The following is a 144,179-nucleotide window of genomic DNA, read 5'->3' on the forward strand; positions in this document are numbered from 1 at the left end:
TCTATCCCCTCTATCGCCCGATATCCCTGACTTGAGTTATCCACCATCCTGAATTTCATGTTGCCATTTCTTCTTTTGTTTTTGTCTAGTTATGTTGAATCTGTATGTATTTCTAAAATCTATATATATTTGTATTGTTTTAACTTACAAAAATTTTGCTGAATTTATTGGAGACTTATAATTTGCTATTATACTATATAGATTTAATCATACTACACATACATTACTTTGGTTTGTTTTGACAGCTGTATGTAATTCCATTGTGTAAATATACCAGTTTATTCATCTCCTCTTGTGTTGGACATTTGGTTTGTGTCCACATTTTCAGTCCTATGAACATTTTTGTATGTTCATGATTATGTACTTCGGAGTAAATATTGTTAGATTGAAAATTAATGCATTTAATTGTAGATGATAATGCCAAACTGTTATTCATAAAGTTGTTAAGCCATTTCACATTCCCACCGCCATTCCGTAAGAGACTCTGTGAGGCTACATTTTCTGTAATACTTGGCAGTGTCAGTTTGTTGTTGTTTTTAACCAGTTGACTGGGTATAAAACGGTATCACATTGTTTGTCTAAAATTCCTTGTACTAATGACATTAAGCCTCTTCCTATGTTTATTATAGCTGAAGGTGTATTCTGTTATACGTCTGTTCGAGTCAACCCTGCTTCCTTTTTTTAATTGATGTGTAGAAATTCTATACTTTAAATACCATTGAACTAGACCATCTATTCATGACTACTTTTCTTTTTAATTTTTTTTTAACATTTATATATTTTTGAGAGACAGAGACAGAATGCGAACGGGGGAGGGGCAGAGAGAGAGGGAGACACAGAATCTGAAGCAGGCTCCAGGCTCTGAGCTGGCAGCACAGAACCCAATGCGGAGCTTGAAACCCATGAACTGTGAGATTACGACCTGAGCTGAAGTTGGACGCTTAACTGACTGAACCACCCAGGAGCCCCTATACGTGACTACTTTTAATTTGTTAAAGACGTCTTTGGCATTTGCATCCATCATTCTCTCAGACTACCCTATTTAATTTGCAAGTCTTTCCATTTTTCCTGCTCCATTTTTCCCTTTTATCACATACTACATTTGCAATGTTGTATACATTATTATTAGCTATTTTACATGTAGTAGTAGGCTGCTACTACATGTTAAGTATAGAGGTTGAGAATAAGCATTTATAAATATTTATTGCAGATAAACAAATAATTATTGCTTTATTTAGGCCTTTTGGGAGAATTTACATGGGTGCTTAGTCTAGTATCTGAAGTGCATTAATTAATATTGGAAATCACATAGTCTTGACTTTTTCTTGTTAATAATCAAATTTTTTGCCAAGATAATTTCAATTATATTTTTTCACAGGTAAAAGAATGAGTAGATTGTGGCATAATTTCAGCATAAACCTATTTTTCAGATAGACTCAGATAAACAGAAATTTAATATGTATTATATAAGACCTAGATTAAAACCCGGTCTTTGCTCTATATTGGCTGTGTTTCTGTTGCAAAAATCAACAGACATCTTTGATATTATCTATCTAATGGAGACAAGTTTATTCATTTCATAGAGTTGTTGTCATGATTAAGGATTATGAGTAATTTATGTAAATGTATAGGGACCACTGTAGGCACTCAGTACATGGTAGCTGTTGTTATATTACAAAATCCCAGTAGGTGTGTGCAAGTGTGTTTAGTGTATATGCTAATAAACTCTTCTTGTAGGCACGTCTTACGAGACGGGGTGGGGGGGGTGGGGGGGTGGGGAACCAAAATTGGAAGAGCAGAAATTGGGTGGCGCTGGTGCAGGGAGAAAAAAATCTGTCCACTGAGCATTGCTGATGGCCCCTCAGGAAGTTTCCATCAGTATCTTCAATGCTTTTCATAGAGACTTAGAGCTCTGTATAGCATGGAAACCATTCTACTGGCTGTTAAACACCTTGAGTGCAAGAACTGAAACTTCCTTATTTTATTACCTAATGGAGCATGTGCTCTTGCAGGACGGTAGACGGTGGGCCACAGCATGTTAAGCGAGGCAGGTCATTCAGCTCTGCCATTTCAGAAGCTCTCTCTCCGTGTTTGACATCTAGGTGGGGTTGCAATTTGAAGTTGAGTTACCATACCCTCCAGGAAGCACGTGTCACGTAAAGGATGTAATGGCAACATCATTGCTTTTTCAGCTCTAGGTTGGAATTTGCCCTTGACAGATAACAACATGATGAGTGATGCAAGTGACATGCTGGCTGCGGCGCTGGAGCAGATGGACGGGATTATAGCAGGTAATCTGCGTCCTCTGAAAGGTGGCGTCACCACATTGACTCTGCGCTCTTGGCTTTTTCAGTACAACACTTTTATTCCCTTTCCACTTGCTTATTTTCATGTATTGGCTGCCTTTAGATTCCACATAGTTGCATCTTGGTCCCTCTTCTCCATTTTATACATTTTATTTTAAAATGCCAAATTCCATTTCCATCCTAGGTTTCTGACTCAAGGATAAAGAAACAGCATCTCATGTGATTTTTGTGCAGGTAGTCTGTGGACCACACTTTGGGGGATACTGCTCTACCCTGTATCCACGGATGTTCTGATCTGTTCCCTGATCACTTTCCCACCAATGACTCTCACTTTGTATTTGCTTTCTCAGTTCTCTGCTAAGCTTCAGGTCTCTAACTGCCAATCAGGTACTCCTTTGAAATAGCCTATATGCATATCAGTGTCATCATGTACAACTTTGAGCTCATTATCTTCCCTCAGAAGCCCCTCTAGTAGTCTTTATATTGTCTAATTTCATAACCTTCCATCCACACAGTTTCCTAAATAGAAATTTAAGTCAGTCTAGACCTTTGTCCCTCATTGTCCCTATTTAAGTCAAGTTCTATCCATTCTACCTCCTTTCTGCCATTCCCTTTTATCCTAAAACCTGTCTTGTCTGTGCTTACCACTGTCTGGCTTTATCCAAGTAACCCTCACACTTGATGTTCTTGAGGCTCTTGCTTTCTCGCTCTAGTCCGTCATTCTCTGGACCACCAGAATGTCCTTTATGAAACACACATCTGGTTGTATCACTCCCTTGTTAAGAACCTTCAGCAATTCTCTATTATGGAGATGGAGCAAAAACAGTGTAGACCATTGCCTCCTTGTTTTCTCTTCATGACCAAGGAGACTGACTAGCAGGTGAACATTTTCAGTCCCTTGTGTCTTCCAGAGGTAGTGGCTACCTAAGGTCTCATGTCACATTTTGTATTTTGTCACAGGAGAAATACATTTATGTATTTAGGAACTCAGTGTAATGAAGAGAAGGTTGAATGGGCAAGTGGGTAGGTAGGTCAGGGTCAAAGTGGAATTTGGCTTCTACCGCTTCTCAGTTCGAGCTGTCTTGGCCCCTGTTGCTTACTTTTCTGGACATAAATTTGACCCTGCTCTGTTTTAGTGGTTCAGAGAATCCAAATGTGTTTTCTTGTCAGAGGGTCTTCTCTTGAGGGAAGTGGCAGGTCACACTTTGGCCTCCTTTGTATATCCCGGAGACCAGATTTCATGTTGACCTCCTTTGTAGATTAGACTACATCTTGAATACTGTATTCAGTGCTTGGAATATCAGTTTCAAAGAGGTTATTGGTAAACCTTACCTAGAGGAGGAGGTGACCACGAAGGTAAAGAGTTTGACAGTCACATCTGGCAAGGAAGGAACTGGTTAAGTTTAACCTAGAAAAGTATATTCTTGTTCAGGGCATGATATATACTGTCAAACAGTTGAAGGACTGCTAAATGTCTTTCTCTGTCACAATTTCAAAAAATATAACCAGAACCATTTGTAAACTGTTACCAGAGGTTATAACCTTATACTCTTAGTAGAACTCAAGTCAAGAGAAGTGGTATTTCTAGGACAGTAGTTGAGGCTTTATATTTTACATACTCCACTAGATGAATGTGTTTGTACCTTAGCCCTGGCAGGGCTTGAGGACCAACATTAGCATTCTTAAGAAAATCAAATTTTCCAGGTCTTACCTCACAATGAGTCCGTCAAGTAGCTTTGTGGGTAGAACCTGGTTTATGTTCTCAAATTAACATCGGTAGTTCTCCTCCTCAGGTAGGAGGGAGGGGGGAGATAAGACTACAAATATTTGAGGAGTTTTTCTAAATATGCATCTCTCCTCCATCCCCGCCTGTTTTGTGATGGAGACTTAACAGAATGGAGGGTCAGTGTGGGCACATCTGCTTTTAATAATATTAATCAGGCGATCATAATGCTTAAAACTGCTGGAATAGGACATTATAGCCTGTTATCTTTTGAATGCTTTCCTGTTCCTCCATTTCCCTGACAGACTCTCCTCAATTTATATTTTTCTGGATTCTCTTCTCAGCCTTACATGGTTCTGGAGGAGATTGATTCAGAGGGTTATGTGAAGCATTTAGCAGTGGGCCTAGCATATCAATGGTTACCCTTATTGTGGTTCAATGCAGGTTTGGGTCCAAATCATTTGGTCCAGTATTAAGCAATGTTGGTGGGATGGACTAACTGAAAGAGAATTCCTCTCCCTACCGTTGGAATTGATCAAGCTGTATAGCCACTGGAGAGAGAATTTACACATTGGTTCACAGTTTTCTTCCAATTAGAAGACCTTCAGATTAATATGGTGATAGCCTAAATATAGTAATTATTGATACTTAAGTATAAAGCTAGTATGTATAGTTGATAGACCAGGAAATAAAAACCAAAGAGATGAAGAGGATATATATGCATGCTTTCAGAATGGGCTGTGGGTTGGTTATGTGGTTTTTAAGTAGTAGAATGCTTTCCCTTATAAGTAATAGGAAACAAAAATGGCTGTAAAACTTTTTAAAGCTGATATTAGCAAGAGTATTTGATGTTAGGCTGCAAACAAAATCATGGGAGAAAATGTTTATACACACAGGCTCATGCATTTATACACAAGTGTATATGTAATTCATTGAACTCCCCCAAAGTTTAAATTCTGGTAAATTAACTGAGAGCTGGCCCTGTTACATTTGACATTATGCTATGCAATTTCCACCTCAATGTGCAACTTCTCTGCAGGGAATTTCAACACTTTATGAAACTTAAAATTTATATTTTCAGCTGATCTGCTACCTTCTTAGCAGAAGGTACCTTATTTCCATGAGGTCAGCACATCCTTCACCAAAGCCCATCACATTCTTACCATACTACACAATTGGCCTCTCTGTTAGGTATTTGATGATTGATATTTACCATCAATTATATGGTTTTATTTTTGTACCAAGAATCTATGACTTGGAAAGATTTTCATGACTGAATTATTTTCTTTTTCTTGTTGCTTGTTTTGATTATTCCTCACTGTGACCTGATTTGCTTTGGTCTATTATCTAAATCCTGTTTAGATAAATCCTGTTGCTCTCTGTGATTTTTTTTTTTTTTTAAACCTAGGTTCTAAGGCCTTGGAATATTCCAATGGAATTTTTGATTGCCAGTCTCCCACCTCCCCATTCATGGGAAGCCTGCGAGCTCTGCACCTTGTAGAAGACCTGCGTGGGTTGTTAGAGATGATGGACACAGATGAGAAGGAAGGTTTGAGGTGCCAGATCCCAGATTCAACAGCGGAAACACTCGTCGAATGGCTTCAGAGTCAAATGGTAGGTGTCTGCACGTTACAAGTCCCATGCTGTGAGTCTTTTGTTGCTTATTTCAAAATTTAGAACATAAAATAGTGGATTCAAACACGAAAAAAAAAGTATAGGGCAGCAGGTTTGCTGTGGTTTTATCCCTTAATGGATCCTAATTCTCTTTAAGGGTAATTTTTTAAAAAGTACTGTTAGTGTACATTTCACGGGTCCCAGGAGTTCACCTCCTGATTTTGCCCATAAATGTGGGCTAGCTTTCAAATTTTGCTTGGATGACGTGCCGTGGCCTAAAACAAAGAGTCCTATAAGGGAAAGAACCTTGCGCGTGATAGATGCCTTCTCAGTAATAATGGGAAGTTCACTGTTAAAGGACCCAGTAGCAGTTCTAAATAGGAAGTAGGGTGCATAGACGCCTCCAAAAGCAGCCGAGCTCTGTAGCAGTATTTGATATGAAGTGCCATCTAGTGGTGTGAGGTGGTCATTTCAGTGCCTGTGCTCGAGTTAAACTGTAGAATTGGACTTTAAATGGTGCTCTTATTCATTTGAACAATGAGGCCTCTTTCTAGGCATCCGTCTCAAAAGCTGGTGGTGTGGCCGACGTGCCCTTTCCCTGAACACAGTGGTAAATACCATGGTGTTAATATGTGTTGAACAAATACAACCTAAAAGAATACCGCTAAAAATACTCAAAGGAGAAGACAGGGAATGTGTTCATTTTGTAGGTTATACACTTAAAAATGGTAAAAATGATACATTTTATGTGTGTATTGTACTACAACCAAAAATAAAAACATTAATAGGGTGGTAAAATTGGGGGTTGGATGGTATTTTGGCATTTACAGATGCTGGTGCTGGAGACCACAGATCTGAATTTTTATTTTGGCTCTGACCCTTAGAAGCTTGTATGATTTGGGGCAGTTTTTTTAAAGCTGTTTGTGTCAGTTTCCTCATTTGTAAAATGAGGGAATGATAGTTTCTGCCACATAGGGTTGTGAGTCCCTTGAATTAATTTATAAGTGCTTGTCAGTGAACCTGGTGGATGATTAGTCAAAAAAGGTAATACCACAGAGTAGATTGTAGCAAGTAGAGGGAAAACCATGGGGTCCCTTTGCAAAGAGGCCAGGAGAGGGTTGGCTCCAATTACTAGGAGAGTTAGGTTACACATTACTCATACATAATTCACTTTTTTGGGGGAGGGGCGGGGAGAGGGAGAGAGAGAGAGAGTGAGTGAGAGGGGGAGGGGGAGGGGCAGAGAGAAGGAGGCAGAATCTGCAGCAGGCTCTAGGCTCTGAGCTGTCAGCACAGAGCCTGATGTGGGGCTCGAACTCATGAATGGTAAGATCCTGACCTGAGCCAAAGTTGGATGCTTAACCGACTGAGCCACCTAGGCACCCCTGTGGTTCACTTTTTTGACAGAAGTACAGACATCTCTCTGACGGAAGTACAGACTGTGGAGAAGCTTCCACAATATTTTAGAAGCACTTATTACTGGTTACATAATTAAGATTTCATTTAGGTTTAATGATAGCCAACTTGGGAGTCCACATACTGAAGAGTAATACTAATCTTCTCAGTGCAACTGGGCATTGGCATTTCTAATTATTACTTTGCCTGGGCCAGGGAGATCTCCTGGTTTCCTGTAGGATGCTGGTTATTCCTTCTCTGCTAATTTCTACCACCTATTTAATTGTTTCATATGATCAGAAGCTGGATAAGAAAAAAGAGAAAATAGTAACACTAGTAGTTTGTTACTGATGAAGGGATATTACATCCATAAGAATGAATTTGTTTCAAGAAGATAGCTATAGCTGTAGCCTTCTAAACATGAAAAATTTTCTTTTAAGACTCAGAAGTTCCTCTCTGTGGTAAAAAAACAAATCTATTGAATATGCCGTGTTTGTTCAATTACTGAGGTAGAATTCTCTGTTTTGATTGTGAAATATTATCACGTTAATACAAATATTGATGGAGAATTACATGCTTTATCAAGCTCCAAGTTTAAGAGGGCAAACAGAAAAAATATGTCGAACTGTTTGAGCCAAGCAATTAGTTTCTGTTTACTTTAGGTCTAACTCAGTGAGTTGCCGAGAGAATTCTTATAATGCTTTCTCCAGTAGACGCAGTTGAGGATCGTGACCTTGATCAGGTCATGCAGTCCCAAAAGTGTCCGGTTATTTGACAGTTTTAATAGGAGGCATTCTCAAAATCAGCAGAAGTTACAAAAATGTAGTTTTCAACAAAGCTAGTGAAAATGTGGCTGGCAGAACTCCAAGTCAGGCGTCATGGCCCATGAGATAAGTAAGGAGAAGTGCACTGCTTCTGACCTGAGAAATCACCGCAGTACGTTTCTGTCTTAATCCTACATTTAAAAAAAGGCAGTATTAATTCTGAGTGTACCTTTTAAGAAAATTTGTGTAACCGGTTTCAGAAAAATAGAAACACTCGTGGGGGTACCTGGGTGGCTCAGTCGTTTAAGGCTCTGACTCTTGGTTTCGGCTCAGGTCATGATCTCCTAGTTTCGTGAGTTTCGAGCCCCACGTTGGTCTCTGTGCTGGAGGTGGTGCGGAGCCTGCTTGGGATTTTCTCCCTCTTTCTCTCTCTCTCTCTCTGCCCTTCCCCCACTCACACTGTTTCTGTCTCAAAATGAATTAAAAAAAAATAAAAGAAGTAAATAAAAACACACATTATTTAAAGAGTTCAGATGTGGGGCATGTTCTGTCCAGGGCTGCTGGCTATTCTCCCCAGGTCCCTGATGCTCAGCTCCGTGACCCATTGCAACACTGCCATCCTTGGATCCCCCGCTGCTCTCTGGCCAGCTTCTCTTTTCATGTGTGCCTCTGGGGGATGTTTTTTCAAGCCTTGGTAAACAAGGTACATTCAGATTGTATTCGGTACGTGGTCACAATTCTCTGAGTTATGCAGCATCTCGCTGAGACATCCTAGCTAAAGTTAAAGCTGCTCTTCCCCTCTGGTCCCAGGCTTCTGATAAACTCCCATGAAAAGTGTCCACAGGCACAGGAAAGCAAGTGGACTGAGTCAGCAGAATTCTTGAAGGAAGCCAGTGCAGTGTGATAAGTGAGAGATGCACTTTGAATGAAAACCCTGGCCACCGATGTTGGTTAGGATTGAATGGAAAGAGACTTGTCTGTTATTTCATGAAAGTGAGCAAAGAAAGAGGAAGTGGCAAGGAAAATAGGGACAGTATTTTTTCTTCATCTCATGTTAGCCCTTCTCAAAGTAGAAGATTCTCTTGCTGTATCTGCATCCGGTCACATAGCTGGCTTTCAGCAAATGTTGAATAAATGAATGAATAATGTTGAATGAATGAATGAATAATTCTTCTACTAGAATAGGAGCTGGGCCTTAGCTTCTAGGCCTTCATCTTCTATTCTTCATCCTTCTGTAACTCAGAGGGCTTTGGCATATTCTTGGGACCGGGATAATGTAGTCTCCACATAAACCCCTCTCCCTACTTTGAGCATAGTGGTGCACATGAAAACAAAGTGAGGAAGGGTCAGTGCCCGTCTTCCCTACTCAAGTGAGGTGTCTAAAAGAATCTTTCGGAAGACACTAAAGAAATCCATCTCACCCTGTGCTGGCCGTGGCTGCATAAATAAGAAGCTGTGCATGCATTAGCTGCATCATGGGCTAGCCAGTGTATCTTGGCACTTGATATTTTGGCAACAGAGATACCCAGAATCTTCAAGGGAGGCTCCCTCCAGATGTTTCTAATGAGAACAGCAGATGAAAGCGCTTGGCATCTGCTGTTCTTGCAAGTATTTGAGATGTAGCTCTGTTTTTGGAGTCGTGGATCTTAGAAGCTGGCCTACCGCTGTGGTTCGTCTCACCCCAGAGCACTCGATTTTGCTCCAGTTGGCTGTCTAGTTAAGAAGATGTTTTGTCTCTGGAAGACAAGTACTGAGAAAATTAAAACGTAGAAGTAAAAGCCGTAGCCTGATTTTTGACCACATCTGCAGTCTTGGAACGTACAGAGTGTATTCAGGCTTATTCTGAGCTTCTGTCTTTGATGAACTTCCTGACAACACTGAATAAACTCATGTCTTTCCTGGAAGAGGGTCATGATTGGGCTTTTTGGGTGTGATGAAGTGTATATGAGATTGATTTCTCCCTTTGGTTTCCTTTTTGAGCAGAGATGAGATTTTGGAATAGAGGGCTTTCCGAAGAGGTTGTCCCTATTGCCTTGGCATCGTATTTCCTTTTTAGAGCCACAACAGAATCTTCAGAGGGAAAGATAGATGGAATGTTTCAAGACTGACCAAGTCAGAGGTACAGTAGATAGTAAAAGGGGCACCAGCCAACCAGACGGGATGCTCCAGTGGCCCCGAATGGCAGTGGTGTTGCCCTAAGATAATTACAGCACAAGGATGAAGCCTCACCACCCTCATTCTACCATACTTGGTGAGAGGAAAGGGAGCAGAGTCCTGCAGCCTGGTGGCATGATTTCTAACGTTGTTGATATCATATTCTTTGATTCTATGGACGGTAGTGTGGGAGATGCCTTCTTGTGCTGTTGAACCCCGGTGAAACGTTGACTGTGGTGTTCATGGCTTTCAGGTCTTTCTCAGTCTATTCTACGAGAGTGTCTAGTAGAGAGCAGGCAATGAATGTATGCATGCAGCAGTAGAGAATGTCTGCATGCAACCGATTAGGAGGCATGAGGCCCTTGTGTGAGATGTTTCCTTTCGTAGCTGGAGATAACATTTAATTAGAAGAGCTTTAGTGGGCTGTGCCTTCCTTTTTCTTTCTTGATCCTGAATTTTTTTTTTAAATGTTTGAGTGAGAGAGAGAGAGAGAGAGAGAGAGGGAGGGGCAGAAAGAGGGGGACAGAGGATCCGAAGTAGGTTCCAGGCTCTGTACTGACAGCAGAGAGCCTGATACAGGGCTTGAACCCACGAACTGTGAGATCATGACCTGAGCTGAAGTCAACGCTCGACTGAATGAGCCACCTAGGTATTCTTTGATACTGAATTTTTAAAAATGTAATCATGAAATCAAAAACTGTATGGCAGTTTTTAAAACTAATTTTCAAAGTAAGTATGTTGACCTCGATGGATAGTATGTATATGTTGGAGGGGGGCTGCTGCGTGTGTGTATGTTATAGTACTACTCTATTTCTTAACATTTGTTGTCCTTATAAAATTGAGCCGATGTTCTTTTCCCCATTTTAATTTAGCTACTCCCTGTTGTGTTTTGGGAATGTTATATTCAAAATGAATTCTGTGCTACAACGTAAGTAACTATAATTGTGGCAAATCACTACTTGCGTGTTGATTTTGGATTTAGACAGGACAACAGAGCTTAGGAAAGAACAAAGCAAAATGAAGTTTGGGGAGAAAAGGGAGACAACTTTAGACTAATGCAAACCAACAGAACTAAGAAAATCAAAGGAAAACACAGTATGATGCTTTCAGAAAAATAATGGGCAAAATGTTCTTGTCTACTTTGAAATAATACCTGTTGGTACTGTGTGATGGGCATATAAAGTTTCATCATGCTAGTCTCTATTTTTATATATATATTGAGAATTTTGTATAATAAAACATTTTTTGAAAGGGAGGCACATGAGACAAGATGCTAACATTTATTATATCTTTATACTTGATTGTGTGTATATTTGATAATTAAAAGGAAATTAGGGGTGCCTGGGTGGCTCAGTCAGTTCAGTGTCCGACTCTTGATTTCAGCTCAGATCATTATCTCATGATCTCAGGTCTGTGAGTTTGAGCCCCACATTGGACTCTGAGCCTACAGCACGGGCCTGCTTGGGATTCTCTCTCTGCCCCTCCCCTGCTTGTGCTCTGTCTCCTTCTCACTCACTCAAAATAAATAAACTTTTTTAAAAAAGGAAATTAATACTAAAAAGAAGAACTTCTATTTAGGTGGTGATGGGTGAGGTATATTGTGACTCTAATGTTATTTGTAGCACCTGCCATGTGAATTCAGGCAATTCATATTCCCAGGTGTGGTTCCTGACTAACTCTAAGATCTCATAATTCTGTAAGAAATAGAACTTTTCAGACATTTTCCCCTCATCATGCCAGGAAAATCTGGCAAACACCATGAGTTCCTTGATTAAAGTATCCTTATTACAGTCCTGCTGGATCCCTTGCCCTTCCCTCCCGAGTGTCCCACACCCACCTCCACATGCACTGCTAGCTGGATATGGTATTGAAACCCCCACGTTGATTCCAAGTTTGACTTAAACTTTCAGGTGGACTAAATGTAGTCAGTAAAGGGTTGCATCATGAGTTAAAGTAGAAAGAGTTATTCTGAAGGCATCTCTGGGATTTTGAGTAAGGTAATTTGGGCTGGTGTTCAATGCTCTGGATGCCCAATTGACTCAACAGGAGTTTATACTAAATATGTTTTTAATTATATGCTATGATTTTTTTAATTTTTAAAAAATGTTTTATTATATGCTAACTAATTTGGATGTAAATTTTAAAAAATAAAAAAATTTAAAGAAATGTTTTATTGTTTACTTTTTGAGAGAGAGAGACAGAGCATGAGCAGGGGAGGGGCAGAGAGAGAGGGAGATACAGAATCCAAAGCAGGCTCCAGGCTCTGAGCTGTCAGCACAGAGCCCAATGTGGGGCTCAAACTCATGAACCATGAGATCATGACCTGAGCCAAAGTCAGACGCTTAACTGACAGAGCTACCCAGGTGCCCCATGTGCTCATGGTTTTATAAGAATCTTAGGAGAATCAAAAGAAATGTACGACATTTTTGCACTGAGGGACTGTTAGAAAGAATAAGTGACCAGCTGTCATAAAATCACTAATAAACTATCCATGGCAGAATATGATGAAAAGCTAAATTGTGAAGGACAAGACCAGACACAGAAGGGAAGCCTGTGGAGGGGAAGAAGAGAATATGGCACAATATGAGGAGGGGGTAGGAACTGGATTGGTAGGAACTTTGAAAGATGGATTTGTAGAGGCAAAAAGGAATGGGGAGGTGAGTAGAGTGGTGGACACAAAGCCTTGGGGTAGATGTTGGAGAAGGAGAATGGAAGATAGTTCATTAAGAGGAAGAAATTGAGAATGGTAAGGGTAGAGGTGACCATTGTGAGTCTCAGAGAAGCAGGAAATTAAGGTTCCAAAGTATACGTGGAATAATGAGCTTTTTTAAAAATTTTTTTTAAAAGTGTTTATTTTTGAGAGAGAGAGTGAACACGTGCATGAGTGGGGGAGGGGCAGAGAGAGGGAGACACAGAATATGAAGCAGGCTTCAGGCTCTGAGCTCTTACCACAGAACCTGACATGGGGCTCGAACCCACAAACCGTGAGATCATGACCTGAGCCGAAGTCAGATGTTTAACCAACTGAGCCACCTAAGTGCCCCAATGATGAACTTTTAGAAGGAGTTAAGACTCAATCCCCCCAAGACTGGCAGGGGGATAGAAAGGAAAGATGTTGGAGGCAGTATATACATTATGCTTTGGAGAACACATTACATAAGGGGGTTCATGCAAGATAGTCTCAATTACTAAAGTCCAGCAAAAAGGCTCTGGCAACACCTCCTAAACATAGTAGGAAGAGACAATACAGACTTGAAGTTGACCATGGAGGACATACCAGGTTGTAGGGAAACATGAATGAAAGACTTGCTGAGATGTAAGAAAGCCAAGTTAAAACCAAGCGTTCATTCATCTTTCATTCATTGGATGTTTATCGAACACCCCCATTGTTCATTCAGCTCATTTGGTTCGTACTCATTGTATGTCAGATGCAAAGACAGACATACTCACAAAGAATGGCAGTTTGTTGGAAGAGAGGGACGTATGTGTAGCCAAGTATAACCTAGTCCATTCAGTATGATGCCTGCTGTGGTGAGGGTTCATCCGGATGTTGTAACTGGCATGTGAGTGAACAGGTAATTCAAGGAAGACTTGACAGACAAAGCTCTAATTGAACTGGACTTTAAAGAATGAGGAAAGATGAGGAAAGGGTGGGAAATACTGTCCATGCAGAAGGAACAGAATTAGTGTGTGAGAGAGCATGCCATGTTTGGCTTTTGAGTGGTCTGGTAGGCAGAGCATGAGAGTCGGAGGGAAAAAAGAGGTGGTAGGATATTTGCCCAATGGAATTCACCTCTGACATTTATAAGGCAAAGGTAACAAAATTGGCAGAAATATAAATAAATGTGTGAACAAAATAGACCTTTACCTACTTGAATAGATCAACACAGGACTTTAAAGTTATGCAACTACTCCATTGGTGGCTCTTAACTTTTGCTTCATTTTGCTATAGTGACTTTTAATGGTTTTTTTTTTTTTTGATTACTCAAGCATTATGAACACTCATAAATATCAGTAGTCTTGAGAAGTGTGAGTATGTTCATTGTGAGTCAATTTTTAGTAATTTAATATTTTTAAGTTTATTTATTTTGAGAGAGAGGGAGAGGGAGAGAGGGAGGAGTGGGAGAGGGGCAGAGGGGGAAAGAGAATCCCAAGCAGTCTCCACTGCCAGTGCAGAGCCTGATGCAGGACTCAGTCCCACAAACTGGGAGATCATGACCTGAGCCGAAATTAAGAGTCGCTTAACCAACTGAGCCACCCAGGTGCCCCTACTATTGTGATTTTAAGATAATTTTGTGATACTGATTTTGGAACTTCTCCTTTCCATATGATATGTAGTAGCTTCACAAAACATTTGTAAGACTTGCTATAGAAACACTTCCAATCTTTCTATAATTTCCTTCAGTCAGAAGGAATAATGACTTTTGCTTTTTGTCCTCATTGAACAGAAACCTTTTTTTTTTTTTTTTTTTGTCTATCTAATGAAATGTATCAGTTTATAAAGATTTGCTTGCGTGGGGCTTTAAAAGCAGTTGCCTGCTAGTGTTCATAATCAGAACAAGGAATTTAAAGCTATACAGGGCCAGTCTGAGTACTTCCTTAGATTGAGGACATGTATTATATACATCCTGGCTCTTTTCCAAAAAATGTCCTCAAGAAATTACATAAATTTGGGGACGCCTGAGTGACTCAGTCACTTAAGCATCTGACTCTTGATTTCGTCTCAGGTCATGATCTTAGGGTTTGTGAGATTGAGCCCTGTGTTGGGCTCCTCACTCACAGTATGGAGCCCACCGAGGATTCTCTCACTCTACCCCCTCTCTGCCCCTCCCCTGCTCACGTGCATGCACACACGCATGTGCTCTCTCTCTCAAAATAAGTAAACGCTAAAAAAAAAAAAAAGTTACATAAATTTCATTTTCACGGTGGTCCCCAGGGTTGAAAGTCTTCCAGGCTATTCCATCTGACTCCTCATAGTACTTGTAATTTAATTCTGGGTCCTTCAGTTTACAATATGAACAGAATTATGCTGTGGTAATTGTGCAGGTATGTGGTCCAGCAGCTGATATTAAAAATTTTATCCATTCTAAATACACATTGTAGGCTTATTAAATTAGCTTCTGATTCTTTAGTTGCCTCATGGGAAATATATCCAGTGCATCTAAGTTTTTAGAAGCAACATCTTGAAATTTCATTTTTTATGAAAGCTCCTGTGTGTGTGTGTGTGTGTGTGTGTGTGTGTTCTCCTCAACAGATGGCTTTTGTTATTCCCACAATTTGTACTGGAAACTACATTATTTGGGAAGGTAGAATAATAGTACCAATTAATTCTGGAAAATAATGGATGTCACATTAGCCAGGTCCTGGGTGGTTAGGCTGTAGTTTGTATTTTCTCTGATTCTAAATCTGAAGTTATTTGCTTTTTTGATTGAACTCTGGATGGCCCCATCTAACCAATTTGAGCTCCAGTGGCTTTTCTTTCTGTTGTACTTCAATGAGGAATCAAGAAATTCTATTGGGATTACATATTATATGGTTATGAGGTATTTAAATGAGATAACAAGGGACATACCACATATACTGTATTTCAAAATGACGTTTTTATGTTGTCTGTTCTCTGCAAGCCTTTTCATGTGCCTCTTTAATGACTTTCATATATGAGACTGGTGAGAAAAAAAATGTGACTTGCTTCCCCAGTCTATACTTCCTTTGGCATTTATGCCACGCATAAACATATCTGAATCTGATAAGAAAAGACATGGGTGCCAGAGGGAGGGGAAGATAGTGAGCACTAATCTAAGCAGAGCCCTGGGCCAAGTGCTCTGGTTGTAGGATGATGCCCATTTACAGGCTCTGGCAGGAGCTGGGCATCATTGTAGGACCAAGCAATCTCACAAGAAGTTAATGAAGTCAGGATGGAAATTGGTGAGTTGCTGATGAGGATGGCTAGTCAGTGCTGCCAGGGAAAGTCACGGTGGACTGACTGCAAAGCTTGCAGGGGAGGAAAGAAAGGTTTCAAAGACAGAGGGAAGACTAGCCCTGTGATTTGGACGTGAGTAGCAGGGAAGAAGCTTGTGTGAGCTGTCCCCGCTGTCTCCCGTGTAAAGCAGGCATTTACAGTCCTGGATTTGGAATTTGGGGGGAGGAGAGAGGAAGAACAGAAGGGTGTCCCAGGAAATTCCCACTGTCTCCACCCAGAATTAGTGGCACTGAGCATTTGGGGGGAAAAGGGGGTTTTGTGCCTGATCACACACATGTGAAGCTTTGCATGATTTGGGTGTGTATCCACCTGCCAGTAAATATAAGTAGCCACCACCCCTCTTAGGTCATGATTTTCTGCTTGATGAGAAGTTGTCTAGTTTGGTGATAACATGCCTAAATGCCTGACATGCCTGTTTTACCTATTTTGAGCTAAATGAACCAAGTTGCAATCTCATATTTTCTGTTAATGACAGCAACAGCTGTGCCCAAGTCCATTCAGGTTCCTTGGATTAAAAACATATGCAATTTTGTTTGCCCACAGCGGTTTAGTTTTAAAGAGAGTTGAGCCTTACGCACATTATTTTACTTTGTTTTTTTTTTTTCAGACAAATGGACACCTGCCTGGGAATGGAGAGGTGTATCAAGAAAGGCTAGCCCGTTTAGAAAATGATAAAGAATCTCTCGTTCTTCAGGCAAGTGATTTTAAAATGTTCTTCTTTCTTCATGATGTATTTACAAAGACCATTTTAAATTGGGATGGTGTATTCAGATGCTTACAGGAGCCAGACTGCTACCAGAAGTAAGTGCATAGGCCATCTGAACACAACAGGGAGAGGTGGGTACCGTGGGAGAACAGGGTTTGCTTACCTAGTCTAGAGTGAGCTAGAATCCGCCTTGGCTCCTCTGATGGCAGGCACGGTATCATCTAAACTGATTTTCTGATCTGATCTGTCATCTTATTTGATCTGATTTTTTAAATATACAGCAGATATTATAATTTCATATATACTATATATATTCATAAATATGAATATTTCTCATTTGGAATATGTTTAATTTTTCAGTTTTAAAAATGATACCATGAGACAAACAAAACATAAAGTGAGTAGTGGAGTCTGGTTTATTAGCCAAATTTGAGTTCTTTTCTTTGTAGTGTTTTAAATGCTTGACAAAAAAAAAAAATATATATATATATATATATATATATATATATATATATTTTTTTTTTTTGGTATTGAGCTAAATGATTTGCAGTGTATTTACTAGGCTGGTGATTGTTGGGGAAAGACTCAGATTTTCAATAACCACTGAAGATAAAAGACTAATCCAGTATCTCCTTATGGATCTTTGAGTTACATCCTAGATTGGAACACATGTGTAGACAGTGTGATCATGAAAGATCTCATGGAATTTGAGTTCTGTGGATCCTTTTCTTTACTCTTCGTGAAGTACCAAACCTGAATAGTCCTTCTCTTTCAGACATTAACTCCATTGTCTATCTTAATTTCTAGTATTATTTCCCTCTTCCACCCCCCCCCCGAAAAAGATGATTTGTTAACATGCCCTCTCGCATAAAATGAAATGATTTTAATCTATAAATATAAGGTATCGCACATTCCCAATCACCCCAACCTCCTTAAAAATTGGAGTCCTCAGATCAATAAGCATCTGAAGTAGGAGTGTAAAGGACCGCTGTCTTACAAATTCACAGGTTTTTCCTTTACAACCAAATGAGTAGTGACATCATTCCAGTTTTTTTTCTATTTAGAGAAATAAAGTTTGCAGTGGGACCCACATTCTTCCTAATCCATTGCAGTATTTTGCTCTCAATACAGGTAAGTGTGTTAACAGACCAGGTAGAGGCTCAGGGAGAGAAGATTCGAGATTTGGAGTTTTGTCTTGAAGAGCACAGGGAGAAGCTGAACGCCACAGAAGAAATGCTGCAGCAGGTAATGTACAGAAGCTGGCTCCAAGGTGCTATTTTCTTGCTCAACTATTTGAAATGCTACATTTGCGTGTGGTGTTCACTCTGATGCAGCAGTAAATCTCATGACTCACTTAGACCGGCATAGTTTAAGCAAAAACCTAGAGTAGCGGGGTCTTAAAACTTCACATAATTACAATCTGGAATAAAATACTGATAGGATTGTAGATAATTTTAATGTTCTTCTTTATGCTTTCATATGGTTTCCTAATGCCCATCCATGAGCATATAATGCATGATTAGGAAAAAAGGTAAGTACCTTTAACTGAAAAAAAACAAAACAAAACACCCAAAAAACCAACTTGTAATTTGTGTACACATACGGACACACACACACACACACACACACACACACACACAATGCTCATATTTGAGAGGACCTATAATATGTATAGGGTACACTCTGACACCCTGGAAGGAGACTGTTTTGGTTTGAGTCTTACCTCTGCCATTTCCTTGAGGAGAGTTCTTAATCTCTCTGTTCCTCACCCTCCTTATTTGTTGAATGAGGATAATTCATGAGTTACCTTTAGGAGCTTTTACTTCATAAGGTTGTTTTGAGGATTGAACCACTTAAAACATGTCAGAACGGTGCCTGTTGCTTAGCAAACATGTCGTCATCGGTGTTATAATCAGGCTGGGCAGCATCTAAGGCTTATGCTGTATATGTATGTATGTATCTGTATAATGTATGTCTCCCCAATAAGCAGGTGTGTGTTTAGTTCTGCTCAATGAAAGTTAAAGCAAATAATTTTTTCAAATTTTATCTATTTAGTAATTAATCTTTCCCAACTGGATAGTTAACCACTTTGCAGTTGTGAGACACATCCATATGTGACTACTGGTAATAAAACAACTTTTGAATGTATCTCTTAAATTCTAATAGGAGCTTCTGAGTAGGACATCCTTAGAGACTCAGAAGTTGGATCTGATGGCTGAAATCTCTAACTTGAAGCTAAAACTGACGGCTGTAGAGAAGGACAGATTGGACTATGAAGACAGGTTCAGAGACACAGAGGTAAGTGATATCCCCTCTCTTTATATACAGATAGGTACGTGTGTGTGTGTGTGTGTGTGTGTGTGTGTGTGTGTATCTCATACACCTATCTCTAGAGCAAGTGGAAATTCCTTGTAGGTGTGAGGCAAGACAGTTAATTACTATATGCTCTCACTCATCCATGCTTCTTTTTAAGAATTAACTTTAAGTACATTGACTTTTTATCACTAAATGCTAAATGGCAATATTTGTTGTGAGAGTTTTGATATTAATTATTAATCCTTTCACTAGTCTTTAGGAATACTTTTGCCTTCATGATATTTGGAGCTTCTGTCTATTCATCTGTCTGTCCATCCTTCTGTCCATCCATAGTGGTTTTCTTTGTTGTGGAAATAATGGGTTTAAGTGTACCATTTTACTAAAAGCTATTAAGTTTATTCATTTATTATTTCTGAGAGAGGAAGGAAGGGAGGGAGAGAGAGGGAGGGAAAATGAACACAAGTGGGGGATGGGTAGAGAGAGAGGGAGACACAGAATCTGAAGCAGGCTCCAGGCCCTGGGCTGCCAGCACAGAGCCTGATGCGGGCCATGAACTCACGAACCATGAGATCATGACCTGAGCTGAAGTCAAACATTTAGCCGACTGAGCCACCCAGGTGCCCTTAAAAGCTATTATGAAGTTACACTGATTGTTTATTATATAATAAGTAAGTCTTTAAATATGTATAGAAAACATGCTTTCATTATATAATCATAAAAAAAACAGATTTTTAGAGTTTATTTAGTTTGGCCTTCTACTTTGGGTCTATTCCACACACAAATCATTCCAATTAAATAAAGCTCACTAAACTTTAGTGAAACTTGGGATAGATTCTACAGCTTGAAGTACTCATTTTTGTGGTTAAACCTGCTTTGTTTTTTGTACTATTTTATTAATCTGGGTCTTTTATTTGCTTATTTGTTGTTGGGGAAAGAGCATATCCATTTGAAATTTATTTATTTGACAAAAGGGGGCTCCTGGGTGGCTCAGTGGGTTAAGTGTCTGACTTCAGGTCATGATCTCGCAGTTGCTGAGTTCGAGCCCCGCGTTGCGCTCTGTGCTGACAGCTCAGAGCCTGGAGCCTCCTTTGGATTCTGTGTCTCCCTCTCTCTGCCCCTACCCTCTCAGGCTCTGTCTCTGTCTCTCAAAAGTAAACATTAAAAAAAAAAAAAAAAGAAAAGAAATATGAAGAGCTGCAGGACTTCCTTCTCTCCTAGGGCCATCTCTTTTTTCACAAATTTTTTTTTCCTTGGTTGGAGTATGGAGAGTTGTCATACTGGATTAGAAAGTGGGTACCAAGAAGGAGAGAGAAGAAGAAATCATTTAAGTTCTTTTCCCCCTCTATTTTCATTTCAAACATTTATTCCCAGCCAACTACATACCATCATAATATGAAGTACATTATGTATATTAGCCACTGTATGAAAGCCCTACATAGATTTGATGTCATGAGATTTACTCCATTGCTATTTTCAAAATTAAATTTTCTGTGAAAGGTGGAACTATAATGAAAAGTCTTGACGTGTGTGTTACTTCCTCAGCAGCAAAAGGAAATCCCTAAGCTGGTTCATGTTTTAATCTTCTGAAGCTCCTGGTCGGTCACCTATATGAGCATGTTTCTCACTTGATTGCGACTGGAGCTCTTAAAACAGATTTCTCCAAAGTTGTCACTTTTGTGCTTTCTTCGAAAATCTATTTGGAGAGGCACCTGACGTGTGATGACAAAATCACTTGGCTTATGATTGAAAGTGCATGAGGAGCACCTGGATGGCTCAGTCAGTTGAGCGGTTCAACTTCGGCTCAGGTCATGATCTCACGGTTCATGATTTCGAGTCCTGATCGGGCTTTCTGCTGTCAGCCCAGAGCCTGCTTTGGGTCCTCTGTCTCCCTCTCTCTCTGCCCCTCCCCAGTTTGCTCTCTCTCTCTCTCTCTCTCTCTCTCTCTCTCTCAATAAATAAATAAATAAATAAATAAATAAATAAATAAATATTAAAAAAAAAATCTGTTTGGATATTTTCCTCTTTTTCCTTTCCGTCATTCCCTGACCCCAGCTGCTACATAACATGATAGAATCCAGTCAGCAGGTAGACTACGTACAGAGGAGCTAACTCCGGTACAGGGAAAGAAGTTAGAGTGTTTAGGGATCAAGAGTTGGTGTTTTCCATTTTATTCTTAAAATTTAGGGGGAGTCTTAACTTTCACGACTGGTTAATTGGATCTGAGATGTTAACTGAACACTAGGACTTAAATAGAAGCGGACATGTCACGATTTTTTTTAAGACTCTAGAGCATTATTTACATCTGAGTTTGTCTACTTTTTTTATTTTTAATAAAACTTTTTTTCCTGGCACCTCCCTGCTTCACTCATGCACTTTTTTTTTCTTTTTTTAATGTTTGTTTATTTTTGAGAGAGAGAGAGAGAGCATGAGCGCAGAAGGGGCAGAGCGAGAGGGAGACACCGAATCCGAAGCAGCTCCAGGCTCTGAGCTGTCAGCACAGAGCCCCATGTGGGGCTTGAACCCATGAACCGTGAGATCATGACCTAAGCTGAAGACAGACCTCCAACAGACTGAGCCATCCGGGAGCCTCTCATGCACTTTCAATCATAAGCAAAGTGATTTTGCCATCACACTTTCAGTAAACTCAATCCCTGATAACTTTCTAATAAATATTCAACACTATTGGCAAAATATATAGCTCATATATACCCAGAGATTATAAGAAGTGTGATAAACTTTGTAACATATTAATTAAAATAGCCCTCAGAATTAAAGCTGACTTGAATATGTTAATTTTCATAGTATTGTTCCCTTAATAAAAATAAAATGTTTTGGGGTGGTTCAGTTGGTAGAGCATGCTACTCTTGATCTTAGGGTCATGAGTTCACACCCCACATTGGGGGTGGGGAGGAGCCTCCTTAAAATAAAAACAAATTTCCATGGCTGTCTCATGAATCCAAAATTCTTAAACTTTGTTTTAGAATTTTAGATTATTTGGAGATTAATTTCTAAGAAAATATTGGAGTGGGGAAGAAGTATAGGCACTTCCAAAAGATTAGGGGTAAAAGTCTTGAAACCTTGGAATATTGAGGACTTGCCTGTCCCAGGAATGGCTGATAGGAGATGCTTAGCATTATTCAACAGTGCCCCCTTCTGGTAAGAGTGCAGATGTCAGAAACTGAGCTTCTGTGGAGCCTAAAGAGTTTCTCTGAAAGGGAAAAAAGGGAGATTTTCTTTTTAAAAAGAACCGAAATTCTGATAAGAAATTAGTTGGAAATAATTTGTATTCCAGTTTTTAAAGTTTTATATTAAGGAACTATTTCCAGATTTTCCAGCTTGGGTTATTACAGTTCATGTTGGAGATTTATATTCATACCAACAGTGTTGCCTCCAAGTATACTTGGGTAGGGTTTTTTTTAAATAGAAAAATGACCTCGATTTATAATTGTTTTCTTCAGTTATTTCTTTTTCTTTGCAAATTGTCATTATTTCTAGAGGTAAAATAAAACAATACCAAATAGGAATTCAAAGCTCTTTAACTATGAGAAAGTGGAAAGATATACATAAAAAAGATGAAGGAAAATCACTAAGAATTCATATTATGCAAGGATGATTAATAAATGGGAGAAACTGACATTTTCCTTAAACATGACTCTTGAATGTGTAGATAAAGAATCACAAGCAAAATGTTATTAAATGATGTCACACAGTTCACAACCTCATTGATAAAAGGAGAAAATAGATATCCTCTTATTGAAATATTGTATTAATAATTGAAATAATAACTAATGAGTAGTTATTGTGTAATAATGCTAAGTAATACTCTCCCCCATTTTACAAGAAACCATGTCCAATTTAAAAGCCTGTGGGTTTTCTGGAAAGTGTATTTCCTTGTGGCATCCCTTTCCCTATGTGTGAATCATTACACACAGAAGTTTAGAATAACCCCTCATTAAGAAAGTTTTATCTCTTTTAGCATTGTTCTATTCTTTTTTATGGCATTTTGTGTAATTATGTTCTGTCATGTTAATTTGTGGCTCAGGAATAGGGACCTGTAAGATGAGGAACAAAAACATATTAACTGTTGGTGGGGTCTTCATGGCTTATAGTAAAAAAAAACAAAAACAAAAACAAAAACATCTTCTTCACAATACTTGAAGTTGGTATTATTTAGCATTCTAATTTCCTTTTCTGGGCTCTAGACAAAAATATGTCACTGTTTCTCAGAACACTTAGACAAATTTTACAAGCAAATTAGTTTTTTTAGAAAGCGGCAGTAGAAGAAGTATCTGTATTATGAAAACTTTTGGATTATTTTCTTTTTCCTATTCCAAATATAACATTGTATTATGACAACATATTTGTAAATGACGGGGCCCTATCTATCTATCTTGGTATAGATTAGCGTGTTGCTGCTTTCCTGATATATTTCTTTGCTTCCTTTTTTTGACAGGGTCTAATGCAAGAGATCAATGATTTGAGGTTAAGAGTCAGTGAAATGGACAATGAAAGACTTCAGTATGAAAAAAAGCTGAAATCAACCAAAGTAAGTTTTCTCAATGACAAAAATGTTTAAACACTTGACTCACTACTTACCTGTGATCAATAATATAAATAAGTTTTCAACCTAGTGTATGATAAAGAAGGTTATTTTACAAGTGAATGAACAGTTTTCCCCAAGCTGGAGACCTTCTTGAATTGAAGCACTACTATTCTGAATAAAAATCGGGCTTAACTAATCTAGTAAAACATAACCTGTTATTTCTCTTAATTACCTAACCTCCTTTATAAACTGATACTATTTTCTTGGTTATTTAGGGTTGTCTTTTTCTATCTATAGTTTTCTTTCACACCTCTGTCTCTCTACCAGTCTTTAATGGCCAAACTTTCTAGCATGAAAATCAAGGTGGGTCAGATGCAGTATGAAAAGCAGCGGATGGAGCGAAAATGGGAGTCACTGAAGGTGTAGTAGACTTTGGGTAATGGGGTCCTGGGCCTGTTGCTTTCTGGCTTGTGCTGTTTTGCTGTGATAGTGTTTTTAGTAGCATGTGCATTCATTTTGTGTGTGTCATCTGCCTTTTAAAAATACATCTAAAGCTGATGAAAGGGACAATGAGATCCCTAATACTGTTTTCAGAAACGTATGACGTAATTAGTGTGAAAATAATAAACCGTATTCATTTATAAATTAAATCTCAACCCTCTTAGCGTGTCTGAGATCCAAGCATGGTAAAATAATTGCAAAAATGCACCTATGAAAAAATTCTGTTTTGTAGCAGTAGTAAAGATTGCTTTTTCCTTTGGGGCTTTCTTGAAGGTAAATGTATATAGCAGTTAATTGTATCATGGCAGTGAATTGAAATTACTGCTTAAAAGAAGCTTCTAGCCAGTGCTACTGAAAATTCCTTATACTCGGTCTCCACTCCTATCATAAGTAAAAAGTATGGAGCCAAGTTTCTGGCTTTATTAGAGATCTTCTCATAATACTAAACATAATACACTTAGAGACTGAAAATAAAATGTTTATTGAATATCAAAGAACATTTATTAGCACTGCATAGCTTTATTTTCTGTGTTCAATACAACCAGCAAAATTTAAATTTGCTAATGCTAAGTTCTTCACCAAAGTTAAACTGAAAATTAAACCATTAGCAAATAGAACATCAGACTTGGAATCTTTAATAGCTGTGTAGTAAAAAAAGAAGAGGGGGATTTAAAATCTGTTTGCTCAGTCTTTTTTTCCAGTGTTGTTAGAGATTCTCTTCCTTTAGTTTGGGGTTGGGGATGAATTATTAAGTCCCATGATTTGGCTAACATTGTTCATCACTTGCTACCGTTAATTAAGCTCTACCTTGTCCAGTGAACATAAGTGCCATCTAGGAATACTAAATAAATCTCAGTCAAGTCTTAATATATATTTTCCAATTTGCATTTTATTTTGCTTTTATGACACTAAGCGTCTAATTTGGTTATCATCCTTGATTAACTTGAGGAGATTTTTTTTTAATTTATTTAACATAAGATTTAAACATTAGGGCCACCTCGGTCCTAATTATACTTTAAAAGGTTTTGTTTTAATTTGGTCACACAGAAGCCTGAAATACTTATACCAGAATTATTGTACATTGACTTTCATTAACTGTCTTGCTTCCTGCTTCCCATTGCCACTGTCTGATTTCTGAAGTCTGCATCTAGATCCCTGTCGTTTTTTTTTTTTTAATTGTTTGTTTCATTCACAAAAACTAATTATTGATTTAAGAGTTGACACGCTCCCTGAATATTCTCTTTTGGCCGTAATCTGTTTTAAAACAAATTTGTCATTTGTAGGACGAACTGGCATCTTTAAAAGAACAGCTAGAAGAGAAGGAATCTGAAGTAAAAAGGCTACAAGAAAAATTGGTGTGCAAGATGAAAGGAGAAGGGATGGAAATTCTTGATCGAGGTAGCTATATACATTTGACATTTGTTATCTTTGTTGAAACCCTCCCTACTCAGCCCTCCCTATGCTCCCTCTCTTTGTATAAGAACTCAGTTTTAGTGGATATTTAATTCCAGAGAAAGGGCAGAGGAGTAGAAACAATATAAGCCCAGGACAGCAGGGAATCCTGAGACTCTTGCCTGTGCCTGGGGATCTGTTAACTTCCTCTTCAGCAGCTGAAGAAGGGTAGCTCTGTACTTCATCGGATATTTATTTTAGATTACCAAGTTGTAAATTCTCACGAAAGAGTTCTTGTTCAAATTGCAGTATAAAGGAGTGTCTGAGAGCATTAAAAGGAACCATCATTATGCCCCAAGATTATTTTCCTCTGAACTGAACTTGAAACAGCACAAAGTAGGAGATTTAGAAACCTTGCCTGCCCTTTTGAGAGAAAAGAGGAAAAGACTCTGCATCTTTGGAAAATCAGTGAAAATTGACTGTGGATTGAGCCCTCCACCTGCTAGAAAGGAAAAACAGGGGAATTCTCGTTCTGAAAAAGTATATGAATTTATCAAAATTGTTCTCATAATTGAGGAGGTTTGTTTTGAAAATTGTATGGACTGTAAATTTTAATGTACATTATACTTGAAAGAAAATAACTTGAATGAAATGTGGTTTTTATATTATATTTGGAAATATAAATGCACATAACACCTGACAACACTAGGTTCAATTTAACCTTTCTTTGCTGTTAAAGATTATTGTGGCACTGCAGAAAACCAAAGCAACTTCTGACTCTTTTTTTTTTTTTTTTAAATTTTTTTTTTTCAACGTTTATTTATTTTTGGGACAGAGAGAGACAGAGCATGAACGGGGGAGGGGCAGAGAGAGAGGGAGACACAGAATCGGAAACAGGCTCCAGGCTCTGAGCCATCAGCCCAGAGCCTGACGCGGGGCTCGAACTCCCGGACCGCGAGATCGTGACCTGGCTGAAGTCGGACGCCTAACCGACTGCGCCACCCAGGCGCCCCCTGACTCTTTTGAAACAAAAAAAAAAAATTGCATTTAGTGTAGCTTTAGTATATTTATCTGTATTATGTGAAAGTTGGTAACATCATTGTGCAATGAAGGCGTTGAATTAGGTTACCTTTAATGTCTTTCTTGGCTCTAGAATATCCTGGCTTTATATACCTGTAGTTATTACATTCCACTATGGATCAGAGAACTTAATTCATTAAATATTGAGGAAAATGGATTTTTTTCCCTTGTGTATTTTGGCATAGAATTTGTGTGTGTGTGTGTTTGTGTGTTAAGTAAGCTCTACGCCCAACATGGGGCTTGTGCTCATGACTCCGAGATGAAAAGTCACATGATGTACCAACTGAGCCAGCCAGGTGCCTCCAGAATTGTGTGTCCTTAAAGGACATTCATAGGCAGGTCATTCTTGTAGGGTTTTAAGAATAAAATGGAGGGGTGCCTGGCTGGCTCAGTCAGTGGACCATGTGACTCTTGATCTTGGGGTTGTGAGCTCAAGATCCACATTGGGTGTAGAGATAACTTCAAAAAAAATAAAGTCTTAAGAAACAAAAAAAAGAATAAAATGGAATCAGAGGACTTGTGGGCTAGAGTAGTGGTACCCAAAGACTGATACTGGTCTGTGAACTGCTTGTTACCAATGTACAACCAGGTAAATATGAGGGTTGAGAGCAGGGTTTAAAAACTTCATGGCAGTCTGATGTTGGCATAACATCTAATTGCATGGTCAGTGGACTCCTCCTTATTGAGGACATAGACCATTTATTTCAGTATTGTTGAATTTGAGTGGTGAGTTTCATGTGACATAAGCAATGTACTAGGCACATTCAGGAGGGCCATATATTGAACTGTAATAGAAATGTAAAAACAACCAAAGCATCACTAGTGGGTTTTTCACCATGTATAGTGTAAGGAGTGCATATGTACTCCATTTTATACAAGAAAATTGACAGAGGTAAGAACTCAAATTTAGTTCTTTTGATTAATTATATTCGATTCTCTTTCTAACCTTACACAGAGCATTATATATTGTAGTGCCATTTGTAAAGTTACAAAATAGTGCTTAATATTCAATTTTTATAAGGTTAGCATTTCTTTATCTTAGGTGAAAGGAAACTAAATGATAGTGCTTTTAAAATATTCATTGTTGTAATGTATACTAACTTCCAATTCGATGGGTTTTCCTGCACAGATGAAAATTTTAAAAAGAAGCTCAAAGACAAAAGTAAGGTTTTTGGTGTATTTCCATCAGCCTTTACATTCACCAAAAGTACTACTTGGACTGTTCTTTGCATGTGTTTTAAAACATTTATCTCACCAAAGATGTAAAGTTGCTTCATCAATAAGCTCTCCATTTCTTCAGAGTGCAGTAAATAGAGGGTAAATAAACAAACAATAAAAACAAGGAGTAAAAAGGTCATTTTGCATTTTTTCTGATTTAGTCCTTTTGCTCCACAGGATACAACAGAGCACTCAGAGTAGTAGTGGAGGTGAGAGAGCGTTTTCTTTGTAGTCCAGGAGATATAGGGTCAGAGGAGAAAATTAAAATGACTTGTCAATGTGTTGTAGCTCGCTTTTTCACTGAGATCTGCATTAGGAATTAAACATACCCTCTTGATGTTCGAAATGAGATTGTACCTAGGCTGACCAACAGAACCCAGATCATACAGTGCAGCATAAAGATAAATCCTTAATGGGCTCTTTGCTTTTAGATACTGAATTCTTAAGTCAAAGGAATTTGGCATCACAAGAGAAAAAAAGAAAAGAAAAAGAAAAAAGCAATTTCTACAGAATATACCTTAATTGAAAATGTTAGGGGCACCTGGGTGGCTCAGTCGGTTGAACGTCTGACTTCGGCTCAGGTCATGATCTCGTGGTCTGTGAGTTTGAGCCCCATGTCAGGCTCTGTGCTGACAGCTCAGAGCCTGGAGTCTGCTTTGGATTCTGTGTCTCCCTCTGTCTCAAAGCTCCTCCCCTGCTCACATTCTGTCTCTCTCTCTTGCTCAAAAATAAATAAACTTTAACAACAAAAAAAGAGAAAATGTTATGCCAGTGTTTATGATGCACCACTGTTTTAAAAGTTATCTTAAGTAATATTTTTTTTCCCTCAGAAGCAGGTAACTTAGGTGAATTTTTTTCTCTATTGAATTTTTTTAATTTGTGATTTCATTTTAGGTTGACTTTTCTATCATAAAATATTTTATTTATTTATTTATTTATTTATTTATTTATTTATTTATTTATTTATGAGAGTGCACATGGATGGGCATGGGCACACACTTGAGTGGGGGAGGGGCAGAGGAAGGTGGGGAGAGAGAATCCAAAGCAGGCTCCCAAGCCCAGTGGGGAGCCCCACACAGGCTTCATCTCACAACCACGAGGTCATTCATTACCTGAGCTGAAATCAAGAGTCAGACACTTAACTGACTGAGCCACCCAGGAGCTCCAATATTTGTTCTTTTATTATTAAAGTAACATGCTTTTCTATTAGGCCATCAAATTTTAAGGAAAATCACATTTACCTTACTTTGGCTTTTATGTTTCAAAATAGTATTGGAAATGATGTTTATAGATGAAGCAAAGTGCTTATTATCCTTCTGTGTGGAACCTACAACCAGCTGCTTAGCATGACTACTCATATAAATGCCACATTCCATCAGGCTCTTACCATTCATGTCTCCATATTGGTTAAAACGGAGTATCATTTTCTCTGCTTCTGTCATCATGTACACTGTTCATTGCTTTCACCCACTGCTTTCTAGGTTTCTTTTTTGGAAAACTCCATGTTTTCATTGTTATAGCACTGAAATTTCATGTTGAGTGTTCTCATGAAGATTTTGTTTTGCTTCTAGAGAGGGTAGTTAGCTCTCACTTACCCTTATTGTTAGCGATGACCGTTCAGGTGAGATAGAAGGTGTTCATTTTTCAGATTTTCCCTAAAAGGAGGATATGGATGGTAAAAGTTTCATTAAAACATTACAGTCTGAAGAGGCAGCCTCTTGTTATAGTCACACCTATTAACTAACGTGAACTCTTTTGTGATGTTATGATATTTTCAGATATTGAAGTACAAAAAATGAAAAAGGCTGTGGAGTCTTTGATGGCAGCAAATGAAGAAAAGGTATCTAGATGAAATTATTTATATGGATGTGTAACACCATTGTGATCATTCCCTGCGCTTTCTTGAGATATGTCACCTTGAAAGAACATAGGCTAAACACTGCTGAAGTTGAGGGACAGCCGTTCTCCCTTTCTACACAAGTGTGCCCCTGCTCAGTGTTGGCAGATGTAATTGGGATTATGTACAAAAGAATGGCAGCCAGCAGCGCTGGCTCCACTAAGAATTCCCTCCCCTCCTCTCCATGAATTTAGAAAATGTTCAAGCTCTCAGATCATTTCTTTATATGCGGGTAGGAAACGAGAGAAAGGATATGGTCCATGGTGCACCCTTTGTGTGGTCACTGGAAATCCTAGGCTAACGTGAACCCTGAAGGAAGTGGCCCATGACAGCTGTAGCTTCGTGATGGTGTTGATTTTATTCGTGTTATTTCCTTCTCGTTCCTGGATTCTTTCACATCAGGGATTGCCTCTATTCTCCTGAGAGATGACACACGAGAAAACAGAGGCACAGGCACTATGAAATCAAGTATGGCCCCAGGCCCTGTTTTAGGTACTCCGGCCAAATGGCCAAGGTCTCTGGGAGTTCTTTTCTCCCAGTTGCTTCTCTCACTTCATCCTGCTTAGAGCAGGGACACAATTACCTACTAAAACAAGGTGTTTCTTGGTGGCCTGCATGATCAGCCATATATCCAACTGGCAGCAACACTTGATTTCAGCTCCTGTCATCAGAACTACTTTTACCTCTTGTTCCTTAATGAATGGAACAAGGAGGCATTTTCCCGAGAAAAGATTAATTTCAAGGAAGTAAAAAACAAGCAAATGACAAAGAACTTTGTCTTGATCTTTTTCTCTCATCTTGTGTCTTTCTCTTACTTCTCTCTATGTTTTTGCCTTTCATTTTCTTTATTTGCTCTTTATTATATGGAAATAAACTCACTGTCCTGTCACCCATGTGGTTTCTTTTTTACTAGTCTTTCCTACTGTTGAATACAAAGGAAAGTCATTAGCAAGGTGCCCCCATAGCTTTTACTTTTTAAAAATAATCATTGAAATTCATTCGGTTTTAATTTCCCTCTGCCCAAAGAGCAACAATAACAAACAAAACTCCCAATGTTGACTGAGGGCTTATTAGATCCTCAATCTGCTTTAGGAGCACCAAGGGTGACAAGTTTTTAGTAGTTCCAGAGAGCTTCAAAGAGGCCATATTTGAGCAAAACCTGAGGAAAAGCAAGAGTTGTTCATTAGGAAAATGAAAGCTTCTAGGGAAAGTATCTGTTACCCAGAACATGTCTCAAAAGCAAGGCTTGAGACAACCAGTGCATCCTGGGAAAGTTCAGAATGATATAACAGGTGGAGGGGTAGATGAGGCTAACAGGGGAGCTGCTATGAGGTGTTAGGCAAGCTGGAGTGCTAAGCTAATCATTTGGGGTATTAACTGTAGACCTTGGGCAGTGACATGATTTAAATTGTCATTTTAGAAAGCGAACTCTAGTGGCAAAATGGAGGCAAGAGTAAGGGAGGCAGAGTTAGGACAGAAAAATTAAGAGGCTGTTAAATAGTCTAGGTGAGAAATGAAGAGGGGTTGAAATACAGCAGTAGAAGTGAAGTGGTAAGGTTTTCCAGAAATTTACAGATTGACAAGATTTTTTTTAAATCTGAATTTGAGAATAAGTTTCTAGTTTGAGTAGCAAAGTGAATGATAGTGCCCTCAAAGAGTTAAGGGAATCCAAGCAAGAGGCTCAAGTACTGAGGGCAAATAATGAGTTTAATTTTAGGTACATTCAATTTGATGTGCTCATGGGACATCTAAAAGGAGATTTCTCATAGAAAGTGAGTCTAAATTTTAGGATTAATGCAGAATTACAGATTGGTAGGGAATGGACCCCATCAATTTTAGAAGTACAGAATTATAGATTGTTGGGGATTAAACTGTAATTGATGTATAGTTAGCTTTTGCTCCAAGACCAATCACCTACATTATTTCTCATACTTCTGAGGGTTGGCTAGGTAATTGTTATGGTCTGGGCTGGCTTTGCAGATCTCTGCAGTTAGCCAGTGGCTAGGATGGGGCTGGATGGTCTAGAATGATGTGATTCACCTGTCTGGTGATTAACCGACTTGTATAGGTTGGTCCCGTCCGGGATGTCTCTTCTCCAAATGAACTCTCATCCTCCAGTAGAGTAGCCTACGCTTCTTCACATGGTGCTTACAAGGTTCCCTAGAGCAGAAAAAAGAGGGCAAGCCCTAATATGCAGATAAATACCTTTCAAGCCTTTCCTTGCACCACATTTGTTTATATCTCTTTGGCCAAAGTAAGTCACATGGACAAGCCCAAAATCAGTGAGGGAGAAGCTAGGGAGCCCATCTTTATAATCCACCAGAATGAGGGTAAAGGACAAAACCTGGAAGTGCTAACATTTCATGATCTGGGTTGGCCAGATAGTGGGGGTTGTAGAAGTAGAATATCTTATCTGGTCAAGGGATTAAGAAATCAAAATAGAAGAAAAGAAAGAGTGGAAAGAAAAGGGAACAAAGAAGGAAAGAGTGGGGTCAGTCAAGTACCAAACAGAGGTCAAATTAGACAAAGGATGAAAAGTGTTCATTATTTCAGTAAATAGAAAGTCCCTAATGACTAATTGAAGCAACTTTGGCTGAGTGTTTTGTGAAGGAAAAAGTCAGATGGTGACTGATGACAGCTGATAAAGACAGCAGGTGTAGACCTTTCTTTCAAGATCTGACCTAGAAGTTGGAGAGGAGAATAATTAAAGTTGATTTTATTCTTGTTTTTTTTTTGTTTGTTTTTGTTTTGTATCTTATTACCTTGTTTTGTTTTTGTTTTTTAAAGATGGCAGCTGAAGGATAGGATCTCTAAATTTAGAGGTACCTCTTCTCTATCTCTGATGTACGTAGGAAAACTATTTTAGATATTACCAGTTTTACTAAAGTCTAGAAGTCTTCTTTGGATAATGTAAATAATTCATGTCTACTTATTCTTTGTGTCACAGTTTTACTGTTTAAAATCAATAGTATTAAAGATGATAATTGATTTTATTATAGGATCGGAAAATAGAAGATCTTCGCCAGTGCCTGAACAGGTACAAGAAAATGCAAGATACGGTGGTACTGGCCCAAGGTAAAAAAGGTAGCGTAGCTTTCTAGGTTTTTCTACTTTACTTGATTTTAAGTGGCTGTGAACTTTGACATTTGGCCTTGTTTTCTTTCGGGGAGCTTATCCATTATTCCAAATTAGTTCCTTCGTTCATTCAACATTATTATTAGGCATCTGTTCTCTGCAAGAGAGTGTGTAGTCCAATGAGAATACTGTAGATTGTTTGGTTGGTCAGGGGGACAGCATTCCAGAGAGAGGGAGGACAACAGTGTGTTCAGGAGGTTGGGGGGAAAAGAGCTTGGTGTGTTTAAGAAGTAAAAGAAGATGAGTATGCCTGGAAGGTACTGAGCAGGGAGAGAATGAGATGAGCTGAGCTGATAGAAGTTGAGTGTCGCCCAGGCAGTGAGAGGCATTCAGCTCTTCGAGCCCAGAGGGATTCACTGATGGTTTTTAACACGTCAGTGGCATCTGCATAACAAATGGACCATAGTGGGAGGAGGGAGCAGTGTGGGAGGGAAGAGAAGCCAATCAAAAGACCCCTGCAGCATTCCAAGTGGAATGATATGATAGGTACTGATAGGAAATATATTTTGGTGTTAGAATCAACATTGGTTTGATGGACCAGATGAGAGTGAAGAAGAGGAAAGAATCAAGAAAGATTTACCTTTCTGACCAAAGCAACTGGGCGGATGATGATTCCATTTACCAATGTAGAGAAGCCTAGTAGAGGAACACTGAAATGTGTTCAACATTGAATGTGTTAAGTTAAAAAACAAAAACAACCCACGAGACATCTAAGTAAAAATAGTCATGCTTTGATGGTGATTAAGGTGTACACTCGTTGAGATGAGCACAGGATCATGTATGGAAGTGTTGCATTACAATATTGTACACCTGAAACTAATGTTAACACTGTATGTTAACTAGCAAAAATAAAAACTGAAAAAAATAGCGATCCCTTTTGATGTATTGTTATTTTATCTGCACGTGGTCCAGTTGGCCATCCTCCAATGTGGAAAATCTCTGGGGGTCATTTAAAACAAAAACGTCAAGAACTTTGAAAGTTTTCTTGTTCATTAACAATATGTAGGTGGAGGTTGTTTGCTCTAAAAGTAAGCACTGGTAATAAATCTTTTGGAGGGTACTCATGAAACGCTCAGATTTTGGAATTTCAATTTTGATGAGCCAAAAGGAAAGAAAATCATATATCAGACCAAAATTTCTGGTGGCGGGGGGGGGGGGGTGGAAGAAAAGATTTTCATCTTTTTGTTCACAGGGCTTAGCCTGAGTTAAGACTTTGTAAATATCCCAATGAGCAAGCAAATGAACCTTCATCAGTGTTCTTACATGCGATTCTCATCAGTCAGCATTTTCTGTGCCTTCAAAAGAGTGTCTCTTTTTAGACAATATTGCAGATTCACAAGTGATTAATTTTTACATAGTTGTAGCATTTAAAACTGTCTGATTTTATAGAATATCAACATTGTAATTCCTATATATAAAAATCAAGGGAAAACATTAATTTATGTAAACAGATTATTTTGTAAAACATGTAGGAAATAGGGAAAAGGGGTAAAATTGTAATTGCACTGGCATGATCACTTTTGTCAGTTTCATGTATTTTTTTTCATCTTTGTAAATGCATATAAATGTAGCTAAAAGAGGTAGTTTTTTTTTTAATTTTTTTTTCAATGTTTTTTAAATTTATTTTTGGGAAAGAGAGAGACAGAGCATGAACGGGGGAGGGGCAGAGAGAGAGGGAGACACAGAATCGGAAACAAGCTCCAGGCTCCGAGCCATCAGCCCAGAGCCTGACGCGGGGCTCGAACTCACGGACCGTGAGATCGTGACCTGGCTGAAGTCGGACGCCTAACCGACTGCGCCACCCAGGCGCCCCTAAAAGAGGTAGTTTTTAACCACCATTGAAAATTATGTCCTGTTCTGGGGCGCCTGGGTGGCGCAGTCGGTTAGGCGTCCGACTTCAGCCAGGTCACGATCTCACGGTCCGTGAGTTCGAGCCCCGCGTCAGGCTCTGGGCTGATGGCTCGGAGCCTGGAGCTTGTTTCCGATTCTGTGTCTCCCTCTCTCTCTGCCCCTCCCCCGTTCATGCTCTGTCTCTCTCTTTCCCAAAAATAAAAAAAAAAAAATAAAAGAATAAAAAACGTTAATAAAAAAAAAAAGAAAATTATGTCCTGTTCTAATGAAGAGTTTATAAATAGTGATTTCTTACTAGGATTTATATTTATTTAGATAATCCTTAGAAAATGCTATTAATACCTAAATTTTAATAAAATTAGAATAAATAATAAAACCTAAATTAAGAAACTAAGTCTAGTTAATAACTTTAAACGAGCATATGATTTGCCATTTTGTATTACTCAGAGAATAGTGTGTTAAGCAACATTCTTTGGTTTTAGAAAAGAATATCTGGCACTATTGCCCAGCACTTAATCCTTTTCATCGCTGGAGATGTAAAAGAAATTCTTAAAGTTGCTGCTTTCCTGGATATATGATTGAATTTGTCCCTAAAGCTATTCTTTCTGCCTTAAAATAAATGAAATACAGGGATCCTCTTAAGGAATCAAAAGATTGCCTATCTTTTTTTCTTTTCCTTTTTTCTTTCTATTTTTTTTGTTGTTGTTGTTGTTGTTTTTTGTTTTCTTGTTTTCCAAGAACACAGTAGTGATGAAGATTGCGTTGTTTACTGGGTGGCTGTATTACTATTCTGAATTAGTTTGTTATACCACTGGTATTCTCCAGCTTGGTTATTTCTGAACTGAAATTTGTAAAGCTCTAAAATCTGAAACAAAATTATGGGAGGATTTTTGGACTAAATTAGCTTTTGATTTCAATGCTGTGAATCCATGATTATATCTATTAAAACTACCATGAATTAATACCTTTGTTAACACCACCCCCAAGCCGCAGGTGCTCATAGTTTGGGATGTTTCCTAGATGCCATGTTATTATTTTTCTAATGATTTCAGGAGAAGGCGAGTCTTTGGTTTTTGAAGATGAGGAAAAAAAAAAATTATATTCAGTTGGTATTCTTCCACCAAAAGTGAAATGTAAATGAAAAGCTGCTGTTGTCCTCCTTTTGTTTTGTCTTTTTCTAGGCCAAGATAGCGACTTTGAAGATCTGCTCACATCCAGTTCCATCTCTACTTTGCTGGATGCACAAGGTTTTAGTGACCTGGAGAAAAGTCTGTCACCTACACCAGTAATGGGATCTCCCAGCCGTGACCCATTTAACACAAGTGTTCCAGAAGAGGTATTTACAGAGTCTCAGTTTTTTGCTGAGATTCATATTGCTGACAATATGAAGAGATTGTGTCATCGAAGGTTAAGATGCTGTTGACAACATGAAAGACATGGGATCTTTTCTCAGTTTGACTACTGACTGAGTTTTGGCAATTTTTGTGTCTCATAGGACTTCATTTGAAATGTGTGTTTTTTCCCCTCTCTCTTTAATAAATAAATGCCTTGGGTGATGTCAAAATTATTTAAATAATTCAGGAAAAACATGGGAGGATGAGGTCATCCTAAATAGGAGAGGACAATCTATTTATTAAAGAATAAGTAAGGAATAAATGAAGTGGGGATAAAGTTTGATTATATAAAGAAGTTGATTTTAGTCACTTCTGATTGTGCCTCTGAAAAATGATGGACTAAAGTTTCCTTGACTTCTTTAGGCTTGGAAAAAGCAACTGGACAGGAATACTCAGTCTTGAACTCATTTACTTTTCTTTCACATCCAACTGGTGCCAAAACCTGTTTCCATTATCTGTTGCAAGCCACCCCAAAACATTGTGGCCTGAATGACAACACTGATTTTGCTGATGGATCTGTGATTTGGGCAGGGCTCAGCAGGAACATTTCATTTTTGCTCCACTGGGCATCGGCTTGAAAGGCACGAAGGCTGCCCATTTGTATGTCTTTATGGGTGGGGCTCCTTTTGGCTGGGACATCAGCTGAGGCCCTGCTTGGACATGTGACTGCTTGGCTTTCTCATAGCATAGCGTTTAGGTCCTAAGGATGAGCATCCCAGGAGAACCGGGCAAATTTCTGTCACTTTTTATGATAGAACTCTGAAGTCATGTAGCAGCTCTTCTCCTGTAGTCACAGGCCCACACACATTCACAGAGGGGAAGCATAGACCCTACCTCTTGACAGACAAGTAACGACAGCACATTATAAGAAGAACACATGGGGTGGCATATACTGGTGCAGCTACAATCCGCCTCTCCACTCTCCGACTATGATAATTTACACCCCTCTCCCATGCAAAATACACTCACCCTCTCTTCAGAGACCTCTTGGTCTCATTCCAGTTAGGCATCAACATCCAGAATCTCATCATCCACACGAGGTCAAGATGTAGGTGAAGCTCCTCACATCTTCTTGGGCACAACTTCTCAAGGAGCACTTCATTCCATTTAAAGAACCAGGAACTTAAAGGTCAAGCTATGTGTCCCCTCTACACTTGTCGTACTGTGGTGGGACAGGCATAACAACTGCTAGGCATTCCCATTTAAAAAAGAGGGAAAGTGGAAGACACACAGGTGTCATTAGTCCATAGCAATTCCAAAATTGAGCCAGGCCTCCATTGCCAGCTCTTTGACACAGCCCAGTCCCCTGGGCTCTTGGTTATTCCTTCTGAGGCATCTTTCCATTTCCATAAGAAGGAACTTATAGGGGTGCCTGAGTGGCTCAGTTGGTTGAGCATCCGACTTCGGCTCAGGTCATGATCTCTCGGCCAGTGAGTTCGAGCCCCGCGTCGGGCTCTGTGCTGACAGCTCAGAGCCTGGAGCCTGTTTCAGATTCTGTGTCTCCCTCTCTCTGACCCTCCCCCGTTTATACTCTGTCTCTCTCTCTGTCTCGAAAATAAATAAACGTTTAAAAAAAAAAAAAAAAGAAGGAACCTCTAATTTCAGATGAGTTGTTTTCTGTCAAAGTGTCTGTACGGGTCCAAGGCCTTCTACCTTCTGTCCCTCCCTGTCTGTCTAATTTGGTGTAATAGCTTATTTACTTGGAACTTCTTAAGAATTAATTTATAATCCAGTCCGTCAGGTAAAGCATATCCACAAATATCTTCATAATAAGCCTTCTTCTACCTAAAGTTTTCTGTAAGGCTGCTTGGAATATCCCTTTACTTTGAGAGGTTTTGCTCTTTTGAAGGGTTCACTGAGATAGCACCTCCTTAAGTCTTCCTGAGGTCTTAACAAAGGCACACCCATGGCTTCATCTTAAGACTGTTTTCCTGACAGCACCTCGATCTTTGCCCTGAAACTGTTTCTTAATTTTTAAAATATTTATTTATTTATTTTTGAGAGGGAAGGAGGGGGAGAGAGAGAGAGAGAGAGAGAGAGAGAGAGAGAGAGAGAGAGAATATGAATCCCAAGCAGGCTCCATGCTGTCAGCACAGAGCCTGACATAGGGGTTGAACTCATGAACTGTGAGATCATGACCTGAGCCGAAATCAAGAGTTAGATGCTTAACCAACTGTGCCATCCAGACTCCCCGAAAGTATTTCTGAATTTTAGTGTAATGTGCTGTCTAGAGAAACTAAGAATAAGAAAGGTTTTTTTTTTGTTTGTCTTTTTTTTTTTTTTTTTTTTTAACAAAACAATTTTGGCTCCCTTATGTTTAACATTTCTTTCTTTGGTCATCTTTTCTTTTAACATTTTGCTCTATGTGGTGACAAGAAAACTGAGTGGCATCTTTTTTTTTCCTATCTGTTCCTGATAATTACATGGTGAGAAAAGGAAATTTGAATTGACTGCAAAAGAATTCAAGGAGGAAACAATTAACATTTCTCTCTTAAATGTAAGACAGGGCTAAAGGATGTCATTAATAAGAAATTAGTGGGTAAGGGAAATTGGAGGGAGGTGGTCAAAAGGTACAAACTTCCAGTTATGAGACAAATGAGTGCTGGGAGTGTAATGTACAACATGATGCTTATAGTTAACATTGCTATCTGGTATATTTGAAAATTGCTAAGAGAATAGATCCAAAAAGTTCTCATCATAAGGAAAAAAAAATGTTTTTCCTTCTTCTTTTTCTTTCTTCTTTCTTCCTTCTATTCCTGTCCCTTCCCATCCCTTCCCTTCGTAACTAGACAAGGTGATGGATGTTAACTAGGCTTACTGTGGTGATCATTTCACAGTAATCTGTAAGTCATTATACTGTATACCTTAAATTTATATACTGCTGCATGTCAGTGATATCTCCATAAAATTGGAAGAGAGAAACAAAGAGTTAGTTAAGGAATAAGAAATATTTTAGAGGGAAAAAAATTCCCTACTTGCTAAATACATATTTAAATTTTTTTTTAAACCTTTATTTATTTTTGAGACAGAGAGAGACAGCATGAATGGGGGAGGGTCAGAGAGAGAGGGAGACACAGAATCGGAAACAGTCTCCAGGCTCTGAGCCATCAGCACAGAGCCTGACGCGGGGCTTGAACTCACGAACCGCGAGATCATGACCTGAGCCGAAGTCGGACGCTTAACCGACTGAGCCACCCAGGCGCCCCGCTAAATACATATTTATATTGAAGGGAAAACTAATATTTGACAGCCACTGAGTATGCTGCATGTATACAGAAAGATTGCTATTCCATGTAGGATATGCCTAGATAATCTCATATCCTTAACAAAAAGCCTTTGCTATGTGAATTCTACTTTAATGAGACTTTTAGTTTGGAAACAATGATTTGATGATGATTGAGCATGTTCAGCGACTTGGTTAAAGGAAAGCTGGGAGGGAGATTTTGAGGTTGTAGTTAAAGCCCTAAAGTTTGAAATGAAATCAAGAAAATGGGTCACTTGGTTAGTGGAACCATCCCTCCCACCCACATCCCCATGATTAGGAACCCAAGGAGCTACTGTAAACTTCGTACCACAGGGGTAATGGCTCAATAAGTGGCCCAGAACTAATCATAAAGATTCAAACTTAAAAAAAAAAAAAGTGCAATAATTTCCTATTTTACAATAAATACGACTTGCTGTTAACAAAATTCAACCGAATGGATTTTAAAGTTCTTACTGGCTCTGTTCATCAATTCATCAATCGAGGGACATCCACCTTAGCAGGTGGAAAGGAACTCTAAGGATCTGTACAAAATGAAAGGCTTTTTTAGGCAGAAGGAAAGAGGAACAGGCGGTCATGCTAGGCATTTGCTGGTTGGTTCGAGTAAGGTTACTTTCCTTATGTGCAGCGAAGGGGAGTCTTGAAGCAGGGTCAGGTAACTTGTGTAGAGAAGGCAAGCGCTAATTGGTTGACCTAAGCCTGCCTTTTCTGGGCACCGAGCCTTCTCTGCACCGAGCATAGAAATTTAGCTAAGTTTGGGTTTGCTGACATGGAGCTTAATACAGGCCACTCTGTCTTGGGCCCAATCGGGCTATTTTAACAGACTTCACATGTTATAACCGTTTACAGTGTCAAGGGACGAGACCACCCTCAGTAACTGAAACAAAAATCCACAAAGCTAAATTTATTGCCTATTTATTTAACAAAGGGAACTTTGTTGGTCTCAGACAATCTCTTCAGCTGATCATATGTGGGGTTTCCGGGGATGCTTGGAGCTCGGGGACTGGTGGCCTTGCAGAGACTAGAGTGAGTTGACATCAGCTGTGAATGTGTGGTTACAAAGGTGAGACTGTTGACTGATTGGCCTCTAGATGTGTGTTCACTGGTGTGAATCCCTACCTGCCTGGTTGACTTCAGAAGTGAAGCGCTGTCACTAATTGGTTGACTGGCAAAGTGAATTCACTGAGATGAATTTTGTTTATTTTTCTTTACCAGAGTTGTTTTTAAGTGTTTGGTTTATTAGTTTGTGACATGCTCACAACCTAAGTACTCTACAGTTGTCAGAAACTAAAGCCAGAGTATAAAATTTCTTTCGTAGATTCCATCCCTAGGATACATAAGGCATTTGTTGGGGAAAATGTGCCATGCATTTTTGTTGTGGCTCTAATAATGTTATTAAGCAAAGCATTTTAATTGTATCCACAAATTAACCAGTTTGAACAACATTCTGTGTTAGACTGGTGGTAGAAATTAAAGTGAAAACAGGGGTGCCTGAGTGGCTCAGGCAGTTGAGCGTCTGACTTAATTTTGGCTCAGGTCATGATCCCAGGGTCGTGGGATGGAGCCCCTTGTCAGGCTCCAGGTACTGAGCATGGAGCCTACTTAAGATTCTCTCTCCCTCTGCCCTCTCCCCCAACCTCTCTAAAATTAAAAAAAAAAGAGAGAGAGAGAGAGAGAGAACAGAGGTGTGTTTACAAAGTGCTTTACCCAAATCTCATCTTAAATCATGACAAACCTGTACGGTAGGCATTGCCATTCTCATTTTGCAGGAGAGAAAACTGACACTTAGTTAAGTGACTTACCTAAGGTCACTTAGGCAAGTGTTCCAGAGCCAAGATTTTAACTGGGACTTCAAGTTGTCAGGATCGGCTATTAACTTACTTGATGGTATTTATTATGTTTTATTCAGAACCAAGTTCACGGATGACCTTCCTCCAGAAGGTTTTCTCTGACGAACACTTATTGATGTTTATATACTGAGACTGTTTTGTAAATATAAGAATAACGTGCTGAACCCAGGTGTATGAAATTTTATCGATAGACCGTGTAATTGTCTTACTTCTTTTTTTTTTTTTTTTTCTTTGTGACTTATGTTTTGTTTGATGGATTGATTTTTGGCCTTTTTGTAATTACATTACAGTTCCACACCGGTATCTTGCAAGTTTCGGTCCCTTCATTATTGCCAGCATCTAAGGGCTTGGAAATTTCCGAAAAAGCAAAATTGCCTCAACCAGAGACTTCGTTTGAAGAGAAGTACGTCATTTATGTTCTGACATTGCAATATAAATGTTCAACAGAGTAGGTCAAGCAAAGACAAGGATGCGCCGCATTCATTTACAAACAATTTTTCGCAGGGGCAAGAAACAGGAAGGCATGGGCCAAGGGACTTGAAATCAGTTCTGTATTATTGAAATAAAAGGTGTGGAAGCAAGGAGTCACAAGAGAGGAGTCAGGGGAGGTATGGTGGTCAGGTTAGAGAGGGATTTTAGGGCATTTGGGCTTTATGTCTAGGTCATAGGTGGCCGTCAACAAGTGTTGCCAGGTCCATAGTGACAGTCCTGTGCCTGAGGCTGCCTGCAGGATGGCTGGGAAGGATTCAGGACAGGGATACCCTAGTTTCTCCATCAGCAAGTAGAATTTTGAGGGAGCATATTCTCAATTACTTAGTCTTACAATTAGACCAAATAAAAGAAAATGTAATGGAGTATTTGTAAAGAGAGTGAAATATATTCCCTCGCACAGTTTTTTGTTTTTGACAATTGTGTTCACTTAGAATATGTATGCTCTTTTACTCTTACAGGGTATAAATTCTTTTCTTTTTCTTTCTTTTTTTTTTTTTTTTTTTTTACATTTTAGTGATGGAAAAATAATCCTTGGTGCTGCTGTTGAAACCCAGCCTTCTGATAGTCTTTCGTAAGTCATATTATTGAATGTAAAAAATGTCACTTGAGACCTGGCAGAGAGGAAGCTTCTATTACACTAACAATAACCAAACTTAAAAGCAAATGACTCTGAGGCCTGAATACATTAATGCAGGTGTAGTGGTTGGATGGGGGTGCAGGTGAGGTTTGTAAGTTAACAAAGAAATACTTGACCATTATCTCATGCCAGGTTTTTGCCCATCTTTAACCTTCCTTCATCAGCTTTCACGTGAAGTTCAGTGCTTTGAATTTGAGGTTTGCACTGACTTGCAGTTTGACTCTAGCAGAAAAGAGTCACAGAGGATGGTGTGATGGCTGGAAAGGCTACAATTGTTTTTTGCACTTTCAGTGTAGTAAACCAACCCAACATCTGTGTTTATCCAAGTAAAAGTCTGGATTAAATTAGGAAAATATATGTTCAGAGCAGTACTCAAAGATGAGATCTTTTCTTTTGTTTATTTTGTTCTTTTGTTTATTTGGTAGTCAACACTTCTTTTTCTTTTTTTTTTTTAATTTTCTTTTTAATTTTTTTAATTTACATCCAAATTAGTTAGCATATAGTGCAACAATGATTTCAGGAGAAGATTCCTTAGTGCCCCTTACCCACTTAGCCCATCCCCCCTCCCACAATGCCTCCTGTAACCCTCAGTTTGTTCTCCATATTTATGAGTCTCTTCTGTTTTGTCCCCCTCCCTGTTTTTATATTATTTTTGTTTCCCTTCCCTTATGTGAATCTGTTTTGTCTCTTAAAATCCTCATATGAGTGAAGTCATATGATTTTTGTCTTTCTCTGACTAATTTCACTTAGCATAATACCCTCCAGTTCCATCCATGTAGTTGCAAATGGCAAGATTTCATTCTTTTTGATTGCTGAGTAATACTCCATTGTATATATTTACTACATCTTTATCCATTCATCCATCGATGGACATTTGGGCTCTTTCCATACCTTGGCTATTGTTGATAGTGCTACTATAAACATGGGGTGCATGTGTCCCTTCGAAACAGCACACCTGTATCCCTTGGATAAATGTCTAGTAGTGCAATTGCTGGATCGTAGGGTAGTTCTATTTTTAGTTTTTTGAAGAACCTCCATACTGTTTTCCAGAGTGGCTGCACCAGCTTGCATTCCCATGGTAGTCAGCACTTATAGCAACTTATTTACATGTAAATATATGAGAATTGCCTTTTAATTTTTTTTAGTTTATTTATTTTTGAGAGAGAGAGAGAGAGAGAGACAGAGTGCAAGTGGGGGAGGGGCAGAGAGAGAGGGAGACACAGAATTTGAAGCAGGCTCCAGGCTCTGAGCTGTCAGCACAGAGCCTGATGCGGGGTTCAAACCCACGAACCGCAAAATCATGACCTGAGCTGAAGTCAGACGCTTAACCAACTGAGCCACCCAGGTGCTCCCAATTTTTTTTATTTTTTTTTTAGTCTTTATTTTTGAGAGAGAGAGCACGAGCAGGGGAGGGCAGAGAGACAGAGAGGGAGACACAGAATCCGAAGCAGGCTCCAGGCTCTGAGCTATCAGCACAAAGCCTGATGCAGGGCTTAACCCCACGAACCACAGGATCGTGACCTGAGCCAAAGTCGGATGCTTAACCGACTGAGCCATCCAGGTGCCCCGAGAATTGCCTTTTAAAAGGTTCTTTGTATGTTTATATTATTTTGCCTCTTAGAGGAAAGATGTTGCTTTTTTCTATCTCTTTTTTAAACTGGTCACATATTCCTGCCTTCAAAATCTGAGCAAGACCAGCTCTATATAATTGAATGCTACTTATGTGAAAGAAAGTCTCTGGATGTTTACAGGGTCACTTTGCCTTTACTAGGATAGCAAATAAATTACTGTGGGCAGCAATGGGGATTTTTCTATTGTGCTTTGATCATAACTATAAAATGAAGTGCTTTGTCAGATTCAGAAAATTGATTCCTTTGTGAACTGAATTGTAATGCTTTGGTCCTTTATTTTAATTACAAGGATTATATATAAATAGTATGTGAGTATTTTAAAAGTTTCTGGTGTAAATGTATACAGGCAAAGGATGCACCACCAGTCCATGGAAAACACTGTTTCACTTTCAAATATTGACATCACAGGGATAGTCCTACGTGTTTTTCCAGCTATCCTACCATGTGCAGGACATTTAGAGTTATTGGCAGGACAGTTAACCACCTCGCTTTTAAAAGAACGAAATGTTATAATTTAGTTAAGCACATAAGTGACTGCCTGAATCCAGAGTTTCTTTTATTACCAGGATTCAACCCACACACAATTTTAGTTTGTTTCCAAGATATTCTACTTAGAAACAGTGGCACCAGAGGCACTTATTATCAATCCTTATTACTATTATTGTTATTTTTAGAACTTCGAGTCTGCAAAAGTCCAGCAGCCTGGGCAATCTGAAGAAAGAGTCATCAGATGGGGTTGGTTCTGTTTGTTTGTTGTTGTTGTTGTTTTTTTTCTCTTGGTTACCCTGAGAAGAAAATCTTCAGGGTTCTTCATATTTTCCATTTTGCAGATAAAACTCTTTTAAGAAGAGCTTGTAGTTTCTCTACTGAAAAATTATTAGATATCACTGTTAATGGTGAATATTAAGAAATATGAATATGAAGGATTGAAAGTAGTATATAAAACAAAAAAATGAAGACTTTAATAAACCATTACTGAAAATAAATGAAACTGAAATTGTATAGCTTTGAAGTAGATGTAAATTTAATTTATGGAATTGTATGTGACACATTCTCAACATATAAGGGATTCCTGTAACAACCTTAAAATATTGTTGTTGTTTTGAACAGGATACAGAGTCTGTCCAGAAGCCTTCAGAGGTAATTTTTATGTCTAGATTATAATACAAATATGTTTGAGACTTCTAATACCTGTGATTGCTTAAATGCCTCCAAAAAACCAAAACTTAGAATCTCTAAAACATGTTAAATGAAAGAAGCCAGACACAAAAGATCACACATGAAATGATTCCACTTATGTGAAATATTCAGAATAGATAAACCCATAGAGACAGAACACAGATTGGTGGTTGCCAGAGATGGAGAGAGAGGAAGGGAAGCTGCTTAATGGGTAAGGGGTTTTATTGAGAATGATGGAAATGCTGTGGAACTAGGTGGATAATGGTTACACAACACTGTGATTGTACTAAATGCCATCGAACTGTTCGATTCAGAGTAGTTACTTTTTATATTTCACCTCAATAAACTGTTGTAAAAAACAAACCAAAAAACCCCAAACACTCAAATCAGGCTGTTGATGTTCTTAATGGTCATACTTTGACTTCCTTAGACCTCACAAAAAGTCCTTCTTAGATCACCAGTCTTAGACCAGCCATTCATTTACTATAGCCACTGTCTATTTACAGCAAACATTTTGGTGAGGTTTTTTTTTTGTTGTTGGTTTGGTTTTTGTTTTTTGTTTTTTAAAGACATTATCAACAGGGGCTCTGGTTCTTCTTTCCTCTGATTTTTAATCATCAACTTTGTAAAGGGTAGAGAGGCTACTGGTTCTGGTAGAGAGGCTACTTCCAAGTGCACTCTCTTGACTGTTGGCTCTTAATGCCTTGAGCCATATGTAGGTATCATTGATGAGACACAGACAGTCTCTACAGCTGTGATTACAGTCATTCTCTGTCCTTTTTGTCTTTCCAGTTCAATAAATTATTAAGTGATTTTGACATCAGTAATGACACAGATAACAGAATCACTGAATTGTAGCACCTACAAACTTGTAGTTACGATGAGCAGTAGATATGTAGAATAAAATCACCACCTTAAAGCCAGTGTCCCCTCTTCCCTTTCTCCACCTCTGCAATAAAAGAAACAGAGGGCAAGAGATTTTAGAGAAATGAAAACATGCAAACAAAAGCATCTTTGTTTGGATAATACTACAACAATATAATAGATCATATTTCTGTAACTGCATATTCAAATAACCAGAAAGCTCAAAAATAAACAGTAATTTTTTTATTTAAAAATTTTTAAGTTTATTTATTTTGAAAGACAGCGTGAGTAGGGGAGGGAGGGAGGGAGGGGGAGAGAGAGAGAGAGAGAGAGAGAGAGAGAGAGAGAGAGAGAGAGGATCCCAAGCAGGCTCCGCACTGTCAGCACAGAGCCAAATGTGGGGCTTAAACTCACAAAACCGTGAGATCATGATCTGACACAAAACTGAGAGTCAGATGCTTGACTGACTGAGCCACCCAGGTGCCCCAAAAATAAACAGTACTTAAAGTATAACTTAATAGTTAGATTATGGGGCGCTTGGGTGGTTCAGTAAGTTAAGCATCCGACTTTGGCTCAGGTCATGATCTCACAGTTTGTGAGTTTGAGCCCCGTGTCGGGCTCTGTTCTGTCAGCTCAGAGCCTGGAGCTTCCTTCGGATTCTGTGTCTCCTTCTCTCTATGCCCCTCCCTCACTTGTGTTCTGTCTCTCTGTGTCTCTCAAAAATAAATGTGAAAAAAAAAATTTTTTTTTAAATAGATTACTAAGCAGGCTCAGTTGGTTAAGTATCTGACTCTTAGTTTCAGCTCAGGTCATGATCTCACAGTTCCCTGGGATCAAGCCCCATGTCAGGCTCTGCACTGACAACATGGAACCTGCTTGAGATTCTCTCTCTCTGCCCCTCCCCCACTCACACTGTCTCTGTTTCTGTCTCTCTGCCTGCCCCATTCACATGAACTCTCTCTCAAAATAAATTAAAAAAATAATACAAGTATAACTTAATTACAGTTCTTCATAAATACCTTGAAATATTGTGGACAGCCCAAGTGGCTTCTAAATCAAGGAAGAAAAATTTAATTATAGCAAGTTTAGTTTTGATGTTAAGTATATCTGCATAGTCTTCGAAAATTAGTCATCCGTGTTTGGTAACTTGCAGGCAAGATATGAATATATTCCAGAACACCACTTAAAAAAAATATTTAACAGTCACTGATGGTGTCTTCATTTTATTATTAATTCTTTGAGAAGAGGGGCACCTGGGTGGCTCAGTCGGTTGAGCGACCGACTTCAGCTCAGGTCATGATCTCACGGTTTGTGAGTTCGAGCCCTGCATCAGGCTCTGCTGACAGCTCAGAGCCTGGAGCCTGTTTCAGATTCTGTGTCTCCCTCTCTCTCTGCCCCTCCCCCACTCATGCTTTGTCTGTCTGTCTGTCTCTCTCTCTCTCTCTCTCTCTCTCAAAAATAAATAAACATTAAAAAAATTTTTTTTAATATTTAACAGTCACTGATTGTGTCTTCATTTTATTATTAATTCTTTGAGAAGAATATTTAAAATAACTAGAGTAGAATCTCTTTATACTGTTGGTGTAGAAGTGGGGTTAATGCCTGCTTTGTAGAGTGATTATATTATATTGGGCTTCTACTGATGCAGTTATATTACAAAGACTGAACTGTGTTATAGCCAAATATGTGTCATAATTGTTAGAAAAATAAGAAACCTACTGGTGTTCTGGTTATGTAATATCTTATTTCCATGTCCTTGAGGGGAATGAGGCAAATAAAAATTGAGAATTTTTTTTACAGTGTTGTTTTTTTTTTTTTCATTTTTTAAAATGTTTATTCATTTTTGAGAGAGAGGGAGAGAGAGCGTGCATGTGCGAGCAGGAAAGGGCAGAGAGAGAGGGAGACACAGAACTCGAAGCGGGCTCCAGGCTCCATGCGGTTAGCACAGAGGCTTGAACTCACAAACTGTGAGGTCATGATCTAAGCCAAAGTCAGACACTCAACTGACTGAGCCACTTAGGCGCCCCCAAATTTTAGGATTTCTATACCTTAAATATTTCAAGTCCTAAGCACGTGAGTGATGACCATGTTTTTGTTGCTGCCATAGCTGTTGTTTTCTTAAGTAGCTTTCAGCATTGACCTTTTAAACTTATAATATTTGTAATCAATCTGTTAGTTCCATCATTCTTCAAAATAAAGTCAAATATGTCAAATATCAGGTGTTGCACCCGGCATGTGCTAATAATTATGCAAGTTAGTGCTGTGTTACATTTATTATTACTTCTCTCTCAGGATAAAACTCCAGCAGAAAGCAGCCCATTTGGAAGCCTCCCTCCAAAAGCTCCAGGACATGATGCCTCCATGGATGACAACCCCTTTGGCACTCGAAAAGCCAGATCTTCCTTTGGGCGTGGCTTTTTTAAAATAAAAAGTAACAAGAGGACAGCAAGTGCCCCCAACTTGGGTATGTGTGGCCAAAATGCCTTTGCTTTAATTCTTTCAGAATGAGGAAAAGATCGATCTCTTCCCTTGTTCATCTATTAGTGTGTTTTTCTCTTTCTCAGAAATGAAGGTGAATGACTTGGGGGAAAAGTTAGGAAAAAAAAAAAAAAAGGCTTCCATTGGTTGAATTCAGTGGTAAAGATAGTTCTGGGTAGGCTCTCACCCTGCTCTCCTTGTTGGAGCATAAACGTAGAGGAAAGACCAAAAACACTGATGCCCTCTGACTTCATTGTAAACAGCTTCTCATCTGTTTTGAAAGTGGGTAGATTAACCCCATATTGAAACTGCTAATGGAGTCTGCAACGTTGGAAGCACAGTGTGGTGCTTGCCTTTCCTCCCACTGTGTGTATTTTGTGAGTAGGAGTTTGATCCGTGTTTCATTTTGCCATTCTCCTGTGTTCTCTCCATTGGGCTGCGTGTGATTGTGTGCGTTGTTGGGATATCTGAAGATCGTAAACGAAGTGCCAGTGCACCCACCTTAGGTATCGTACCCCTGCATGCCAGCCTTTGCCAGTGCTGTCCTCCAAACTGAGCTAATCCTTGCCCTGGGCATCTGTGATCTCTAGAAAGCGAGCTGGCAGCAATCAGGAAATGTAGTCCTTTACTCCAGAGAGTTCCTTCCACCTCCTGCTGAAAATTAGGACTCTCTGTAGAGCCTATGCTTCCAAGCCTAAATGCTGTTTTAACCCATGCTAATGACACCTCGCGAGGGGCTCTGGGGGGACCTGGAAGTGCACACAGCACCCCTCGGAGACCAGGGCAGGACTATCCTGCATCATAAATTCCAGCCTTTTCACCCTTCGAGTGCACACTGTCTCACACTAACTCCCAGGTCCCAGCAGTACCTTCTTCTCCATGTTTACGTTATCCCCAGAGAGAAATGTTTTCAACCAAATAGAGAAGTCTGTAGAAGATGTTGAAAATGGTCATCTCAGACTTACTTCATTCGGGGGACATCATTCCGACATTGATTGCTTTGAAGATGGAGGTGACGTTTAGTGACACCCAAAGGAGCTCTATGTGATATCTGAGGAGTCACCCCCAAAGTGATTTAAGGAGAGGGGAGGCTCAGTAGGGAAAAAAGCATCCTCAAGACAAAAAATAAGAATAGGATGCTTCTTAAATGAGGGTGAGTTAGGCAACATTTTCAGGCATGCCAGTACCCATGATGGCTTTAGGGTTTCAAAGGCTCCTTTGGATTTTGGTTTTATTATCTTGCATAGGTACCCACATGCCTCTTCATGTGGGTCAGTAAAGGTAACCTCTCTCTTTGTAGTCTTACATTTCTAGGATAAACATGGGATAAAATCCAGACAACTATTTTCAAATTTTTTTTGCATCTTTCTCAGAAGAAATAAATTGTCAATGCTAAGAGCCGAGTACTGCTTATTATAACCTATAATCACAGCTGTGCTTCATAGAAAAGTCAATCTCTGCAACTTTTTATCTTGCTGAAACATCGTTCCTGTGATTTGTGTACAATTTTTACTTTCCTGAAAAAGCATACAGTCTCACATTGAGGAAACAGTACCCCTTGTGTTTGCTAGTGTGGGATCATCCATGAAGGGACAGCTGAATGAATTAAGCTAGTTAATGCTCAGAAACTGAGGAGTAGCAAATTTGGATGTTATTCTTTCAAGGCAGAATCAACAGGCACTGATTTTATATCTAAAGAAAAATTTATGCCTATCAGTTCATTCTTTTCTCAGCACATAACAAGAGATAAATAGGAATACATCTCTTGCAAAAAGAATTGATGGAAATTGGTAACTGAGATTTGATGTAAATGGCAAAGGAGAGGAGGGAGTGAAAAGACTATGACAAAGAGTTTGAACTGGAGTAAGAGGGAGAATATTAATTAGTATTAAGGAAATATTTAAAAAGCAAATTTAAGAGAAGACTCAGGAAAATTGTGTGGTTTATTGAGTTCAAGATGTCCCTGGCACACCAAATTGGGAGTATCCATAGATGTTCATATACGGAGCCTGGGGAGAGAGATTAGGTCCACAGGTTTTGATACCAGCTGCTTATATATGAGGGAAGCCATCATTTAGTGCTGAGTGTGGAGTGGGTGAGCTTGTCTAGAGATCCTACTGAGGGGACATAGAGCAGAATCTTGGAGTGAAAGAGGAAGAGAAAACAGGTGCTACAGCAAAGAAGAAACTATCAGATGGCAGATTTGGGAGAGTGTCATAACAAGAAGGTGAAGGAGATGGTGATGTTGAAGAATGTAGGAGGGAGTCCACAGTACCAAGTGCTTTGCGAAGATTGAGAATGATTTCATTATTAATTCAATCACTCGAGGAAAGATTATTACAATCCTCTCATACCTTTGAATCTCAAAGAGGCTATCACTTGTAAGTTAATCTATACACAATATCATACAAAATGTTCTACATACTGTTAATTTATACAGAACAGCCAACAGAGCAAAACATACATCTGTGTTCCATTTTTAGTATTTGTAGGGTGCTATTTGTAAATCACTGATGAAAGAACAACAGAAGAAGAATGTATAACAATTGCTAAAACCAAAAAGGTTAATAACATTGAGTCACATTCATTCCATACTTAAAGCTCATTGAGTTTGTATTCTATTCTTGGAATAGCTGAAACAGAGAAGGAGACAGCTGAGCACCTAGATCTTGCTGGTGTATCTTCCCGGCCAAAAGATGCGCCGGGAAGTAGTCCCTTCCAGATATCTCCACCATCGCCAGATTCAAAAAAGAAATCCAGAGGTATCATGAAACTCTTTGGAAAGTAAGTAACAGAGCACACAAATGGAGTGGGCTTTGTATTATATGTTGCTCAAATGTAGGAATAAATGGAAAATTGGCGGGAAAGAAGTGTGAAACTTTAAGTCTTTTGTGTTCCCTCTATGGAAGGAAGATTGTGATCTGGAATTCATTAACTCATTGGGTCTCAGTTAATGTTGAAATCCAAGTATCTGTTCCGACCATACATAAGCAATGTTCTGATTAAAGTCTAAGGTCTCTTCAGGTCTCATACAAGGCAACGTGGTATTGTGTCTTCTGTTCAGACTTAGGAGAAGTCAGTCAACTACATTCAACCCAGATGACATGTCTGAGCCTGAATTCAAAAGAGGAGGAACAAGGGCAACTGCAGGGCCGCGACTGGGTTGGTCTCGAGATTTGGGACAGTCTAACAGGTGAGAACAGCCGAATGAATGAACTTTTTACATGTCTACTTAAGTGTCATGGCCGTGAACACCTGCGATGTTAGTATTGTCCCTGGGTTGGATGGTGGAATCCATTGCTTACTGTTGTGCCTAGCGAAAGGGTCCATCATCTTTATAGGGCAGTGCCATTTGGCATTGGTTGGTGAAAATCATGCAGAAGATGGGGGGCTCTGTGAGCTAGGGGAGGGACCAGCGCTAAAGTGTCAGCAACGTCTCGGAATGATTTTTGGACTTAAATTTGACAGAGAAAATAATTACTGTAAGTACTCTAAAGCACAACTCTGGAGAGATGGGATAGCATAGTGGTTAAGCTCTGGACACAGACTGTTTGGATCTGATTTCTGGCCTTACCACTTCCTATAACCTGGGTCACCTTGAGCAACTACTTCCATGCTCTGTGCCCTTGTTTCCATGGTGTTAATTAGTACATTTCCCAAAAGGTAATTGAGTTTATATGCATTAAGTATCTGGCAAATGGTAACTGTTCAAGCAACATTAATGACTAATGGATTCTGTGAAAGCACCTAAAGATGTAAATTCTATAAGAATTACTAAATTTATCAGGACCTTGTGATGTTTTTTCTGTTAAGACTCTGTGAACTTTTCCTTCACTCTTATCCCAATTTAGGGCCGGTTTGAGATTATTACACTGACCTACTAAGAATAAAGAGGGTGGGGTTGGCAAACATCTAGTACAAATCATTGATAACTAAATCTTTTGATTGTGATAATGGGCTAGAAACCCTTTAAACATGGTCCCTCCCACTCACGCAGAAGACTGGACACAAGTTTCATCAAGGAGGAAACTCTGGCTTTCTTCAAATACTGGAGTCTCGTTTGCCATATGTTCTCTTTGTACACAGTAGAGGACTTCCTTGTGCTTTAAAAAAAAAAAAAAGTCTTGTTTATTTACACATTTTTTTTCAAAGAGGAACGCACTATGTGTCAAAGTAAAAAACCAAAAAACCCAGAACTTTGCTTTGATTACATTTTTCTTTTGTCGTTGTTTACATTTTTCTATACTCAGTGATGGCATATTGCTCTCTTCCCATTGGTTACCACCTGGAGAGAAACCGTAATTCTGCTAAAGTTAACTCAAGTTAGACTTGATTTCTTTCAGTCTAACCTAGTGTTTTCTGTTTTGGAATTCAGTCTTCAAGCAACATTGATTGAAACTAGCACAGTGACTTGACTTGTTCTTTCAACTTGGTTTTCTTCCATATGACACGTTCTTGCACAATCATATTGAATCTTTTGTAGTTACATTTGAAATTAAAACCATGGTCTTATGAGGTAACTTTTAACTCCAGTGCCATTTCCTCCTCCAAATATGTCCTGAAACTTTCCATGGTCAAATGGGTACCACCAGGGAATTCCCATGTCAATTCGATATATAGTTGTTCAGTCTTGATGATAAGTCACAGGGTTGGCCTCTGAATTGTTTTTCATGCAGTTGTTCCTTTTCCTACAGTGACTTGGACATGCCATTTGCCAAATGGACCAAGGAGCAAGTTTGCAATTGGCTTGTGGAACAAGGCTTGGGGTCCTACCTGAATTCTGGAAAGCATTGGATTGCATCTGGCCAAACACTTTTGCAGGCTTCTCAACAAGATCTAGAGAAGGTGACTACTTCTCTGTTTGTTTAGACAATGGATACTGAGAAAGAGACTATGAATGTAGGATTTCTAGAAAGGGGAGTGGGTGGAGCCAGTCAGTACTCTTGAAAACATTTATGTTTTCTGCTTCACACTCTTTTTTTTAATTTATTTCATGGACTTAACAAGAAGTACCTGGTCTTAATGGTTCTTTATGAAACATGTAAGCCACTGGGCATTTTAACGAGAAATAGTTGTATAGACATAATAATAAACCTTAAGCTCATATTTCTCAAAATCATTCTGTGGCTTAGCATGGGCCCCACTTCTCAATGTAACGTATGCAATTCAGCTTTACATTAAGGGGGAAAGAAAAGGAGCCTTACATCTTATGTCTAATTATTTAACATTTCTTCCTAATTATTTAACATTTAGTACAAAAACAGTAGAATTTTTCTTTTGTGTGCTGTAATCCCAGTCTTGCGAAGGAAGGAGCCTAGTAGGGAGTATAGCATGCCACTAAACTAATTGCAGTGGTCTTGGCTTTCTAGAGGGCTTTTGTTCAGCAACATCTCACTAGCCTGAGTTAGTACACTGATTTAATGTGATTGTTGACTCTTTAACACTAGCTTCCCTTGGGGAGAATTTGCATTTTTTGCCAGTGGTATCCAGCCCATATTGACAGAATTGTAAAGCTGGTGTTTCTGTTTATTATTTCAGGAACTTGGAATTAAGCATTCACTGCATCGAAAGAAACTCCAGCTGGCACTGCAAGCCCTGGGATCCGAAGAAGAAACCAATCACGGAAAGCTGGATTTCAACTGGGTTACTCGTAAGAGGGTTCATTCATTTATGAATGAATGAATGAACGAACAAACGAATGAATGAAAAAGTAAAGCTGCTTTTTCTTTTTAATCATAAGTACAGGTGTTGTGTGCCTCACTAACAACACTGATTTCTCTCCTTTAGGGTGGTTGGATGATATTGGTCTCCCCCAGTACAAGACGCAGTTTGACGAAGGACGAGTAGATGGTCGAATGCTCCATTACATGACTGTTGTAAGTGATTTACTCCCAGTTTTTTTTTGGAGGTGGGGAGAGGTAAAATTGTTTTTCTCTGAGAAACACAGAAATAGAGTGAGTAAAATACATTGTTTTCAAAATGATTCCACCAGGGTTTGAAGGTGTTGCCTTAACTTGAGAAGAGCAGTGTTGAAGTTGTAGGATTTGATGATTGCAACACCACTGGGAAATTTGAAACTCTGATTTAAGCTATGTGAAACCTAATCTAAACTAAGCTGTCCATGGGGAACCTGGGTGGCTCAGTCAGTTAAGTGTCCAACTCTGGATTTCTGCTCAGGTCATGATCTCATGGTTTGTGAGATCAGGCACCATGTTGGGCTCCGTGCTGACAACCCAGAGCCTGCTTGGTATTCTCTATATCCTCTCTCTCTCTCTCTTCCTCTCAAAATAAATAAATAAACTTTAAAAAAATAACTAAGCTGTCCAGAAAGTTGATTTTATATATATTCAACAATGTACAGTTGAGGTGCACACTTTGCATAAATGTTCTAGTATGTGAATTATATGTAATAAAGATGTTTAAAAACTAGAATGTAGAGTTTTGAAGCACTGGCAATTTCTGAGTTACACATGCCTATATGCAGTATCCACTCAAAAGAGACCATCCTTCTGACCTGACATCTACAGAGACTTGTCTTCTCTCCTCCCTTCCACTTTTGAGACTATTACCTGAAACTTGCTTCCTTTCCCACTTCAGCTCCATTTGACTAGGGCAGGAGTTACCAGGGTAAAGAAGAAGTAGGGTGAGGTAGACCACCTCTGATTCCTTCATTATTGTTTCTTATTTTTAGCCTTCCATCCAAGAGGTGGAAGGACTTGTCCCTACTTTACAACAGTGGGGAGAGACAGATTCCAGGAGAACCTATTCTAGATTCCATAGGACTATTAGTGTACTATTACATTAGATGCTTTTATTTAAAGGGCATTTTGTCAGCTGGGCTCTGGAACCATCTACCATAGTATCTTCTTTAAATAAGTTGAAATTTTCAAACACCAATTTTTTCAGGATCAAATTTGAGGTTCATCTGATGGGCTTTGTTTTCTTCTGTGTCATTGAACCCAAGTCCATACCTTGGTGGGCACGTAACGTATACCTGCTTGCAATAACACCCAACATGTGGTACATTGAACATTTACTGTGTACCAGGCACTCTCTTGCAAGCACTATACTCATATTAATACTCAAGTCCCAGCAGAACTTGAGTTAGCACTCTTCTTGTCCCCAGTTTTTAGACGAGGGAGTGAAAGAACTGAGAAATTGAGTAACTTAGCCAGCTTTCCACAGCTAGAAAGTGGTAGAAAGTCACAGAGCATTTGAACCTAAGCTTTTTCCAGATTCCTGCTCTTAATGCTCAGCCTAAAACAAATTTAGTAAATTCTTGCCTGCCCGTCTAGGTATAGGTTTGTTCCTGCAGGAATGCGAGCAGATTCAGGCTTAAAATCACAAAGGAAGTGCATATAACTTTTGTGGCTATAAAAGAATATATTATCCTAGAAAATTTGACCCCAGGAGTTCTAAGTCACAAAAAATCTGTTTTTAATGTGGTACCCTGGGTTGGATCCTGGAACGGAGAAAGGACGTAGTGGAAAAACTGGTGAAATTTGAATGAAGTCTGTAGTTTAGTTATCATTTTTTATAATCTATGTTAACTCCTTCGTTTTGATGACTATGTCATGGTTATATAAGTTGTTAACATAAGGGGAAGCTGAATGAAGGATATATGGGACTTTGCTCTGCTTTGATAACTCTTCGGTAAATCTAAAATTACTTAAAAATGAAAGCTGTTTTTAAATCTAAAAAAAGTCTGGTTTGATTTAAAAGAAAATAGCCCCTACTTTTAAAATCCCTTAAGCTAAAATAATTAGCCTTGTATATACATTTCAATCATTATGCATTTAAAATTTTTTTAATCTGGTACTTTAATTAGTTGAAAATAGCCCACCTGGGAATGTTTTGAATGGGTGTCTCGCTCTTAGATTAAAATATGTGAAATGCTCTTTCTAACTTACCATAAGGCATTGCCTTTAAGAAATTTATCCAGAAAATTTTCAGGGAAAAAATGTTTGCTCAGTTAGTAGCCTTAAGAATTTTAGCTGATTGTCTAATATTTTTATTTAAAAACTATTTCTGTAATAGATCTGCCTCCCCTTCCAACCCTCCCCCCCCCCCCCCCCAAGAAGCATGCTATCAGTAAGGTGTGCCTAAAATGGATGTTATTCTTGTTTTATTTTCTGGGTGTGTTTGGAAGTAGACTGGTGCTTATCTTGACACTGCCCTCCACATCACCTTCTGAAGTAATTTGTTTTGGTGTGATTGGTATGTTTGAAACATTCCCAGTAACCACAGACAGGCGAAAGGTACCCTTTTAAGGAACTGGTGGTGCTATATGTTGCTACTTACAACTTCCTTTTAACTCTCACCAAAACCTTTGCATTGATCAACATAAAGTTTCCAAAATTATTCACAGCGTCTGCTAGTTAAAGCATAATAATGCAGAAATAGAGATTTTTTTGAGGCTGGGGGAATAGTATAGCAGAGACATTCCTCTGGTTTTCCCTAAAACGGTGATGTGCCTTAGCTCAGAAAACCAAGCTGTGATCGTCAGTGAACATCATGTGCTCTTAACACATCACTTCAAAGAGGATCACTTTTTGCAATGACCCAGCAGGTGCTTTTCAAAAATGTTCTTCAGAGCTGTGGGGTCCCATGGTCCTATCTCAGAATGTCTGGAAGAGAGAGAAACAGGTAGAAGTTGGCTTCTGTTGGAACATTAATTTTTTTTTTCTTTTTAATGGGGTCCTGAAGAGGATTTTGTTTGGAACAGGAAAAAAGGTTTTGTTACTAAATAAAAGGTTTGAAAACACTGACAAGCACTGGAGGCATTTTGGTTAGGGGGCTTTTCTACTTTTGCTCAGGTTTTCTGAGATTTCCCTGAGAAGACCCTTAGAGCTCAGCGAGTTCCTCTTTTTGTTCTTTTTTGCAGGATGACTTACTGTCTTTGAAGGTTGTGAGTGTGCTGCACCATCTCAGTATCAAAAGGGCTATTCAGGTCCTGAGGATCAATAACTTTGAACCAAACTGTCTGCGGAGGCGGCCATCTGATGAGGTAGCACCTGGGGTTCAGATTTATTATACAGCCTGCACTTTCCATGTGTGAGACTGTGTGTGTGTGTGTGTGTGTGTGTGTGTGTGTGTGTGCAGAGCAAACACCCATTTCTTTGTGGAGTCTGCAGGAGAAGCTTCCGGTTTCCACAGAGCTTCCAATCCAACCTCATTACCTTGTGGGGCTTTGTTTTCCTACCTTCCTTCCATTCCCCCCATGACAGCTCCACCTGTGTAACTAAAACACAAAGATTGTTTAATTACCCTTCCTCCTTTTCTTGGGTATATTTTTCTGCTTCCTTAAGCCACAGAGTTAAATATCACTACAAAGACTTGGTTTTCTTGAGGCGCCTGAGTGGCTCAGTTGGTTGTGTCCAACTCTTCAACTCTTGATTTCGGCTCAGGTCATCATGTCACAGGTCATGAGTTCGAGGCTCATGTTGGGCTGTGTGTTGATAGCGTGGAGCCTACCTGGTACTCTCTCTCCCTCTCTGTCTCCCTCTCTCTCTGCCCTTGCTCCCCCCAAAATAAATAAATAAACTAAAAACAAAAAAAAAGACTCGCTTTCCCTAAAGCACTGCTTTATTAGTTTGTAAAAAAAGCTTGAAACCATAACATGGATGCCTTAAAACAAAATTCAGACCAGTAAATACCTTTTCACTCTTTCTGTAAACACTGAGTGGGACATCAAGTAACTGCTCTTTGCAGCAGACTTTTTAGAATTTGAAGTTTTAATGTTTGGAATCCCATCGTCAATGACTGAAGCTCTTGGTGTTTGTTCTCATAGAATAGCATCACCCCGTCAGAGGTTCAGCAGTGGACCAACCATCGTGTGATGGAGTGGCTGCGCTCCGTGGACTTGGCAGAGTATGCCCCCAATCTCAGAGGCAGTGGTGTTCATGGTGGGCTCATGGTAAAACTCTCTTTTAATTTAAAAATTGACTTCTTAACATTTTGTTTCCATTAGTCTCATGAGTAGGATATTATCAGTTTGCTTGTCATACCCTAGAGTCACCTAACCGAACCCTCTGGTACCATTTCTAGTGAGTCTTTACTTTCTGAGCATTTTTTCCCATGGTTTTTCTTTATGTCATATAACTCTAGACCAGATTTAAACCTGTTTCTCATTTATTGTCTCTTATGTTGGGTAAGGGACACTGGCCACTGGCCCTCATATGATCATGTTTTGAAACACCTACAAACATACAGATTGTATTTCTGCACGTTGATGTTGTGCAAGGAGCTGGCTTCCAAAGGCATCCCAGAGACCACTTCAGAGAGCTAGAAGCCCTAACTTTGGTACTGCCTGGATGTCAGGACCAGCTCTACTTCTCACTAGCTTAGGCAAGATAAAGAAAAGGTGTGTGACTTGAAGATCGAGGTTCATACTCGGTCTGTCTCACTGGGTAGTTGAGGGGTCATTGGTGATAACTAAGTGAAAGAGCTTTGCAAATTATAAAGCACAGGGCAGACGTACATGGTTTGTGGTGCCTTAAACAATCTTAATGTTTCTTCTAGGTTCTAGAACCTCGTTTTAATGTAGAAACAATGGCTCAGTTATTGAATATCCCACCAAGTAAGACCCTCTTGCGAAGACATTTGGCCACTCATTTCAACCTTCTGATCGGTGCTGAGGCCCAGCACCAAAAGCGTGATGCCATGGAGTTACCAGATTATGTACTTCTAACAGCCACTGCCAAAGTGAAGGTTGGTCCGAGCTTGTGCCTTCTAATAATTGCTTAAAGCAAAAACTAAAGCAGGGGCTAAGTTTTTACCCATCTGGGTCAGGCATTTTTGTGGGGTTTGTAAAGTTTTGTGAATGAATTGATAGTCCGTCATTTTTTTTTTTTATTTTAAAGTTTATTTCTTTTGAGAAAGAGAGAAAGAGCACAAGTGGGGGAGGGTCAGAGAAAAGTAGAGACAGAACCCCAAGCAGGCTCTCCAACATCGGTGCAGAGCCTGATGCAGGACTTGAACTCACGAACTGTGAGACTACGACCTGAGCTGAGATCATGAGTCAGATGCTTAACTGACTGCACCACCCAGGTGCCCCTGATAGTGCATCCATTTTTTAGAGTAAGAAAGAAAATGCATTTTTGAAAGTTTCTTTTTGGGGGCTTCTTTACTCAAATCATTTATTTTATTAGCGTTAACAGTAACGAAGAGTATGATGTTGGCATGCAGTCAGTACATTGCAAACACAGAGAGTTTGCAACTTGGGCTCAACTATCGATTGCAGTTGTTCTGTGGATAAATCCATTCTAAGAGGAGGATTTCTTCTCACACAGGTTCAGCTTGTCTGCCTTACAGTTGGCCAAGCTTGAAACTTAGAAAAAGATACTTAAGAAATGATTCAAGGTAGACCAGCAGAGAATGACTCTTTCCAGATTGACCCAGATTCATGGGTCATACCAAATTCAGATTACTTTTTCTTCTTTTAAATCATTTCTCAGTGGGCGGCACCTGGGTGGCTTAGTCGGTTGAGTGTCCAACTTCTACTTAGGTCATGATCTCACGGTCTGTGGGTTCAAGCCCCATGTCAGGCTCTGTGCTGACAGCTCAGCCTGCTTAAGATTCTGTGTCTCCCTCTCTCTCTGTCTCTCCCCTGCTTGCACTTTTCCTCTCTCTCTCAAAACATAAAGATTTTTTTAAAAATTAAAAAAAAATCATTTCTCTGTGCACTCTTCTGTGTCTGTTATCTCAACCAGCTTAATGTAGAAATAGGGTTTATCAGCTTCACCACAAATATGTACCAAGTTCTTTATGTACATACATATAATGTTTTGTTGTTGTTGTTGTTTTTTATTACCTCCTCTACCTTCCTGACACTTTCTCTTCAGCTCCTTTTCTCCCTTAAAAGATGTACTGGATTTGAAACGTCTAAAAGGTTCTGTTGTACCTAAATTCTCAGTATCATGGGGCACCTGGGTGGCTCAGTCGGTTAGGCGTCTGACTCTTGATCTCTGCTCAGGTCATGATCTCACAAACTGTGAGATCGAGCCCTGCTTTGGGCTCTGCATTGACAGCATGGCGCCTGCTTGGAGTTCTTTCTCTCCCCCTCTCTCTCTCGCTGCCCCTCCCCTGCATGCACTCCCTCTCTCCGTCTCTCGGTCTCTCTCTCTCTCTCTCAAAATAAATAAAATAAACATTATGAAAAGAAAATTCTCAGCATCAGCCTGATCACCATCTGCTTATGGAATTTCTCTTCCAAGTATCACTGGAAGTTCTGTCTCCAAACGAGCGAGGATTCTTCTAACAGCCACCAATCCTGTTACGGAAGCATAACAGGCGTCTACGATAATCATAGCTTCCCCGAAAAGAAAATACAAGTCAGGTCCATTTTCTTGTGCTCATTTTAGATGGGAAAACCTTGCAAAATTGGATTCATCTCTGAGACATCTCATTGCATGAAGTCCTGTTTAATCAAAACCAAGGCTCTTGACATTTTTGACTTTTCACAGTGACTACCCAGCTAATTGATATGAATGAGGAGAACAAGCTTAGTCTTCTGAGCTTCATAATAAGGATTAGTTATCATACTTGGGTGCGTCAATCATACACCCAGGATGCTTTTATGTTTGTTACACCAATGGAATCATCCGACTGATTTTCTCTGTAGTTGGAATGCATAATTACGCATGTTATTGATCTTTTGCCACATGAATTTTATGAAATCCCTGTATGTTTGCTCTTCTTTTAAAGCCAAAGAAACTGACCTTCAGCAATTTTGGGAATCTGAGAAAGAAGAAACAGGAAGATGGGGAAGAATATGTTTGTCCAATGGAATTGGGACAGGCATCAGGAAGTACATGCAAGAAAGGATTTAAACCTGGTTTGGACATGCGCCTGTATGATGAAGATGAGTTAGACCGGTTAGAGCAGGTAAATGCAACACTGTATACGAAAGTTCCTCCAGCATTGAAACACTAAAATGGAAACTTCATGCACTATGTCTACTAATCAGTTTTTCCTCAAACACCATAAAATAAAGATAATGATAAGGTAATAGTCAACAACTTCCAGATTGCTTACTATGTTTCAGGCACTCTCCTGAGCACATAACATATATTAACTTTCATGGTGACCCTAAAACCTACAGAGCATGGTTATCCTCATTCTAGAGAGAAGGAAACTGAGGCACAGATTCAGTAACTTACCCAAGATAGAAGAGCTGCTAGAAGAACTGGGATTCCAACTTGCCAGGCCAGCTCCAAAGCCTGAGCTATTCACCTATGTTATATCGTCTCTGCATCAAGGAAATCTGTGTGTTAAATCAAGTCAGAAATACACAGCTGTTAGCCTTTTCAGTATGAAGTCATGGATTTGAATACTACCCTTTCAACACCAATCCTTTGGTGTCATTGTCAACATCAGAGCATTGCACTGTATGTGGTAGTCTTGTTTCATCTAGTATTTAATGTCTGGTTACAGTAACGAAAGGAGGTTTCATCAGAAGTGTTCTGTTGTGGGGCACCTGGGTGGCTCGGTCGGTGAAGCATCTGACTCTTGATTTCTTTCTTTTTTCCTTTGTTTTTTAGTATTTATTTATTTTTAGGAGAGCACAGGCAAGGGAGGGGCAGAGAGAGGGAGGGGGACAGAGGATCTGAAGTGGGCTCTGAGCTGACAGGCTGACAGCAGCGGCCCAATATGGGGCTCGAACTCACGAACCGCAAGATCATGACCTGAGCTGAGGTCAGACACTCAACTGACTGAGGCACCCAGGTGCCCCTGACTTTTGATTTCTGCTCGGGTCATGATCTCACAGTTGGTAGGGTTGAGCCCCACATCGGGCTTTGCGCTGGGGGCATGGGGCCTGATTAGAATTCTTTCTCTCTCTCTCTCTCTCTCTCTCTCTCTCTCTCTCTGCCCCTCCCCCTTCTCCCTCCCTCCCTCTCTCTGTCCCCCTTGTCCTCCCTCCCTCTCTCTTCTCTCAAAATAAATAAACATTTAAAAAAAGAGAGAAGTGTTCTGTTGCACCCATCCTATTCAGTGTCACTCATGTTATTCTTAGACTTTTGCTCACTTTGCTGTGCTTTCTTTGAAATTGGGCAAATGAGGAGGTCATGTTATGGTATGTTCTTTGCAGATGGAAGATTCAGAAGGGACAGTGAGACAGATAGGTGCGTTCTCTGAAGGCATCAACAATCTAACGGTAAGTCTATAAAATGAGTTTAAAATGTTAATTCTCCAAGATATGTTTAAAAATAATCCCAAAGTGGGCTCCTGGGTGGCTCAGTCGGTTAAGCGGCCGACTTCGGCTCAGGTCATGATCTCGCGGTCCGTGAGTTCGAGTCCCGCGTCGGGCTCTGTGCTGACAGCTCAGAGCCTGGAGCCTGCTTCTGGTTCTGTGTCTCCCTCTCTCTCTGACCCTCCCCCGTTCATGCTCTGTCTCTCTCTGTCTCAAAAATTAAATAAACGTTAAAAAAAAATTAAAAAAAAAATAACCCCAAAGGACTACATGTTTCATGGAGGATGTGTAGTTCTGAGCTCGTGGCTCCCAGTGTGTGTGACCCCCGTCTCCTTGTTTCCCAGCACATGTTAAAGGAGGACGACATGTTCAGAGACTTCGCCGCTCGTTCCCCCAGTGCCAGCATCACTGACGAGGACTCCAACGTTTAAACCACGGCCCTCAAATGAGCATCAGGAGCCCCTCGCCTTTTCTCCACCTTCCTTCTCAAACACTCACAGAACACATAACAAGCAGCAGATTGTTTACTGTCTATTATTCCAACTTCTCATGTGGAAGTGGAAACCGAAAGCAGGGGGTATGTGCCCGTTCTGAAGACGCCATGAAAAAGGAGACACTGGTGAATGAGACGATAATCGTTTTTCTTCTATTTAATGTACAAATCTGTGATATATTATATTTAAAGTATTGCATTTAATATGAGCGTTTTACCGTCGTGTTGCCATTCCCCTTCACGGTATGCAGGATGTGGGAAGCAGGAAGCAGTCTGTGAATGACTCTGTCACGTCTGCGTCCGTCCGTGTGACAGCACCACAGCCATCAAAGCAGAGCATCATCTGCTTTCAAAATCAATAGGTGGAATTTCTTTAAGCATTCAGTGTGCCCGCTAAGTGCCAGCCACACCTCCCCTTGCCTCCCGTGGTCCTTTTTTATATATTTTTTAAAATATGTGTACATATTTAGTACATAGAAAATAGAACTTTTATCTTGTGACATAAGGCAGATGGTGAAAAGCAAACACAGCGATCAGAATTTTCATGGACCAGCTGGTTTCATGGAAAGGTTGGGATGATCTTTCCTTCTCCACAACTGAATTGTAATGCTGTTGATCATTCCAACCAAATTAGTATATCTGAAATACCCCTTCCTTGATGATACATCACAAAATTGTTGAAGAGTTAAGAAGTTCAACCTTAATCTTGGATCCTTTTACCTCCAAAGGAAGAACTCAAGAGACATTTAAATACTCTTAACTTGAATGCATTCAGGAGTTCCCCCAAAATGTAGACATAGAAATGATTTCTGAAGAAACCAAAACAAAACAAAAACCTTTACAGTATTAAAGCTTCTTATTTTCCTCTTTGCTAAATAGTTTATTACATCAAAACACTAACAGTCTACCTTATGTTATTAAACGTACATTTCTCAGGCTATCAATGAATGAGATTTTTTTTTTAAGAAGCTGAATATTTGGACATTTTGTCCCAGGGTTCAATAATTCTGAGGCTACAACATGAGTTTTATAATGGCTGTATTGCAATATGAAAATGTAGTTGATGATTGTTGATCGCACAGGGCCCAAATATCATTTATCAAGAAATGACTGTTTATCACTTTTTAAGGGGTATTAGAAAAATTATTCTATGTTTTATTCACTACTACATCACTTCTCCTAATAGCCAACCTGGGAAAGACAGGTTTTCACAAACTGGCACAGGGGGAGCAGTTCCATATACGCCAGTGGACGTGCTTATAAATTCTGTTTGAATGTCGGTTGTGTGATCTCGCAAGCTATTAGCAAGTTATCAAGCTTTTCAACAAGGGCCTGTCGAACTAAATTGCTGTTTATTCATTACTAAAATGATTTGATGTTAATAATAATCTTTTGTTCCCCACTAGTCGTTTGGTAACTGTATTGGACTCCTTACATATTAGTGTTTTATTTTAATGCAAACATCTGTCACCATTTGAAAAACAGTTTCTTATCCAAACCTGGTTAACACAATACCAGGAGACTGTTATAGATGCCAAATATTCTTTATTCAGGACAGTGTAACATAACTGATGATATGTGATAAAGTTCAGATTTTTTTGACGATATATATTTTATTTACGAAATGTTGTACACTGCTGGTATTACCATATGAAAAGAAATAAAGTCAATTGATGATTGCCTCATTTTTGTTGTCTGTGACTTTATTTTCCTTTGTTCAGAATACCCACGGGGCTTTATTTCTGGTGTAGAGAACAGTGACACAAATGCTTTATAATTCACAAACTCCCATACGTTTATTGAGGTGAGGCTTATAGCACGTATCAACAGGTAGAAATGTGAGGACTCAGAGGAATTTCTGTATGAAAGGAAACAGGCTGCTGGGCTGGGGGGGTGAGGAATCACGGCAGAGGGGTTATCGGGAAAGCAAAGGGAAAGGACTCACCAGCAAAGTTGAAGACATTAGTTGTATGGAAGGAGGTGTATGGTTCTTTAAAAAACTGAATGCCGGGGCGCCTGGGTGGCTCAGTCGGTTGAGCGTCCGACTTCAGCTCAGGTCACGATCTCACGGTCTGTGAGTTCGAGCCCCGCGTCGGGCTCTGGGCTGATGGCTCAGAGCCTGGAGCCTGCTTCCGATTCTGTGTCTCCCTCTCTCTCTGCCCCTCCCCCATTCATGCTCTGTCTCTCTCTGTCTCAAAAATAAATAAACATTAAAAATTTTTTTTTAAAAAACTGAATGCTACTTTTAATTTAAGTAAAATCTGAAAAGTGGAAACCTGTCTTGGAAGAGATTGCCAAATATTAAAAGTTGAGTGACTAGAACTAGAGAGGAACAGATGTTTTTGGTGAAGGTTAGTTATCTCTCACTTAATAAGCCAACAGGAATCTGTATGAATACAACACGCCTCATTGGCAAACAGGGAGAACTAACGTGTTTGCTTAGTTATGTGTAGATACGCTTAGCTACCCCACATAAATGTGGAGTCGGAAAACTGGGCCCACGTTAACAGATGTGACTTCGTTGTAAGATTTTGAATCTGGAAAAGAAGTCACTCTGAATGAGGATCACACATGTGACCTTCGGAAGCAGTCTTGATGGGTTGCAGAGAACATGGGGCAAAAACCATCACAACAGTTGGCTCTGAAAGACGGCACAGAGGTTTTCAGCGTTGGTGAGGTTGTCAGCGAGGCGATAATCCATGCGGCTGAGAAACTGAAGGACTATCTTGGATTTGAAGATCCTCTGAGCAACCTGTGCCCAGCTTCAAACACTCTGAATGAGATCTTCTTAATCCACTTTGTCACCTTCTGCCAAGAAAAGGGAGTTGATGAGTGGCTCACCACCACCAAGATGTCCAAGCACCAAGCCGTACTGTTTGGGGCAGACTGGATTTGGACCTTCTGGGGATCCGATAAGCAAATAAGGCTGCAGCTGGCAGTGCAGACCCTGCAGATGTCTACTCTTCCTCCTGTGGTTTCTAAGCCTTGCGACTTCTCACATCCAGAACCCGGGCCAGAGGAGCCTTCCAGGAAGAGAAGTAGATTCGATAAGCTGGAAGATTTCTGTAACTTGATAGGAGAGGATTGCCTGGGCCTGTTTATCATCTTTGGTGTGCCAGGAAAGCCCAAAGACATCAGAGGAGTTGTCCTGGACAGTGTCAAAAGTGAGACAGTGAGGGGCCATCTGCCAGGAGCAAAGGCTGTGGCGCAATTTGTCCGGGAAACTGAAGACTGTGTCTCCATCAGAGAGCTGCTTGGAAACTGTCTGAGTAAGAAAGATGGGCTGAGAGAGGTGGGCAAGGTTTATATTAGCATCCTCTGAACTGGATGTGCACAATCAGACTGGCCTGTAAGGCAAAAAGAAAAAATACTCTAATAGGCAAGCTCACACACTTGCATCATCCCAGCATGGGATATGTTGTTGTTTTTTTTTTTTTTTTTTTTACACCCACCCTCCATTGAATGAAAATGATCACCTGGGTCAAAAAATATAATGTCATGACTACGGAGAGGGAAAAACCCTGCCTACATTGCAGGGAAAAGTTACAATTTCCTTTATTCAATTATAAAAATGGGAGGAGGGGATAATAAAGTCACCCTTAAAGTTTGATTTGCTTAAAAAATGCGTCTTTGGGGCGCCTGGGTGGCGCAGTCGGTTAAGCATCCGACTTCAGCCAGGTCACGATCTCGCGGTCCGTGAGTTTGAGCCCCGCGTCAGGCTCTGGGCTGATGGCTCAGAGCCTGGAGCCTGTTTCCGATTCTGTGTCTCCCTCTCTCTCTGCCCCTCCCCCGTTCATGCTCTGTCTCTCTCTGTCCCAAAAATAAATAAACATTGAAAAAAAAATTTTTTTATAAAAAAAAAATGCGTCTTTGTTTATTATAATAAGTCTAGAACTTGAAAGTGTAAAATATATTTTTACTGCTGCGGGTGGAAGGTGGCTGGGGTGAGGTGGTGCCATGCAGTCTCATGGACTACAGAACAGGTTTAATTACATTTACAATACCAGTTTCATTCCAGGACTCCTAGGCAAAACCTCATTCCCCTTTCTTCCCCTAAGCTCTGCCTTTGCTCCCAGCTCATCCCCAGCTGCTTTCTCTGTGCACAGAGGATCTTGGTGGCATTCACTTTGGCACTCACTTGAGTGTCAGCTTTTTCTAGGATTTAAACACAGTGACCCCTATAGCAATCCCCTGTAATGATGATTAACATTTGTTTAGTATTTGCAGTAAGTAAAGTGTATTCACTTATAAAAACCAAATTTGCTTAAAAGCCTGGGTAGAATTCTAGTACTTTAAGGGAGGAAAACTAACAGCAGAAGCAAAAAAAATGCTTAAAAGTGAAAATGAAAGATTCACACACATGACTGGTAAATGATTATGTTAGGCCCTGTCCTGCGCCTTTCCAATCCAGTAGTAAAAAGAACAAAGTCCCTACTCTTGGGCAGTCTCTCTTTTAATGGTGGAAGACTATCCATAAACAAATATATGTGTATATACTTAAAAAAGTATATCGGGTGTTATGTGAAAATAAAGCGTGGATAAAGGGATCGAGGGTGAGGACGTGCTACTTTATATGGGGTGGGTAAGGGAGACCTCTGAGAAGGGGGTAATTGACCAGAGGTCTCAGTGAAGAGGGAAAGCATCAGAGCAGATAAATCGGGGAAAGAATGTTCTAGGCTTAGAGAGCTGTAAAGGCAAAGGGCTAAAACAGGAGTGGAGTTGATGTGATTGAAGCACATACTTGTAAGGACTTGATTTTATTCTGAGTGATAAAGGGAGAGAAATGCCTCGATCTGCTTTACAATTCAAAACCCTCACTTGATTGCTGGCTGGAGACTAGATTGTGGGGAGGAAAGAGTGAAAGCAGAGCCCAGGGAGCAGCTAGGAAGCTATTATAATAAGAGGGAAAAGGATCAAAGTGGTACAGGAGGAGGGATGAAAAGGTCAGATCTAGGAATAGTTGAAGGTAAAGCTTACAGCGTTTGCTGATGATTGGATGAAGAATATGAAATGCATCACAATTAGAATGCTGTCTTTCCAAATTTCTTAAATATTATGGATGTATGCAAAGGAAGAAATAAAGCCATGCACTTTGTGCCTGGAAGGTTAGAATACCCAATTAATGTTTCCTTGGCATATAGTGACCCCTATCTGTAGCAATGCTATGTAGAGTAAGCTATCAAGAAAGTAGTTAGTATAGTAAAAACAACCTTCAGCTTGAAATCAGATGTAGGTTTGAGTTGAATTATCTAAAGAGCAGAGTCTGGTGACTTAACTCTTTGTTTTCTTATTTGTAAATGGGACTTAGTTCAACTAATACAAAGGAGACAATGCTTGTGACGACATTTTCTATACTAAATTGTAAGCTGATGAAAATGTCGAAGACTCTAATAATACAAATTATAAATATTCATGTTCTAAACAGCTGGAAGATATAAGTCAAAGGCTTACCATGTCTTTTTTAAAATTTTTACTTATTTACTTTTAAGTTTATTTACTTTGAGACAGAGATAGTGGGGGAGGGGCCGAGAGAGAGGGGACAGAGAGAATTCCAAGCAGGCTCTGCACTGTTAATGCAGAGATTGACATGGGGCTCGAACCCATGAACCGTGAGATCATAAGTGAAACTTTCCCTGATTTAAGATAGTACATTTTTTTAAAAATGTGTATTTTGCTGTAAAAAGGGACAGAAGTATACAAAGTTAAGGCTTCAGGAATCTCACCTCCTCTTTCCACATCTATTCCCTCCAGTTTGCTGTTACTTTACAGAACATGTACTGCATATTAAAAATATTTTACACAAATGGAATGATATGATCCATAACCTGCATTTTTTAAAACAACTATATACTTTGGACAATACTCCATGCTAATCAATTTATATCCACTCAGTCCTCTTTAAGGCTGACATCAGTGATTTTCAATCCTGCCTATATATTAGATTCACTTGGGAAACTTAAAAGCAAAACCAAAAACCCAATGCATTTCAGAGTGAGGGCCTAGACAAGTTTTCTTAAATGTCTTGAGGTAATTATAATGTGCAGTCAGGATTAGGTTTCCACATGTGCAAGTAGCACTCTGTGTTGTATGTATATACCTTAAAATATTTAAGCAATATTATTTTGATGGATATTTAGATTTCAAGGTCCATTCACATACCTGGCTATTGTCTATTAACCATGCTTGTAAGTAAACATTCTCCGTTCACTCACTTTTTAGAAAGATGATGGTTTTGACCAAAAGCTCTCTGACAGAAAGTCATCAGATTAATCTATGGTTTAAATATAATAACCCATTATCAAAAACCTTAATATTTAAAATTATTCCACATGGGACTGGCTGCATAATTTGTGGAGCCCCGTATGAACTGAAAATGTGTGGCCCTTTGTTTTAAAATTGTCAATAATTTCAGGGCACCTGGGTGGCTCAGTCTGTTAAGCATCCGGCTTCGGCCCAGGTCATGATCTCACAGTTCGTGAGTTTCAGCCCCATATCGAGATCTCTGCCATCAGCACAGACCCTGCTTCAAATCTTCTCCCCCACCCCCCTCTACCCCTCCCCTGCTCACTCAAAAATAATTTAAAAATTTTAAATTGTCAGTAACTTCAAGACAGGGATAGCAGAACTCTAAGCCAAACACGGGGTTCCTCTAAGTGTGAGTTGCATGCCCATGACTCCATTTGTCTTCTGCAATATGTTGAATTATTTGGTCATGAAAGCCGAAGATTTTTATCATAAGTGAGTGCACAATTAAGAATTTTTCCAACTGAAAAATTATGTAATTCTTAGTGACTCCAATGTGCATGCTTTATTCTTTTTTTTTTTTTTTAAGTTTATTTATTTTGAGAGAGAGAAAGAGAGGGAGAGAATCCCAAGCAGGTTCTGCACTGTCAGTGTGGAACCAGACGGGGGGCTCAAACACAAACCGGTGAGATCATGACCTGAGCCAGTCAAGAGTCAGATGCTTTACCCACTGAGCCACCCAGGCACCCCTACATGCTTTATTCTTTACACTGCATTGAAACATTATTATTGCCTGTTGACAGCATTACAAATGAGATAACTTTTAATATAGAATGAACCTTATTGTACTTAATGCTTAGGAAAACAATCACTATTTCTCTAGCTCCTCTAACTCTGGTCATGTCTGTCCACTAATGTCTTACAGAGACAGTACAACAAAAAGGAAACACAGGAAGGCAGAGTGAGGACCTAAGACTCAACTTCTTGCTCAGAAATTGAGAAATCTCTGAATATAAACTAATTCCATAAGGATTCATACTTCTTTTGTCCCTAAATTTGTATGGGATAGGTCTTGCACTTCATCCTACTGAAACATACATACTGGAGAGAGCAAAAATGGCTGCTGTATTGACCCTGAGATTAATTCCAGTGGCCAGTATTTATATTCTGCCTTTTGAAACATAACTACTTAATCACAACAGTCTTGAGGAAAATATTATTGTTCCCATTTTCCACGAAACTGAAGCTCAGACATGTTAGGTAGATTTTCCCCAGATCACAATGAAACAGAGCCTGGATTCCAGCCTGCTATCTATCTGACTAAAAGGCCATGCTTTGAATCTTAAAAAGAGGAGAGGGTAGAACACCAAGTGAAGACAGAAGGAGACTGGAGTCCTGTGTCTACAAGCCAAGGGCTGCCAGGAAACCATCAGAAGCGAGGAGGGAGGCATAAACAGATTCTCTTTCAGAATCTCCAGAAGGAACTGTTAAAACTTATTTTTAAATTTTTTAAAAATACTTATTTTTGAGAGAGAGACACAATGTGAGCAGGTGAGGGGCAGACAGAGTGGAAGACACAGGGTCCCAGGCAGGCTCCAAGCTCTGAGCTGTCAGCACAGAGCCCGATGTGGCGCTGGAACCCACGAACCGTGAAATCATGACCTGAGCCGAAGTCAGGCGCTTAAGGTGCTTAACCGACTGAACCACCCAGGTGCCCCAGAGCTTTGGATGTATTAACTTGATTAGGATCAACCCAGCCACGTAAAAATGAAGTCAAGTTTTAAACTCAAGTAGTCTGGCTCAAGAGGCTATCCATTTAACTACTATCAGATACTGCCCTTAGAGTATATCACTTGCACCAGCTCAAGGCTGCTTTAAACCAAGAAAGTGTGTGGATAAGCAGGAACTGCAAAGGAGCAGGGCCCTAACATAAGCTGCCAGACTCCTGGGCTATCTGAAATCCCACCCAGACCACATTTGCCCTCTGTAAGCCACATTTCCCTCATCTCTTACGGTCCTCTTTGGACTGACTGCTTCGATTCCTTTTTCAACCTTGTTGTTTTCATTACTTTTTCCTATTTGGGGGCTACCTTCTTGCACATTTAACTCCAGTTCTGACTTTGCAGGCCCACGTGTTTTCTGTTTCTTCCCCCTGGAGGCGGGGCAAGCCGAAGCGAACCTGCGCGGTAGCGGCCGCACACCCTCCCCTTAACTCCAGGCTGCGCTTGTCCCATCCGGCTTGCCGTCGTCGCAGCCATGGCGGCCGCCACACTCCCCGCGTGGCTGGCCCTGCAGCCGGCGGCCAGGACCCTGCGTGCCTTCTGCACCGCCGTGTCTCCGGCCACCCGCTCTGCGATACCAAGCCCGCGTGAGTGTCTGTTGCGTCGCCTCCGGGCTTTGGGGGAGAGAGGGCGGCATACCGAATCCATGATGGCCACCGCGGTGGCAGAGGCCCTGCCGCCTGGGGGAAAGCCGGTACGTCCTCTGCTAGCCTGCCGCTGGCCCTCCCAGTAGGAAAGCCGCAGGTGTGGGTCTGACCTCTGCGCCCGTGTCGCCGGGTTCCTAGTCGCCGATTTCTGCTTCTGGGTGCTCTGGGCGTGGCGAGCGTGCTCCCTCCCTCCCCCGTCACCTGCGCGCTTCCTGGTGCTTCCTTGCGCGGCCTTTGGCACGGGGTCACTCCAGTTACTAGTGCTCGGTGATGTTTGTTGGGCAGTGTTGAACCACGGATTTTCCCGAACGTTAAGAGAAGCATACAGTTGTCCCTGAACAAACTGCAGCTCTGAATTCCAGCCTTAGCTATGCCACCAAATGGGATGACCTTCATTCAACAGGCATTATTGAGATAACCTTCATTCAAGATACCGTTCTTGCCTTGGAGGAGTCTGTGGAAAAGACAGATTTGTTAACGGAATCATACTGTGAAGTATGAGGTGTTGTAATGGAAGCATGAATAGAGTAACAGAGGGGTTTTGAGGATGAGCTCACAAGAGTCACGGAAAGCTTAGTCAGGAAGGGGGCATGTCCTGTGCTATCCATGATACCTTCTAAAACATCTCTCATTTTCGTATAACCAACAGTTTAGGCCACCATCTCTCACTTTTACAGTAGTTTCTTTACTGCTCCCTGTTTCTGCCCTTGTTCTCCTACATTGAATTCTCACAGCAACCAGAGTGAAGTATTCAAAAAGAATCTTAGCTTGCCACTCCCTTGTTCAAAACCAGGAAAAGGTTTCTCATTGCTTAAGATGTGATAAATTCCTTAACTTGTCAGAGTGGCTCCGTAGTCTTAATGCATGGCTCTTTCATTAGATTTTTTTTATTCCTTCTGTACCGTGTGCTAGGTAGTGTTATACGGGGATATAGCAAGGTCTCTCACCTAATGAAGTTTACATTCTTTTAGGAAATCCAACTATAAACAAAACAATGTCAGTACAATGTCAGGTGGTGATTAGTGCTATGAAGAAAAATAAAGCAGGGTATTGAGAACGATGGATTGGAGGAGTACTGGTTATAGAGTAGGAAAAGATTGGGTAGTCAGGAAAGACCTCCCTGGAGAAGTGACATTTGAGCAGAACCCGTGGTGGTGTGTATGTGTTTGTGTGTGGAGGGAACTGCAACTGCAAGGGACCAGGAGTGAAAAGGAGCTTAGGGGTGTGATCAAGGAACAGAAAGAAAGTCAACTTGGAGGTGAGTGAACTCAGGAGACTGGTAAGTAATGATCTGATCCCCCAAAGGCTTTTAGGCGTTTGGCTTGGATTTTATTATAAGTTTGGTATTATACTGGAAGGTTTTGAACACAGAAGTGATACAATGTAATTTATCTTTTAAAAGATCACTGACTGCGGTATGGAGACCCAACTTTAGGGGGAAAAGAATGGAATCCAGGAGAGATCAGTTTGGAAGCTATTGCGGTAGTCCAAATGAAATGATGGTGAGTTAGATTGAGGTGATAGCAGAGAAGGCGGTGTGGTTGAATGTGGGATATATTTTGAAGGTATAGCTAAGGGGACTTACTGATGGATTTGGTATTTGATGAGGCATGAGGAAAACTCTTAGGAAGCATGTTAGATTTTTGTCCTGAGCAATTGGATGAATGGAGATATCATTTACAGGGATTGGGAAGACTGGAATAAGAAATCAAGAGTTCTGCCAATGATGTGTTATAGTTGAGGTGCCTATTGAATATTTCCAGCCTCTTTTCTCAGTGCATTTTCTGTTCTCTTCTTAAATTTCAACCATACTGAACTTTTTAATATTGATTTTCCATTTCTCCTTTCTTCATAGGATACTTTCTCTCACTTGCCTGTTCCCAGGGTTACCTCCTGCTCATCCTTAAGGTTTTAGCTTAAAGTCCAGTTCTTCAGGGAGATTTCCCCCAACTAATTGACTGAGTTTGGTCCCCTGCTATTTGTTGTCATTAATATTTATGACTTTATTGAAATTCCTTGATAAATAGTTATCTTATTTGACAACCTCTACATTCTGTGAGAGCAGGGTCTGTGTTTCTCTTGCTCATTGCTGCTTTCTCAGTTTCTGGTACACAATATCACTGAAATGATTTTTGAATGAATGAATGAATTACTATCACAGAATGAATAAGAATTTGTCCGATGAAGGGGTGCTTGGGTGGCTCAGCTAAGCATCCGACTTCAGTTCAGGTCATGGTCTCACAGTTCACAGGTTTGAGTCCCATGTCAGGCTCTGCTGGCAGCTCAGAGCCTGGAACCTGCTTCAGATTCTGTGTCTCCCTCTCTCTCTCCCCCTCCCCTGCTCATACTCTGTCTCTCTCTCTAAAAAATAAATAAGCATTTTTTTTTAAATTAAAAAAAAAAAAAAAAAAGGATTTGTCAGCTGAAGACAGAAACCAGGCAGAGGGAAAGGAGGCACATTCCAGGTAGAGAAAACATTAGGTTTGGAGAAAGTCCAAAGGGTCTGGTACTAGAAGTTCAGTGTAACTGTGGGACCTTGTGAAGGGAGATGAAGTTAGAGATAGAAGTGGTTCAGAGTGTGAAGAGTCTTGTGTGCTATGCTATTGTCACCCTGACTCTTCGATCCTTAGTTTTCTTGGCTGTAAATGACCTCTAAATAAGGATAATAATGGTACTTAACAGTTATTGTGAACAGTAAGATTAAATGAGATAAGAATGAAAAGTATGTAGCATAGTGTATGGCATGTGAAAGTGCTAAATAATTATAGCCATTATTACTGTAATGTAGCAAAACATTTATTTAGAGAGGCATAAGGTAGTATTATGAAAGGTATATACTGTAAGTAATTTGCCCTCTTCTATAGGTATGTGATTTATTAGGAATGGCTATGAGTTTTACTGTTATTGGCATTACTGTAACATTGGCAGTTCTGGGGGTACCTAGGTGGCTCAGTCGGTTAAGCGTCCCACTTTGGCTCAGGTCATGATCTCGTGGTCCATGAGTTCCAGCCCTGCATCGGGCTCTGTGGCTGACAGCTCAGAGCCTGGAGCCTGCTTCGTATTCTGTGCCTCCCTCTTTCTCTCTCTGTCCCTCCCCCGCTCATGTTCTCTCTCTCTCAAAATAATAAACGTTAAAAAAAAAAATTTCAAATCAGTTATCTTTAAAAATGCAGCATAGTTATTTCTAACTAGATGTTTTAACTTGGGAAAGTGAGTTAATTTGACTATAGACTTTAGAATTTATTGAAAATATTTCATTAGATGATAAATTCACTATATCATCAGTCACAATATACTTTATGTTTAAATAACTTGGGAATTTTCTTAACTATTTCTGACTTTTCATTTTCATTAAGATGAGTTAGTCCCACGCTCACAGAAAATGGATTATTGTTTCCTTTTTGTATTACTGAATACCTGAAATTATCTGAGAGTTACAGGATCATCACCAGTGTTGAACAGTCTGCATTATACAGTTCTCTGTAACTCTTATGTTGTCTTCTAGGTACAGCAGGCAGAACATCCAGATATGAAAGACCACTGAGAAGAAAGGTAAACAATTAATGTTGTCTGCTACATACTATCATAATGGTTTCTGAAGTTCTAAAATGAGACAGATATTCACGATGAGGCAGAAGGGTGCTGCCCAAGAAGGCTTTCAAAGGGGGTGTTTACATGGTGACTGCCAGAGCCTTGGCTGCAGTCTTGGACTGGTTTTTGTCAGTACTCCAGGAATGGATCATCTTTGAGAGGTGAGCTCACTCGTACACTCCCAGGAAATAGGTATATAAACTAGAATATAGACTTATTTTTGATGATGCCTTTAATAATCATGAAGTCTGGGATGTGTATATTAATCTAACCCAGTTTGGTTTTACCCTGTCGGCAACTCTATGGAAGAATCCAAATTATTAGGTCACTTGTTGAGTATGAACAGAGGCATATTATTAGATGGAAGTTAAATGGCTAAATTGCACCGAATTATAATTATCTAGAGTAGTTATTTTCACAGTAATATTCCCTGCTTCTAGGACATACACTACATTGGTTTTGATACTGCTTTGTTTGGCATTGCCAAGTTTTGCTTTCTTCAACCCTTCTTATGTATGCTGGCCATGCCCTTCTAATGAATACAGTTTTTATTTTTTTGATTTTTTTTTTAATCTAAAAAAAATTTTTTTTTTAACGTTTATTTATTTTTTGAGACAGAGAGAGACAGAGCATGAATGGGGGACGGTCAGAGAGAGAGAGAGAGGGAGACACAGAATCTGAAACAGGCTCCAGGATCCGAGCTGTCAGCACAGAGCCCGACGCGGGGCTCGAACTCACGAACCGCGAGAGCATGACCTGAGCCGAAGTTGGATGCTTAACCGATTGAGCCACCCAGGCGCCCCAGTGAATACAGTTTTTAAAAAAATATGTGTATGTTAATGTGATTGACTAAACTATCATATAGCTATCCTCTGGGACAGAGTCATAATTTCTCATTATGTATTTATTCAGCTAATTTCACCCTAATTTACTTATTTCCAAGCTCTTGTTATTCATTTCTTATTTCCTTTATTTCCAAATTTTCAGTATCCCTTCATGTCCTGACTTCCATCAAAGAAGTTCTAAAAACTGTAGGTAGTCACCAGCCTACTGTGGTTCAGCTTACGATTTTTCAACTTTATGGTGGTGGAAACCAGTACGCATTCAGTAGAAACTGTACTTGGAATTTTGAATTTTGATCTTTTCCTGGACTAGCATTACATGGTACGAAACTTTAGTTTCACAGCAGTGACAGTGAGCCATAGCTCCCAGTCAGCCACACAGTCATGAGCATAAGTAACCAATACCCTTAACAACTATTCTGTACCCATATAACCATTCTTTTTTTCACTTGCAGTACAGTATTCAAATAGGCTTTGTGTTAGATGATTTTACCCAAATGTACGCTTAAGTGTTCTGAGCACATTTAAAGGAGGCTACACTAAGCTTGCTCAGTATGTCAGGTGTATTGATGCATTTTTGACTTACAGTTTTTTCAACTTAGGATGGGTTTATCAGGACATTAACCCATTGTAAGTTGAGGAAGATCTGTATTTCAAAATACATTGTTACTCTTTCACAAACAAAATGTAAAAAGTTTGCTAAAAGTCTGAGTAAATCCGTAGAAATAAATTTTTAGTAAAGGACATGTGTGCTATTCAAGGGCATCCTTCCCAGAGGGTTTGCAGAAACAAAGCAAAAATATTAGATAGGTTTGGTGTTTTTACATTTGAATAGCGGCAGCTTTGTGCAAGGTCAGATTTTATGAAGGTTGCTATTCTGCTTATGTTTCTCTTGATTTCAGTTTTTTTGCTCTGAGATTAAAGATCATGTTCATATTTAAAATATGTAACTATTTTATATTCCTTAGGCATTACCTCCTAGGACAGAGAAAATGACTGTTGACCTGGACTGGCCTAGTGTTTATCCTGTTGCAGCACCATTTAAACCCTCTGCTGTACCTCTTCCTGTTCGAATGGGTTATCCAGTAAAAAGGGGGGTGCCCATGGCAAAGGAGGGAAATCTAGAACTTTTAAAGGTAAGATAAGTTACTGTTTTATTGGCTAACTTTTATATCTAAATAAATGCTGATCCTCTTCCCGTGCCTACCCTGCCTTGTACTTCAAGGTTCAGTATGTAGCAGCTTATTGTATTTTAGTTGAATTTTTTTTTCAGTTTATAATGGATGATATATTCTGATTATCCATGGTAAAGAAGATTCAAAGAATCCTAGGCATTTAAGAATATAATTAATTGGTCCAATGGCTTCCCTTTTGGCTTTTTCTTCTCTATTATATCTTTTTGGTTTTGTATCTTTCAAGTGGAACTAAGGAAAGTGAAATAACCTAATTTGAGAATGAGAATTGGGGTCTGAAATCTACTTTCTTTTTTTTAATGTTTGTTTATTATTTTGAGAGAGAGAGAGAGAGACAGGGCGCAAGTGGGGGAGGAGCAAAGAGAGAGGGAGACACAGAATCTGAAGCAGGCTCTAGGCTCTGAGCTGTCAGCACAGAGCCCGACGCAGGGCTTAAACTCACAGACCATGAGATCATGACCTGAGCCAAAGTCGGACACTTAACTGACTGAGCCACCCAGGCGCCCCTGAAATCTTTTAAGAGAGAGATTTTAAAACTTTTCTATCCAGAAAGGTAAAATATTATTTAATATTGTTATAGTCCTTAAACTTCTTTATTTCTTGAAGCAAAATACATCATATTAAATGCTTGAGTTGGTAGCATCTATAATGATTTATGAACTGTAAGCTTTTTAAAGAAAATATGAATATGCGGGGCGCCTGGGTGGCTTGGTTGGTTGGGCGTCCGACTTCGGCTCAGGTCATGATCTCACGGTCTGTGAGTTCGAGCCCCGCGTCGGGCTCTGTGCTGACAGCTCAGAACCTGGAGCATGTTTCGGATTCTGTGTGTCCCTCTCTCTCTGCTCCTCCCCAGTTCATGCTCTGTCTCTCTCTGTCTCAAAAAATAAATAAAAGTTAAAAAAAAAAAAAATTAAAAAAAAAAAAGAAAATATGAATATGCTTAGCCTGAGAATGCATATCTTAGATGGTTCCTGTTATGTACAGTTGTCATTGGTGAACTGTGTTTTCCACTATATGAGAGTCTTTTTCTTCTTTTTTTTTTGTTTTTAAGTGAAGTATAGTTGACACGCCATGTTACATTAGTCTCAGGTGTACAACATAGTAATTCCACAATCTGTGTGTTACACTGTGCTCACCACAACTGTAGCTGCCATCTGTTACCATACAACACTGTTAAAATACTGTTGAGTATATTTCTGTGCTCTTTTAGCCCTATGACTTACTTATTCCATAGTGGAAGCCTGTCTCCCCCACCCCCCTTCACCTGTTTCTCTTATCCTTCCATGCCCCTTCCCTCTGGCAACCATCAGTTCTTTGTATTTATGGGTCTGTTTCTGCTTTTTGTTTTGTTCTTTAGATTCCACATATAAGTGAAATCATATGGTATTTGTCTTTTTCTGGCCTATTTCACTTAGCATATATATGAGAATCTTGAAAAAAAAAATTTGCTGAAAGGTGATGATAAAAAAATGAGATGGTACAATGGAGGAGTTGTCTCCTGGTAGAGATGAGTAAATGAAACTTGGAAATGTGAATGTTACAAGACATGTAAAAAAGCAGACATTGAGGAAACTAATCTTTTCTTCAAGTGAAAGAAAAGAACTTAGTTTAAAGAAAAGGCCTTTGGAAAATACCACTAGGTGAGAGAGGCTAGGAATATATCTGTAGTAATGCTAATGGTTGTGAATGATATTTTAATAAACATAAAAATCCAAACATTTAATGTATGCCATCCTTTTTAAGAATCAACTATATAGGGATGTCTGGGTAGCTTAGTTGGTTAAGTATCTGACTCTTGATTTCTGCCCAGGTCATAACCTCACAATTTGTGAATTTGAGTCCCACAGAGCCTGCTTGAGATTGTCTCTCTGTCTCTCTCTCTGCCTCTCCCCTGCTGTCTCTTTAGCATGCATGCATGTGTGTGCGCTCTCTCAAAATAAATAAATGAACTATAGTTATAAAAAAGAATCAACGATATATATTATTAGTCCAGTGATGTGATGTATTCCTAGGGGGTGCTATTGGGTAAGTTTAGTAACCAAGCTAATATATGCAGAGTACATGAAGCAGTGCCAATATAAATTCTATGGACACATTAGCTGTTTTTATACTTCTATGATTTTGAGAGACTATATTTTCATTTTTAAACAATAGAGGTATAGAAAATAAAGTCACCTACCCCATAATTTCCATTTTCAGTGTCTATTTTCTCTTAATTAAAATAAACATTTCTGATCAGCACTCATGATTCCAAGCATAATATTTGGAGTAAATTTCTACTTGTTCATATTTTCTATCCAAATGAGTTTCTTTAAAACTCTTCAGATGCTTAACATTATTCAAGAAATAAGGTAGGAAATCTTAATTATTTATTTGAAGGATTCATATCTTTGGTCTTTCCTAAATTTTCATTGGCCCTGTGAATGAGCTCCTAATATATATCATCATAAATGTATACCATATTTCATTAACTGTAAAGACTTGCTAGCTTCATTTATTCAGTTTATAAAATGTCTGTTAAGTACAAAGTGGAACATAGAGCGCCATGCTGGGTATTCCAGGGGACTTAGGATGATTAAACAATAATGTGTGTCCTTAAATCCTTTCAATTTTATAAGGAAAATATGTAGATCTGTAGATTATGGCTGGAAGAGTACTATAAAAACAGCATTTATTTTTTCCCACTATCATCATCATAAGATACATCATGAATCTATATTTCAAGGAATTCGTTTCCTAAATTCACAACACATGTGAAATAGAATTAATATTATAAAAACTAGATTTTATTTATTACAAAGTTTGTTGGGCTTAGGATTTAGTATTGGGAAAAAATTATCTTTATGTTTTTGAGATATTAGGCTAATTTATCCTTTAAATTTCTCCACTTTTAGATCCCCAATTTTTTGCATTTGACACCTGTAGCAATTAAGAAGCACTGTGAAGCTCTTAAAGGTAAGTGATTGTTTTAGTATATGAAGTTAATACTGACTTTGAATAGAATAATCTCATTTCTAGTGATAAAAGAGTCAGTTTATCAAGAGACTACAACATCCGTAAATGTTTATGCACCTAAAATAGTAGCACCTAAATATATAAAGCAAGTATTAACAGAACTGAAGGGAGAAACAGATAGCAGTACAACAGTAGAGGACTCCAATACACCACTTTCAACAATAGATAGGTCATCCAGACAGAAAATCAGTAAAGAAACACTGGATGTAAACTATATATTAGACCAGATGTGTTTAACAGACGTTTACAGAATTTGATCCAACAGAAGCAGAATACACACATTCTTCTCAAGCACACAGGAAACATTCTCCAGGATAGATCACGTGGTAGGCCACAAGACAAGTTGTAACAAATTTTAAAATATTGAAGTCACATTAGGCATCTTCTCTGACTACCCTGGAATAAAACTGGAAATCTATAACAAGAAGAAAACTGGAAAATTCACAAATATATGGAAATTGAACAACATGCCTCTAAACAACCATTGGTTCAAAGAAGAAATCAAAAGAAAAATTTTAAAAATCTTGAGACAAATGAAAATGGAAACAGAACATACCCAAACTTACGGGATGTAACAAAAGATTTCTAAAACAGAAGCTGATAGCATGCATTAAGAAAGAAAGAGAGATCCCAAATAAACAACCTAATATATACCTCAAGTAACCAGAAAAAGATCTAAGCCCAAAGGTAGTAGAAAGAAGGGACTAAAGATTAGAATCGAAGTACAGACTAAAAAGGGAAGAAAAAAGATCAGTGAAACTAAGAGCTGGTGTTTTGAAGAGATAAACAATATACACAAACCTTTAACTAGACACACCAAGAGAAAAGAGGACTCAAATAAATTGCAAATGAAAGGAGACATTACAATTGATATCTGAGAAACATGAAGGATCATAAGGACTACTGTGAACAATTACTTGCCAACTAATTTGACAACCTAGCAGAAATGGATAAATTTCTAGAAACATACAATCTACCAAGACTGAATCATGAAGAAAGAGGAAATGTGAACAGACTAATTACTAGTAAGGAGATTGAATCAGTGATCAAGAACCTCCCAACATGGGGCACCTGGGTGACTCAGTCTGTTAAATGTCCAACTCTGATTTTGGCTCAGGTCATGGTCTCATAGTTCGTGAAGTTGATTGAGCCCCATGTTAGGCTCTGTACTGACAGTATGGAGCCTGCTTGGGATTCTGTCTCTCCCTCTCTCGTGGCCCTTTCCCTGTGCTCATGCACTCTCTCAAATAAATAAAAACATTAAAGAAAAAAAAACCAACAAAAAAAAGTCCAGGATTAGGTGGCTTTACTGGTGAATTCTAATCATTTAAAGAGGTAATACCAGTACTTCTCAAGTTCTTCCAAAAAAAAGAGGAGGGAACACTTCCAAATTCATTTTATGAGACCAACATTACCCTGATAACCAAAAGAAGACAAGGATACTACAAGAAAAGTATCATAGGCCAATATCCTTGATTAACATAGAAAAATCCTCACAAAAATATTACCAAACCAAGTTCAACAGTACATTAAAAGGATTGTGTCTGACCAAGTGGGATTTATTTCAGGGATGCAAGGATGGTTCAACATACTCAAAAATCAAGCAATGTGATATGTATCCCATTAACAAAACAAAATGGGAAGAAACATAGGCAGTAAGCTGCTTGACATGGGTCTTCAATAATTTTTTGGATTCGATACCAATAGCAAAGACAAAAGTAAAAACAAGTGGGACTATATCAAACTAAAAAGCTACTGCACAGTGAAGAAAACCTTTGACAAAATATAAAGGCAACCTACAGAATGGGAGAAAATATTTGCAAACCTCAGGTCAGAGGTTTATATGCCCCAAAAATGAAGAACTTCTATAATTCAATAGCAAAATAAGCCAGACAATCCAATTAAAAATGTAAGCAGTGGATTTGAAGAATTAATATTGTTAAAATGTCCATACTACCCAAAAGAAACTACAGATTCAATATAATCCCTATCAAAATACCAACAACATTTTTCAAGAGGTAGAACAAAGAATCCTAAAATTTGGAACCACAAAAGGCCCTGACTAACCAAAGCAATCTTGAGAAAGACCAAAGCTGGAGGTATCACAGTCTCAAGATTTCAAGATATACTATAAGCTGTAGTAATCAATACAGTATGATATTGGCACAAAAATAGACACATAGATCAATGGAACAAGATAGCCCAGAAATAAGCCCATGCTTATATTATATGGTCAGTTCATCTGGAGGCAAGAATTATGCAATGGGGAAAAGACAGTCTCCTCAATAAATGGTGCTGGGAAGACTAGACAACTACATGCAGAAGAATGAAGGTGGACCACTTTCTTACGCCATACACAAAAATTAACTCAGAATGGGTTAAAGATGTAAATGTAGACCTGAAACCATAAAATTCCTTAAAGAAAACATAGGCAATTGTGTCTTGGACATTGACCTTAGCAATATGTTTCTCAATAGGTCTACTCAAGAAGGGAAATAAAGTTAAAATAAACTGTTGAGACCACCAAAATAAAAAGCTTTTGCTCAATGAAGGAAACCTCAACAAATTGAAAAGGCAGCCTTACTGAATGGGAGAAGGTGTTTACAAATGATATATCTGATGAAAGATTAATGTCCAAAATATATAAAGAACTTACATAACACCAAAATAGCCCAAATAATTTGATTAAAAAATGGGCAGAGGACTTGAATAGACATCTTTCCAAGAAAGACCTACACATCGTCAGTGGGCACAGGAAAAGATGCTCAGCATCACTAATCACGGAAATGCAAATCACAACCACTAGGAGCTACCTTTCACCTGCTAGAAATGGCTGTCATCAAGAAGGCAAGAGATAACAAGTGTTGGTGAGGATGTGGAGAAAAGGGAAACCCTTTTGTACTGTAGATTAGGAATGTAAGTTGGTACAGCCTCTATGGAATACAGTATGGAGTTTGCTTTAAAAATTAAAATTAGAACTACCATGTGATCCAGCAATCACACTTCTGGGTAAATATCAAAAGAAATGAAAACATGGTGTTGAAGAGCTATCCGCACTCCCATGTTTGCTGCAGCATTATTTACAACAGCCAAGAAATGGAAACACCCTGAGTTGTTGATTGGATAAAGAAGTGGTGTGTGTGTAATAGTATTTAATTGTGAAGGAAGGACTTCTGCTGTTTGTGACAACATAGATGGACCTTGAAGGCATTATGCTAAATGAAATAAGACAAAGACAGTTAGTGTATGATTTTACTTACATGTGAAATCTGAAAAAGCTGAACTCGGAAATAGTAGGGACTGAGAGGTGGGGGATAAAAGGGAGACATTGGTGAAAGAATACAAACTTCTGGTTTTATGGTAAGTTCTGGGGATCTAATGTACAAAATAGTGATTATAGTTATTAATACTGTATTATATAATGAAAAGTTGCTAGGAGAGTAGATCTTAAATATTCTTAGCACAAAAATGATAATTACATGATACAGGTATTAGCTAGTGTTACGATTGTAATTATTTTGCAATATATATTAGGTATATCTAATCAACACATTATATATCTTACACAATGTTTTATGTCGCTTATATCTCAATAAAGATGGAAGAAAATCTCATTTTTAATGTACTAAATAGCCTTATATTCTGAGTCATTGCTAATTTTTCCTTTTTTTACAAAAATTTTCAAGTTGTTTTCAGTGAAGACGTCAAATCTGCAAATTTCTTCCTTCCTTCCTTCCTTCCTTCCTTCCTTCCTTCCTTCCTTTTCTTTTTTCTTTTTTCTTTTCTTCCCTTCCCTTCCCTTCCCTTCCCTCCCCTCCCCTCCCCTCCCCCTCCCCTCCCCTCCCCTCCCCTCCCCTTCCCTTAAACCACTCTACAAGTGTCTATAAATAATAAATAGAACCAGAAATCATAGTCCTTGCTCAAATAGGTTAGGGACTTACTGTTGCATTATAGGCAGTGCATACATGAAAAGACTGAAGAAAATATTACAGTGTTGCCAATGGATACGAATCAATATAATACAAACTGAAGATAATGTAGAAGGATGCTGAGTCAGTGGAGTCAGTAATAAGATACTTTGCAGAGTAAGAACTTAGTAAGTGATATATAGATGTGGTAACATCAAGTAGTAGAAAAGCTGATGATAAAGAGCAATAGTCTTATATTTCTTCTTTCCCATCTGGGCCCTCATTTCAGAAGTGTTCTCTTTTAATCATTGTTTAGATCTGGTAATTACTTGCTGAGAGCGTATTTACTTATTTTTCTGTATATTCTCTCTACATAATGTTCATTATATATTCTCTCTCTTTATTATATATGGTTATATAATACAGTAGCATATGCATATTTTGTATATATATACATAAGATAGAGGTAATCACTAGAACATGGTTATATCTCCAGTTCTAAATTTATTTGAACAATAATTTGAACAATTAATTTGAACAATATTTATTGATTCCTAGATTGAAATAGATTTCACTCACTCTCCTTCCCACATGCATGGAGGTAAAGGCAAAAAAAATTTTTTTCATAGTTTTATGCATGTTTTCATAATGTATACATATTCTGATTTAATTTCTGATGTAGTTTGCATTGGACTACATACAGAATAAGCACATTTGAATTGTTTTAGGTTTATAGCTGTTAGTGATTGGTTGTGTAGTGTAATTCAAGTGTTCATACCTTCAGATGAATCTTAAATTCATGCTCATTAAAAAGGAGATGTATAAATACTCAATACACTTGTTAAGACTTTCAGGAACGAAAATGAAATCTAAAAACTCCTCACAGGCAGCCTGATAATGCTGGAAGGAGAAATAGTATAATGATCATGGTTTTGATGAAATTGGAGCTTTTGGAAGGGCCTTTTATTCAAAAAAGTAAGAAGAGATAAAGAAGTCTTAAGAAGTAGGAATAATGGCTTTACTCTTGAAGTGAGGGAAGAAAAATCTCTCCTGTGTCCTTTCATTTATGTGGTCTTCTCTTTTGGGATATTAGGGTACATTTCTATCCTAGATTGTATGTTTCTATTTTCATTAGTGCCTGGTGATAGAGTGATACTGATTACTTTTCCAAATTTGTGCTCTGTTTGGGACAAGGCATATATCACTTTTTGATCCTTTGTAAGGCCAGTTAAGGCATATATTACACTGTGATAAAACTCATTTTTCTCCCTTTTAAACATTTTTAAATGTGAATTTCTAATCTAGAAACTGATTTTTAATGAAGTATTTCTAAAATACTTCATAATTCTTAAAGACTTTCATAAGCACATTCAGAAGAGTAGCATTGTATTTTAAGTATTTAGGTGCTTTAATCTTTCTTTAATTTTGTCTTTACATTTTTGCCAGCTTCTAGATTTAGATTGTATCTTCCAAATAACTCAAAGGCTTTTTAAGTATTTCTTCTCAATTTTCTTTCAAAGTAGGTCAGTTCAGATTTTATATCTAACTTGCAAGTGGAAAATCTGAAGCACAGGAAACTTAGGTAATTTACCAAAACTTTTAATAATCAGTGGCAGAAGCTAAGTAAAAACCAAGGTCTTCCGAAGTCTAGTCTATTGCTCTACCTATCAGATGAATAGGGGTCTATTATGTACTTTCCAGTTGGCTATGTTTTTTAGACATATAATCCGGTAATTTAAAAGTTGTAATTATCATCTGGTCATTGAAATGTCTTATTCAAAGTTATAAAAAATAAAGGACTCAGTACAAACCCAAGAACTCATAAAATTCTCCAAACTAGTCTCTTATAAAGTGCTTGGCAGTGTTGCATCTTACAGTGCAGAATGTTGGAATGAGTCCATGATGGGAATGAAATTTAACTTCAGTAATCATGCTCTTTTCATGTTATTTAAATGTCAGAATGCTTTTAATTGCAGAGATACTTCTTTCCCCTCAAAGTGTCTCAGTATTGCTCTCTTAAGTAGGGTGTTTAGGGAATGGTGTGAGCTATACTTAATTTGCTAACATATATTTAGTTGCAGAGCTTGGAGAGTCTCTGTAACCCACAGTGACATTTTGCTGACTGCTATTAAAGCCTAAATGGGAGCTAAATATAGTACCTGCTATAAGAAAATTGTTAACTCTGGGAAATGTTATTGACAAAGTACTTTTTACTGTCCCTTAAATCATCATATGGAAGAGTTCCCATGTGTTCCTGTGATTGTGACCAGCCTTTCCTACAGTTGTGCTTTTTGGAGAAAGCACAGACCATGAGGTCTAATGTGTTTGACCTCAGAAACTGATTACTTCGAGATATTCTTAGAATGAGGTTGTTTGGGGCTCCTGGGTGGCTCAGTTGTTTAAGCATCTGACTCTTGATTTTGGCTCAGCTCATGATCTCACAGTTTGTGGGATCGAGCCCCGTGTTGGGTTCAGTGCTTGGCAGCACAGAGCCTGCTTGGGATTCTCTCTCCCTCTCTCTACCCTTCCCCCCTTACATACTCTGTCACTTAGAATAAATAAACTTAAAAAAAAAAAATGAGTGAAATTTCCATTGAAGGGAACCTGATGGTGTCTGAAGTTTTCATCTCAAGCTGAGAGCCCTCTACCACACTAACTTTAGGAATAGGGCAAAATGAAATCAGCTATCTACTTACAGAGTCCCTTGATACGGATAGCTGCAGGAGACTGTGAGCTCTTTTCCTTTTAAGTCCCCATCCCTACATTTGAGGCCTGAGTGTATGCCTCTGTGCCATGGAGATAGGTGGTGTGGTGTTCTTGTTCACAGTGCTTGGAACTTTATTTTGTAGCCCCGTTCTAGAGCCAGTCCCACCTCTCCTCTAGGCTAGCCATCTTGCCTGAATATGAGGACAAGTCTCTTCCTCTTTCCATTTAGCCCCATTGGCACAGAAGGCACATAGAAGCAGCATGAATTACCGTTAAGGATCTATCTAAGAATGTCTTAGGCATTTGTACCTGTTTCAGTGTGAGGCCCTATTCAACTCAGTTTCTGAAAGAATATAGACCATATCTCAGTTTCTTCTAAGAGCTTTTTCAGAGCTTCTTTCAGTTGCCTTCAGTTGACCCTTAGTAACTTTCATTTGGGAATGAATTACTAACTAGTAATTACTAACTAGTAACTACTAATTACTAATCACTCAAAAACAATAACGCTCTGAGCACTGTGAACTCTTTGCTTCTAGTTAGTGAGGAGGAATTAAACTGTCCCATAGGAGGCATTGGCAAAGCTATAATAAACTTACATAAAGTCATAGTTCTTTTTTAACCAAACTTACTGCTCCCTACCAGACCTGAACTATCTAAATCATTCCTTTGATTACATTCCCTAATTAGGGTTCGTCTAAGAAGAAAAGGGATGAGGAATGATGATGTGTTTGTAAAGTGCAGAAGACAATCTGTTCTTTCATTCTATGTAACCAGAGAGTCCTCTCCCTCAATAATTTGATTTTGTCTGGTAGCATACATTGTAATGAGAAGTTACTTGCAAAACTTTACTTGAGATAATTTTTTTAATTCTCAGATTTCTGCACTGAATGGCCAGCTGCACTAGACAGTGATGAGAAATGTGAGAAGCATTTTCCCATTGAAATTGACACAGCTGATTATGTTTCGGCAGGACCATCTATTAGAAACCCCAAAGCACGAGTAGTAACTTTAAGGGTAAGAAATATTTTTTTTAAAAATAAGAATTATTATAATACATTATTGCAAAGTAGCATTTTGTATGTGTGATTGTAAAACTGGTACATATTTATCATAGAAGATTTGGAAAATATACAAGTGTTTTATAGTGTTATAAAATTGCCTATAATTCTACCACTTACAGATAACCACCATTAACTATTGGAATTCATTTTAGTATATATACAGTCAACCTTTATGTGTGTTAATAGGATGATATTACTTTGATTAGTTATCTGTTTGTTTTTTTTTTAATGTTTATTTATTTTTGAGAGAAAGACAGAGCATGAGTGGGGAAGGGTCAGAGAGAAAGGGAGACACAGAATCTGAAGCAGGCTCCAGGCTCTGAGCAGCTGTCAGCCCAGAGCCCAACCTGAGCTCAAACTCACAAACCGTGAGATCATGACCTGAGCTGAAGTCAGATGCTTAACCAACTGAGCCACCCAGGCACCCCTCTGTTCTTTTTTATTTAGCAATATGGATTAAAATTTTTCCAGAGTTTTTAAACATTTTTTAATTTTTTATATTGGAGTATATTTGACATTACATTATTGTATTAGTTTTAGGTATACAGCCTAATGACAATTATATACATTACAAAATACTCACTATGATAAGTATAGTTCCCATCTGTCACCATAAAAAGTATCACTTTTTAAAAAAAAATTTTTTTTTTAAATTTTTTTTTTTTTTTTTTCAACGTTTATTTATTTTTGGGACAGAGAGAGACAGAGCATGAACGGGGGAGGGGCAGAGAGAGAGGGAGACACAGAGTCGGAAACAGGCTCCAGGCTCTGAGCCATCAGCCCAGAGCCCGACGCGGGGCTTGAACTCACGGACCGCGAGATCGTGACCTGGCTGAAGTCGGACGCTTAACCGACTGCGCCACCCAGGCGCCCCTAAAAAAAAATTTTTAATGTTTATTTTTGAAAGAGAGTGTGCAGCAGGGAAAGGCAGAGAGAGAGCAAGAGATGCAGATACAGAATCTGAAGCAGGCTCCAGGCTCTGAGCTGTCAGCACAGAGCCCAACACGGGGCTTGAACTCACAGCTCATGATCTGAGCTGAGTGTGTGATGCTTAACAGACTGAGCCACCCAGGCACCCTTGTCTTTATTTTTAATGGCTGCATAGAATAACATGTAAATCAAGTTCTGTTTTGTGCCAAGAAAGTGTTTGAGGCTGGGGGTACAATGTTGATCAATTCAGACATAGTCCTTTTCCTGAAACTGAAGTGGGAGGTACAAACGAATTATTCAATAACATAGATCTACCATATTTAAGTTATCCATATTATGGGATATTTAGACTTTCTCACAATATTCTTTATTAGAACAATGTAATGACTATCCTTAGAGATTAGTATTTGTGTATATTCCTAACTATGTTCCTGGGATAACTTCCTGAAAGGAGAACTGTCAGGTCAAAGGATGTAGATCCTTTGAAGTTTTTTGATATATATATGTATATATATATATATATACATATATATATAGTAAAAATTTTTTTTTTAATTATACATTGTAAAATCCCTGCAGGAAATGTAAACGCACGCACACACACAAAACACAAAAAACAAGCAGACTGTGAGAAAGCCTATTTTCCTGGACCTTCACCAACCTAGATATTATTATTACCTAGCCATTTAATAGTAAATATATATATCTCATTTTCAAAATTTGTATGTATTTGAATTCTAATGAGAGTGAGAATTTATTACTTTGCAAATTGCTTTTTTTTTTTTTTTTGGTCATTTGACCATTTTGATGTTGTATTGATTACTTGTATACTTATTGTTTCTTTTTAGTACCAGCTTTATTGAGATATAATTCACATACTATAAAATTCATCCTCTTAAATGTACAATTCAGTGGTTTTTAGTATTTTCACAGAGTTATACATCCATCACCACTGCCTCACACCAGAAATTTTTATCACCATAAAAAGAAACTCCGTATTCATTATCAGTCACTCCCCTTTCTTCCTTCTCTTAACCATCCCCAAGCCCCTGTGAACTACTAATCTGTGTTTTGTGTCTGGATTTGCCTATTTTTGACATTTCATATGAATGAGTCATACAACATGTATTCTTTTCCTTAGTAAAATTTTTTCAGTGTTCATCTGTTGTAGCATGTATCAGTTCTTCATTCATTTTTATAGCCAAATATTTTATGGACAGTAACATATTTTATTTACCCATCCATTAGTTGGTAAACATTTGGGTTTCCATTTTTTTGCCATTATGAATAATGCTGCTGTGAATGTTCATGTACAGGTTTTTGTATGGACTTGTGTTTTCAGTTCTCTTGGGCATATACCTAGGAATGAATTGCTAGGTCATATGGTAATTACATGTTTAACATTTTGAGGAACTGCCAAGCTGTTTTCCAAAGTGGCTGCACAATGTTACAGTTTCACCAGCAGTGTTTGAGGTTTCCAGTTTCTCCACATCCTCATCAATGATTGCTATTGGTGATCTTTCTAATGGGCAGGAAGCGGTAGCTCATTGTGGTTTGGGTTTACATTTTCCTGATGACTAATGATGTGGAGCATCTTTTCATGTACACATTGACCGTTAGTATATCTTTTTGAAGAAATGTCTGTTCAAATCCTTTGCCCATTTTTTAATTGAGTAATTTGTCTTTTTCTTGTTTGATTGTTTATAATGTCACTTAAATCTTTTTAAATCTAGAACAGCCTAGGACCTCACTACTGCTATCCCCACCTGCCCTCTCATGACAATGACTTATTAAAAAGACAGATATTTTGGAGGCACCTGGTTGGCTCAGTCAGTTGAGCATCACTTTGGCTCCGGTCATGATCTTGCAGTTTGTGGGTTCAAGCCCCACATCGCTGTTGTCAGCACAAAACCTGCTTCAGATCCTTTGTCCCCTGCTCTCTGCCCCTCCCCTGCTTGTACTTTCTCAAAAAATAAAAAAAAAAGTTAAAGGCAACTATTTAAAAAATTAAAAGACAGATATTTTGTCATATAGTGTTTCCTTTCGTACTTTCTGAATTTGTCTGAATGTGTCCTGATGTCATTTACCTTATTTCTTTACCTTCTGTATTTCTTATGAACTGGAAGTTAGATTTAAGGAACTGATTACAGTGAAGTATTTTTAACAGTAATTGATAGATGGTGTTATGTATTTTATACTGTGTTACATGAGCAGGCATATAAAGTCTGGTTGCCTCATTCTCAGTATGCTGAGACTGACCGCTTGTTTTAAAGGCTAGCAACCTGATCATTCCGTTGCAAAATTTTGGGGGGTTTTTTTTTGGTTTGTTTTGGCTTTTTTTTTTTTTTAGTAATCTTTATACCCAATGTGAGACTTGAACTCACAACCCCGAGGTCGAGAGTCACATGCTCTACTGACTGAGCCAGCAAGCCGTCCCCATTGTGAAGTTTTTTTTTTTATTGTTGTTTTGCTGTTCCCTTGAACAGGGAATCTGTAGGTGGGTACATTCAGTAACTTTTGATCAAGTAAAATCATTGTTCTTTTTGATGTTCAAAGTATAGCCTAACTTTGGTGGGAATTCTTTTAAATTCGTTCCTATGTCTTTTTGTTACAATCCTATTAGCATTAGAAAATTTCTTTGCATTCTGGCGCAAGACGGCCCAGGTTCACTTTATGTTTTCCTTATCCCAGACCTAGAATCAGCCTCTGTGTCTCCAAGGTGCCCTAATACCTTTTAGTGGTCATTGATATATAATAAGAGACCAAATTCTGAATGCCATGAATTTTTAGTTCACTCTTTCAGAGATTTCTCAGGAAATAAATGATAAACAATAGTGGTTTTAATTCCCCTTTCTAAATATCTATAGCTTGTTTTTTCTTTTTGTGCTTTTCATTCGATACAATTTCTAAAATAATGTTTATGTAGTCCCGTATCCTGTTCTACACTTTAATGGGTGTGCTTCTGGTGTTTAGCCTCTAAGTATAAATTGTAATTCTGTTTGAGATAATATCCTCTATTATGTTAATGGTGTGTCCTGTTCCTATCGCATTTTTGGAATGATCTCCTTTGAATCGTGGTAATTGTTAGGTTTTCAATTACTGAAGCATTTCTGAACCCTGATTATTGCTTAGTACACCATTCTATTACTTTACTGTAGATTTGCTTTGTTAGCATTTTATTTAGGATCCTTTGTCCTAATCTCATGTTGGAGAAACGTTAAATCCCTGCTCTTACTCATCAGGAGCATTCCACCTACCGTAGCAGTTCCAGTGTCTTGCTGTAGTAACTTCTAAGTTAGTATTTGAAACCACTATTAGTTTCCTCTGGTAAAAGAATCTTAATCCACATGGTATTTCTTTCTCATGGGGCGGTTAGCTGGTGGTTTTGTTTTGTTTTGTTTTGTTTTTTTTTGTTTTGTTTTGTTTTGAACTAGAAAAGTTTTAGATTTACGAAAATGTTTCAAAATAGTTCACAGAATTCCCCTGTATTTCACACCAAATTTCTCCTGTTACAACATCTTATATTACTATGATACATTTATTACAACTAGTGAGTCAATACTGATACATTATTAATTAAAGTTCATACTTTATTCAGATTTCCTCAGGCACCTCTTTCCTGTGGTGGTTTCTCAGAATTTCCTTGTTTTGGTGACCTTGAGAGTTTTGAGAAGTACCAGTTATGTATTTTGTGGAATGTCCTTCACTTTAGATATGTTTGGTGTTTTTCTTATGCTTAGACTGGTTTGTATTTGGGGGAGGAAAACCTCACAAGTAAAGTGCCACTCAGATTACATCCATAAGCAAGAGTAGAGGCTCCCAACATGATGTTAACTAATGATGAAGGCTTGATCACCTGGTTAAGGTACTGTTTGCAAGTTTTCTTCACTATAAAAGTACTCTTTTTCCCTCCTTTCCATACTGTACTCTTCAGATGGAAGTCGCTATGCATAGTTACGCTTCACCTCGAGGGAGAAATAGCACATAAGTTGTTTGTAATTCTTCTATGTAGGAGATTTGTCCGTTCTCATTTATTTATTTATTCAGTCATTTATTTATATCAGGATTACTTATTTTAGCATTTGGGTTATGATCCAATAATACATTATATATTTTGATGCTCAGATTGTTCCAGCTTTGGCCATTGGTAGCTCTTCCGGTTGGCTGCTCTGTTACTTTGCCATGCCCCATCATTTGTTTCTTGAATACTTTTTATTTTTTGGCACCACAAAATGCTCCCGGCTTATCTTATGTATTCCCTATCCTTGTCCTGGAATCAGCTATTTTTCTGGGGAGCCCTGACTAATGTACTTTTGAATCATCTGTTCTGGAGGATGACTGCCCACTTTTTTAAGATGCCTTCCAGGACCTCAAAAAATTAGTTTTATATTCCTTGTAATCTGTATTTTAAATCATAATACTCCAAGTTTACTACAAAAATATGTTAACAGTCTCTGCAACCATTTGACACTATAGGTAACAAATAGACAAACTCTAATTTCTAGAAATTTTTCAGGGATGCATCAGTGTTTGATTTGTAATTTTCTTTCTTTGCTGGGTTTTAGTATCAGGATTGTGCCATCTTTATAAAGTAAATTCATGAAGCTTGTCAGCCTTTTTTTATTCCATAGAACAGCTTAGATGTAGAGCAATATATTTATATATTTAGATTGAAAATATTTAAAGTGACAAAGGGCAAAATAGCATGTTTACTGTATAAATTTTAGAAAATCTATATAAACAAAAGGGAGAAAAAAAAAAACCTTAAAATTCTGCTTGGCTGACATCATTCTGCTAGTTAATAGAAAGTACCTAGGCTGGCCCAGATGGGAGAGCATGTGACTCTTGATCTTGGGGTTGTGTGCTCGAGCCCCACATTGGATGTAGAGATTACCTAAAAATAAAATTTTTAAAAAAGTACCTAGGGAGTAATAATATCTGATACATTTTTAATAACTTAGTAAATGTTGCCTCTTTTTATTAATGATGATAACAGTAACAGCCAACTGTTGTTGAACTCTGTCAGGAAACCTACATTTTGCTTTACCTTTTGTGGGCCTTAGTCTTCCGTACCAGAATAAACATCCAATTCCCTACTGGTTCTAAGTTTGCATAATATATTTTACATAAAAATAATCTCATCGCTTTATTTGAAGTATACACAGGATACCACTTATGATATCAGGTACCATCCTCTTGTCTCCTTTTTGTCCTTATGCTGCCATGTGATACCTTTGTCACTTCCTTGTATTCCTTTCCCCTGACTCAGTGTTTGCTCCTGTGAACTCTTTTCTGCCTACCCACTGACTGTTGAAACTCAGTGGTGATGTCCTGAATGGTGTCATGTAGTCTAGGGTGAAAGTAGGTAAAACAGTGGGACTAAAGCATGTGCATTCCAGCATGATGTAAAGCAATATTGTGAAGGTAATCAAATATTACAAAGTGTTATATAGAGAGAGATACATTTTTAAATTCAGAGAAAGATGGTATCATTTTTCTTGATAGTCATAAAAATAGTTCAGAATTTTAAAAAACTTAATATTTGTGTAGGACTTAATTTTAAAAGTGCTTTTTTTTCTATTTATTCTCATTTATTTCCTGGCAAAATTCTTCTGAGTCCTTTCTATTTTGTAAATGAAGGAATAGTAAGAACAAATGATTTAAGTTCACTTAGCAAGTAAGTAGCAAATCTAGAAATCAAACCCAATTCTTGTCTTCTGTGTATTACCAGAGTTCTTTAACTGCACTATACTTGTAAATATGTAAATAGAGAAGGTATTTTACACAATTAGATATTTCTCAATTTATGTAGCTCTTAAATATGGGCATTTGAAAATACATATAACCATCATCTCCTATGATTTGAAATGTCAACATGGCTTTTGGATAATGTTAATAGTACAGTATTGATTGTTTAAAAAGTAGCAACTGGAAAAAGAAAAGTCCAGGGATTCTTTTGAATTCTGGAAAAGAATGACAGTGCCACTCAGCTGCAGTGTCAGACAACATTAGTCCAGGTTAAAGACTGCAGTTTTGCAATCCCTTTAAGTGCTAGCAGGTGGCGCGAGTGTACCACAGAGCTTTCTGAAATCCTGATGAGTTTCTGGCATAAACTCTAAAATAATTTTTGAACATTAAAATGTTAATGTGAACATACGTTTTAAAGCAGTTATAATAATCAGCGTTGCCATGTTTTTGACTACTTCTTACGTAAAAAGCTAGAACACTTAAATTTTTTAAATGGTAAATTTTAAAATTTATTATTAAACATGATAACATTGAAGGGATTTTTAAAAGGAAAAAATGATTCCATTCTCACTATCCTAATGCAAAGACAATTCATTTCTTGTACTGTATCTGTATGCATGCGTATGTACAAATATTTTCATAATTATAATGTAGATTCATTTTATGATTTTCTTATAAGTAAGTCTTATTGTTAACAGTCAGAATTATCATAAAATTTCTTATTTTATCCATCAAGCTGATAACTTGGTTGTTGATACATGTTGTTTCCCAGGAACTGTGGTAATTTGAGCAGCCTAGGCCCAGAGAACCATTCTCTTGGGTTGATACCTAATAGTCAGTGTTTTTCCTCCATATGTTCCTTAAAAGTGTGTTTTTTAAATTTATTTTCTATATTTTCTGTAGTTCAAATAAAAATTTGAAGTGTTCTTTTTTTCATTTATGTGTTGTTTCAGCAAATACACGTTATATGCTTTTTAAGTGCCAGGCTGTCGCCTAGTGGGAAAAATGGAAAAATAAATAAGCTCTTATGCTATGATGCCTTGAGGGAAGTGCAGGGTTATTGAAGCCAGAGAGAAGTGGGTGTGATTTTAAAATCTTATTTAGCTTTTTTCTTCTTCATACAGTATGGCTCTTTCTTAGTCTTAATGCTCTCCATGGAAAAACGGTCTGTGTTTTACCTCATTTAACGGTATTCTAGTGTCTAACCTATTTTCCTGTGTCAAGACTATTCATATCTTAGATATCTTCAGCCCATATCATAATTCTCTGCAAATTAAAAAGTGTGTTCATTTAGTCCAGCATTTCCCAAAAGGTGTTTTGAGGAAGACTGATTCCATGAACTGTCCTCCCTTGAAAAGTAGAATATGAAGGAAAAAAGAAAAGAAAAGAAAACCAGAATATGAGATATGAGATAAGAGGTCAAATAAATTTGGGAATCATTACATGAGAAATTTTCATCTTGAAATTTCAAAATGCTCATTAGTGTGTTACCTCCTCTAAGAAATCCTTCTATAAGGAACCCAGTTTAACTCAGCATTTCCCAAATGTATTAAACAGAAATAGCCTTTTTAAAGAAATAATTCTTAGCAGCTTCTGGGACTAGTATTAACATTTTGACAAATGTTGAGCTGGATTATTTCAAATGTCTTGATCCTCTTGAATGCTGTATTCCAGCCTTCATGAGGTGTCTGTACTTTTTAAGATAGAATGACCCTAAACTAGTTGCAGTGATACAGGTCTCATAATTACATGGTAGAAATATCTTAAAGCCCTTTTGTTTTATCCCTTTATTCCTATATTCCAGCTTAACTAACACTAATGGAGTTTAATACCGTTAGTGCTAATCATAAACTGTAATAAACTGTAATTTCCTTTATTTAAGAGTCTTGTTATTGGGTTCTTTCAGGAAAGGTGCTAATGCCCAGAACTTTCAAAGAACTCCAGCTTACTCCCCCTCTCTTTTTTTTCCATGAGTAAGATTGGGCTTCTTAATGCATAATGCTTCATACTGCAGTTGTTAACCTGTATAGACAAGAGTGCAGGGTTGAGAATGTTTCTTTTTGGTTGGTTTAATGTTAATATAAATAATCTTGCTGCTGTTTTTTTTTTTTCATTAAACAAAGTATATGAAACAACTTTTTTCAAATAACTTTTTCTTGTATTCTTAAGGTTAAACTTTCCAGTCTGAATTTAGATGATCACGCAAAGAAGAAACTTATTAAACTTGTGGGAGAGCGATACTGCAAGACCACAGATGTGCTTACCATCAGGACAGACAGGTACAGAAAGAAGAGTTCAGCACATTGGTCAGATGGGTTTATTGTCTTCCAGTTCCCCAGCAGTCCTTTTCTTAAGAAATGACACTGCAAATCAAGGTAGCCTTTTATGTCAACTTGTATTAATGTATTAGGTCAGAGAAGTTGTCTAATTCATGTGTATAATGTCTTCACTAGCCTACTCTTGCCATTCTCTTTCGGTACGTGGAGCGGCTTGCCTAACTGCCTCGTTGAATTATCGTTGTTATTTTTCAGTCTTGATTTTAATATAGCCATGTGTATAAGACTCAGTGGAGATGTTAGAAGAAAACAAAAGTATGATTTGCTAATTTAGGCTTAAACGGGTTTTTACAAAGCCACAGATCTTACAGTTCGAAATTTAAATTATTAAATATGGAAATTTAATTTGCCCAGGCAGTCTTGTACATAAGCAGAATTTCAGTGAATTCCTTTCATAAAGGCAGTATTAAGTTTACCTCATATGAATTTATAAATTAGGTCATAGGGTCATCTGAGGTGAAGGATTGTTGGTATGTTTTCACAAAAGGGTTGTTTAATTTCTGTCTTATATTTGGCTGTTTCTAAAGTATGCCCAAATCTAAAGACCTGCCTTTAGAGAAAAACAAGTGGAAAGATATCTTCTCTCACTTCCTATTCCAGTTTCAAAGCATTTTGAGGTGTCGATATCAGTTAGGCTTTATACCCTGCTTCTTCGTGGTGGGAAGAAGTAGCATGACATGCACAAGTGACGGTAGCAGTGTGGGCTGGCCAGACCTTGGGACCCCTGGTTCCACATTGTTACTGTATGGGGGAAGCATAGATTTCAATGTCAGTGATACTCTTTTTTTACTATTTTTGGAAAACGTAAAATAACGTTGAGTTTTGGGGTTATGCAACTTGAAAATACCTTTAAAATGTTACTCTTTGAAATTCCATAAGTACCTGGTAATTTTTTCCCCCTAAGTTAACAAGTGTGTCAGTGTATCTATATGTTTTATGGTAACAACTGTTTAGAGGATTATTAAACTTAAGTATACAATAAGAGAATACCATTAAAGTCACTTGTCATAGGATGGTTTTTGTTTTATATTTAAAAAAAATTAGAAGTAATGATTTTCCGTTCTATATTATTAATCTAAGAGCTAAACTTGCCCTCTCACACTTATGTAGAAGATTTACCTAATATTAGGTTATTAATTCCAATTTAAATATAACATCAGCAATACGACATCAGTTAGTGTAGGTCACTTTTTTAAAAGTTGGCTCTGGACAAATTGAGATGAACATTTAGATTAGCATCTGTCATCAGTCTATCTCTGTTTTTAAAATGAACTCTGTAGATGTACTCACGCTGTCCTGCAGACTCAGCCCTGATGTTAGGAAGGGCACTTGGATTGGACGCAATCATAGTAAAAATAGTGTAAAACTATTACCAGATACAAATAACTCCATTAATGATGAAAGCAAAGAGAAATAAAAATAAATACATACAAAATAAATCAAAATAACACTAGTTTTCAATAACCTTAGGTAACCACCAACACGGACTATTTTTGTTCTAAGAACGGAATTTTCCTACAGGTAGGATATTCCCTAAAGATAGGGAATACCTGAATATACGTTATCCTTTGTGTTCAGTATTTGTATATTTTGCAAATTATTGTATGTACTGAGTTTTCAAAACTTTTGCTTCCTCCCTCTCTTTCTCTTAAAGGTGCCCTTTGAAGAGACAGAATTACGATTATGCAATGTATTTGCTAACAGTTTTATACCATGAGTCTTGGGTAAGTAATTGTGTGTGAATGTTTAATAATTTTGTCAGCGTGATTTATTTTATAATTTAGATGGTGTTAACCTTTCAAAACAGTCTGTGGCAAGTACTCAATTGAAGGTTTAATGAACTACTAGATAAACTAAGGAGGTATGAAATGTTATAAAAAACTTCTGACATTGACAGGGAAGACCTTGAAGCAGATTATGCAGTCCATCTCAGGACCTTACAGAAATCAGATGACTAAACACCTTTAAAATTCAGTTGTGGACTTTGGTTGGAAGATTCAAAATGTTTTACTTTTTTTCTTTTGTTTGACTTTGGCTGAAAGTTATCAAAGTTACGGAATGTAATCATCTATATAATGTAAGAATTGATAATGCATCCTGCTCTTCACATAAACTGCAAAACAAAGCCCCAAACTTTGTAGAAAGGTATTTTAAATATTTATTTCAAATTTTAGTTACCACATAGCCTTTCATATGAGCATTTCACTGTCATACATTAGGGGCAATTAGAGGCAATTAATTATTTAAATAGTAGTAAAAACAGTCTTGTGTCTGACTGGATTTATTGAGTTGTAATGTAAGCATACACATATATTTGTAAGGAAGGTTTTGCTCTGCTAGAGCATCAACTTACTAATTTTAAGTTGGTATATAGTATGTTTAGATAACTCTAAGTTTTAAATGCTATTTTTTTAAAATTGAAGTAATTTTAAGTATGCATATAATTTTTTTTTTTTTTTTTTGCTTGCCTAACATAGACGTAGGTCTCAATAGCATTTTCTTTCTTTTTTTTTTTCCATCACTAGCATTTTCTATTAGGAACATTTGAAGTAATGGAGATAGCTGGAGAAAGAATCACTCTCTTTAGACACTTAAAGGATTTCTTATGAAAGAAGAGTTGGATTTGTTTTTCATGACTTTTAGGGATACAACAAGGTAGAAGTAATAGTGAAACAGACTTATTTCACAGAGTACAAACTTTCTAAGAGAGTCATGGAAAGATGGAGTGGGCTACTTTAATAGGTAGAAAATATTCCATCTTTTGGCTACTTAGCAGGGATATGGTGGTAAAAGGATCACTTTCTTTAGATAGGTAGTTGCATTAGATGGCCTTTGGAATCTCCTGCCATCCTTGAGATATTGTAATTCTGTGAACACATGCAGCCATTCTCTAAACCCACAGCATTTCCTTCGTATTAACAATAAAACAGTTGTAGCCCAAGAGGATACGTGGAAAATTAAAAAAAATATAAAACTTTGTTGCAAGGTTAGTAAAGAACAAAAGGCTTGTAGCTTTTGTCTTCTTTTGAGGTATTCTAATTATCATAATTCATCTGAATTTTCTAGTTCCTGGCTTCAGGAACAACATCATAATAGCAGTTAATCTCTCTTTCCTGCCAGTTGATTTTATAAATGCCTTTGGCTTGAACTAATTAAGTTCTTTTTTGAACTGGCAACAGGGTTGGATTAGCTGCAGCTCGATGGCTGCTCCTTCAAGAGTTAATCAATAAAAACCACCCAATTTTGAATCTCTTATTTTGCCAGCAGCCTGTAAAATGAATTTGCCCTAAAGGAAATGACAGGCATAAATAAATTCAGTGAAAGTTGACTTACTGGATTCTTTCTGTGGTTCCATGACATAGAATCCAAACAAGTTTGTATTCTGGATTCATGCAAGTAGCCTTTGATCTTTAACGCTAATTACTTTGATGCCAGAATAAGTAGCCACATACATCTATCCTAAACAGACAGAATTAAAGAATTTCTATATTAAACGTGGCTCTTGGTCCTTTCTAAACAAGTGCCATCAATGAAGAAGCTTTAAGAGAATGCAGATGAGCCGTGAAATTTTGCAAAGCTGGTGGAACAGAATCTTCACTGAATTGAAATTCTTCTTTCCTTCACCAGCATGGAATTCAGACTTGAAATTGATGTTACCACCTGGTGTTTAATCAAATACTTTAGAGAGCCCCCTTTTAATCCATTTCTTTGTTTTTTTAACTAGTTTCAGAGCATTTAATACCTAAAAAAGGTAAGCTTCTCTTAACTTTCTGGCTTTTTAATTTTTGTGTGGAGGTTACCTCTAAGAGTTGAGAGGAAAGTGGTTGGTAGTTTTATGTCGCACACAATTCAGAAACTTCTCTGAAAAGATGTTCATCTAGACTTCAGGATAAGGAAGTTACTGTTGTGTGCTATTCAAAGTAGTTTATGAAAGTATCAAAGTAGACTTCAAAAAATGTAGACTTCCCATGCCATAGACTTCAAGCATGGAGGCTTAGCAATGAGTTAAAGGATGGTTATTGCATTGCTGGGAGGTGATAAGAGACTGTCCTTCTCTAGTTCAGAGAAGCAAAGAGAGTTGTAGAAACTGGTTTCAGTAATTCCATGTGACACATTGTTGGCATAGGAGTGAATTAAGTTTTATCCTTTGGAACTGTGCAGACCTGCTATGTGGCTATTAATATTAATACGAAAATGAAGAAATACTTATCTTAGGATTTTGAATTCATTGATTCCCAATTTTTGTACATAGTTTACCTTTAACTTAACAGAGACTTCATATAGGTAATCAGATCTGTGTCATGTTGTATTTGAATGTTTTGAACAAGTGTCCTACTCAGCATTCTGATAGTAGCTGATAATGACAAAACTTCCTAAATTTTAACTTTGTTGCATGATATTCTTTAAACCTTCCACAAGTAATTTGATTAGGAAGTGCTTGAAGAAAGTATTTTGCAAAATGATTTGCAGAAAAGATAGACCAAGACACTGGGGGAAGAAAAAAGCACTTCTTTTAGAAAATGTAGAGATCTAAAATCAAATTCCAAGAGTTTTTAAATGTTTGGATATTTAATTACTAATAGTTCTTTTTTTAAATTAGAGGGTTTTGGGGTTTTTTTTGAGTTTTTGACTTACTTGGATTTCATGGTAGTCTTATTGCCAGTCAAAAATACATCTAGGTTTGTAATAAATTGATTCTGAAAAGTCGTGTAACAAAAACTTCCAAGTCAGATAATTTTACACTCAATAAGAGTTCATTTAAAAAAAATTTTTTTAATGTTTATTCAGTTTTAAGAAACAGAGAACAGAGCATGAGTGGGGGAGGGACAGAGAGAGAGGGAGACAGAATCCAAAGCAGGCTTCAGGCTCTGAGCTGTCAGCACAGAGCCCAACACGGGTCTTGAACTCTCTGATGCCAAGATCATGACCTGAGTTATGAAGTCAGACACTCAACTGACTGAGCCACCCAGGTGCCCCAATAAGAGTTCATTTTTATGTATTTATTATTTTTTAATGTTTATTTTTCAGAGTGAGAGAGAGAGAGCACAAGCAGGGGAGGGTCAGAGAGAGAGGGAGACACAGAATCTGAAACAGAGAGAGAAAGAGCACAAGCAGAGGTGGGGGGGGGGGGTCAGAGAGAGAGGGAGACACAGAATCTGAAGCAGGCTCCAGGTTCTGAGCTGTCAGCACAGAGCCCAACATGGGGCTTGAACCCATGAAGCGTTAGATCATGACCTGAGCCAAAGTCGGTCGCTTAAGCAACTGAGCCACCCAGGCACCTCAGGAGTTCATTTTTAAAGGGGACGTTACTGCAAATATTTCTGATAAAATGAAGAGTCTTTTTGTAACTCCATACTCTCCATTCAGTCTGTTTGGTTTATGAGTTCACTGTGATTGCATGTGCCCACATACATATACATTTCCAGGTTATATTAGAGAATGCTTGAATGTTTATTATGTTGTTTACTCTTTCTTGCATTCAACAATGATCTTGTTCTTGTGTACAAGATACAGTGACAGGTATTGGTAGGACTATGAAAATGAAAGAGCCTCTGCCTAATCTAGGTACCTTTATTTCTGGAGAGAACCAGTGCCTGAAATGTCACCTGTTTCACTGGATAATGGAAGTAGGAACACAGTGCTGTGAGAGGCACTGACAAGGATTAATTCTCCCTGGAAGCTTTCCAAGAAGTCGTGACTGGTTTTGGAAGAAGAGTAGGAGTGTGCAGCAGAGAAGTGGGCAAAGGACGCTGCCTTGTGGATGTAGAGAGCAGGCAGAAGTTTGGTGTGGCCAGGTTGTAAGACTGACAGTGCAGAGGTAGGGGATGAGGGGGAAAAAACCAAGTCAGAGCCAGATTGTGGACTGGTTGTATAGTCTATTTACAGAGTGTAGATTTGTATCCAGAGGGCAAAATGGAGCATTTTACTAGTTGTTTGAAAAGGTACCTGTTTCACTTTTTTACTGTTTTTGAAATAGTAAACCATCCATGTAGCAAATGTTAAGTGTGCTTTCATTAAAATGAACTGGTTATTGATTGATGGGCAAATGTTTACTGGTTGCCTGTTATTGCTTGGTGTTTTTGGATATGGAGGTTAATATATAAGGGGGAAACTGTCTTTTCCACTGAGGAAAATTAGTAGAAACAAGTTGGTTTAGTGATAAATACTACAAAAGTGTTGGGTAGTTTACAATTTAATTATTAATGTTTCTCTTTATTTCTTATATATCATTCAAGGCTTTAATTGATACGTGCTTTGAGCCTGTTTTTTTTTTTTTAATTAAGATATTATTGACATAAAATGTTATATAATAGGTATATAACAATGCTTCAATACTTGTATATGTGTATGTATGTACATCTATATACTATATACATATATGCTGTATATATATACATATACTGTATATACACACACACACACATATACGCCATATATATATATATACACACACACACACACACACACACATATATATATAAAAAGAGAGAGAAACAATCACCACAATATGTCTAGTTAACATTCATCACTACACACAATAGTTACACATTTTTTTCTTCTGATGAGAACTTTTGAATTTTACTGTCTTAGCAATAGTGCAGTATTATTGACTATAGTCACCATGATGTATATTAACATCCTCATGATTTACTTTATAAATGGAAGTTTGTACCTTTTGACCATCTTCACTCATTTTGCCCACCCCAACCTCTGGCAACCACCAATTTGTTCTGTTTCTATGAGTTCGGGTGTTTTAGAGTCCACATATAAGTGAGATCATATGGCATTTATCTTTCTCTAACTTACTTCACTTAACATAATGCCTTCAAGGTCCATTCATGTTGTCACAAATACCAAGATTTCCTTCTTTTTTTTTTATCATTGAATAATATTCCATAATGTGTGTGTATGTATATTCACACGCACACACACACACACACACACACACACACGCTCACCTCTTTATCCATTTAACCATCAATGAACACTTAGGTTATTTCCATGTCTCGGCTATTGTAAATAATGTTGCAGTGAACATGAGGGTGCAGATATCTTTTCAGGTTAATGTCTCATTTTCTTTGGATAAATACCCAGAAGTGGAATTCCTGGATCTTATGGTGTTTCTGTTTTTAATTTCTTGAGGAACCCCCATACTGTTTTCCACAGTGGCTGTATCATTTTACATTCCCAACAGTGCTCCAGGGTTCCCTTTTCTCCACATCCTTGCCAATACATGTTATTTCTTATCTTCTTGATAATAGCCATTTTAACAGGTGTGAAGTGATATCTTGTGGTTTTGATTTGCCATTTCCCTGATGATGACTGATATGGAGTGTCTTTTCATGTGTATGTTGGCCATCTGTATGTCTTTGGAAAAATGGCTATTCAGATCTTCTGGTCATTTTTAAATTGTATTGTTTGGGTTTTTTTTTGTTTGTGTGAGTTATGAGTTCCTTATATACTTTGGATATTAACTCATCAGGTATATTTGAACCTCTTTGTATAACTCCTATTTTGCATAAATAGCATGTTATACTGTCTTATTTTCTATATTGGTTACTAGGCCCTTGACTATATAGACAGTGTCTTAGTCCCTATTCCATGGACAGTTTTCCATGTATGTTTTTGTTCCATGTATGTTTTGTTTTTCTAACTAATCATAAGGTCCCCATTAGCATGTATAATCTTACTGTATTTTGTTTTTCAGAGTATCTAGGTCAGTGCTAGATAAAAACACTAAATGTTTAATAACAGCTGTCCATTTGGGATTTCTATAGATTTTTGAAGTAGAAGGTTTCCAACTTGAAAAGTGAGGTGACAAAGTAGCAAACTCCCTTTTTAGTAATATAAAATGTAGCATACTTGGTAGATATTAGGAATAATTAGCTTACCGGAATAGCTTAATAATTACCTATTAATAAAATTATTAATCAGCAATCATAATTGTGCCCAGTTTGTAAGAAATATCTTTGCAACAGTTTGATGTCGTATGATTTGTGTTATGTGTAGATCAAATTTGTTTTTCATTTGATCATGTTTATTCAGATATTTAAAAAGTATTCTTGGTGCACCTGGGTGGCTCAGTCAGTTAAGCCTCCAACTCTTGATTTTGACTTGGATTATGATTGCACACTCCAAGAGATCGAGCCCCAAGTTGGACTCTGGGCTGACTGTGCAGAGCCTGCTTGGGATTGTCTCTGTCCCTCTCTGTCCCTCCCTCTCTATCTCTCTCTCAAATGAATAAACATTTTGTTTTTATTTTTCACTGTTTTTGGAAGTTCTCTACAAATTTTGTTCTCTACAGAAGTTTATTTTCTGATGCTAATTTATATTTGACAACGTTAATATAATTAATTTTCTAGAAGAATATTGGTAACTCCTAACAAGGTGCATCTCTTTAGTGTGAAATGTATTTATGCATAAGCTTCTATGTAATCTAATTATGAATAAACTAATAATACAGTGTTTATTAAAGAAAAAATAAACACATTAATGGAATTCCCATGATCAGTCTGAGCACTTGTCGTAGACCAGTAACGGTAAATAGTACTTACTTGCTACCTGTTCCTTGATTCCAGACAAATAGCACATCTGGCTTTTGTTTTATTTGTTTTATTTGGTTTTTTTTTTTTTCAACGTTTATTTTTATTTTTGGGACAGAGAGAGACAGAGCATGAACGGGGGAGGGGCAGAGAGAGAGGGAGACACAGAATCGGAAACAGGCTCCAGGCTCTGAGCCATCAGCCCAGAGCCTGACGCGGGGCTCGAACTCCCGGACCGCGAGATCGTGACCTGGCTGAAGTCGGACGCTTAACCGACTGTGCCACCCAGGCGCCCCTGTTTTATTTTTTTAATGTTTATTTTTGAGAGAGAGAGAGAGACAAAATGTGAGCGGGGTAGGGGCAGAGAGAGAGGGAGACACAGAATCTGAAGCAGGCTCCAGGCTCCAAGCTGTCAGCACAGAGCCTGATGTGGGACTCGAACTCATGAACCACAAGATCATGACCTGACCTGAAGTTGGACGCTTAACCAACTGAGCCACCCAGGTGCCCCCTGGCCTTTGTTTTAAAAGAAATTTTTAGTGTTGCTCTGAGAGTCATCTGTGTCTCTGTCTAACTTTCTTTTTTACCTCCATGCTGTTCCACATGATCACCTTGGATGAAAATAAAACCAAAAAGAGGGTGAACGGTGGGAGAGGAGCTCCATTTTTAAAAAGTGCTTTAAAATACTGTCATTTTTCTTAACACAAAAGTGTTTACTGTGTCCACCCAATTTAAATTAGTACTAACTTTGAAGATCAGGAACCAGATTTATCTATTACAACCTCTTCATTATATCAATTGAGAAATTAAGATTTATTTTTTTTTTTTTTAATTTTTTTTTCAACGTTTTTATTCATTTTTGGGACAGAGAGAGACAGAGCATGAACGGGGGAGGGGCAGAGAGAGAGGGAGACACAGAATCGGAAACAGGCTCCAGGCTCCGAGCCATCAGCCCAGAGCCTGAGAAATTAAGATTTAGAGGAGAGCTATGTACTTTGCTCAAGGTTACAGTTTATTAGCTGAAGGACTCAGATTTGAACTGCAGTTTCGAAGTTTCATATTCTTCCCATGGTATATTATTTAGTGTAGTTCATCTTTGACTTCCATTAAAAATACTGTGAAATAAGAGATGAAATCAAACCTGAACTTTAGCTGCTTGTTTACTGTCTTCTCAAACTGAACAGTTGACCATTGAAAATTTATCTCCATAACCTGTTTTCAGCTGGGGGTTGTATGAAACTCCCCTGCAAAGCTTTTTTAAACTAGAGATGTATGAAGTGTACGGAATTAAAATCTCTAGTGCAGAGACTCAGGAGGGTTTCTTCCATTTTAAAGACTCCACATGTGATTCTGATGGAAGTTCTGATTGTGAATAATTTCCCCAATCTTTGAGTCTTTTTAATAAAGAAACTAATTGGAGGGCTGGCATATCTCTTTAAAGACAACTTTTGTACATGTATCAAGTATCAGAGCTGAGGGTGGGGATCAGAATTAGAATGAGAAGGGCAAGAAAATGGAGGGATTTGTCTGTGATATAAACGCAGACCTTTTTTTTCACTTGACGTGGTAGGCAGTAGGCCGCTGTTCTGGATTCTTGGGTGGGATGATGATACAATCAAGGGGACACTTCTCAGATCTCTTTGCCTTCAGGTAAGACTTCATATTATATCCATTAAAATTATTTTCTCCTATTGATCCCTGCTGCTTCCACCCTATATAGGTCTTTCACTCTAATAATAGCCTTATTGATTTTCCCATCTCATCCATCTTCCGGGTTGCTGTTCGAGTAATTGCTCTAAAAAGCAAGTCTGTTTTGTCATATTCCTTAATAAAATCCTTCAGTGGTTCCCTATTACCCAGGATAAAATCTAAACTACTTAGGCTGTCTATCCACAGCAGTTGGCCACCTCATTACTAGTTACTCAGGAAATGTAGGTTATATATTCTATATCTCAGCCATAATGAACATAATGTGTTCTTTTATAACTTTGCACATGCTGTTCTCTCTGCTTATGATCCCTTTTTCAAATTGATCAACCTTGCAAATTCATATGAATCTTTTAATACACTTCAGATGTAACCTGTCTTAGAAGTTGTCTGTGCATCCTTTTTCCCTCCTCCCATTAGCATTACTCTTATTATTTTTACAGTAATTGTCCATATCCATGTCTGGCTGACCCCGTTAGACTGTGAGATCACTGAGGGCAAGGACTATACATTTCATCCATCTTCATATTCCCAACCCCTAGTACAATGTCTGGCAAAACAGCATTTGTTAAATTTTTAAAAAACCAATCTGAATTGAATTGAATTCCTTGACGTATTCATCACTTAAACATTTAGCTGTGGTAACTGAAAGAATTGGCAGTATTTTTTTTTTATCCCTTATGGATATTTTGCCTCTTCTTATTTTTTATGATTTTCAAATAACTTGGATTTTTTTTTAATGGTTAAACTGTTTTCCCTCATATTGCACAATGCCTTACTTGTAATCATGAGAAGTGGAATATTACTATGATTCATGTCCTAGGCAAAGGGAGTTGTAAATAAGATGGTAGAAGGTGACAAATTTGTGTATTTAGTGGAACAGATATTTCTTTGCCTTCTATTACCTCAGAATATACTGACCATTGCATGAATGCAGTGTTTTTCTTTGTATTGAATTTATGCTTACAAGGGGGGAGAAAAGGTAACAGGTTCCATTAAATTATTCTTCTATTCTTTATATTCTTTTTTGCCATGTCTCTCTGTTCCTTGGAACGTGTTGTTCTACCACTAACAAGATTTGGGCAAATTATTTAATTGCTCTGAACTTCAGTTTTTGGTCTGTAAAACAGATAGTAATAGTACTGCCTCACAAAGAGTCATGGTAGAAGTTAAGTGAATTAATCTATGGAAGGTGCTGACATACATAGTAAGTATTCTAAACTGAGTGTTCTATTCAGACTCGTCCCATGCTACTTTCCTCACCTTGGCCTTCATTCAGTTCCCTGAATGTACTGAGCTCTTTCGTACCTCCAGGCCTCTGTGGAGATTGTTTTCTCTGCTGGGATGACAGTCTTTATCTGACTGGCTCCTACTCAACTCCAGGCTTCCGGCTACCCTGGCAGTTCCAGTACAGCACGGTGTGTGCCTGGCACAGTAGTTGTGCAGTAAATATTTATTGAGTGAGTGAATAATTGGGCCACTTGTGGAAAAGAGAACAGATCATGTGGAATGGAAGGTTGCTTCCTCTAGGATGATAGTCTGAACAGGTTCTCTCACTGTAGGAAAGGAAGAAGAGAGAGCCCACATATATGTATATGTATTATATGCACACTTATAAATTAGTTGCTAAAATTATAACTGTTTAATGGCTGAAGAATTAAAATAGGAGTCTACAGGTTAATCACACTCTTTGCCTAAATGGTGATCAGTTCAAGCTTAGTGGTGTTTTTCATTGCTGCCCAGTAATTTGAATATGCTATTCTTTCTTTCTTTCTTTCTTTCTTTCTTTCTTTCTTTCTTTCTTTCTTTCTTTTCTTTCTTTTCTTTCTTTTCTTTCTTTTCTTTCTTTTCTTTCTTTTCTTTCTTTCTTTTTCTTTCTTTTTTTCCTTTTCTCTTTTCTTTTCTTTTCTTTTCTTTTCTTTTCTTTTCTTTTCTTTTTTAATGTTTATTTATTTTAGAGACAGAGTGTGAGCGGGGGAGGCACAGAGAGAGAGGGAGACACAGACTCTGAAGCAGACTCCAGGCTCCGAGCTGTCAGCACAGAGACCGATGTGGGGCTTGAACTCACGAACCTTGAGATCGTGACCTGAGCTGAAGTCAAACGCTTAACTGACTGAGCCACCCAGGCGCCCCTTGAATATGCTGTTATTTCTACTTTAAAATTAATGCATTTCAACTACACTTCAAAAAAAAGAAACTCTCAAAAAAAAACCTCTTAAACAACCGCCTACTTCAATTTTGGGTATGATTTTAGAAGCTAAAACTTGGGCAGCGAATTATAAGCAAAGGTACAAAATTGTAAATAAAATTGAACCATAGCAGTGTTTTTAAAAATGGATATAGGACAAGCACTGAGTGTCACCAGTATTGATTAGTTTCTTTAGGTGGTAGAATTATGAATGATTTTTTCCCTTTTATTTATTTTTTTAAATATTTATTTATTTTGAGAGGCAGGGGTGCAGGGAGAGAGAGGGGGAGAGAGTATCCTATGCAGGGTCCACACTGTAGATGGAGAGCTTGATGCAAGGCCCATTAAGACCTATGACCTGAGCCTAAATCAAGAATCGGATGCTCAACTGACTGAGCCATGCAGGTACCCTGATTTTTTTCCTTTTAATACTACACCAGAATTCACTTCTTGGTTACTATCCCTCTAGGATTAACCCTGTATTTTTAGAGTACCTTAATGTAGCATTGGACTTTTTGCATAAAGACAGTGAAGTTAAAAAATCTTTTGTTTTTATGGTTTTGTGTTTTTTTTTTTTAAAGGAAACTATTCCCAAAAGGCCATTTGAAGTCACATAAATGTAGAAGCCTTATTTCACAATTGCCATTTTTAGATATAACATCTTGGAAAGATACTGCTTATTTACAAAGAATACCAAGCCTCTTTAAGTATAAAGTTTCTGACTGTGATGTGCCATGTTTCTAGAAATGTCTACTTTATATTTCAGTCCAAATCAATTAAATTTGTTTCCTAAGTTTTGTCCTTACTCCCTTTTACCTCATTCTGTACATTCTTCCAGGTGCTATAAAGTATCTTGTATATGCTGACAACTCTGAACTCTTTATCCTCAAGCCTCTCTCCTGAGCACCCTGTGTTATTTGACACCTCCTTGTTGTAAGTCATAGAAACTCACTCAGGCCAGCCTAAGCAGAAGACAGAAGGGCAAGGATGCTACAAGATCTCAGGAATGGGCAAGAACAGAAACTAGGAGTGTGAGAGCTTTTATTCTTTGGACTCTGTTACTTTATAGGCAACTGCTTTACTCTTTTCTCTCCCGAGACTGATTTCTTCTCCTCCAGTCTGTATGTCAGAAAACATGACCTCGACTCTTTCAGGATTTATAGGACTAGTCACCCCCAGGAGAGAGGGGGAGACAAGGGAAGAGCGAGCAAAACTAATACAACTAAACTTAAAATTAAATTATGTCTTTGGACTCATACTGCAGAGAAGGGACTCTGCTTCAGTCAGGTATTATTCGGTAACTGGCCAGATAGGCAGGATGATACCAGGGAAACGTACCTGTCTGGGGCAGTAATTTGTACAGAAGGAATTGCCCCTTGGTAGAGTGAATGAATTTAATGAATGAATGAACTGACCTAGATTAGGTGCTCATGAATTAAAACACCACAATAATGTTATTGTGGTTATGATTTTTTAAATGACCCCTTCGTTTAAAAAAAAAAAAGAACAATACCAATATATTATGGATGAAATGATATAAAGTCTGGAATGACCTCCATAATAATTCAGTGAGGGCGTGGTAAGGGGGCAGTGGATAGAGGCTTATATGAAACTGGACTGCTATGCATTGATTGTTGAAACTGGGTGATGGGTACATGAGAGTTTATAGTGCTGTCCTGTCTACTTTTATATGCATTAGAAATTTTCTGTAATAGACTCCTTTAAATCACAAAAACAAAGTGTATTTAGCCTCATAGAAAATGATTATAGGTTGAATTTTGTTTCAGTATCAGTAGTATTGCATTTGAATAATGAGGTATTTTTTGGCTTTGCCAGCCCTATTTTTATTTCACCAGAAGGGGTGTTTCAGTAGATGCCTATTAGGAACAAGCATATGTACCCCTTTTCTAAAATATTTGGATATGAAAACATTAGTTTTTATCTAGGATGCCTGGAGACATCCAGCTCTGCCTAGTACTGTCTAGCACATAGTGGGTTCTCAGGAAATGTTTTTTGAAAGAGTGCCCAGAAGCAGTCACAACCCAAAAGGGAGTTTGTCTGTTGAGCTTTTTTCTTGCAGTTTATTTGGTGAAGAAGTCTTGGGTGGGGGGGGGGGGTGGCGTTTGTTTGTTTGTTGTGGTTTTTTTCTGTAGCCTTTTCTATCATTTGAATTCTGCTGATTGTATCACCATAGTGTAATTTTTTAAGTTTATAGTTGCAATCTAGAGGCTTAAGCAAATTCTATTTTGATTTTTTTTTTTTTACTACTGTATAATTAGGATTGTGTTCTTCCATCAGGAAGTGCATGGTTTTCTGATTGTCTCTCTTTTTTTGAATTTAGCACTGTAGCTTTTTTAAGTTAAAAGTTATAGAAAAATTATAAGTTTTTGATAGTGAAAACTATAGGTTTTTAAATAAATAAGTTATTTCAGAATCACTGATCCAGACTAAATTTCCCAAGGTCTGTTACTGCAAACTTAAAAAAAGAAGTTTTAAATTTTATTCATATAAGACATTGTCTTAGTCCATTTGGGTTCCTGTAACAATACCACAGACTAGTCTTATAAACAACAGAAATGTGTTTTCTGCAGTTCTGAAGGCTGAGATGCCCAAGATCAAGGCATTGGCAGATTTGGTGTATAGTGAAGGCCTAAACGACTTTCTTGCTATGTTCTCTTGTGGCAGAAGGGGCAGGGCTTTCTCTGGACATTAAACCCCATTTATGAGGGCTCCACCCTCAAGACCTAAATACCTCCCAAAGACCCTACCTCCAATACCAGGACTTTGGGAGTACTATTTCAACAAGAATTTGCTGGGGGGGGGGGGGGGGGGGAGGGGGAGGGGGAGGGGGATACAAGCATTAAGTCTATAAAAAAAAAAATATATGAGTTGTCCTCCCAGGTTTAGATTTGTTGGAACTTGTTAAGTAGAATCATTGGGAACCTTAGAGGGAGTTGATTAGTAAAATATAAAAAAGATTTCAGAATCTCATAGTTATAATTTCATAGTACAGAACTGATATATATAACAATATAGTTTTCTTTTGTTCTGTTTCTGCATTCACTAATTCTGACTTCTGCTGTATCTTAGACTCCTTTTAACTCCATCCAGTGATTTATTAATTTTAGATACTGTGTTTTTCAATTCTAAATGTTCACTTAATTGTTCATCTTTTATGGATACCAATTCTGTGCTGAAATTCTTCATTATTTAATTCATGTTGGTTATCTTTTCCTTTTTTTTCTTTAACACATTAATTCTTAGTTATTGTAAAGTTCCTGTCTGCTAATATCATTATCTTGATCATCTGGAGTTCTTCTGCTATTGTTTGTTTTCCCTTGGTTATTAATTACTTTTTTCTTCAGATGTTTCAAATGTCTAGTAACTTTCTTGTATGCTAGATGTTGTGTGTGAAAGACTCATAAAAGCTCCCAATTGCTGTCAACCATAAGAATTTCTTCCTTTTCTTTTTTTTAAATTTATTTTTGAAAGAGAGAGTGAGTGCGCATGAGCGGGGGAGGGGCAGAGAGACAGAGGGTGACACAGATTCTGAAGCAGGCTCCAGGCTCTGAGCTTTCAGCACAGAGCCCAATGTGGCTCAAACCCACCAACAGTGAGATCATGACCTGAGCCGAGGTCGAATGCTTAACCAACTGAGCCACCCAGGCACCCCCCTCCTTTTTCTCTTAGGCAGAGAGGGTCAGGAGTTTATCATTTTAATCCAGTCATGATTCAGGTAGACCAAGGCTGGGCTTCAGTTTTGTAAGATTTAGTGCAGCTCTGATTTGTTCCTTTTCCTTAGGCATAACCTTCAAGGCTTTGATTAGGAACTTGGTGAGTCAGCTTCCACATCTCTGAAAATCTACTGAAGAGTCCTTTGTGCTGTACAGAAATTTTGAGCTTAGCTTGGTAGCCTCTTATCTTGCAGCAAAATCTAGCAGATGTTTTGAAAGGGAGATTGGTTGTGTGTTTACAACAGGACTTCCTCCTTCTAGTGGGACTTTGTGTCTTAAACACTAGGAAATTAATGGTGGATTTCACACTGCTTTTTAGAAGCCTGATTCTGACTCCCCACCCATAAGTAGCCCCAGAACTAAAACCAGTCATGTTTAGGGCTCTTCGTTTCTGGTCTGTTATAAGAGCCCTGGATAACAGGTCAAACCTCACTTGTTTCATTTCCCGACTAAAATCCTTCTCTATGAGCCAAGTGCCAGTCTTGTACAGAATTGGAAAATGCCTTCAGGAAAGAAAATGGGGATTTTCAGAAGGATCCTTCTCATACCTTTGCAGCCTGGAATTCACATTCATCTAGTCATTACTGATTCTGTAACTCTCTGATATCTTTAAGATTTTGGAGAGTGGGTGGTCAGTTACAGTTGACCCTTGAATAATGCAGGGGTTAGAGATGCCAACCCCCCATTTGTTAAAAATCTAGGTGTGTAACTTTTGACCCACCGAAAACTTAACTACTAATAGCCTACTGTCAGAAGCCTGACTGATAACAAGGTTGATTAATACATATTTTGTATGTTAGATGTATTATATACTGTATTTTTATAATCAAGTAAGCTGGAGAAAAGAAAATGTTGTTAAGAAAATCGTAAGGAAAAGAAAATACATTTATAGTCCTGTGCTGTATCAAAAAAAAAAAAAAAAATCTATGGACCCTTGCAGTTGAAACCCATGTTGTTCAAGGCAAGTACAGTTATAGCTAGTTATAGCTAGACTGGAAGCATTATGTGATCTCTTACATCCTGTTTGAAAGTGGAAATCATAATGTAAGATTAAAAGATAATTTTAAGGGTTTCCCCCCCAAGGATTTTATGTTTATGCCTCTTAGAAATGAAAAATATTCTAAAGTGATAAGCATTATGGACAGCATTATTATTTTTATGTCATTGACAAAGATTAGAAAAGAAGACTGGAATAGGTTCTTTTTTTTAACGTTTATTTATTTTTGAGAGACAGAGAGACAGGGAATGAGCAGGGGAGGAACAGAGAGAGAGGGAGACACAGAATCTGAAGCAGGCTCCAGGCTCTGAGCTGTCAGCACAGAACCCAGCACAGGGCTTGAACCCACAAACCGCGAGATCATGACCTGAGCCGAAGTCAGTTGCTTAACCGACTGAGCCACCCAGGCGCCCCTGGAATAGCTTCTTAATATATCATTTATAGACCACCATCTCTTCCAGTTAGTTCTGTTCTCTTCACCGACAAGCTCCATTTGGTTGACACTCATCTGTGAAAACTTCTGTATTAATGACTAGAAAAGATTTCTTCCCTCATAAGGTAAATATATTGATAATGATTAGCTTTTATTTTTCCTGCTTGAAAAACAGACATTCTAAAGATGTAAAGATCTTTTCTTACATTTAATGTAGGACTTCAAAGAACTAGGTGTCTTTTTCTTGACACAAACGCTATTTTGTGCATGTGTGCATGTATATTTTCTAATCTACATCTGGTTAGACATAAAAAGCCTATACCCAAAGGAGACTGCAGGAAAATCGGAGATAACTCAGTTATTTTTAAGAACAGGCAGTGAACTGAGAAATTTAAATCTAATCAGTGATATGTTTGTCAGAAAGACAGTAACAAGCATCAGGAAGAACATTACCTTTATATCAGAGATAAGGAGTAAAGACCTCTTGTTTAACTGTTTTATCTAAATGTCATAAAAATCAATGATTTTGTTAGTGGGGATAACTGCAGAACATTTGGACAATTGCATCTGTGTTTATATTTACCTTGAAAGTTTCGATTTACTGTTTGATAGGAATAGTGATGCTGTTGACATAGAAACATATTTTGCAGGTAGTCTAATAAGGTTTGAATCCCACTCTTCTTCTGTGTTATTAGTAGCAAGCATTTATTTAGTGTTTACTCTGAGCCAGGTGCTCTAAGTGCATGGATATTCCTTACCTCTTTTAATCAGCAGAACAGCCCTTGGAGTCAGTTCTTACAGAAATGCCAGCTTGTCAGCATAGTAAGTAGTGAAGCTGGGATTTAAACTCAGTTGGGTAAAACACCAAAACCCATATTAAATATAGTATCAATACCACCTCCCTGTGTGACCTTGAGCAAATCACAGATATACATCCCCTGATTCTGAAGCCCTAAAAGCTTTGGAAATTGTTAATCTTTTTATAACTTACTTGGTGGCAAAATGAGACGTCAGTGGATAAAAAGCTATTTATAGCCTTTGTTTATCCCATTTATTGTGAATATTCAGACATGGTAATGTATTTGCTTTAGGGAGTGTTGCCATAGACCTTCTCTGGAAGTGTTACAAAATATATGGTATGTGCACCATATTAACTTTCTAAAGTAGGAACAATTCTGAAATCTGAAACATTCTCAAGTGGCTGTGGCCCCCTATTTAACGTCCATAATATTTAGTTTTCTTATCTGTAGAGATGTTAACACCTAACCTAGTAGGTTTTAATAAGAATTATATGAAATAACTATGTAAGTCTTCAGGCTCAGTGGTATATAATAAGTATTAAATTTATTGGTATCATGGGGCGCCTGGGTGGCTCAGTCGGTTGAGCGTCTGACTTCAGCTTAGGTCATGATCTCGCAGTCTGGGAGTTTGAGCCCTGTGTTGGGCTCTGTGCTGATAGCTCAGAGCCTGGAACCTGCTTCGGATTCTGTGTCTCCCTCTCTCTCTCTGCTCCTTCCCTGTTCATGCTCTGTCTCTCTCTCTCTCTCTCTGTCAAAAATAAATAAACATTTTAAAAAATTAATTAAATTTATTGGTATCGTTACTGTCATTATCTTGGAATTTATTGTCAGCTGTTGCAGAGTTTGGATCCTGAAGTTAGAATTGTCGAGAACATGAGCTCAGCTTGCAGCTGAAGCCTGACACTGCATCGTGTCTGTACAGGATTAGTAGGAAGCCATGTCTTTTCCAGAATGTAGTTACTTTCACTCACCAGTTTAAACGGTAGTAATTTCCTCCTGTAAGTGTACATTATCCCTTAGTGCAGGATTTCCTAACCTCGTTTGTGTCATTACACACTTAGAAAATTCTTTCCTGAGATATGAGGGAGGAGGGTGCTTGGGACTGCTCCTGCTACTCTAGGCTCACCTGGCCACCTGAGGTCAGAAGGAATCTGCGTCCTGGGACACCTGTAACATTCCTTGGCAAAGCACTGTAGAATTGCGTAGACCAGACGTAAGGGGAAGAGAAATGAAATGTTGGAAATTACTAGTGAATTTGCGTTGGGTACCTCTTCTGTTTAAGCATCTATTTCAAAGCAGTTAAGAAAATCCACATAAACCTAGGTGAAATTTATAATTTCTAAAATAGTTAATCTCTTAATTGCTTGTCTTCTCGCAGTCAAGAATGAAGTAGATTGGGAATTTAAAAAAAGAATGAGGTAGATTGACTTTTTTTTAATGCTTATATATAATGTATTTGCTGGCATCTTAAATATACTTCATTTGTAAGCTAGAATTATGAAGAAACTAACATTGTCTTAGCATTTGAAGCACTTCCAAGAGTAGATAGGACCAATGATACATTTAATTTGGGGCATTTGTTTTTTTTTTTTTTTTTTTTTTTTTTTTAAGGGGCTGACATTTATATTTCTTCCCCAAATATTACAGTAAAAATCAGGTGGGGTAGGATCATTTTGTCAATTTTCTGATGAATGTAAAATTCAGAGTTTGACTGTTAGAAGTTATTTGCAACAGGCTTGTACACACAGGCCACAAGAAGTTGTTTCACATCATCCCTCCCCCTCAGCCAAGCCGATAGCCTCACTATCAGATAAAAAAGGGATAAAGAGTTGATTCTCAACCACGTCAGAACATCAATTGACACATTACCCTCAGCCATAAATTCAGGATGGCGGGGGGGGGAGGGGGTGGGCAACAGTTTAGGTAGCTGCCAGAACAGATACCTCACTTCGGCTAAGGGATTTGAGGGTGACTGGTTTCTCTTAAGCGAAAGGGCCCTCCCTTTTGAAGGATTAAAGGAGTATTTCTTTTTCGTGTGTTTCTCTGTGACGGAGGAGACTCTTTTCCTGGCCTTCAGTGACCCGAATGGGGTTAGCTGAGTCTATGGCGTCCCCAGTGGCCTGTTAGCATTTGGCGGGGCTCCTCCTTACCAACCTTTGAGGGACAAATTTCCAGTGCTCTTCTCTCTTTTCCTGGACGCTTACAGTGAGGTTGGGACGGGACGCAGGTGTGAGTGGAAATGGTCTCCTTGGTACCCACTTAATTCTGGAGAGACTTGGAGCTCTGTCTGCTCAAATTGGGGGCTTTTTCAAGAGGAGTTTTCAAAGATAAAATATTTCTGACAGCCTTACAAATCTGTCTTTCTTTTAATCCTTCAAAAATATTATAATTTGGGGGGTTTACCACCTTCTGAAGTTATAAGAACATTGGATGATTCTATAATTGCATATAGCCAGAATATGTTGTGTGTTAATTTGGGAAGAATGTGGCTGGCTTTCAGCACTTCTTTGAACCAAGGCATATTATTTATTAGCTGCGTTTCTTGATTTTTCCCAGAATGTTACATCTTCATCTAAATCATAAATCTGAATTATATTGCTACAAAACCTAACTGTTGCCTAGAATAGTGTGGTAATAATTTTTGTAAGAAAAAAACAAGCAGTAACAATTGTTTCCTTTATAGGAACAGAAAATAAAGCTAGTAACAAAATTCCAGGTTATATGAAGTCATTATGACTAAAAATCATGTTTTACATGTGTATTTTACATTTTTTATTTTATCATAACAATTGGTCTTCCTTGTCATCCCCACAGGCATGTTACAAAGATAAATACAGTCTCTTCTCAACTCTTAACTATTTTTAACCTCAGAAATGTGAAATGTTGAAGTGTTAGAGTTTAGAGATTAGAAAGTTGCAAAAAAATGAGTTTTCTGTGTCTTTTGGGTAACAGTCGTGCTTTGTAAGTGAAATTTGCAAGGCAGGTGAAGTGTGCACTGTGTGGGTAGAATTCGTGAGTGGTAAGGAGTATTCACATAACAGAGTGAGCAGTCCTGAAGCTGTTGGTGCAGGTGGACAGCCACACCGTAAGGGAGGCAAATCAGGGTTTACATACAGAGCATTGACAGGGAGTCTCCGTATTTTGCAGATTCTCTTTCCCTAAAAACGAAACAAAACTTAGTTTTTGGAAAGTATTTCTGTTTTCAGAACTCATTTTTTCCTTTCAGAAAACCGAAGAATGGGAGAAAGAGAAGACTGAGGCAGATATGGAAGAGTATATATGGAAAAATAGCCCCTCTGAAAAAAATATCCTGGAAACACTTCTCCAAATTAAAGCTGCTGAGAAAAATCTGGAAGTAAATAAAGAAGAGCTCCTTGGTACAAAAGAAGTCGAAGATTACAAAAAGTGTGTTGTTAGTCTTAAGAATGAGGGGGACAATGAAGAGACCCTTTCTCAGTACAAAGAATCCGTGAAGAAGCTATTAAAACTGATGTGATTTATGTAGAAAAACTGCTTGATTTGCTAATTTTATGATCTATCTGTAATCATTATCTAACTTCACATAAATTTGAAAATGTTAAAAAGAACCATTGTTTTACATCAGATTTAAAAATACTTCTTTCATACTAATCCGTAATGGCAATGATTATTCATAAGTTCTTATTTGTACAGTGCGGCAGAAGGACTAATTAAAATATCTCGGTGATTCCTTCTGGCTTCTGAAGTGTCTTCATTCTATTTCTACCATAACAACTTTAATATTCCTATATATACATATATTGTTATTTTGTCACCTGCTGTATTTCTTTCCCTACAAATTAGCACCTATTGGTTGCTTTTGAATACGGATCTTCCTCAACTTACAGTGGGGTTATGTCCCAATAAGTTCATTTTAAGACGAAAATATTAGAGGTTAAAAATGCATTGTTTTTAATTTTTAAAAAACATTTCTTTATTTTGAGAGAGACAGAGCATGAGCAGGGGAGGGGCAGAGAGAGAGGGAGAGAGACTCTTAAGCAGGCTCCACGTTGTCAGCGCAGAGCCACACACGGGGCTCAGCCTCACAAACTGCGAGATCAAGACCTGAGCTGAAACCAAGGGTCGGACCCTTCCTTAACCAACTGAGCCACCCGGGCACCCCAGGTTGAAAATGCATGTAAATATACCCAGTCTACCAAACATCATAACTCAGAGCACTTAACATTAGCCTGCAGTTGGGCAAAGTCATCTAACACAAAGCCTATTTTATACTGAAGTGCAGACTGTCTAGTGTAATTTATTGAATACTATATGTTGAAAGTGAAAAGCAGACTAGTTGTACGGGTACAGAATGGTTGTCAAGTTGTTTCCCTCGTGGTCACGTGGCTAAAGAGGCACTGTGGCCGCCACCGCCCAGCATCACAAAACTGAAAATTCAAAATTTGAGGAATGGTTTCTACAGGATGCATTGTTGCTTTCACACCATGGTATGTAAAGTAGAGAAATCATAAGTTGAGTCATAAGTCAGGGTCAGCGTAATGATTTGGGTTATTTGGGAAGCTGGGCCTAGAATGCAGTCCCTTGAATATAGTGCAGTGCTTTTTTTTTTTTTTTTTTAACGTAACTGCTGTCTACACAATGCATTTTTCACAGATGCCAATTCTGATTAGAAAGGTCCTTCAAAATGTTTTCTAGCCTAAAAATTTTGCTCCATTCCTCTCTTTTAGGCTCACTTTATGTTAATTCGTCTCTGCTTAGCATCCAATTTTCTATTTTCTGGGGCTCATTTCTCCACACCCTAGCTTGCAGAAAAGTAGAAATGGAGATTAACTGGTATCCATCTCTCTCTAGATTCCCCAATGAGAACTTGTACAGCTCAGAAAAGAGATGAGGTGTAAGGACCTTGAAATTAATTGGAGTAAATGACAAAATAAGAACTGCTCTAAGAAACATTCCTTTCAATTTGGCTGTCAATTCAGTATTTTTTTTAATTCAGTATTTTTAAGTATATCTATTATTTCTTACCACTTCCAAAGTTGTCAGTAAGTGATCAAGTTAAAGTAAAGGAATTACTCGGTTTGGTATTTGTCTAAGACTTATTTTACCTAACAGAATAAAGCCAAAAAGAATTTCAAAACAATTACCCAAAAGATTTCTGTGAAATGAAGGTATAATTTCTTATCAAGGCCAAGAATCTGTAGGTTATTAAGGACAACAATGTGATGTTGAGTGCAAAAAGGAGAGAGATGTTCTAATCCACTGTATGGAAATAGTAAATGAAAAGCAAGGTAGATAACACAACATTTAGATCATGTTTAAAGCATACATTAAATGTATTGAAATGTTCTCTTTCTTAGAGATCCATAGAGCTTAGGAAAATTCAGATGCAGAAACAGGATTGAAGAAGGAAACATTTTGAAAACAGGTGGAGGAGAAATGATCATTTGGGAACATGTAACAAGGTGGTAGATGAGGGTCATCTGTGCTGTAGTAATAATATGGTGCAGATGAAAGGAGAGGAAGTAATGATGTGTAATAAAGAATTTGACCTGGCCCTAAGAGGTCTGGCCTTTGCCTACAGCTTCTGAAAGGTAATCTAGGTCACACCTCATAGGAGTATCTCTGTTTTGGGTGAGAGCTAGTCACAATGGATTTCAGGGTGGGGCTGACCACACCTGACAGTCTTAGCCATGCCAGAGAAACCACAGGATTTAGAGCGAGGGGCATTGAGTCACCTGGGATCAGGCCACTTGGCAACTGAGATCAACCACCCAGGTAATCAGTCATGCCCACGGTAACAGCGCCTCTATAAAATATTTGAACACTGAACCTTATGCAGGTTTCCCTGGCTGGCAATACTCTCTCTAGGCATAGTGTCACACACTGGTACAGGGAAAGTAATGCCATCTTGCCTCTAGGGGGAGAGGACACAGAGAAGCTGTGACTTTGGAACCCTCCAGGACTTCATCCTATGTGTTGCTTCCCTTGGCTGATTTTAATCCGTATCTTTTCCCTGTAACCATAACCGTGAGTATAACAACTCTCCTTGAGTTCTGTGAATTATTCTATTGAATTATCAAACCTGAGTGTGGTTTTAAGACAGACCTCCCCCCTCCAAACTTATCTTGTAGAGAAGTTGGTATCTTGTAGAGCACTGTACCTTCTAAGCCTTTGCAGCTTGGCTATCTAAAGGCAACTGACCTGAACACAGGCTGTAATGTAGCCTTGACGCCTAATGGCGAAATCTTGGACCTATAACATTAACACAAAGCTGCCTCAAAAGGAAACTAGTTGTTGTCATTGTAATATTAGCAATAATTAAACAGCACTGTTTGTCATTAATCAGACCTTTGTTCCTTTAATTGATCCAATATATACAATGAACATGAACATATTTATCCTTATAATGAAGAGTCTAGGGGATATTTGCTACATTGATAGTCACTGCTGACTTCAAACTCTTAAAAGTTACATAACTTAGAAGTTGCTTAAACACATAGGCAACTAAGAAATAGGACAAATCTGTTTTCTTAATTGTAGCATGTGTTAGTTCTTTCTTTGCATACATTCTTCGTAACATTGGTAAGTATTTCATGATCCTAGACAATTACAGACTTTTTTAAAAGAGGTCTGGCTCGTTACAATGTTGGAAAGATTTCAGTATCATGGTTACTTTGCAATTGAGTGTAACAATCTTGGCCTTGGTGGTTAACTGGACCTTGAGAATCTTTGTTTCTTAAGAAAGGTTTAAATTCTATTCACATGTTCTCTTTGGTCCTTTGGCTTCCAGGAAGGACATGGTTTCTAGGCCTGCCAGTTTTTGCTTCCTGGCTGACTCTGTGCTGGTAACATCTGTGGTCTAAATTTACTCAGTTTATCTCATGGTCAAAGGTAGTGGCTGAAGAAGAGGAGTGTGAGTTTGTTTTCTTACAAAGATAAATATTTTTTCTCAAATGATGGTCATTTCTATAAAACTATCAATTTTGGAGAATGAGCCAATTCTGAGAAATCTCTAGGAAGAAAAAACTTTTTCTAGCAGCCCTAGTTTTTCAGGAAACCTTTAAACAACTTGTATATATTTTTTAAAAAACTAAATAACCTTTTACAAGATTGTATGTACAAATAAGATTTAAAGACTGCATCTTGAATTATTTATTTAAATATAATTTAAGGATAATTTAAATCTTTATATCCTCCCTACACAGTATGGGACTTTTTCCTAATGAATTAGGAATGAAATTGATGAAAGTTATGATATTTAATTTCATGACTAGCGAGTAAGGATAAATTGGTGAATTTTTTTCCAGACTTTTTTCAGAGTTTTTTTTTTTCTTTTCAGACTTTGTGGCTAATATGCCACTGGTAGAGATTTTGTATATTTCTTTTTTTACACTAAAAAAGAAATAGACATCCCCCCCCCCCCACCACCACCACACACAGTATCAACAACAAGAAAAAGAAACAGAACGACCTCTTAAGCCACTGGACAATTTGTTTTAACAGAAGAGAGAACTACTATTTTATTAATCCTATAATAGGATTTCCTCTTATCTATTCTTCATGCTTATTGGCTGTCTTAATATCTGTCCTCACATTTAGGAAGAATTTCAGGAATGAGATTAAGGTCCTAAAGTTTAAAATCAGTGGAGACTTGGATTAAACGTGTCTGCATTTAGGAGTCTGAATGTAAGATTTAGGGAGGTAAATCAGGTGTAAAATTTGAACAGAGCTGAAATATCTACAGCTAATATTTGTACCTGGGGAAACAATGTATAAGAAACAAGTGAGGGATGTAAACTAAAACTCCCGTGCTTTATTCAACAGAGATCAACACAAAACTCAAAGATTCCAGTACCAAGGTTATTTAAAGGAATGTCAGCTTCAGAAAATGAAGATGAATTAGGATTAAAAAGAATTAATCAATTGAACACTAAATCCTTCCTATATAAAAATAGGAAGCATTTGCACATGGGCTAGTAACTAATAATAATGCTCTTCTGTTCAAACCACTACAAGATTTTATTAACATAGATGACACAAATTTGACCCCGACAGTAGACATATATGGTAATCTCCTCTCTGTATCTTTTTTCCACGCACTTTGGGAAAATGGAGGCTTTTAGTCTGAGAGTGATTTCAAGCATGAACTTTTGAACCAGATTGTCTTTTAGGTCCTGGCTTCACTACTTACTAGGTGTGTGACTTTAGGCAGGATAGTTAGCCTCTCTTCTCATTTTCCTCATCTGTAAAATGTGACAATAATACTATAATGGTTAATAAAAGCATACCTAACTCATAAAGTTATAAGAAATCAATGAGTGAATACATGCATAGCACTTAGAACCATATCTCTCATGCAGTGCTGAATAACTGCAGGGGTCAGAATTTTGGAACTTTGGCAAAAGGTACACTTCAAAAAATGGAAATAATTAAAAAAGCAGTTAAATTTATCAAGCATTGGCCTTTTTTTAGAGATTGGTAGGAGTGGGCATCCTGTGCAATTGTTGTTGTTTTTTTTTTAACCAAACTGCCCTTGTCTTACAGAAAATAAAAATGATACTCTTGAAAGCTTACAATCTCCCTGTAACTTTTACTATTAAGAGTTCTCCTTCAGAGTGTTATTATTATTATTATTATTTTTTAATTTGCCTGGATCCTGACGTTTCTCTGTCCTGGTTTAGACTGGCTCTGCTTTCTACAGCATCCAGATGCCAAGATGATTATACAACAGCAAAGAAAGATGACAGAGGTACAGAGGGCCACTGGAGCCAGCCACATATTTGGAGTCACAGATGCCCCATCAGGTGTCATGTCTTCATTCTCAGATGTGTGGTTTCTGCTGTTGTACCCCTTGGTTTTGTTCAGTAATTGTTTGCTACTGTTGAGTCTGGATGGAATAGGCCTATGAAAAAGTTTTGTGTCTACTGGCATAAAGAAAGGAGAAACGGTCTTGTTATCTGGATTGTTGATGAAATCAGTACTGTGTGACACCATATTTACCTCTGTGGCAATGGAGTCATTCAGGGAAATGAAGCTTGCCCGAGAATCTGTGGTTAATTCCCTGGAAGACCTGGTCTTGTTTGTGTTTACAACCAAATCTCGATGTGTGCTTGATGATGGTGCCTCTACTGACGGTAGCTTTGGGTTTATCATGGTGCTTTGTTGTTTACCTAAATTTGCAGCTTTTAGAATCCTTAGTCTGTCCCCTGTGTTAGATGAAGAACGGGTATTTAGATATGCGGGAGGTGACTGTTCAAAAACCAGCAAATCTGGATCTATACCTGAAAGACAAATAAGAAGTCTTATTATAAGTAAGAAGACTTAGAGAAGTCTTGGATTTGCCACTGAGTTGGTGAACTGAGCTTAAGTTCAAGTTCTACTATTGCATATTTCGGAAGGCCTCAGAAACATACTTGCCACATCTGAATTTATCTTAACTTTCTAGGACACTTTCTGTTATGAACAAGTTTGGTTAGCTCATGGAGGATTCTTCGCGTCTGCCTGGGCATTTGGGTAACAATAGACAGTGTTAGTACAAGAATGGCAAAAAACAGTAGCCATTGGAGATATAGAGCATTTTAAAATAAAATCTTAAGGGGCACCTGGGTGGCTCAGTCTGTTAAGCATCTGACTTTGGCTCAGTGCTCGTGAGTTCGAGCCCTGCATTGGGCTCTGTGCTGACAGCTCAGAGCCTGGAGCCTGCTTCGGATTCTGTCTCCATCTCTCTGGCCCTCCCCTGCTCTCCCTCGCTCTCCCTCTCAAATATAAAATAAACCATAAAAAAGTTCCAAATAAAGTTTTAAAAAATAGGGCCTAAGAAGTGTAACTGTGTCAGAATTCATGAGCAAAGCCCTCAGTCTCATCCCTTCTCAGTTCCTGAGGGTCCTGACTTTGTCTTCAGTATTTTCTCCTTGTAAAGGAGCTCTTTTCCCTCTGACTTCAAATATGCACAAACATTGCTCCATGTGTAAAGCGGGGGGGGGGGGGGGGGAGCCCCTCTCAACAGCTTTCCAGTTGTCCCTGCTATCAGTCAGTTTCTGTCTCTCTCCCTCTGGACATACTAACATCCGTTTCCTTTCTTTGGTTTTGCCTTCTGTCATCTTGTTCCATCCTCACTATTCTGTCAGAATTATGCTTCTGAGGTAATCAGTACTTTCTAGATTTCCTGATCAGTCTCATTGCTTTGGCAGGCTCTTATCCTCGATACTGCTGGCCATCTGTTCCTTAAAATTCTCCTCCCGTGACTCCCTGGAGCACAGACTCTCTTGGTACTTTACCTCAGGCTGCCCGCCTCTCATTCTTTCTTTCTTTTGCTGGTTCTTTTCTTGGTCCTAACTTGCTGTGTACTTTCCACAATCTTCAGTCCTTTGTCTTCTCTTGAATTTTCTCTTCATCTCACCACACACACACACACACGTCTTCATCAACTGTCACCACTACATCGGTGGCACTGAAATCCACATCACCAGTTATTTCCTCTTTCTTGGTCTCTGGTCTCATTTCTCCTGTGCTCTACTGAAGACATCTCATGTCATCGCTGAACATTCCCAGAGCCAAAGTCATTTCGTCTGGTTCTTTGTCTCATTCAGTGGCATCATGAATCTTCATCACCCATGCTGGAATCTGTTTGTACTGCAGAGCAATTTTTGACTCCTCTCTTCTTTTCCTTCATCCAAAAAGTAACTACATCCTATCCAGTTCCCTCCCAATGTTCTAGTAATCATCCCTCCTCTTTGTCGCAGTTACGATCGCCTTCTCCAGATCTCATGCCTCCCTGACTAGATTTTCTAACTTGCATCCTACATATAATTTTCTGAGACTAAAGACAGCCAGACTCGTCACTTTCATGATGGCACTTGCTCACTAAATACCTTTGCTGGTTCACTATTGCTGTCAAAGTCAAACCAAAACTCTACTCTGTCCAAAGCCCTTTTTTTATTACCTTGCCTACCCTATCTTTCCCATATTTTTATTGCAACTCCAAATGTGCCCCTTTTGTAGCTAGACCTGTTTTCTCCATGGTGGGATGCTGAACTCCTTATCTTGCCTCTGCCTGGCCTCTTCCATGAAGTTGCCCCTGAATTTAGCTTTCTTTAGTCTCCTTTTGGGTGCTTGTACTTGGGGAAGTATCACACGTTTTTTAATGCAATTCCACTTTTTACACTAATTGTGAGACTTGTCACATCAGCTAGATTGTAAGGAACTCGAGGGCAGAGATATGGCTGCAATCTTTTGCAATGTTGCACACAGCCTGAAGCATTAGGTTTTCACTAAGTACAGATTGATGACAAAACTGATCTTCTTTGTATTTTGATGACAAAAATCGATCCTTTCATCTTTACCAATTTGTGCCCTGAGATTATATACATGAGCAAGGGACACTTAAATGGGTATTTTTCTAAAATAAAATATACTGGTTATCTTGGGACCATTGGTATGCTAACATATGTTAGTAAGTACATTTCCCTGTCCTTGACATCCATTTCTGTAGAATCCTTGTATGTGGTGTCAGTGGACCTCAAAATTGCCATTAAGCAATTTTCTTTATTTCCTAGTATGATCCTTAGCCACTGCAGTTGAAATGCCCATTTTGTCGCTTGCTAGGGGCCCCTGGAATAAATGTAATGCTTAAGCTCTTCTTCAATCATGTATGATTTGTGATCATCTGAAATGAGCTCATCATTGCTGAACATGCCAAACTAAAGGGAATATCCTTCTAGTTTTCTTCCCTGGATGCCCAAAACCTTTCCAATAGAAATCACTGGGATATAACAATTCAGGGATTCACACATTGTTATTAACAGTAGCTTTTAGGTTATATGTCTCTACTAGAATATTGTCAATATTCTTCAAAATACAAAAAAAAAATACATAAATCACTACCTTCTGTTATGTTGTATAAAATGGCGCTGGTTCCAGGCTCTAATACACAGCTCTCCAATGTTGGGCAGTGAATATGGAGGCAGTTGACATTGTCGTGAATAGGATCATGGTAGAAGACAGCCACGTTACAGGAAACTGAAAGGAAAACAGGCCAAGTGTGTCTGCAGATGGTCTTGGTTTCTACCAGCTTGATGAGCTCTGAGTAACTTACATTTCTTTCAAGAACATTGGATTAACAGCAAGCAATACATTGCAAGGCTACATTCAGATATTTCATAGAACACTGTGAACTATAGTAACTATTTGTAAGAATACAGAAAATGCCTTTTTAAAAAAAACTATACACTAATTTTCTCTCATCTTTCACACATTCCATTCCACATAGGGTCACCCAGAATCATTTCCCAATCCCAGTATTTTATGTTCATGAAGAGATCAGTTGGCTACAGAAACCTCTGGGAATTTATACATATCAGATTTCTAGATGTGTTGCCGTCTCAGAATGCTAAGGTACTGGAGTTCACTAGAGAAAGAAATAAGAAAATAAAGTGACAAATGTTGTAACAAAAGAGGGAGTAGTGGGAAGGCAAAAACAGCATTACTGGGAGAGGCCCGATGGTGGAAAGGCAGCAGGTCAGGTGAACACGACCCTGACCTTGATTAAAGGGGAGCACTAACCCCATGTTGCAAATCACATCCAATGAAAAGCCTATTCAGTGTCATTTAAAGAGGATGAGAGTCGACCATAAGGGATGTTAGGATTTGGAATTCTACTGAGTAGGGGTACATCACTGACTCATGCTGTCTTCCCTTTACTAAGTAAGTTTGCTCCTTACAATGTATCATACTATTTCTGGAAAACCTTAAGTTGGATTTGTGGAGTGCCAGTCTTCAGTCTGTCCTCCTGAGAGGGCAACACTGATTTCCCTCCTGCTGCAGTGAGTAGGAAGCATGTGCTGGGAAACATCCATTGGCCAACGGTATCAACTTTTTTAATAAAAGAAGATTACAGAGGGGTAGCATGCAATTATCAGACCTCAGACTATGCCTAAGGCTGTGGTGGAATTGCTGTTTCTGTGTAAGGTTAACTGTGGGCAGTTGTATCTCCCCCATTGCTTCCAGGACAGCTCACGTTTCTGCACTCTTTCATTTTTCAGTAGGAAAAAGAATAGGACAGAATTCAATTAATAATACCTTGCTAATCCATTACAGATGACAAATACATCCCCCAAAGACTGTGCTGTCAAGTTCAAGGGGAAGGACTAAAATACATTTAAATTTAGACATCTAAATTTCTGATGAGCAAGTAGCTGATGCCGTAGAGAATAATTTTGAAAGATGTTTTCTATTCCTCTTCGTGTACACCTCAGAGTTTCATCTCCGAGCAGGTTAGCTATTGCCCGACTGTGGCTTTTTAAAGTTCTGGCTCCCGGCGAAAAACAGAGACGTGTGTTCGTGCCCTTTCTTCTGGAGGAAGAAAACCACAACTTGGAAGCTACAGAGGCTCTAAAATCATGGAATTCTACTGGTGCTTATAGTATCCCTGGAAGTCCAGAAGACAAAGTTTCCCTGCGGTGGACAGTCAGGTAAACTGATGCCATGGGGAAATGCTGAAACGTATCCCCCCTCGCCTACCTTCCCTCAAGCCTTTTGGGATCAGAAGCATCTCTAAGGTGAAAATCTGAAATGGCAACCTTCTCAGAAATATTTCCCTTTAATAAATTAGTTGTTCTCTTCTGTGCCTGATTATCTTTTGAGGGCTTAGCCTGGGACAGCTTCTCACACTGTGGTCGGTTTATACCCTTCTAGTAGATTCAGTCTGCATCCCAGAAATCTTACATGCATACTTGGATAGGAAGCATTGGCAATTAATAAGTCGGTGTCAAACCATGGAAAGAAACTGTGGAATAACCAAGAGAATTATTTTCAAGTGTTGTGTTGCTTTTGCTGTTTCTTTCCAAGTAACTTTAAAATCTTGGGAAAATGAAAAACAAATGGAAGAAGTCTTTAGACAATTATAACTTGAAATTCTGCAATAATGAAATGTTTTCCTAATTGTAAACCTTGATCGTATTACATGGATGATGTTTAACCCTGATTCTGGATTTCAGACCAAAAAAAAAAAAAAAAAAATCAGATTTTGAAAATGCGTTTTTCTTTCTTTTTGCTATTTGACATATATCTGCCTATGTCTTTCAAAACATTGATCACAATCTAAATTCCTATTCAGTGCAGCCCACATTTAGTCAACACAGCAAGCACATTTCGAAATCCTGAAATACCAATATCACTGAAAGAACTTTGAAAGGGAAATGATAAATATTTTTGAAATCAAATATGCCATATTTGGGGCTAAGAAATATTGTTAGTTAACCCTCAAGGAAATATTTTCATTTAGCCCTTTCGTGAGGAAAAGAAGATTCTCTGTTGCCTATAGTTTCCATGGCATTCTGGGTCATTACCAGATTTGTAGGCTGAGCCAGCACTGACCCAGACAGTCTGAGTCTCTCCTGCACTCTTCCATCCCCTGTCTCTCCCTCATCTCCCCTAGTCCTGTTCATCTTTTCTCTGGAACCTCTACCTACAGGCCCTTACTTAGTCTTCATTTTATAATTTTCTCCTGATTTTTGCACAGGCGTATCATTAATACTTACCATCCTTCCTAAGGCAGCAGCTCCTGCTGCATTTCTGGCCAGTGCCTTCAGAGTAATACTTCAGGAACTGAGCTCCCAGCTTCTGAGACTCCTCCAGGTCAATCAGAAGACCCGGAAAGCGACGGATCCAGCAGTCTCTGTAAAAAATGGTGGGTGAGCAGAGAGAGTGAGAGGCCCGCACCACGCTCAGGAGCAGTGTCACGCTGGTCACCACCACTGCCGCATGCATTTTGCTGGTATGAAGACTGGGCAAGAAGCCTGAGTCCCACACAGATGCTGAAGCTGACCATCAGGCTTCTGGACAGTTTCTGGAACTCGGGGGCTGTTGCTGAGGGACTCTCTTGGAGGGTCACCTTCTAGAAAAATGAAGCCATTCTTTGGCTGCATATTGATTTTTCTTTTGTTTCTCCCCGGCTGAGCCCTAGGTGAACATTTGACTTTCTGACGTTAATTTTGAACATTTTCCAGGCCATTTCGATACTCTGTCCTTTAGCCTCTTGAAGACGTGGATTCTCTCCTCTGCTTTTCTTCGTTTTGTGAAAGTGAATAGTCACAGACACCTCTCACTAAGTAAATATAAAGACAAATGGAAATCCTAGCCAAGAGTCTTTCTCAGGAAAACAATAATTTAGTCACTTGACGTCAGATAAAGAAGGATCCATTTCACCAGAAACAAGACATGTTTTTGTAAGGGCACTTCTGTATAGCTTTAAAGGAACCTGTGACTGCAGATTTCTTTTCAGTCATTTTTTTTCCCTTTGAATTTACATTCTAGTATTCAGGTTCACTAGAAAACCAGTTTGTGCACTGGTTTGTGCACAAAACAAAACGTGAAAGTAAATGAAACTGAAAAAGAAAAAAAACCCAATTTTAATTTTACAGTGATTTTGAAAACACTGAATGTGGATCCTGGTCATTTCTTGGAGCTAGGCTTCCTCCCGACCCCTTACCCCCACCAAAAAAGTCCAGCCACAAGCTTTCTTTTAAAAAGCATAAATGAAAAGCATTACAGTGGAAATTGTGAAGAAGTTCAAAATGGAGACTGTTTAAACTGTTTTCTGATATTCGTGTTTGCATGTTATAAAGGAGACTTTTTTGTGAAGCATATACATGAAGGCATAGTACCTTTGAAGCAGAAGTAGTTGCCAAGAAATGTGTATTCAGGAAATGATGAAATGGCTTTAAATTTCTTTCTTTCTTTCTTCTTTCTTTCTTTCTTTCTTTCTTTCTTCTTTTTTAATGTTTATTTTTGAGAGAGAGAGAGATAGAGCATGAGCAGAGACAGAGGGAGACACAGAATCTGAAGCAGGCTCCAGGCTCTGAGCTGTCAGCACAGAGACCAACGCGGGTCTAAATATTAATAAAATTACTTCAACTGCAAGACCAAAACATTCGAAAAGATACTGAAGGCAGCAAAAATGGCCTCTTACTTTTGTGAAGATTGTGGGTTCCATATCCTGTGATGATGTCCAAAATGACAAATTAGCTCAAAGCATAAAACTCTTCTTACTTTCGTGTATCCATTTTTATGCAAAGTATAAGTAAAAATCAGCTTTTGGCATAATGTACTGTTCTGCTCTTTTCAAAAAGAAGAAGAAGAAGAAGAAGAAGAAGAAGAAGAAGAAGAAAAGATGAAACTTTTTCTATCCAGTGGTCTAGGTTTCTTTCATACCTTTTGCACAATGACTCATTCACTTACTTGACAGAAAAATGTTAATATTCTTTGAATTCCATCTCTCCACCTGTTTCATAATTATAGCTGCTCACATATCCTTTGATTTTTAGAAACATAAAATTTAAGAATCAATAAGATGAAAATATTCATAAGTCTGAATAACTTTAAAAACAAAACGTGTCACTTTCTCCCAAGCCAACATTATATATCATGAATTAACTCCTAATCTTTCATAAGCCACATAAACTACACTGAAAATGATAAATACTTTATTCTATTGAACTTCTCCTAGAAAGCAAGTTTCAATTGCTTACATGCAGATGATCAGACTGTTCCATCTGTTCCGAGGGGAGAGGGAAGAGAGATTTTTTAATGGCAAAGCAAAGGACAGCAAAGGAGCAAAAGATCACTCCCTATTTCCCCACAAGATTTCCATAGCTGTTGTAATTAGTTGATGCCCTGGGGATATAAACCAGAAAGTCAGCTTTCTAACCTTCTAACCTCCATGGATTTCAGTCACATTAAATGCTTCTTTCGTGTGATATATAATTCCTTAAAGTTCTCATGTATCCTGCAGGGATAATAGAACAATCCACAATTGTTTAATCCTTTTGCTGTCCAATGATGTTCAAGTGAAGATCAAAGTTGTATTTGAAAGAATCTGTAAGTTCCAATATAGAAGCATGCTTTAGAATTTTTAAAATAATTTTTTTGGTGATTGCATAAACATTCAGTCTGGAAACCCAGAACTTCTTGGAGTCAAGTATTTTGAAACAAAGAGATAGAAACTGGCCTGCAGGGGCAGAGGGAGAAATCCATAATGGCCCAGAAATGTCTAGTCTCAAAACTTGTCCACGTGAGATGAAATTGCAGAAACCAGAAAGCAACTGCAACTCTGAATAAAATATTGCTATATAGCCTTTGTACAAATTTTATGAAATACTCAGAACCATCACACTACTGCAATGCAGTGATATGCTGTACTTATTTCCAACTCGGTGCTCTTGAGGGGCTCAAATATTGGATTCTTCCGTTAAAAACTAATCTCTTCCAAGAGCCTGATTCAGGTGCTCTAGAACCAGAAGTCTCATAAGTGTCCTAGGTGATTTCCTAAGATGTCTGGAGAACACTGATGTAAAATGCAAGTTTTGCCTACACAAAGATGCTCAATCTGAATTAGAGACATTTTTGAAGACCTGTGCTACTTTAAACTCATTTACATTGTCCCATATGCTTAATGAAAGGAAAATATTTCAGTTTTGTTTGTTAAAAAACACAATTTTTCTTAAAATATTTTACTTTTCATTAAATTGATATACATTTCACTTTAAAAATCCAAACCAGGGGCGCCTGGGTGGCGCAGTCGGTTAAGCGTCCGACTTCAGCCAGGTCACGATCTCGCGGTCTGTGAGTTCGAGCCCCGCGTCAGGCTCTGGGCTGATGGCTTGGAGCCTGGAGCCTGTTTCCGATTCTGTGTCTCCCTCTCTCTCTGCCCCTCCCCCGTTCATGCTCTGTCTCTCTCTGTCCCAACAATAAATAAAAACGTTGAAAAAAAAATTAAAAAAAAAAAATCCAAACCATACATAAAAGTACAAAAAGAAATAAGCACTATTCAAGGTCTTACAATCTTAACATTTTGGTTAACATTCTTCTAGACACATCTATAAAAAATAGACACATGAGGGGCGCCTGGGTGGCTCAGTCGGTTGAGCGGCTGACTTCGGCTCAGGTCATGATCTCACTGGGTTTGTGAGTTCAAGCCCCACGTCGGGCTCTGTGCTAACAGCTCAGCGCCTGAAGCCTCCTTTGGATTCTGTGTCTTCTCCTTTCTCTGCCCCTCCCATGCTCATGCTCTGTCTCTCTCTGTCTCTCAATAATAAATAAACGTTAAAAAAAATTTAAAAAAAAATAGACACATGAATACAATTTTACATAAATGGATTCAAACTGTTCCAGAAACTGTTTTTAAAAAAATCCAGTGTTGGGGTGCCTGATTGGCTCAGTCAGTTAAGTGTCCGACTCTTGGTTTCAGTTCAGGTTATGATCTCACAGTTGGAAGACTAAGACTCGTGCTGGGCTCTGAGCTGTGTGTGAAGCCTGCTTAGGATTCTCTCTCTCCGTCTGCCCCTTCCCCCCTTAAAAAAAAAAATCCACTGTAAAATTATGTATTTCAGGGTTTCTAAAGAAAGCTCTACATGTACATCCAAAGTTGTAACAGCTCTATGGTATATTTCATTCTACCTATGTACCGAAATTTACTCTGCACTTGAGCTTTCTCAGCTGTATAATAGAATAAAAAATAGTATTGTAATCTGTGAAAAGTACTGACAAGTGTCTGTCATATAATAAGCATTCAGTAAATGTTAGCTACTATTACTATTATACATTATGTTTTCCAATTTTTCATTATTAAAAGCAACACTCTGATAAACATCTTTTACTTAGATCTTTTTTTCATTCTAGGTCATAAAGGAACAGCTGTGTTTGACCATCCTTGATTTGACCAGATCATGTTATAAAGTGTTTGAAATGAGTCATTGTACCACAAAGGCCAGTCTTTATTATTCATTGATCAGCCAATAACAGATCTATAAAATTACACCACCAGTTATATATAAGCAATATTTTCATGAGGTTTAGAAAGAATATTTAAAACTTTTGTAAGTGAATTTACATTGCTTTGACTTGGTATTTGTAGCTGAACAGGAAGCTTACTGTGTGAGTTATAAAAATTATTTGATCTTTTAAGATACTTCCAGTTCTAAATGATGTTACTATCATATGAGGGCCAAAAAAGCTTACAGGTCCAGTGCCCAGTATTGTCAGACTCACACCCCAGATTCCCTGTCCAAGCTGATCTTACTCTGATAATATTACTGTGCGTGAATTGCCTTTCTAATGCGCATCATTCTTTGATAGTGATTTTTTTGGTCTGTTTTTAAAAGGCAAGAAAATACCAGTTGGAGGCATATCTATGACGTTTGGAAACAAAAGCATCATTGGTGAAAGATTCTAAAGGGACAGAGAAGAGACTAAGAGCCTGTTCTTCTTGGCAGACCCAATGAATCTGGCATTGTCGTGGATGGAGGCACAAATAAATCCCAAGTCCAAGCCTCTTTGATATAGGGTGTGCCTCCCAGGAAAATTCCCCAGTTTAAGACCTAAAACCAGAGTTGGCACTTTATGTTTCCAAAGAGGTTGCTAAATTCATGGTCACTCATCCACCAAGAGCCTTAGAATGAATGTCCTGACTGCACCGTCATTGAAAACAGAAGTGTGAGAAGTTGGCTGAGAATGGAGTTTTATCAGTAATGATTCAAAGGCCAGGTGAAACAAGGTGAAAAGCTAGAGGTTTTCCCAGTTTAAAAAGAGAGAGAGAGAGAGAGAGATGAATGAGGCAAGTCATAGATTCATCTTTGTCTCCTTCACTTTTCCCAGGGAAGCCAGAATCTACTAGAACTTTTTTCTGTTTTTAAATTTTTAGTTCCTTATTTATGGTGTATTATAAAGAGAATGATGGAGGACAAACACCTCACTCCCAGGCAGCTAAGTTACATAGTAAGAACCAAAAATGTAACCAAAAGGTGTCAAAAGGATTTCATGCCTTACCAATATGACTTTCTTTTCTGGTTTTTAACCCTTCCCCCTTCTTAATATACAATATGAGAGGTGTAGGAGATATCTTATGTCTCATAAAGCAGAAATGTTCTTATGAAGAAGGTGTTATTTAACAACTTGTCATTCAAGAAGACAGATGAAGTTTGCAATAATAAAAACAAAGCCCAAACACATGTTCTTCCCAAGTTGAGGGAAGATTCTATTGTAGTAGAATCTTGGTCTGGGAAAATTTTCAAAAAGGGTTTCTTTGTGGGATAGGAGTGCCACACCCTCTGTTCCCTCCCAATCCTTATTCCTCCATCTACCCAAAGCTTACCTAACAGTATCCTGCTCACCTCCTTCTAAGATTAATTCATATCTTACGAGTAACTCGAGGTCTTTATTATTTGGGGTGAGCTTTCTATTCATTTCTTTGCAATGTTAAGTGAGAGAAGAGGTCTCTCTTAAGGAGGAAGTGGCCCTTCCTTAAGCAGTCCTCAGACAGTGAGGAAGCATGGGTACGGGGACGGTAGGAGGGTGGCAAGAAAAACCACCTCTGAAGGCCAATGCCACCAAAAGCGGCCACACCTTCTGCCCAAAGGATCGCATTCTGTCATGGCCGACCCAACCAAACTGAAATAGGAAAAGCAAGGTTTGTTAGAAAATATTTTAAAAGAGGTCACGTGTTCTACCTTTGAGTTGCACTCCTGTCTTTCTTTTGATAGCATAAAGAGGATTAACGGGCCCCAGCAGCAGATACAAGTTCCTCTGCTTGCCAACCCTTTTCATCAGCTGCACTGTGCACCCCAGTGAGCTCTGCCGAACCTGCTGCCATCTGCCTGGACTTTCTTTCTGCAAGATGGCTCCTACACGATGACCATTGCGAAGACTCAGCTCTAGGTGCCACCTACGTGTGCAGGAACGGCCTATGGGCCTCAGCCCGCTGGGACACTATGCCGGATTGGGCTAGATGGGCGATCCCAGATGTGATGTCATTTTGACGCCCGGGACCCCAGACTCCTTTCATCCCGTTCCTTCCACGCCTGTTTCTCCTTCTTGTCTCTCTCTTCCCGCTGGTAAAGCAGCGCGGAAGAGAGAGCGGACCGGCTTCATCTCGCCTCCGGTCCGAGCCTGGCTCGCACCGCTGCGCGGACCCGGCCCCAGCCCCGGCGCCCGGGCCCGCAGCCCTCCAGCCCTCCCGGATCCACCGGCAGGTCCGGCGGGCGGCGGGGGTCCTGCGGGGCGGAAGTGAGAAGCCAGGCGTGGGAGGAGGCTGCAGGCTGGGGGCTGGGATCCCCTCGGCGGCTGACGCGGTCCGGCGAACCCGAGTGAGGACTGCGGCCGCCTCCCGACGCCCGGCGCGCGCCAGCCGGGCCTTTTTTGGCGCTGAGGGAGAGCAGACGGGCAGGGCCGCCGCTTCGGGGGAGCGAGGCTGAGCCGCCGCCCCGGGGACCAGGAGGAGGGGCTGCCTCGGGGGGCGCCGCCGCGACCCAGATAGGCCGGGCGAGCGCGGGAGCGGGCGGCGGCCCGTCGCCTCCTTCCTCCTCCGCGGCGCCATCCCTCGGCGCGCCCAACCCGGAACCCGGAGAGCGCGTGGGGGCGGGGAGGCGAGCGCGCAGAGCTGGCGGGCACCCCCGCGGCCCCCGGGCCCCCAGCCATGTCGGCCGAGGAGATGGTGCAGATCCGCCTGGAGGACCGCTGCTACCCGGTGAGCAAGAGGAAGCTCATCGAGCAGAGCGACTACTTCCGCGCCCTCTACCGCTCCGGCATGCGCGAGGCCCTGAGCCAGGAGGCCGGCGGCCCCGAGGTGCAGCAGCTGCGCGGCCTCAGCGCCCCGGGCCTGCGCCTGGTGCTGGACTTCATCAACGCCGGCGGGGCCCGCGAAGGCTGGCTCCTGGGCCCGCGGGCGGAGAAGGGCGGTGGGGTGGAGGAGGAAGAGGAGATGGACGAGGTGAGCCTGCTGGCGGAGCTGGTGGAAGCGGCCTCCTTCCTTCAGGTCACGTCTCTGCTGCAGCTGCTGCTGTCCCAGGTGCGGCTCACCAACTGCCTGGAGCTGTACCGCCTGGCGCAGGTGTACGGGCTGCCCGACCTGCAGGAGGCCTGCCTGCGCTTCATGGTCGTCCACTTCCACGAGGTCCTTTGCAAGCCCCAGTTCCACCTTCTGGGGGCTCCCCCTCAAGCCCCCGGCGATGTCAGCCTGAAGCAGAGGCTGAGAGAGGCCCGGATGACGGGGACTCCTGTCCTCGTGGCCCTGGGGGATTTCTTGGGGGGACCCCTGGCTCCTCACCCCTACCAAGGGGAGCCCCCATCCATGCTGAGGTATGAGGAGATGACTGAACGTTGGTTCCCGCTGGCCAACAACCTTCCTCCCGACCTGGTGAATGTCAGGGGTTACGGGTCCGCCATCCTGGACAACTACCTCTTCATAGTGGGCGGGTACAGGATCACTAGCCAGGAGATCTCGGCTGCGCACTCCTACAACCCCAGCACCAACGAGTGGCTCCAGGTGGCCTCCATGAACCAGAAGAGGTAAGCACCCGGCAGTGCGGCTTCTTTCCCATCCATTCACTTGCTCGTTAGCTCGTTCCCCTAATGTTTACTGGGCAGTCACAGGAGCTTGCGCCGAGGTGGGAATGACATCTTCAGGAGTGTTGCTGGCCTTGACTCTGGCAAGGCGCCCAAAGAACTGAGGACTTGCAAGGAAGAAGTGCCCCCCCCCCCCCCGCACCCCACCCGCGAGGTCGACTGGCTGAGTTGTTTCCTTGCAGGTATTGCACTTTTAGGCAAACTGCTTTTTTTTTTTTTTTTGCCTCTTTCCCAGTGGAAAAAAGGAATCTGTGGTTTCCTAGAAGGATACTTTCAAAGAAAACTTTCTTTAATTTGCTTTCATTTTTGCCTTTTTAAATTTTTTATTTTTTTATTTTTTAGGCTCCAATCCTGATTACAGTGACACACTGGGCAGTAACCTGTAACACTGTCTTTGGGAGAGTTTGTTGTTGTCACTGACTTTGAAGCTTCCTACATTGGGGCACCAATCTGTGCTCAGGAGATAAACATTAGAATTGTACCTACGATTTATTGTTTTAAGCGCCTCTTATTTTTTATCCTCTCTTTTGCATCTCCCTTCTTTCCCAGACAGATTCATCATTGACCCAAAACTTGAGCCTGGCAATGGTCACCTGCAGAATTAGAACATTTCCGTCCACCTGGCCTTCTCCCTTCCCATCCTGCACATCCCTCCCAGCATGCACTTGGGTGACTTGGAGATAAGAAAAGGAGGAAGGGAGAGGAGCAAGAGGAGGGAATGGAGCTAGGACACGAACAGGAAAAGGAAAGAGCAGGGCGGATGCAGCAGAGGTGGTAGGAAGGAAAGGTGGTCAGATCCAAGACAGCCACTGCCATGCACAAGTTGGGAGAAGAATCAGTGTGACCCGCGAAAGGACCCTCTCCTCTGGTCCACTTGTACCCATCTCAACCCCTACATGGGCCCTTCCCTAAAGTGTGGAACCAGGAATTGGGGGACTCACCACCTGGCAAAGAAAGTTGTAACCGTTACACATACTGACCTTAAGGGTACACCAGGCCAGGAGGATCAGTGACTTTATTTCTACAATAACATAAAATTCATCTTGGAAAGTGTTCTTTTTTTCTGATGATAAAAATAATATCTAGTTATTCTAGAAAAGTGGAAAAATGGAAAAGAATCAAGAAACAGAAAGACCGTCGTTCCTATTCCCTCCTTCACAGAGGCAATAACCTCTTACAGGTTGGCATGTTTTCTTCCAACCCCTTTTTAGTGCATTATTTATACCATATTTAAAATGTGATATCAGATGGGTTATTTTGAAGCAGATTATAATTAAAGCAACAAAGAAACATTCCGTGTTGTGGATATTGCTCAGATTAGGGGGTGGAAGGCCCAGCGGACTGGCCATCACCACTATACACACTGTCTCCAGTTGTATCAGCTGAGGTGATCAGCATCCTCACTGCCCCCACCCAGCTCCAGCTGTAACTGTAACACAACACCTCACAGAATTCTTTCTTTACAAGTCCTTGGTAGTCTTTTTCTTTACAGGAATATCCGTCCTCTGAGGGGGAAAAAAGGTATTCAAGCAATGCACGAATATGTGCTTAGAAAAATTGCAAATGACATGAAAAACCAGAGTAAAAAATGGTATCCATTGACAAACCTTTATATATTATGCATTTATAAATATATTTATGTTACATTTATATATATATGTATATATGTGTGTGTATATACACACACACACACACACACACACATTAAGAACATTGATGATTGTTAACAGGGAAAAATGTGTATGCATATGCATGTACCTGGAGGGGTGTGTATGCATCTTGTACACACTGTTACTCTACAGTTGATTAGGCTGTGCTGATTATTATGGCCACTAATATTTCCATTTTGAGAGTTTTTTTTTCTATATCAACAAATGTAGAGCCATCTCACTCTTGTTACTGGCTGTGTAATATTCCAGCCCATAGATGTACCATAATGTAATCAGCCCTTCCCTTATTTCATGAGCATTTAAGTTGCTTCCTTTTAAAAAAGATTATTCTATTTATTTATTTGTTTATTTTCAAAGTGAGCTGCATGCCCAACTTGGGGCTTGAACTCACGACCCTGAGATTAAGAGTCCACATGTTCTACCAACTGAGCCAACCAGGTGCCCCATTTAAGTTGCTTCTATTTGCCATTATAAACAACGCTATATTGAGCATGTTGGCATATGTGTGCCTGTCTTATCTGGCATATATCAGTCAGTCCTATATGGCAAATTCCTGAAATTCCTTGATAGGTGGGCCAAAGTGCATGTATGTTTTCAATTTTGGTAGCTCCTGCCAAAGTGCCCATCAGAAAATTCATATTTCCTCTCCTTGAAACAGTGTTTGAGCTTGCCAGTTCCTATTCTCTTGCCAAGACAAGACATTATCATCATTTTTTATTCCAATCCAATGGGCAAAAACACTGGTGTGAATGTTTCTGCTTGGAAGAGAGACTTTTCCTTTCATATATTTATTGGCCTTGTGTATATATTTTTTAAACGGTTTTTGCCAATTAAAAAGAAAATTGGTTTATCTTTTTCATATTCATTTCAGAAGTTCTGTTTATGTATGTAGAATTAATCTCTTGTCTCTCAGATAATGAAGCACATGTTTTCCCCTGTCTTTAATTTATTGTAACGCCCCAAAAATGTAATCTTCCAAGTGACGGGGCAGGTGAAGTCAGTGACTAGAGGGGTGGGTTGGGATTACAAGGGACCAGAGAGTTACCACCCCACCACAAGAGGACTCCGCCTCTCAGCCACAGCTCGTTGCTGCCACCTAGAAGTGAGGAATGGTATTGCCAGATGGGCAGACACCCCGATTTTCAAGTGTTGGCCACTTCTTTGAAAAAACAAACATCAACAATAACAAAAACCTTGCAGGCCAGACAAACACTGGCCTTGTGAGCCTCTAGTTTTGGACTTCAGGTTTATTTCATATATACACACACACACACACACACACTCATATATATATATAAAAAGTTTGTTTATTTTATATTTGTATATATTTTTGTTTATATGTATATAAAGTTTGTTTATTTTAAGAGAGAGAGCGAGTGGGGGAGGGACAGAGAGAGAGAGGAAGAAAGGAAGAATCCCAAGCAGGCTGGGCACTGTCAGGACAGAGCTCGATGTGGGGCTTGAACCCATGAACCATAAGATCATGGGCTTGAGCCGGAATCAAGAGTTGACTGCTTAACAGGCTGAGCCATCCATGTGCCCCCATAGTGTATTCTTACATGAAGACATTTTAAATTTTTTTGTAGCCAAATTTGTCAAATATATCCTATTAGCCTTTAATCTTGCATTGGAAAGCCTTCTACAAGCTAAGAATATGCAAATACTCATTGTCTTGTAATATATCTTTTATAGTTTTGTCTTTTTACATTTATATCTGAATGTGTTTGGGTCTTAATTTCATATAATAAGGTATAATGTAAAGTTATAACATGTTTTTTAAATGTCCCTCAAACTGACTGATTTACACAGCCAGTTACCAGATGCTAATGTCCTGTTTCCATATTGACTGATTGGCCATTCCCTTTTAAATAGCACATGTTTGTTTGTTTATTTTATTTTTAGAGAGAGAGTGTGTGTGTGTGCAAGCAAGAGAGAGGGGCAGAGAGAGAGAGAGAGAGAGAGAGAGAGAGAGAAAGAAAGAATCTTAAGCAGGCTCTACACTCAGTGCGGAGCCCAACCCAGGGCTCACTCCCAGAACCTTGGGATCGTGACCTGAGCTGAAATCAAGTCCAACTGTCAACTGACTGAGTCACCCTGGTGCCCCAACAACACACTTAAAAAAAAATAATGTTTATTTATTTTTGAGAGAGTGAGAGAGAGGCAGAGAGGAGGGATAGAGAGAGAGGGAGACACAGAATCTGAAACAGGCTCCAGGCTCTGAGCTGCCAGCACAGAGCCTGACGTGGGGCTTGAACTCATGAACCATGAGATCGTCACCTGAGCAGAAGTCAGATGCTTAACTGAGTGAGCCACCCAGGTGCCTCTTCACACTTTTAAATTATTGTAGCTTGGTAAACTATTTTATTGTCTCATGGAACTGAGACCCATTTGTTCTGTTTTGTTTTATTTTAATTCTCTTAGCTATTCTTTGTACATTTTCTTCTTCAGATAAGCTTCTAATTTTTTTTAACGTTTTATTTTATTTTTTGAGAGACAGAGAGAGACAGAGCGTTAGCAGGGGAGGGGCAGAGAGAGAGGGAGATGCAGAATCTAAAGCAGGCTCCGGCTCTTAGCTGTCAGCACAGAGCCTGACGTGGGGTTTAAACCCATGAACGTGAGTTCGTGACCTGAGCTGAAGTCAGATGCTCAACCGACTGAGCCACCCAGGTGCCCCTCCTTCGGATAAACTTTAGAATCAGTTTGTCAAGTCCTGTTAGAATTTTGTTTGGGATTACCTTGTGTTTATCAAGTTGGAGGAGGATTCATAGTTTCAAAATACTCTGCAGCTAGAAAAATGGTTCATTTTTCCATGCATTTGTTTAGGTCTTTTGGTCCTTCAGGAAAGGTTTCTTTTATTAGCTTCGTATCGTCTGTATGTTTTTTCTTTTTTTTTCTTTTTTTTTTTTCTTTTTTTATTTTTTATTTTTTTTTAATTTTTTTTTTTCCAACGTTTATTTATTTTTGGGACAGAGAGAGACAGAGCATGAACGGGGGAGGGGCAGAGAGAGAGGGAGACACAGAATCGGAAACAGGCTCCAGGCTCTGAGCCATCAGCCCAGAGCCTGACGCGGGGCTCGAACTCCCGGACCGCGAGATCGTGACCTGGCTGAAGTCGGACGCTTAACCGACTGCGCCACCCAGGCGCCCCTGTATGTTTTTTCTATTACAGTTATTCTCCGGTATTTTCTAGTTTCTGGTTTTTTTCTACACAGATATTTTTTTCCCGCCGAATTTTTTTATTGGATGCCATATTGGAATTTGTAACCTTCTTTATCTCTCTCATACTTTGGCTCAGACCTGACATAAACTCAAGTGGAAAACCCTTCCTGAACTCTCAGTTGGTCTAAATATTCAAAGTATGCTTCTCTAGAATACTCTCCACCTTATGAAATTTTCTGGTCATGCTTGTTTCTCTCCCTTCCAATCAGGGCCAGTTCAATGTTTATGTATAGTCCTACTGCTAACATGGTGTCCAATATATAATAGATGCTTAAAATGCACAGTTGTTTTGAACTATGGAATATGTTATATTATTAAAATAAAAGTGAATGTATGATTTTTTTTTCAACGTTTATTTATTTTTGGGACAGAGAGAGACAGAGCATGAACGGGGGAGGGGCAGAGAGAGAGGGAGACACAGAATCGGAAACAGGCTCCAGGCTCTGAGCCATCAGCCCAGAGCCTGATGCGGGGCTTGAACTCGCGGACCGCGAGATCGTGACCTGGCTGAAGTTGGACGCTTAACCGACTGCGCCACCCAGGCGCCCCTGATTTTTTTAAATGTAACATTATATAGTATTTTTATCTTGTAGCAGTCATTATAGTTATTTAGCATAGCTGAAAAATAATAAGTAACATTTAATTGAACATTTACTCTGTACTAGGTAATGTTCTTACTGCTTTGCACATATTATCTCACTTATTTTTCACAAAGGCCGTATTAGGCAGGTTCCCATTTTACAGAGTCAGAAACTGAGGCATAGAAAGTTAAGTAAATTGCTAAGATGTGTAATGAGTAACCAAATGTAAATATCCATTGGATAGATATAGCCATTTAGAGTATCTACAATTTGGCTTATGGACTGGCAGTGACCATTTTAATGCAGATTTAAAATTTTTCTTTTTAAAAATTATTTTTATCCAAGAAGTGGAGCACAGATACTTTATGGTACTGTGCTGTTTTTCAAAAGTTCATTAGCTTTATGTCTTCATTTTTCTAGTCACTGTTGGATGAACAGCAAAGATGACATGGCTCCTGTTCTCAAGGAGTTTCTAACTGAGTTTAGATGACGAGACAAGTAAAAACGAAATCTAGAATGGAATTGTTGCTGTGTGATGTGTCTAACACAGTTCCTGGAAACACCGGTGGAAACCTAGAACCTTGAGTAAAATATGTTGGCCTCTGTCACACAGCACTTCACATCTACCTTGATTCACTGCCTTTGTGGTGTATCTGTACAGTTTTACTTTGACAAAGGGGTCAAATGCTGAACAGCCCACTTTCCCCAGGGACTGAACAGTGTGGTAGTCTCAGAATCTTAAATGGTAAAGGACAGGCAGGAACCCTAGCACTGAGAGATTCTGTAAGCCCTTTGCACTCTGGAGAAAATGGTGCTATATGACCAGTAGTGGACCACCTCCTCCCCCCACCCCCACCAAAAAAGGAAGGGAGGAAGGAAGGAAGAGATG

General features: G+C 38.9%; 5 protein-coding genes across 12 annotated transcripts in view; 4 read left to right on the forward strand and 1 right to left on the reverse strand.

Annotated features, from left to right (window-relative positions):
- Nucleotides 1-2,198: 2,198 nt before the first annotated feature.
- On the forward strand, nucleotides 2,199-64,728 carry PPFIBP1 (PPFIA binding protein 1). 2 transcript variants are annotated; one of them, XM_047066997.1, is made up of 27 exons: nucleotides 2,199-2,291; nucleotides 5,438-5,643; nucleotides 16,541-16,627; nucleotides 17,771-17,884; nucleotides 18,806-18,937; nucleotides 23,409-23,501; nucleotides 25,283-25,397; nucleotides 29,468-29,529; nucleotides 32,586-32,661; nucleotides 35,754-35,908; nucleotides 41,369-41,481; nucleotides 42,085-42,141; nucleotides 44,513-44,573; nucleotides 44,949-44,978; nucleotides 48,174-48,345; nucleotides 48,833-48,865; nucleotides 50,993-51,143; nucleotides 51,424-51,552; nucleotides 53,054-53,204; nucleotides 53,898-54,009; nucleotides 54,147-54,235; nucleotides 57,244-57,366; nucleotides 58,150-58,275; nucleotides 58,881-59,069; nucleotides 61,065-61,244; nucleotides 62,449-62,514; nucleotides 62,895-64,728. In XM_047066997.1, the coding sequence occupies exons 1-27, from the start codon at nucleotides 2,228-2,230 to the stop codon at nucleotides 62,979-62,981; spliced, it is 2,973 nt and encodes a 990-aa protein (XP_046922953.1). In that variant the 5' UTR covers nucleotides 2,199-2,227; the 3' UTR covers nucleotides 62,982-64,728. The 2 variants fall into 2 exon arrangements, with proteins under 2 accessions (XP_046922953.1, XP_046922954.1); XM_047066998.1 differs by lacking the exon at nucleotides 48,833-48,865.
- A 926-nt stretch (nucleotides 64,729-65,654) lies between these two features.
- On the forward strand, nucleotides 65,655-66,365 carry REP15 (RAB15 effector protein). The gene has a single exon (XM_047066995.1). The coding sequence runs from the start codon at nucleotides 65,655-65,657 to the stop codon at nucleotides 66,363-66,365; it is 711 nt and encodes a 236-aa protein (XP_046922951.1).
- Nucleotides 66,366-71,527: 5,162 nt separating this feature from the next.
- MRPS35 (mitochondrial ribosomal protein S35) lies at nucleotides 71,528-119,155 on the forward strand. Of its 3 annotated transcripts, XM_047066994.1 has the most exons (9): nucleotides 71,580-71,654; nucleotides 73,117-73,216; nucleotides 75,220-75,266; nucleotides 77,116-77,283; nucleotides 80,235-80,295; nucleotides 87,844-87,983; nucleotides 96,878-96,987; nucleotides 98,699-98,768; nucleotides 118,673-119,155. In XM_047066994.1, the coding sequence occupies exons 4-9, from the start codon at nucleotides 77,140-77,142 to the stop codon at nucleotides 118,940-118,942; spliced, it is 795 nt and encodes a 264-aa protein (XP_046922950.1). In that variant the 5' UTR covers nucleotides 71,580-71,654; nucleotides 73,117-73,216; nucleotides 75,220-75,266; nucleotides 77,116-77,139; the 3' UTR covers nucleotides 118,943-119,155. The 3 variants fall into 3 exon arrangements, with proteins under 3 accessions (XP_046922947.1, XP_046922950.1, XP_046922948.1); XM_047066991.1 differs by lacking the exon at nucleotides 73,117-73,216 and having other exon boundaries at nucleotides 71,528-71,654; XM_047066992.1 differs by lacking the exons at nucleotides 71,580-71,654; nucleotides 73,117-73,216; nucleotides 75,220-75,266 and adding an exon at nucleotides 76,453-76,469.
- Nucleotides 119,156-123,904: 4,749 nt separating this feature from the next.
- Nucleotides 123,905-130,191, reverse strand: MANSC4 (MANSC domain containing 4). Its single transcript, XM_047064874.1, has 3 exons — nucleotides 129,963-130,191; nucleotides 127,309-127,443; nucleotides 123,905-124,706 (listed from the first exon to the last, which is right to left on the reverse strand). Exons 1-3 carry the CDS (start codon nucleotides 130,189-130,191, stop codon nucleotides 124,066-124,068), a joined length of 1,005 nt encoding a protein of 334 aa, XP_046920830.1. The 3' UTR covers nucleotides 123,905-124,065.
- A 6,617-nt stretch (nucleotides 130,192-136,808) lies between these two features.
- Nucleotides 136,809-144,179, forward strand: part of KLHL42 (kelch like family member 42) — a 19,915-nt gene continuing 12,544 nt past the window's right edge. For all 5 annotated transcript variants that reach the window (XR_006959810.1, XR_006959811.1, XR_006959812.1 and 2 more), the window contains exon 1: nucleotides 136,809-137,763. Coding sequence is in view for 1 of the 5 variants with exons in the window: in XM_047066211.1 (XP_046922167.1) it covers nucleotides 136,892-137,763 (872 nt within the window). In the remaining 4 variants the exon portion in view is untranslated. The remainder of the gene's footprint in view (nucleotides 137,764-144,179) is intronic.

This window comes from Lynx rufus, unplaced genomic scaffold (genome assembly GCF_022079265.1).
Source record: "Lynx rufus isolate CCGP_SWC_20201006 ecotype Redwood Valley unplaced genomic scaffold, mLynRuf1.p SCAF_7, whole genome shotgun sequence".
Taxonomy (NCBI): domain Eukaryota; kingdom Metazoa; phylum Chordata; class Mammalia; order Carnivora; family Felidae; genus Lynx; species Lynx rufus.

Excerpts from the sequence above, each read along its gene's own strand:
- PPFIBP1 (XM_047066997.1), top strand. The coding sequence starts at position 2,228 with ATGATGAGTGATGCAAGTGACATGCTGGCTGCGGCGCTGGAGCAGATG. Across the intron at positions 25,398-29,467 it reads GATGGAAATTCTTGATCGAG|ATATTGAAGTACAAAAAATG; the intron begins GTAGCTATATAC and ends TGATATTTTCAG. Across the intron at positions 62,515-62,894 it reads AAGGCATCAACAATCTAACG|CACATGTTAAAGGAGGACGA; the intron begins GTAAGTCTATAA and ends CTTGTTTCCCAG.
- REP15 (XM_047066995.1), top strand. The coding sequence starts at position 65,655 with ATGGGGCAAAAACCATCACAACAGTTGGCTCTGAAAGACGGCACAGAG.
- MRPS35 (XM_047066991.1), top strand. The coding sequence starts at position 71,543 with ATGGCGGCCGCCACACTCCCCGCGTGGCTGGCCCTGCAGCCGGCGGCC. Across the intron at positions 71,655-75,219 it reads CTCTGCGATACCAAGCCCGC|GTACAGCAGGCAGAACATCC; the intron begins GTGAGTGTCTGT and ends GTTGTCTTCTAG. Across the intron at positions 77,284-80,234 it reads GAAATCTAGAACTTTTAAAG|ATCCCCAATTTTTTGCATTT; the intron begins GTAAGATAAGTT and ends CTCCACTTTTAG.
- MANSC4 (XM_047064874.1), bottom strand. The coding sequence starts at position 130,191 with ATGCATGCGGCAGTGGTGGTGACCAGCGTGACACTGCTCCTGAGCGTG. Across the intron at positions 127,444-129,962 it reads CTGCTGCCTTAGGAAGGATG|TTTCCTGTAACGTGGCTGTC; the intron begins GTAAGTATTAAT and ends TTTTCCTTTCAG. Across the intron at positions 124,707-127,308 it reads TTTATACAACATAACAGAAG|GTATAGATCCAGATTTGCTG; the intron begins GTAGTGATTTAT and ends TTTGTCTTTCAG.